Source organism: Oncorhynchus clarkii, chromosome 3 (assembly GCF_045791955.1).
Source record: "Oncorhynchus clarkii lewisi isolate Uvic-CL-2024 chromosome 3, UVic_Ocla_1.0, whole genome shotgun sequence".
NCBI lineage: Eukaryota > Metazoa > Chordata > Actinopteri > Salmoniformes > Salmonidae > Oncorhynchus > Oncorhynchus clarkii.
The window spans coordinates 24,321,082-24,464,378 of record NC_092149.1 but is presented as its reverse complement, the minus strand read 5'-3'; the positions used below and the strand labels follow the sequence as shown (position 1 = coordinate 24,464,378).

The 143,297-nt window shown below is 44.3% G+C and overlaps 9 protein-coding genes and 1 pseudogene across 15 annotated transcripts in view; 3 read left to right on the top strand and 7 right to left on the bottom strand.

Moving 5' to 3' along the window:
• Positions 1 to 22,003, bottom strand: part of LOC139391597 (nectin-2-like) — a 101,061-nt gene extending 79,058 nt beyond the window's left edge. For 2 of the 4 annotated variants that reach the window (XR_011629584.1, XM_071138972.1), the window contains exon 1: positions 21,623 to 21,997. Coding sequence is in view for 2 of the 4 variants with exons in the window: in XM_071138972.1 (XP_070995073.1) it covers positions 21,623 to 21,707 (85 nt within the window). In the remaining 2 variants the exon portion in view is untranslated. Of the gene's footprint in view, positions 1 to 21,622 lie in introns of all 4 variants that reach the window. The other 2 variants (XM_071138985.1, XM_071138980.1) reach the window with 2 other exon arrangements.
• Positions 22,004 to 24,693: 2,690 nt separating this feature from the next.
• On the top strand, positions 24,694 to 37,309 carry LOC139405832 (uncharacterized). 2 transcript variants are annotated; one of them, XM_071148268.1, is made up of 13 exons: positions 24,694 to 24,883; positions 25,686 to 26,024; positions 26,243 to 26,506; positions 26,812 to 26,847; positions 27,231 to 27,403; positions 27,633 to 27,795; positions 28,625 to 28,686; positions 28,896 to 29,088; positions 35,558 to 35,716; positions 35,915 to 35,988; positions 36,355 to 36,381; positions 36,726 to 36,772; positions 37,062 to 37,309. In XM_071148268.1, the coding sequence occupies exons 1-13, from the start codon at positions 24,805 to 24,807 to the stop codon at positions 37,120 to 37,122; spliced, it is 1,677 nt and encodes a 558-aa protein (XP_071004369.1). In that variant the 5' UTR covers positions 24,694 to 24,804; the 3' UTR covers positions 37,123 to 37,309. The 2 variants fall into 2 exon arrangements, with proteins under 2 accessions (XP_071004369.1, XP_071004368.1); XM_071148267.1 differs by lacking the exon at positions 26,812 to 26,847 and having other exon boundaries at positions 24,707 to 24,883; positions 37,062 to 37,251.
• Positions 37,310 to 43,896: 6,587 nt separating this feature from the next.
• On the top strand, positions 43,897 to 62,032 carry LOC139391579 (phosphatidylserine lipase ABHD16A-like). 2 transcript variants are annotated; one of them, XM_071138947.1, is made up of 19 exons: positions 43,897 to 44,087; positions 44,477 to 44,533; positions 44,799 to 44,865; positions 45,159 to 45,245; positions 45,586 to 45,671; positions 45,863 to 45,936; positions 46,138 to 46,248; positions 49,572 to 49,686; positions 51,291 to 51,392; positions 51,487 to 51,550; positions 51,758 to 51,807; positions 52,167 to 52,290; positions 52,513 to 52,617; positions 52,847 to 52,910; positions 57,208 to 57,264; positions 57,376 to 57,438; positions 58,584 to 58,759; positions 59,432 to 59,478; positions 59,866 to 62,032. In XM_071138947.1, exons 1-19 carry the CDS (start codon positions 43,986 to 43,988, stop codon positions 59,947 to 59,949), a joined length of 1,635 nt encoding a protein of 544 aa, XP_070995048.1. In that variant the 5' UTR covers positions 43,897 to 43,985; the 3' UTR covers positions 59,950 to 62,032. The 2 variants fall into 2 exon arrangements, with proteins under 2 accessions (XP_070995048.1, XP_070995056.1); XM_071138955.1 differs by having other exon boundaries at positions 43,965 to 44,310.
• Positions 62,033 to 62,156: 124 nt separating this feature from the next.
• LOC139385218 (valine--tRNA ligase-like) lies at positions 62,157 to 74,776 on the bottom strand (annotated as a pseudogene).
• A 109-nt stretch (positions 74,777 to 74,885) lies between these two features.
• LOC139391586 (endonuclease domain-containing 1 protein-like) lies at positions 74,886 to 78,048 on the bottom strand. The gene is made up of 3 exons (XM_071138967.1): positions 77,460 to 78,048; positions 76,157 to 76,909; positions 74,886 to 75,890 (listed from the first exon to the last, which is right to left on the bottom strand). The coding sequence occupies exons 1-3, from the start codon at positions 77,775 to 77,777 to the stop codon at positions 75,339 to 75,341; spliced, it is 1,623 nt and encodes a 540-aa protein (XP_070995068.1). The 5' UTR covers positions 77,778 to 78,048; the 3' UTR covers positions 74,886 to 75,338.
• Positions 78,049 to 79,579: 1,531 nt separating this feature from the next.
• On the bottom strand, positions 79,580 to 84,723 carry LOC139391563 (INO80 complex subunit E-like). The gene is made up of 7 exons (XM_071138942.1): positions 84,611 to 84,723; positions 84,262 to 84,366; positions 84,079 to 84,149; positions 83,835 to 83,887; positions 83,588 to 83,663; positions 81,039 to 81,150; positions 79,580 to 80,277 (listed from the first exon to the last, which is right to left on the bottom strand). Exons 2-7 carry the CDS (start codon positions 84,322 to 84,324, stop codon positions 80,074 to 80,076), a joined length of 579 nt encoding a protein of 192 aa, XP_070995043.1. The 5' UTR covers positions 84,325 to 84,366; positions 84,611 to 84,723; the 3' UTR covers positions 79,580 to 80,073.
• A 1,663-nt stretch (positions 84,724 to 86,386) lies between these two features.
• On the top strand, positions 86,387 to 92,157 carry LOC139391547 (zinc-binding protein A33-like). The gene is made up of 7 exons (XM_071138941.1): positions 86,387 to 86,504; positions 87,015 to 87,091; positions 87,450 to 87,545; positions 87,913 to 88,146; positions 90,027 to 90,049; positions 90,429 to 90,544; positions 90,768 to 92,157. The coding sequence occupies exons 1-7, from the start codon at positions 86,492 to 86,494 to the stop codon at positions 91,334 to 91,336; spliced, it is 1,128 nt and encodes a 375-aa protein (XP_070995042.1). The 5' UTR covers positions 86,387 to 86,491; the 3' UTR covers positions 91,337 to 92,157.
• Positions 92,158 to 92,489: 332 nt separating this feature from the next.
• On the bottom strand, positions 92,490 to 115,647 carry LOC139391521 (uncharacterized). 2 transcript variants are annotated; one of them, XM_071138940.1, is made up of 11 exons: positions 115,516 to 115,647; positions 107,356 to 107,424; positions 102,674 to 102,694; positions 102,285 to 102,563; positions 100,583 to 100,703; positions 100,142 to 100,317; positions 99,412 to 99,551; positions 99,026 to 99,173; positions 98,488 to 98,669; positions 98,301 to 98,390; positions 92,490 to 98,132 (listed from the first exon to the last, which is right to left on the bottom strand). In XM_071138940.1, exons 2-11 carry the CDS (start codon positions 107,408 to 107,410, stop codon positions 97,257 to 97,259), a joined length of 2,088 nt encoding a protein of 695 aa, XP_070995041.1. In that variant the 5' UTR covers positions 107,411 to 107,424; positions 115,516 to 115,647; the 3' UTR covers positions 92,490 to 97,256. The 2 variants fall into 2 exon arrangements, with proteins under 2 accessions (XP_070995041.1, XP_070995040.1); XM_071138939.1 differs by lacking the exon at positions 115,516 to 115,647 and adding an exon at positions 115,280 to 115,326.
• Positions 115,648 to 116,145: 498 nt separating this feature from the next.
• On the bottom strand, positions 116,146 to 132,126 carry LOC139391504 (mediator of DNA damage checkpoint protein 1-like). Its single transcript, XM_071138938.1, is given in 11 exon segments — positions 116,146 to 119,067; positions 120,041 to 120,166; positions 122,794 to 122,976; positions 124,529 to 124,690; positions 125,053 to 128,318; positions 128,536 to 129,606; positions 129,609 to 129,883; positions 130,059 to 130,137; positions 130,628 to 131,269; positions 131,682 to 131,829; positions 132,065 to 132,126. Coding segments are annotated over 10 exon segments (6,264 nt in total). The 5' UTR covers positions 131,818 to 131,829; positions 132,065 to 132,126; the 3' UTR covers positions 116,146 to 118,743.
• A 1,031-nt stretch (positions 132,127 to 133,157) lies between these two features.
• LOC139385207 (tubulin beta chain-like) lies at positions 133,158 to 139,306 on the bottom strand. The gene is made up of 2 exons (XM_071130324.1): positions 139,270 to 139,306; positions 133,158 to 133,549 (listed from the first exon to the last, which is right to left on the bottom strand). The coding sequence occupies exons 1-2, from the start codon at positions 139,304 to 139,306 to the stop codon at positions 133,158 to 133,160; spliced, it is 429 nt and encodes a 142-aa protein (XP_070986425.1).
• Positions 139,307 to 143,297: the final 3,991 nt, after the last annotated feature.

Here is a 143,297-nt window from a genome sequence, read left to right as displayed (position 1 = left end):
TTTGTTGATGTCTCTCCATGGTCCCTGAGCACAGAGCAGACTTTGTTGATATCTCTCCATGGTCCCTGAGCACAGAGCAGACTTTGTTGATGTCTCTCCATGGTCCCTGAGCACAGAGCAGACTTTGTTGATGTCTCTCCGTGGTCCCTGAGCAAAGCATACTTTATGTTCTATAGCGGGGTAAACAATTGCACTCCTTTGAGCTCTTCAGCTCTCCTCCTCCCCTCTTATCTCTCTCCCTCTTCTCATCCCCCGCCACAAATAACAATCTACCCCACACAGCAGGCACTTCCAAATATTTACTCAGTTCTGTTCTGAATACAAAGACCATTCTCCCACTGCCTCAGATGTCCCTCACACACACTTTTCTGGAGACACACACTTCTACAGCATTCCACACACACAATGAGAGAGAGACCGAGGGGGGGGGGGGGGGGGGGAATCGATGCAGTTACCTATCGGAATAGAATTTGACAATATCTTAATATTATTTTTGTGCTAGTTGGCTGTACCTGCACCAAATCTCCAGTATTTTCTCCATACCTTGTTCTCCATCTTCTTTTAAATTGGAAGCCAATTTGTTTTCAGCTCCTTTATTTCCATGACTGATCAAAATGTGTTTTCTCATGTCTCTCTCTTGTCCCTCTGCAGCAGACATATGGTGAGCATTATATTTGGAACATAAAAAATAAATACATAATCACACTATCAAATTGCAATACATACAGTGCCTTGCGAAAGTATTCGGCCCCCTTGAACTTTGCGACCTTTTGCCACATTTCAGGCTTCAAACATAAAGATATAGAACTGTATTTTTTTGTGAAGAATCAACAACAAGTGGGACACAATCATGAAGTGGAACGACATTTATTGGATATTTCAACCTTTTTTAACAAATCAAAAACTGAAAAATTGGGCGTGCAAAATTATTCAGCCCCTTTACTTTCAGTGCAGCAAACTCTCTCCAGAAGTTCAGTGAGGATCTCTGAATGATCCAATGTTGACCTAAATGACTAATGATGATAAATACAATCCACCTGTGTGTAATCAAGTCTCCGTATAAATGCACCTGCACTGTGATAGTCTCAGAGGTCCGTTAAAAGCGCAGAGAGCATCATGAAGAACAAGGAACACACCAGGCAGGTCCGAGATACTGTTGTGAAGAAGTTTAAAGCCGGATTTGGATACAAAAAGATTTCCCAAGCTTTAAACATCCCAAGGAGCACTGTGCAAGCGATAATATTGAAATGGAAGGAGTATCAGACCACTGCAAATCTACCAAGACCTGGCCGTCCCTCTAAACTTTCAGCTCATACAAGGAGAAGACTGATCAGAGATGCAGCCAAGAGGCCCATGATCACTCTGGATGAACTGCAGAGATCTACAGCTGAGGTGGGAGACTCTGTCCATAGGACAACAATCAGTCGTATATTGCACAAATCTGGCCTTTATGGAAGAGTGGCAAGAAGAAAGCCATTTCTTAAAGATATCCATAAAAAGTGTTGTTTAAAGTTTGCCACAAGCCACCTGGGAGACACACCAAACATGTGGAAGAAGGTGCTCTGGTCAGATGAAACCAAAATTGAACTTTTTGGCAACAATGCAAGACGTAAAAGTAACACAGCTGAACACACCATCCCCACTGTCAAACATGGTGGTGGCAGCATCATGGTTTGGGCCTGCTTTTCTTCAGCAGGGACAGGGAAGATGGTTAAAATTGATGGGAAGATGGATGGAGCCAAATACAGGACCATTCTGGAAGAAAACCTGATGGAATCTGCAAAAGACCTGAGACTGGGACGGAGATTTGTCTTCCAACAAGACAATGATCCAAAACATAAAGCAAAATCTACAATGGAATGGTTCAAAAATAAACATATCCAGGTGTTAGAATGGCCAAGTCAAAGTCCAGACCTGAATCCAATCGAGAATCTGTGGAAAGAACTGAAAACTGCTGTTCACAAATGCTCTCCATCCAACCTCACTGAGCTCGAGCTGTTGCAAGGAGGAATGGGAAAACATTTCAGTCTCTCGATGTGCAAAACTGATAGAGACATACCCCAAGCGACTTACAGCTGTAATCGCAGCAAAAGGTGGTGCTACAAAGTATTAACTTAAGGGGGCTGAATAATTTTGCACGCCCAATTTTTCAGTTTTTGATTTGTTAAAAAAGTTTGAAATATCCAATAAATGTCGTTCCACTTCATGATTGTGTCCCACTTGTTGTTGATTCTTCACAAAAAAATACAGTTTTATATCTTTATGTTTGAAGCCTGAAATGTGGCAAAAGGTCGCAAAGTTCAAGGGGGCCAAATACTTTCGCAAGGCACTGTATATAATCGTGAGAATCGCAATATTGGCATGTAAGTATAGTGATAATATCGTATTGTGAGATCCCTGGCAATTCCCAGCCCTACACACACACACACACACACGTTAGAATTCCTGTGTCTCTAGACTCTCTCCTGCTGATCATCTCCGACTACTCTGCCGCTCTGTTACCGCTCTCTAACGAGGAGGACTGCAGGTACAGTACAGTTCGCCCCTTTGGCTTGCTTGTGTGTGTGTGTGTGTGTGTGTGTGTTGCTCGCTCTCCCACACAGACACTTCTAATTTCTTAGTGTTCACACCTTTGTCCTCCATCTTTTCCTGTGCAGTTTGTGCCCTCCCTTTGTCATCCATCTTCACCTCTCTCTCCTTCCATCTCTTTGCCCCTCTTCACTCACCTCCCATCTCGTTTCCCTTCCTCGCTCACACTCGCTGTCACACACACACCCCCTCCCCCCCTCCTCCCCCTCTCTGACAGTCTCTGTGGTTCCACAGGCTGCACCTGTGTCTCATTACCACCGCTGACGGTGTTGAAACAAGCTTCCCTTTCTCCTCTTCCCTATCCCTCTCGTCTCCCCCTTTAGCTACTGCCAAGGCACATTTATCTCTGTGTGCTGAACAATTATCTACTTCTCGCTTTCCCATCCCTCACTTTCTTTCTCTCTCTCCTGTCCGTTCAGCCTGTCTGGTGGTTGGGTTAGCTAGGTGGTCGGTCGGGTGGTTGGGTTAGCTAGGTGGTCTGGTGGTTGGGTTAGCTAGGTGGTCTGATGGTTGGGTTAGCTAGGTGGTTGGGTTAGCTAGGTGGTTGGGTTAGCTAGGTGGTCTGATGGTTGGGTTACCTAGGTGGTTGGGTTAGCTAGGTGGTCTGGTGGTTGGGTTAGCTAGGTGGTCTGGTTAGCTAGGTGGTCTGGTTAGCTAGGTGGTCTGATGGTTGGGTTACCTAGGTGGTTGGGTTAGCTAGGTGGTCTGGTGGTCGGGTTAGCTAGGTGGTCTGGTTAGCTAGGTGGTCTGGTTAGCTAGGTGGTCTGGGTTACCTAGGTGGTCTGATGGTTGGGTTATCTCGGTGGTCTGATGGTTGGGTTAGCTCGGTGGTCTGGTGGTTGGGTTAGCTCGGTGGTCTGGTGGTTGGGTTAGCTCGGTGGTCTGGTTAGCTCGGTGGTCTGGTGGTTGGGTTAGCTCGGTGGTCTGGGTTAGCTCGGTGGTCTGGTGGTCGGGTTAGCTCGGTGGTCTGGTGGTCGGGTTAGCTCGGTGGTCTGGTGGTCGGGTTAGCTCAGTGGTCTGGTGGTCGGGTTAGCTCGGTGGTCTGGTTAACTCGGTGGTCTGGTGGTTGGGTTAGCTCGGTGGTCTGGTGGTTGGGTTAGCTAGGTGGTCTGGTGGTTGGGTTAGCTCGGTGGTCTGGTGGTTGGGTGCCTGGAGAAGGATGGAGGCCAAGCCTCTCCATCTTTCAACACATCTCCTGGTCTGGTGGTGCATTCAGCTTCAATCTCCTCTATCCATACATCTAGAATATTCAGTCATACAACAGGTCTTGTTGCTCCTCTCCCAGCCTGATTCAGATGGGATGGTACGAACAACAGAGAAAGTGCAGTACATACTGAAATCTAGAGAATGGTAGATGTATCATTGTATCGGGGTTTGTTAACTCCAGCTACATCTGCATGTTAGGACAATGCCATCCCCTTCCTCAAACTACGACTCACATAATTTACACTGAGTATACATAACAATAAGAACACCTGCTCTTTCCATGACATAGACTGACCAGGTGAAAGCTATGATGTCACCTGTTAAATCCACATCAAATCAGTGTAGATGAAGGGGAGGAGACAGGTTAAAGAATGATTTTTAAGCCTTGAGACATGGATTGTGTATGTGTGCCATTCAGAGGGAGAGATTTGAGGACAAAAGATTTAAGTGCCTTTGAACGGGTATGGTATTAAGTTCCAGGCGCACCGGTTTGAGTGTCAAGAACTGCAACGTTGCTGTGTTTTTCACTCTCAACAGTGTCTATCAAGAATAGCCCACCACCCAAATGACATCCAGCCAACTTGGCACAACTGTGGGAAGCATTGGAGTCAACATGGGCCAGCATCCTTGTGGAACGCTTGACATCTTGTAGAGTCCATGCCCCGACAAATTGAGGCTGTTCTGAGGGCAAAAGGGGGTGCACCTCAATATTAAAGGAGTTAGGTGTTCCCAATGTTTTGTGCCCTCAGTGTACAGCCGTTTAGCACAGAGGGTGGTCGTCTCACATTCACTAACACCACTAACTCTGATTACACCAAAGATACAGGCCTTATGAACAACATACTATTACAACACTGGGACATACAAACAAGCTGAGTAGTGTTAGTTCACCTTCCCACGCTGTGAATATTAATTTGTTCTCATTACGTCGCTAAGCTGCGGTTGTCACATTGGACACTGCATAATTCAACAAGGGGACGAGACATGTACAGAAGAGGGGAGAGGAGCTGTGGATGGGAATACACGTTCAACTATAGAAGTCTGAATCTAAATCTCATTACTATACTTCAGTCTCTAGAATGAGCTCCAACTCTAGATCTCTGCCTTATAAAGGCCAGTTCATACTCTAGTTACAACATTTAGCACTTTGGCAGTAGTATGAAATCAGCTTTAGTCCTAAGAGAGGACTTGAGAAAGTGTCAATCTTAGAATACTGAAACGGAACTGAACTAATTAATTGATGACATTGACAGAACACTAAGACGACTCAACGAACGCAGGAAGCCATTAGCCAAGTCATTAGTCATGTTTAGATTGACAGAACTGTTCAGCGTCTGTTCACATCCTGCCAGCCACCAAACCCACTCCATCCATGCATCCCTCCATATATACCTTCATTCATCCATCACTCCCTGTGCATGTAAATAAATATAGGCAGATTGGGAAACAGACAGAGAGAGAGAAAGTAGGCCAGAAATAGAGAAAATAAGAGAACAAGAGGGGAAGACAGATAGCGAGAGGAAAGTAGAGTTGAGCTGGGAACAGGAAGGAAGATGACTGTGGTTTTGAGGGTAGAGAGGGAGTCAGCTAGAAGGAATGAGGGGGGAGAGATAGCAAGGAAAAGAGGGAGGGAGCGTGGAAGGGACCTGACTGGTGCAGGGAAGAAAGCCAAAGGATTGAGGAAAAGGGAGGATGGCAGAGAGGAGGGTTATAGCTAGGGAGGACATCAATAATCTATGGCGGATAAAGCTATTCCGTGTTGGGAGGAGAGAAAGAACGAGAAAATGAGAGAGAGAATGAGAGAGATGCAAAAGTTGGTAGGTGGGGCCTTGGGGACATCTATTTAAAAGACGCTTGTGTTCGTTTAGAGAGCAGGGCGCCCCCCCCCCCCAACACTCCCTAGGCAATGTCTATTTAAATGTGGGTTTAAAAATCAGAGAGTGTTACAGCTCTAATCACGGCTGGCTGGCGTCACAGCACATTCCCTCTCTCGCTCTACCTTTCTCCAACGCCCCAAGCCCTCACCCGTCGCTCAGCATGAACACACACTCAAACTGAACACAAACGCACACCAAGCCCCCCTAGAAGGGCTATTGCACGACAGAGCTGAATTCATGAATCACTGAAAGACGAATCAGCTGCGAGCGAGTGAATGTAGGGAGGAGAGGAGTGAGAAAGGAGAGGGAGGATGGTTTCCTTTAAAGACTAAAAGTTAGGCAGATATCAGGAAATTGCCCCTAGCTGCCTACAAGGCCAGAACACCCAGGAGGGTACCCAGTGAAATGCCTGGCTCCACACACACACACAGAGAACAGCCCATAAGTAGCTAAGAAAGCCAGTCGACAAGCATGTAGGAGATACACAACACCAACACAGGAACTAAACACACCAACACACATGAACCAAAGTAGTGCTACCACCAACTAGCCACTTTCTACACCTGTTCCTCCAACTTCCATTTCCAACTTCCGCCATCATCCAGAAGGCGAGGTCAGTACAGGTACATCAAAGCTGGGACTGAAAAACAGCTTCTATCTCAAGGCCATCAGACTGTGTTAATAGCCATCACTAACACAGAGGCTGCTGCCTACATACAGACTTAAAATCATTGGACACCTTAATAAATGGAACACTAGTCACTTTAATAATGTTTACATATCTTGCAATACTCATATGTATATAGTGTATTCTATACTATCTACTGTATCTTAGTTTATGCCGCTCTGACATTGCTCATCCATATATTTATATATTCTTAAATCCATTCCTTCACTTAGATTTATGTGTATTGGGTATATGTTGTGAAATTATTAAATATTACTTGTTAGATATTGCTGCACTGTCTGAACTAGAAGCACAAGCATTTAGCTACACTCGCAATAACATCTGCTAACCACATTTATGTGCCCAATAACATTTTATTTGAGAGAGAGGCTGACTATTGTTTGGAGCTCCGCCTTTCCTCAGGGGAGCTGGATAGTCAGACAGATCTGTCCATTCACACAGACTGGACAGGAAGGGGGGGAGCTGGATAGTCAGACAGATCTGTCCATTCACACAGACTGGACAGGAAGGGGGGGGAGCTGGATAGTCAGACAGATCTGTCCATTCACACAGACTGAACAGGAAGGGGGGGGAGCTGGATAGTCAGACAGATCTGTCCATTCACACAGACTGAACAGGAAGGGGGGGGGAGCTGGATAGTCAGACAGATCTGTCCATTCACACAGACTGAACAGGAAGGGGGGGAGCTGGATAGTCAGACAGATCTGTCCATTCACACAGACTGGAAAGGAAGGGGGGAGCTGGATAGTCAGACAGATCTGGCAAGGTAGAGGAGGGGGGGCTCCAAGGTACAGGCTGCTCTGTGATGCTCTAGTGGCCTTGGGGAAGGGAAGGATAAGGAAGGGGAAACCGGGAAAGTTGGGGGAGGGAGGAACTGGGGACTTCACTAGGAACAGAATGACAGGCCTGTTTCAATAACAGTAATATATAATTAACCCACCAACGCCTGGCTGGCCCACAGTACAACAGTAACTTGATATAAAATAGAAGTAACTCACATCAAGGCAAGGTGCTGTTCTTCCCTTCCCCAAATCCAACCTGCTGTAGAACCCAAGCATGGTACATTTAGGGGAAGTGACCTGGCTAGACTTCACATCTGTGTATTGTGCTCTATAGCCCTTGTAACACCAGTGTCCTGAGAATGTGATAGGAGTTCAGAGGATTGAGTGTGGCCACAGCATCTCTGTGGGACAGGTTTGTCCTGATAAAACCATACCTCTCCCTCACAACCTCTCTCCCTCGCACAACCTCTCTCCCTCGCACAACCTCTCTCCCTCAGCAATCTGTGATTCAGCCCACCATTGAGCCTGAGGTTCTGTGAAAAAAAAGTGTGTGTGTGTTGGAGGGATAGCCGAGTGCCATTCTGCAGCCAGGGTGAGGGAGGGAGGAGGGAGAGGGCTTGAGATGATTGTTGGGAAACGTTGTTGTACTGTCGCAGCAACTTAACCTTCAAAAACAGCCTTCTGGGACAGGAGTGGGGGAGGGAGGGAGGGAGAAAAGGGAACATTGTTAGAAGGCAGAGAGAGACTGCAATATAGAGGCAGCAATACACCATGATGATAGGAAAGGCACCGTTACAAACCAGCGAGGGAAAGAAGCAGCAAAGAAAGGAGCTTGTATTGGCAGGCTTAAAGAGAAACTTCAAAGTTGATGTAGATGAAACAGACAGAGGGAATAAGACAGAGGGGGAGAGAGAGGCAGATGAAGGAGAGAGAGAGAGAGAGAGAGAAAGAGCAGAGAAAGAAGGGAACCAAAGACATTCAAATTACAGCAGGAGAAACAAGGGATGAGGGGAAGGAGGGACGGAAGGAGAGGGGGACACGGACTATAAGACAGGCGCTTACTGAACAGACGGATCAATTACGAGGACCAAATTACAGAGGAGGAAGTTAAGAAGCTACTCACAGGAAATCAACACACAGAGAGAGAGAGAGAGAGAGAGACAGAGAGAGACAGAGAGAGAGAGAGAGACAGAGAGAGAGAGAGAGAGAGACAGAGAGAGAGAGAGAGACAGAGAGAGAGAGACAGACAGAGAGAGACAGAGACAGAGACAGACAGAGACAGAGACAGAGAGAGAGAGAGACATGGAGAAGGAGGAAGGAAGATAAGGAGGGATAGAGAGTGAGACATGGAGAAAGAAAGGCAGAGAGAAAGAGAGAGAGGGTGGGATAGAGCTACAGGAGGTAGATTGGATTCATTAGTTAGAGGGCTGGCAGAGAGCAGAGGGATAGAGGAATAGGACTGAGTCAGAGACCCCACTGTGGCTGTGCAAGAAGGATGGGATCAGCTATAGTGTGTGTGTGGGGGGGGCTCATTCAACACAAAATTCTATTTAGATGAAGTGCCAAGACTATCTGTAGTAAACAAACACTTTGGTACACCCTGTTGACAAAACCCAGTGAGAGGAAAAGGCCAACCTGTCACTCCAGTCTCCTCCTATTCTGTTTTCTACCAGTCCTGGTGGCTGCAATGAATCTCAATGGTGATCATTCAGATAGGCTGGTTTTTTGTAGAAATTCAAGTTGAAAAAGGTCATCATGAGGTTTGCTTTGGGTGGCAGTTGCATAACTACACTGTAATTGACAGAGGTGACATCTCAAATGGCACCTTATTCCCAAATATAGTGCACACTTGACTAGGACCCATAGGTCTCTGGTTAAAATGAGTACACTATATATGGAGCCATTTGGGATACACACAGAACAAGGCAAACAGAGCTGGTAAGGTTGATAGCTGTGGGCATCAGTGTGTTGTGACTAATCAGAAATGCAGTCTGCCAACGGCCATCTTCCCTTTAATGTTTCTGAGATTCAGAAGAACATGGGGAAATAGAAGACAACACACTGTGTAATATCTCAGATTTATCTTGAACCATTTAAACATAACTGAATGTGCGGTTCCTGCTCCACTCTTATCTCTGATAAAATGTCCCACACTAAACAAACTCCCACTTCACTGCCTAAATGTCTTCCCTGGCTGTAGCCCAATAACACGGTATGTCCTCTCTCCTGCTTGAAATAACTACTTCCCACAAATCTAAGCATTGGATTGGTGGAGGCATAGGCTAGTGGGAGTTTACACCATACTTCTTATACCAGTCATTTCCATTTCCAATCAGGGAAGGGAAGTGAACAAGTGTACACTTTGGGAAGAAGGAGAGAACTGGGACATTAAATTCTTCACCATCAACAGCCCATAGTAGCATGTGATGATGTGGTTGGGTCTTAGGCGTGTCACCGTAAACAGGGTCCTGTCACAACTAAGTAAATATCCTCCCCTCCTGCCTGCCTGTCTAGACAGGCTGGTAAGTGTGATTTTGACCTTCTCAAAGTGAGTTGTACGGAGATGCAGAGAAAAGCCAACTGGGGGTGTAGAAGTGGAAGAGACAGGTTGTGACATCACGGATAACATACAACACACTAAGAAAAACCAGAAAGATGTGAGAAAAAAAGTGGAAGAGAATGGGAGAGCAAAAGAGGTGAGAACTGTCAAACTGACTTGGACACAGACAGAGAGAGAAAGAGAGAGAGAGGGGTTTGACGGAACTGTCAGTGCAAAACCTAAATGTTTTCAATAAAGCATAAGGACACTGCATCCTTCCCTGATCGATACAGGATCAATAACACAAAGCACACTCTCCATCTGGCCACATTAAGGTGACTGCTAATGACAACGGAAACATGCGTATGTCCAGCTATGACAATGTCAAGGGCCTCTGTGCTCAGTGCCATACAGATCGGCTGAGCGCACCACAGAGGATTTTACAGATGGAGAGACAAGAGGAGAGAGACGGGAAAGGGAGAGAGACGGGAGAGGGAGAGAGACGGGAGAGACAAGAGGAGAGAGACGGGAGAGGGAGAGAGACGGGAGAGGGAGAGAGACGGGAGAGGGAGAGAGGAGAGAGACAGAAGATGTGAAAGAGAGAAAGGTTAGAAATAAATGGTCCAACTCCATCAGTGATAGCTGGGTGTCACCGTTAAAGTGTCAGAGAGGGATGATGCTAAACTACAAATGAGTAGATCCTGCCTCCCTATCCCCCTCTCTCCTCCAAATCCCCTTATCCCTGTGCCAAGTTGCCACTGTGAGGAATTTAAAAGTATGATGTCATCTCCACTCTGCTCCCCCACTAACACTGCCCCCTTCTTTCCAACTGTACCTACCCCTCTCAGCCCCCTTAACCAGCAGCCTAGTCTTAGCGCCTTGGTTGGTGTTTTGGGTCCAGTGCTGTAAAGTACTCAAGAAAAAAATACTTGAAAGAACTACTTAAGTAGCTTTTTGGGGTATCTGTACTTTATTTATATTTTTGACTACTTTTATTTCACTACATTACCTTTAGAAAATATTGTACTTTTTACTCCATACATTTTCCCTGACACCCAAAAGTACTCGTTACATTTTGAATGCTTAGCAGCACAGGAAAATTGTCTAATTCATACACTTAAAGAGAACATCCCTGGTCATCCCTACTGTCTCTGATCTGGCGGACTCACTAAATACATGCTTCATGTTGAAATTATTTATACTTTTGATACTTAAAACCAAATACTTTTAGACTTTCACTCAAGTAGGATTTTGTCATTTTCTATGAAAGGCATCTTTACCTTCACTCAAATATGACAATTGGGTACTTCACCACTGTTTGGGTCACCGTTTCATTGGGCACAGCAGGAGTCTGGGTAACTGGTACTGTGAAACCATTGCTGCAGTGTTATGCCATGTCCTATTCAGGGGCTGCTCCTAGACTCAGTCGCTCTTGATGGGGGTGTTACCACTGTAGCTGGGTAATCATCTGGGACTGTGTCAAAGAGAATCTCCTACACCCAACATGGCAAGCTAAACACGGATTCTCTAAGGTACTGTGTTGAGTGTACAGAGGCAGGCAGGGAGACAGAAACGGGTGTGTGTGCAAATGTGTTGCTGTGACGAAGACATGTTTGATAGAGGAATGGATGATGAGGAGCGGTATCAGCATTTCAACTGATTCATACCATATCCAGCCTTGATAACATCTACAGATGTGTCCTGCTCTAGTTGGAATCCAACCTGACCCCAATGACCTCAGCGGAGCTATGATATTGTAAACCCTTCCACACCCATTCATCGTAATGGCATTTGGCATTCCTTAAAGGGAATGCCAAATGCTTCTCCCTTTGAGTGGATGGGATGCTCAAATCTGGCATCCCTCCCAGGAAAACAAACACTCCCAGTGGAGGATCTCTGAATGACCTCATCGTGAGCCGCCATGTTTGCTCCCAGCATGCATTGGGAGCATAGCCTGGGGGGGGGGGGGGGGCTGAACTTAAATGTATGTCGTTTTTTTCATCAGCCCTGATCCATCCATCATTAGTTATTTAACACCCTCTGAAAGATGCCCTGATCCATCCATCATTAGTTATTTAACACCCTCTGAAAGATGCCCTGATCCATCCATCATTAGTTATTTAACACCCTCTGAAAGATGCCCTGATCCATCCATCATGAGTTATTTAACACCCTCTGAAAGATGCCCTGATCCATCCATCATGAGTTATTTAACACCCTCTGAAAGATGCCCTGATCCATCCATCATTAGTTATTTAACACCCTCTGAAAGATGCCCTGATCCATCCATCATTAGTTATTTAACACCCTCTGAAAGATGCCCTGATCCATCCATCATTAGTTATTTAACACCCTCTGAAAGATGCCCTGATCCATCCATCATGAGTTATTTAACACCCTCTGAAAGATGCCCTGATCCATCCATCATTAGTTATTTAACACCCTCTGAAAGATGCCCTGATCCATCCATCATTAGTTATTTAACACCCTCTGAAAGATGCCCTGATCCATCCATCATTAGTTATTTAACACCCTCTGAAAGATGCCCTGATCCATCCATCATTAGTTATTTAACACCCTCTGAAAGATGCCCTGATCCATCCATCATTAGTTATTTAACACCCTCTGAAAGATGCCCTGATCCATCCATCATGAGTTATTTAACACCCTCTGAAAGATGCCCTGATCCATCCATCATGAGTTATTTAACACCCTCTGAAAGATGCCCCTGATCCATCCATCATGAGTTATTTAACACCCTCTGAAAGATGCCCTGATCCATCCATCATTAGTTATTTAACACCCTCTGAAAGATGCCCTGATCCATCCATCATTAGTTATTTAACACCCTCTGAAAGATGCCCTGATCCATCCATCATTAGTTATTTAACACCCTCTGAAAGATGCCCTGATCCATCCATCATGAGTTATTTAACACCCTCTGAAAGATGCCCTGATCCATCCATCATTAGTTATTTAACACCCTCTGAAAGATGCCCTGATCCATCCATCATTAGTTATTTAACACCCTCTGAAAGATGCCCTGATCCATCCATCATTAGTTATTTAACACCCTCTGAAAGATGCCCTGATCCATCCATCATGAGTTATTTAACACCCTCTGAAAGATGCCCTGATCCATCCATCATTAGTTATTTAACACCCTCTGAAAGATGCCCTGATCCATCCATCATGAGTTATTTAACACCCTCTGAAAGATGCCCTGATCCATCCATCATGAGTTATTTAACACCCTCTGAAAGATGCCCTGATCCATCCATCATTAGTTATTTAACACCCTCTGAAAGATGCCCTGATCCATCCATCATTAGTTATTTAACACCCTCTGAAAGATGCCCTGATCCATCCATCATTGAGTTATTTAACACCCTCTGAAAGATGCCCTGATCCATCCATCATTAGTTATTTAACACCCTCTGAAAGATGCCCTGATCCATCCATCATTAGTTATTTAACACCCTCTGAAAGATGCCCTGATCCATCCATCATTAGTTATTTAACACCCTCTGAAAGATGCCCTGATCCATCCATCATTAGTTATTTAACACCCTCTGAAAGATGCCCTGATCCATCCATCATTAGTTATTTAACACCCTCTGAAAGATGCCCTGATCCATCCATCATTAGTTATTTAACACCCTCTGAAAGATGCCCTGATCCATCCATCATTAGTTATTTAACACCCTCTGAAAGATGCCCTGATCCATCCATCATTAGTTATTTAACACCCTCTGAAAGATGCCCCTGATCCATCCATCATGAGTTATTTAACACCCTCTGAAAGATGCCCTGATCCATCCATCATGAGTTATTTAACACCCTCTGAAAGATGCCCTGATCCATCCATCATTAGTTATTTAACACCCTCTGAAAGATGCCCTGATCCATCCATCATTAGTTATTTAACACCCTCTGAAAGATGCCCTGATCCATCCATCATTAGTTATTTAACACCCTCTGAAAGATGCCCTGATCCATCCATCATTAGTTATTTAACACCCTCTGAAAGATGCCCTGATCCATCCATCATGAGTTATTTAACACCCTCTGAAAGATGCCCTGATCCATCCATCATGAGTTATTTAACACCCTCTGAAAGATGCCCTGATCCATCCATCATGAGTTATTTAACACCCTCTGAAAGATGCCCTGATCCATCCATCATGAGTTATTTAACACCCTCTGAAAGATGCCCTGATCCATCCATCATGAGTTATTTAACACCCTCTGAAAGATGCCCTGATCCATCCATCATTAGTTATTTAACACCCTCTGAAAGATGCCCTGATCCATCCATCATTAGTTATTTAACACCCTCTGAAAGATGCCCTGATCCATCCATCATTAGTTATTTAACACCCTCTGAAAGATGCCCTGATCCATCCATCATTAGTTATTTAACACCCTCTGAAAGATGCCCTGATCCATCCATCATTAGTTATTTAACACCCTCTGAAAGATGCCCTGATCCATCCATCATTAGTTATTTAACACCCTCTGAAAGATGCTTTGATAGGACGTGTCAGTTTAATGAATATGTAGAGATAAAAGGAGGCTATTCTCAGACGGCTGTGGTAGACAGGGAGGAAAACCACCACATCCTGAAGAAACCACCCGGCAAACTGCCTCACACACACACACACACACACACACACACAACTGGTTATTGAGATGCCATCTGACTTTCCGCATTAGGGATTCCCCAGACAAAGAAGACATCTTGTTCAACTGAGAGTAGTCACACACACAGTCAACAGTTCTAGAACACCTACTCAAAATGTTCTTTATTTTACTATTTTCTAATAATAATAGTGAAGACATCAAAACTAGGAAATAACACATATGGAATCATGTAGTTACCAAAAAAAAAAGTGTTAAACAAACCAAAATGTATTTTATATATTTGAGATTCTTGAAATCCACCCTTTGCCTTGACAGCTTTGCACACTCTTGGCATTCTCTCAACCAGATTCATGGGGTAGTCCCTTTTTCAACAGGACAATGACCCAACACACCTGTGTTTAGGTCCAGGCTGTGTCCAGGCTCCACAATCACCAGACCTCAACCAAATTGAGATGGTTTGGGATGAGTCGGACCGCAGAGTGAAGGAAAAGCAGCCAACAAGTGCTCAGCATATGTAGGAACTCCTTCAAGACTGTTGGCGAAGCATTCCAGATGAAGCTAGTTGAGAGAATGCCAAGAGTGTGCAAAGCTGTCATCTAAGAAAAGGGTGGCTATTTAAAGAATCTCAAATATAAAATACATTATGATTCGTTTAACACTTTTTTGGTTACTACATGATTCCATGGGTTATTTCATAGTATTGATGTCTTCACTATTATTCTACAATGTAGAAAACAGTAAAAATAAAGAAAAATCCTTGAATGAGTAGGTGTTCTAAAACTGTTGACCGAAGAGAGAGACACACACCCGATCATTCTAAAATGGTTGAAATACATTTTTTAAATCCTCAATATACACACAATACCCCATAATGACAAAGAGAAAACAGGTTTAGAAATGTTTGCAAATCTATTAAAAATAAAACAGAAATCATTTATTTACATAAGCATTCAGACCCTTTGCTATGAGACATTTTTATGGAACAGTTTCATTTAACTTATAGTCTTCATATCGCAAAATCAACGTCAGGTGGTTAATCAAAATTATATTTAAATGAAAATTATACAAATCTAAAAGTAACTATTACCAAGATGTAAAAATTGCCAAAATAAAACAAATTAAAACATTGCAGCCTGCAGGTAGAAAATATATATCCTAAAAATAACAGGCTACTTATGGCCTGTCTGCAAGGATCTAGAAACATTGCATCAACTAATAACTTGGTCCAGCCCTCACTCTGGACAGACACAGCTGTAGACTATTTTCCCAAGGGGAAAGAAGTAATCAGGTAAGCCTGTTTTATGACGTTTCCACCAGAGCAGAAACATTGTTTCCCCCTTTCATGCTGAGTGGTTAACAAAAGGGAGAGAGTTGGAAAGATTTTTCAAATAGGCTACATTGAGAAACCATTGTCATTCTCAAATGGATGTAAAAAAACAGACCTTGTGTACTTGCTGTTTGAGGCGAAGAAAATATTCCTTTGAGAAGTTACACAGTGATGGTGAGTTAAGACAGGCTACTAATTCTATCAGATCCTCGAATGGGCACATTTATAGGCCTACATCTGCATGCAGGCCAGGTAGCCTATAGGCCTACATCTGCATGCAGGCCAGGTAGCCTATAGGCCTACATCTGCATGCAGGCCAGGTAGCCTATAGGCCTACTTCTGCATGCAGGCCAGGTAGCCTATAGGCCTACTTTTGCATGCAGGCCAGGTAGCCTATAGGCCTACTTCTGCATGCAGGCCAGGTAGCCTATAGGCCTACTTCTGCATGCAGGCCAGGTAGCCTATAGGCCTACTTCAATGCACAATCAGGTGCGTGTCCTTACTCAACATTGACAGGAGTGCTCCAAACAAAAGACAACAAATACATTGACAACTCATAAATGGAATGCAATAAACCAAAACTTGCTCACAAGTGTAGTCTAGGTTGTGCGCTCTACAAACAATGTGTCCATTCCTCCGATGACAAGACTGTAGTAATAATATATATTGAATGCATTAACAGAAATTACCATAACCAAACAAACATTGTAGATTAGAAATGATGGGAATTAACAGTAAATGTACTACTGGTGACACTAGTGTGCCATCCCTGCGGCCACCGCAATGGACTAGTCCCATGAGACGGGCGTGAATCAGACAGCTGTCTCGTGTGCCATAATTATTTTTTTTGTTTTACATATGCTTGTCGAAAAAAATATATATTGGTTGACCAACAGCCTATTTACCAAACAATCGACTAAATGGTGTCAGCCCTACACAGCATAGCCTCAGGTTACACACCCTCATTTATCACTAGCTAGCGGTGTGTCAACTACTATTGCTCCTGCCTCCCAGTCCAAAAGCAAAACTTACAATTCAGCGACAAGAACTGCTGCTGACCGACCAAACTCTCCCTCGCTCTCTATACATCCCTCTCCCCTTCACTCACTCTCCATCCTGTCTAATGATGTTTGTTAAATCAACAACAACCTAGTCTGGCCTTTGATTTAAAGGAAATATGAATACAGAGAAAATAACCATTGTCTCTCCACATACATTGATTATAGACACGTGCATCAATAAGCTCTATGGCTTGACTTACTGTAGTAGGTCTTTTCATTCTATGTGGAATGTAGTTCATTGATGAACTGTTATAAACTGCCATAAAATGAGGATTGAATTAGAATTCCATGGAGGCAGCAGAGTCAGGGCCACAGGTGTTGGGCACCGTCCACACACACACACTTAGTATTACATTCACGACTGCATTGGGCTGTAAACTAAAAACACACATTTATGTCTGAATCAACTGAGGTTTACTGGTGATGAGGGCAACTATTGCTCTACGCTCTAAACAGGCCCTGCAGTGTGTGTGTGTGTGTGTGTGTGTGCGCGTGTGTGTGTGTGTGAGAGAGTGAGAGACAGGGCCATGATGAAGCCATACTAAAAGCAGCCAAAGCAAGGCTAACGAACACACACACACCTGACCTTTTCCCAATCCCCATGGCATTTGCAGCTCTAGAACAGAGGGGCAAGGACACCTCATTAACATAACACCTCGAGCATACAGACATTCATTGAAAAGTTCACACATTCAAAAAAAGGTTGCTTTTCCAATTTGAAATAAGACTAGTCTATTTCTGCAGCTTTGTTTTTGCTGTGTTTGTCTGGGAAAAAAAACATTGATTTAGATAAGAATGTTTCAATTATAGTCTCCCATCCCCTCAAAACACACATTCCACATTCTTTTATCCCTGAAATTACACCTCTTTCTCTCTCACCCCCTTCTCCCTCCCCCTCTCAGACACCCATAAACAGCATGGCCTTGAGGACAGAGGGAGAGGAGGGAGTGCGTTTGAATAAACCAATAACTAACGTCGCTCAAACAAAAGCGCTGGACAGGAACATGAAAGATGGTAGAAAATAAAAGACAAGAGAACAAGGCCCCCTGTATGTACTGGGTCTGGCAGGCGGGGGAGGGCGCTCAAGTGGTGGTGGCGGGGAGGACGGGGGAGGGGGGGGTCTGAATCAGTTGTTCATTCAGTCCTATAAACCAACTGACCTACCAACCATCAACAGACTGACTCCGAACACAATCCTCAGCCTGAACTGTCTCTGCATCATTCTAAAGAAGCCACCGGTTCCCAAATGGCTGAAGAGACCCATCAGGAGGATCTCAAGTGTCTTCACTGCTGGTCAGTGCACAAAGTCAATTTGGCCTAATGTCACATTTCTCTCTTCTTCCAACAGCGTGCGACTGTAGCCTGCTCTCTCCCCTGACCCTGCCAGCCCACCAGTCGCTCTCACACACACACCAACGCCGTTTACTCAGCCGTAAAGACAACGTAACCAGTCACAGCTGACCCCATAGCCCTATTTCAATATAAAACATCACCATGGTAACAGGGTTCAAGCCCTCCTGACCCACATAGGGCCTCCACCTCGTCAGGGGGTATTACAGTGTCGTTTTAGGGCTCAAAGTGGAATCCCATCCATTCTCTCAAGATAACTTAATTTTCTACGACATGTCTTTTATTGATTTTCATACTATAGAAGCCTACCTTAATTCAAAACAAATTAAACTCAATGTTATTACATTGTAAGCTGTGTTATGAGACTATATTAAATTGAAATTGATGAGAACTGAACTAAGCCTACCTTCCTCTACTAAGCTATTGAAACTCTTTTTGGTCATTTCCTTATAAACAAGATTTTCTTGGCTTAGCAAAGAACAAAAAAAAAAAAAAAAACATTCTCCCACAAAAAAACACAAACAAGGCCTGAACATTGTCGTGTAAGAGGCTCTTTCTGTAAAATCAGTAAAGTGAAGAGGGAGATTTTTACACTTGAACTGGTTAAACCAGCATTTTCCCTGATAAATATGGAGAAACCTTTTTATTTGCCACCGTTTTCCTTCCCCCTAAGTGCACTAGATGTTCTGTAAAATGGATTTGGGCTGAAAAGGTCCACGCCATAAATAAATCACAAAAGAAAATACATTTCTGGGCCGGATGATGATATTATTATTTTTGTGTTATGTACAATGCTCCCAAGTGACACAGCAGTCTAAGGCACTGCACCTCAGTGCTAGAGGCGTCACTACAGACCCTGGTTCGATCCCGGGCTGTATCACAACCGGCCGTGATTGGGAGTCCAATAGGGCGGCACACAAATGGACCAGCGTTGTACAGGTTAGGGTTTGGCCGGGTTAGGCCGTCACTGTAAAATAATAATTTGTTCTTAACTGACTTGCCTAGTTAAATAAATAAAATTAAAAAATTGTAATCAACTACAGCAGGCAGTACAGTAGGCCTCGGCTAGGCCACTACCCTCTCTTTCTGTGGCACTAAGGTTTCCTTAGACAGTGTTGACTTTTTGTATCCATGGGAAAGGAAAAAAATAAAGAAGTCTGGGTTAAATTGCCACTAAAAATAAATGAATATAGAGATTTACATTTGTTTGGGCCAACTTGCCTGATCACTCTGCAAGTGTAAGGAGAGAATCTGCACACCTGAGCACAAAGCCTACCACACCTGAATAAATTAACCTTCTGAATACAGCAAATACATTGGCAACATATTTTGATCTTTATATGCAAGTGTGACACCAAAAGTGGGCACAGTTGAGAAGTTAAATATAGCCTAAGCGGGAAATTTGTTGAAACAAAACGAATAGGTTAGGCTACTGTCCCCACCTAGAACTAGTTGGGGACAGTAGCCTGATTTTTCAGTGGGTGCTGTCCTACTATGCATCCAGGTACTTATTTGCAAGTGCTGGAGTTCTAGGTGAAATCATGACAAATAAAAAATAAAAACACAGGGACCTCCCGGGTGGCGCAGTGGTTAAGGGCGCTGTACTGCAGCGCCAACTGTGCCACCAGAGACTCTGGGTTTGCGCCCAGGCTCTGTCGTAACCGGCCACGACCGGGAGGTCCGTGGGACGACGCACAATTGGCCTAGCGTCGTCCGGGTTAGGGAGGGTTTGGCCGGTAGGGATATCCTTGTCTCATCGCGCACCAGCGACTCCTGTGACGGGCCGGGCGCAGTGCACGCTAACCAAGGTTGCCAGGTGCACGGTGTTTCCTCCGACACATTGGGTTGGATGCGCGCTGTGTTAAGAAGCAGTGCGGCTTGGTTGTGTTGTGTATCGGAGGACGCATGACTTTCAACCTTCGTCTCTCCCAAGCCCATATGGGAGTTGTAGCGATAAGACAACAATTGGATACCACGAAATTGGGGAGAAAAAGGGATAAAATGCACACACAATAAAAATTAAATAAATAAAATACTGCTGTTCAGGTGATTGATTTTTATTTGAACAGCAGTGTTTCCCTTTTTATTAGCCATGTTAGCTCCCCATTGAAATTACATGAGGAATATTGTTTTTAAAGACTACAAAACGGAATGTCTAGAATGAGCATTATGATGCATTTACATGACAGCAGCCAGGTTAAAATCCACAAAAAAATAAAAATGCAAGATTTGAGTTATTAGTCGACTGTTGATGCAGTCCCAAAATGTTTTGCATTTCAGAAGTAAAGTATTCAAGATATTGGACTTTCAAGATGCAGTGTCACCAGCCACATCAGCATGCAGAGCAAAATACATCATATGATGCAAAACGTGACACTTTGCTTTTTGAAAGTCCAATATCTTAAACTTGACTGCTGACATGCAAAACATTTAGAAAAATACCAAAATATAGTTTGAATGGATTTTTACTTTAACATTATATGGTGAATATTTAAACAATACTATGAACTGTATGTTTAGAATTAGAAAAATTCTCAGTTGGTCTAACTAATTATAAACTGGGTGGTTCGAGCCCTGAATGCTGATTGGCTGAAGCCCGTGGTATATCAGGCTGTATACCACGGGTATGACATGTATTTTTACTGCTCTAATTACGTTGGTAACCAGTTTATAATAGCAATAAAGCACCTCGGGGGTTTGTGGTGTATGGCCAATATACCACGGCTGCCTGCTATGGCGGACGCACGGTCTTCTCAGCATATAAGGGCTGTATCCAGGCACTCCGCGTTGCGTCTCGAAATAATAACATCCCTTAGCGGTGGTATATTGGACCTATACCACACCTCTCGGGCCTTATTTCTTAAATATATGGCTCTGGGCACAGGTGTTTATTAAAAATGCACAGGCCACAAGGACGCTATCAAGTGTGATACTGCAGCCTCGAACACTTTTTGTTGTTGGTGGCAACTAGGCTACACCCTGTTGCTGCACTGTTTACATTAAAAGCTATTTCTAACCCAATGTATGTGTTGTGAACTGGAACTAATTGAGGATGATGATAGAGGAAATAAAAGGCGCAGGGGGACGTAAGGAATTGAAGGAGAAGCGTGGTCCTGGGGAAAGAGGATCAAGGACACGCAACAGCGCTAGGGTTGTATTTGGAACAGAACAAGTGACAATGCACCTGCTGGCACCAGAGAGAAACATATACTTCGATTGCTAACTGAGCCACACCTTAAGAGCAAAAACACCGCGTAGCCTACTTTACGCCGAAACTCTGGTTACCGAGTGAGATAGTGTCACGGTCAGAAAATAGTCTAGTCAAATTAGTTGAGGGACACAATTAGACTTTGTTTATTCATAATTTATTTCACGACCGTAAGAAGGAAAATGTTAGCCTGAAAAAAAACGTTAAGACCTAGTGTACACCTGCACGTTGATTGGATCTTAACTGAAACCTCCCCAGCAGGTGACACAACCAACCGATCCGTGGTTAGAGTATAAGATAACGTAGGCTGCTGGTGAATTTATGGTTGTTTTGGAAATATGTTTGTCTTACCTTGAAAAGTCAGCAACGTGACCACGCTGAACAGTCCGATCATTTTTGTGAAGTCATGCCAATGTCGAGCGTCTTCTCTCGCCATGCTGTCTGTGCTCTGATTTAAATTAATCTTATGTCGTTGATTTAAAAAAAACCTCTATCCGTGTCTTTTCCCGGTTTGAACTTAATCGTCAACTAATCAGAAGTCAGTTTTCAAACGTCCTTCACTGACTGCGCGTCTTTCAGAGCCTGTTAAAAATGATATAAATCATGTCCAAGCGATGCTGACAAGAAACTCACAAATGTATTTTTCTCGCTTAGCTAAAAATGTGTTTTGTGGATTGGACTGCGTGCGCTCTTCAACTATTTCCACACTGCGGAGAGATCGCTACTGGGTGTGATGTCATGGACTATCCCTAGGCAACGTCACAGTTCCTTGAAATCAAACGATATGTGACTGGAGTTTAGAAACTCCCAAAAGGATGAGAATATTGAGGAATTATACTTTTTAAAAGATTGTGTTATCCAAAACGGAAACCTTGTTGATTTACAGCAGACTGGACAACATAGTTAATAGGGCGCACACTTACATTTGTTTAGCCTCAAGGCGAGCTGCCTTGCCTGTATTTTACAAAAAATAAACTAGGCATATTCGTCAATTTTCTACTCTTCAGTTTTCTACTGTCTTTTTATTTTAAATAAAAACATTTTGATAGAGGATGCTACAAACTTCAAGTTTTGATTTAGAAAAAAAAATCTACCCGTAATGTGTAGGCTAATTTAGGGGAAAGTACACCCTCTCCAATATTTTACACTGATTAGGTCAATTGTAATACATGTACCATTCAATTATCGAATTCTATGCACAACAGCCCAGCAGTGGTGGAATGAGGCAAATGGATGATTATTGCGCCCTCTGCTGTTTGGCTCTAACATCCCACAATCATGACACTACTCAAGTGTCGCAATACAATTAACACTGGAACAAACGTTACAATCCAATAACCACTAACATTGATTTCACAATCAAAATCTTTGACGCAGATGTCACAATCAAATGATGACACTCAGGTGTGATTCTAAAGATTTTGATTAGCTGTATTAAAACAGGGCTGGAACTGAAGCTTGCACACCCAGATCAGATCTCTAGGTCGGAGTTAGTCACCCCTGCACCCACTAATCAAAAAACAGCATTTTCTTATTGTCCACCAAAGCAACATTGCAAAGCCATATTATCATCCAGCTTTAAGGCTAATCTGTAAACCCATGTGTTTTACAGACGTGCAGAGAACATTGATTTATTGTAATTCCCTCCTTCTCATCGCATATTTCACTCTTTGCCCCTAACCTCTCATTTTCTCTCCTCTGCTCTCCCCTCTCCCTTTCTCCTCTCCTCTGTCAGTCCACAATGTTCACCTCTGAATTCTCCCAATCTATTTTCACTTTCAATACTCTGAGCCCTTCCCCTATATAGGGGCCTAACTCGTTTTTCCCCTCTCCCCTCACTCATCTGGCCAATGTTATGTCTTCCCTCTCCTCGTATTGTCCCTCACTTTCTTTATCCCGGCCTTGTCTTTCACTCCTCTCTCTTCGTTTTCCTCTCCACTCCTGTCACCCTGTCCTGGGGTTGCCTGTGGGTCTGTGACTAGGATAGTGGAGTTCATAGTTGTCTGGTATAAGCTCATTGGCAGCACTCATTAAACTGAGCCAGAGCTTAGAGTGATTATTTATCCATGAGGGAGGAGATCAGTACACCCATGCTCTCTCTCTTGTCTCTCTCTCAATTCATTTCAAAGAGACTTATTGGCATGGGAAACATATGTTTATATTGCCAAAGCAAGTGAAATAGATGAAAACAAAAGGGAAATAAACAATGAAAAATGAACAGTAAACATAACACTCACAAAAGTTTTAAAATAATTTAGACATTTCAAATGTTATATTATTGGCTATGTACAGTATTGTAACAATGTACAGATAGTTGAAGTCTCTCTCTCTCTCTCTCTCTCTCTCTCTCTCTCTCTCTCTCTCTCTCTCTCTCTCTCAGTATCTCTGGTTTCTATCACTCACCCTGTCACTACTTCTCTTTCTGTTGCTACTTTCTCTCTTTTACTGTATTTTCCAATTTCTCACATTGTCATACATCTTTCTCTCTTCCTCATTTATCTCCCCCTCTCTCTCCATTGTCCCATCTTTCTCTTTCTCCCACACCCTTCCCCTCTTCTCTCTCTCCCATGTCTCTCTCTCTCTCTTTCTCTCTCTCTCCCCCCTCTTTTTCTCTCTCTCTCCCCTCTCTCCCCGTCAGCTCAGTGGTAATTAAGAGTGTATCTGGTAATGGAGTAATGGAGCTCAGAGGAGCTGATAGCACCGTTAGCTTAATTAAACACATTTATGGGATGTAAAGACATTTAGCCCAGGGGTTCCACTGCTCCCACTATAACCCAAACTCTTTATTGTTCTCTCTTTATCTCTCTAACTTCCTCGTTACCTCTCTCTGTCTTTCTCCCTCACTTTCACTCTGTTCATCTCTTCATCTCTCTCTCCACTTTATTGGTCTTTTTCCCTTTCTCCCTGTCACATATTCTGTACGTGCTTGTTCCTTTTGTCATTCTTCAACCCCAGTATTGAGGTCATCGTATGGATTTTATCCTAAGTGAAGTTCTTCCCTCTCTGTTCAAGAACATACACAGTACAGTGCCTGAGCTGCAGCATGAGTTTACATCATCATGTAGCCTGGTGTGTTATACTGTGTGTGTGTGTGAGTGAGTGTGTGTGTGTTTGTGTTTCTGTGCTAGCCTTTTCCCCCTGTGCCAGTCCTATAAGTGTTTATCAGTCACCAACAGTGGACACAGTGACACTCTCTTCCTGAACACTATCAAGGTTTTGGACAGGTCGTATCCTGTTCAAAGTAAAGACACAAGTTCGGCCCCAAATGACACCATATCCCCTATATATTGCACTCCTTTTGACCGGTACTATTTGCCCCGGTCAAAAGTAGTGCACTAAATAGGGTATAGAATGCCATTTGGAACGCAACCACATTCCCTGTTAATGACAGTTATAGAATACAGAAATGTTGCTAGTAAACTGGAGATGAGAAGGGTGTTGTTGTTTGTGGTGGTGGTGGGTGCTAGTGGAGAGTGTGTGTTGGTCTGTGTGTGAGTTGACTTAACACCTGCTCAGCTGCCTCCGCTTGGACCATGGAGTTTAGATGGCTCCTCTTTGTTCTTATTTCTTCTTCAGCGATGCTCATCACTCAATCTGACACGACCACTAAAGGTATGGCGAAATTTTAACCATTGATAGCGGACATCGCACAAATAACCTTCACTTGCAATTATTCTCCCATACAACTGTTGTGACTGGGTTACCCACTCGTTTTGAAGCTGAAAACTAATGTGGGATCCTTCAGTGGATCAGTGGATCTTTTATCAGAAAGCATATGGAAGACATAACATAGAAAATAATCAAGGTAGTATTTTATAAATAAGGTAGTATTTTATAAATAAGGTAGTATTTCAGTAGAGTTTTAGAAATATTCCTGTCATTTGGAGGTCAAAGCAGGGATACACACCTCTAATCCGTCCAGTCTGGCTGGCTCTCAACTCTCCTTGGCGTTTAATTGGTCCATTAATGCCATTGATTAGGCTTAAAGAGTCCACAACACACTGGCTCTTCCTGATCTAAATCAGTTACTGATTATAAAGGAAACCTGGGTTGCGTTCGAACTGGCACTCTATTACCTATATAGTGCACTACTTTGGAGCAGGGCTCTAAGAAGTAGGGTGCCATTTGAGAGTCCCCTGGAAGCAGAGATGAGCGTCTCTGGGTTAAGTCTGAGTGTTGATTGTGGCTCCAGAACTAGTCACCTCTTATCTCCTCAGGTCTCATCTATCAGTAGTGAGGCCAGAGCCTGATCCAACTGCAACCCCTTCTACTAGCACCTTACGTTTTTACAGAGCACATAGAGCCGGATAGGTGTGAGCAGCCATGGCAGGAGTTCCCCTGTAAGCCCACTGGAAGGTTAGACCTATCACTATTTCACTCACTTGTTTTTGTGTGCGTTTTTTGTCGTCATCAGACCCTGACTGGAGTGATGTCGTCGTGACAATGGTTGGCAGGGAAGTCACCTTACCCTGTGTTGATTGGCCTCTCACGGGCTCTGTGAGCATTAATTGGAAGATGAAGTCTCCCGGGGTGGACCACTGGAAACTGGTCCTCTCAGCCAATGAGAGGCAGCAGTTCTCGGGCGCAGCCTCAAAGGCTTCCATGCAATTGGTTGACTCAAACTTTCAGGAAACTGGGGACTTCTCTCTACTGTTTGTCCCCAAAATGGAGGACAAGGGTCGCTACTCCTGTCTGATTAAACAGCAAGAGAAGAAACTGAGAGAGAATATCATACTATTAGCCATCCTCACAGGTATAGAACTCTGGTCCTGTACACAAACCTACCATTATAGTATGTCCATATACATGTAATATACAGTTGTGATGGTATTGATACAAATATTTTGTGTAAATAATTTCCCATGCACACTTTATTTGACACAATCAGGTCAGACTGTAGTATCAATATCCCACATGTTTTTTATCTCTTCTTTCGTTCCTCCTATTTCCTACCTCCTACATCGGTCCCAGTCTCTATCTTTCCTTCAGCCACTCTCCCTCACCACAGCACACTGCGTCTGATGGCAGAAGTGTCCCCCGCCTCCACCGTTTCCGAGGTAACCTGGCTGTCCCCTGGCGGGACGCCGCTACGATTGGCAAAGAGGTCAGGGGGGGGTGTTGCCAAGCTGCCCCAGATACGCCTCACTGACCAGGGGGTATACATCTGCCAGGTGTACCCAAGGGGTAACAGCAGCTCCCCTATGTTCCCCTTCACTGTGGACCTCCGCGTGGATGGTGAGATATGACGGGGGGTGGAGAGAGGCAGGAAAGGATGTAGTGACATAATTGAAATCTGGGATGAATCTCAATACTCCAAGTAAAGCATTGTATTTAGATCGGCATTGTATTGGCCTTGTTATGTAATTGACTAGTATTTATATGTGCTCCCACTATAACAACTGCTCCCACACTAACCCAAATGCTTTATTTCTGTCCCTTTATCTCTCTCACTCCCTTGTTCCCTCTCTGCCGTTCTTCCTCCCTCTCTCGCTCCCTCCCACCCTCTCCCGCTCACCCTCTCTCTCTCTCTCTCTTTCTAGGTATGAATGTGGCCTCGTTCACCAATATAAGCCATAGTGAGTGTCGTCACCATGTACAGTAGACTCTAGTCTAGCTAAAACACAGAGTCAGCAGCCTCTGGATCAAGCAGCACAATACAAATTGACCTTACTGAGGGACCAGCTCTCTCTCAGAAACATAACGACATAATCCCTGTTGCTGCTGTGCACCTCTCTCTCTATCTCTCTTTCTTTTCCTCTGTCTGTTCTGTTCCTCTCCAAACTGCCATCTCTGTCACTCATCCTCCTCTCTAATACTCTCAACCCCACAATCTTCCCCACATATTTCTCTCACCATCCCCCCACCACTCTCTCTTCTTATCTCTCACGTTCTCTCTCAATTCCCCCCGTTCTCTCTTTCTCTCTCTCCCTCCCCCTCCCTCTCCTCTCCCCCTCCCTAGGTGCTCAGATCTCTATGGCCAGTCTCACCCAGACCCCTCTCACCCTCGCCTGCCCTCCGATGCGGGGCGACTATGTCCTGCTCTATTGGAAGCCCCCAGACAGCAGAAACATCAACACCACAACCCTGGTCTACGGGTACGACCGCTGGAGGGACCGCACAGAGCAGAGCAAGGTACACCCAGAAGAGGGTGTGTGTGTGTGTGTGTTCAAGCTTGCGTGCGTTTCAACTGAGTTCCTCTACAGGTTTCTTCCTTCAAGGGGGTTTTCCTAGCTACAGTGCTTCTGTTTCTGCCTGCTCCACAGGGTCCAGGCCGGGTTACTGTAAAAGCACTTTATGACAAATGCTGATGTAAAAAGAGCCTTTATAAATGAATGTGATTGAATTAATTTGATTGATCTAGACTCATGCCCAGCTGAGCCTGGACGGGCCATTGTCTACCCCAAAAGAGGGTTTCTTCTCCTTCCTGCTGAGCCCGGGGCTGAATGACGGAGGCCTCTACACGTGTGAGGTCTTCCTCAATGACAACGCGTTCAGCCAGAGGACCCTACTTAGCATCCTCCAAGGTACAGAGGGGAAGAGGGAGGAGTGAAGAGAGAAGTGTGATTCATTTATGTCTGAAATAGAGATATCGGTATGAATAAAAACAAAGACTAAAAATACTGTCCAACTCCCACACACGCAGAAACACACACACATACTCACACACCTGTCTGTCCATTTTTGTAGTCTCGGAAGGCTTTAATAATCACTGTCCCTCTGGCAGCCATCACAGCTGCTCAGACATGACCAAGCGATCTGTCACTGTCACCCTGCTCCACACGTCTGTCACACACACACACACACACACACACACACACACACACACACACACACACACACACACACACACACACACACACACACACACACACACATAAAGCCCCGCGGACCCATATATTTTTAACCTGCCTCATTATGGGTGTAATTATGTACGATTATACCTGCCGCTCTCCCACCAGGGCTGTGGGAGGCACACATTAAACACTGTAATCACTGACAGAGACGTGTGTGTCTGTAGGGCTTGATTACACCCAGATTGATCCTCATTGGGGTTCGATGAGACATGGGGCATCAGTCACCATCAGGCGACACATTAGAAGCAATTCTGTGTAATGAATATATATTATTTTGACCAATCTCTGATTCTCTCATTGTTTTCTTTTCATCCACCCCACCCCCTCTAACTCACCTTCCACCTCTCCTTGCCCCCTTCTCTTTTTGTCCCCTGACTACCACTTATTGGTACTTCCTTCACTCTCTCCTCATCCCTACCTCACATTATCTTTTTCTTTCCTACTCCCTTGCCTTCCACTCTCCTCTCCTTCCCCCTTTCTCACTATCCCTCCATCCCAGTGAAAGCCAGACATTCTCCATCAGCCCTGGTCCTGACGTGTCAGTATACAGAGCGCTCCCAGGTAGGTAACCATCCCCTGACTGGCAACATTCATGCCTCATCTCTTCACTTTGATAGTTAGCTGATGTGTGGCTGAGTTCATTAGGCACAAAACGGAAAACTGACTGAAACAGGGAAGGACAACCTGGACTATTGCATAGTCCCCTGAACACGGCCCTGGTGTATGAAGAACACACTGTATAGGCACAATCCATCTCCTCCATCCACCAGGTGAAGCGGGTGGTGTGGAGCCACCAGAACCAGAGTCGCACGCTGAAGTGGAGCTCCTCTGGCCCGGGTCGCCTCAGCACCGAGGTCCCCCTGTCCCCCACCCAGGACACGGCTGGGAACTACACCTGCACCATGCAGCTGCAGAACGGACAGGCGGTCAAGGCTGTTTACACCGTCAAACTGCCCCCGAAAGGTGGAGAGAACCAAACGGTCCAACTTGGGTCTTTAGATATAGATCTAAGATCAGCTTACCCTCTCCTAATGCTAACCATAATCGGTAATGCTAAAAATGCTAAACTTTTCTCAGGTCAATGTCAACTAACTGTACCTAGCAGGACCAACAATAGGCCTATATGTTTGTCCAAATAGGTCCCTTTACAATGCTTCCTTTCCTTCTTGCTATCATCTTATCCTTTCTTCCTTGCACCTACACAGTCAGTTCCAGGGGCGGTCTGGGCCGATGTGTTAGAAATGTCAGGGCCGATTTCTGGTCCCAGTCTGCCCCTGGTCAGTTCCCATCAGTGATTCTCATCAGTGATTAACAGAAGGGGAAAGTATATTTAAACCACTCAGATGGAACCATACAAACAGAGAAGTTGTAAAACCAGGAAGTTATGTAACTCATCTGTTTGCATGTTTCCATTTGAGAGCTTCAAATAGACTTTGCTCTTTAACACCATTATAGCCCATACCACTATAATCATTATGAGCAAATAGGCTCTCATCCAAGTCCATGCTTACTGAACATGAACCTCCTCTATCAGTGGTCCCCAACAGCACACCTGATTCAACTCTTTGAGTGCCAGGTTGAATCAGGTGTGCTTGTCTGGGGCTACAATAAAAATGTGTACTGTTGGGCGTACTAGAGGACCGGAGGTGGGAAACACTGCTCTAGATCAGTGGTTCCCAACCTTTTTGGGTTACTGTTTCACCAACAGAATTTTGCTCTGCCCGTAGTACCCCTGAAGTACCCCCTCATGTGCATTTTACCAGTAGGCCTATGGTCTCATGAGTCTTCTCAAGTACCCTCTGTGGATAGGCCGAGTACCTCCAGGGGTCCTAGTACCCCTGGTTGGGAATCACAGCTCTAAATCCTAAGCACACCAGACATCCCTTCCCAACAGAGAGAAGTGAACAGCAGGCTAGCTCAGCTGCTAATCCGTTAGCTATGTAAACACACCTGCCTGTGTTTATCCCTCTCTCCCGTCGCTCCAGTCCTTCAGTGCTGGATGTGTGCCCACTCCATTCTCATCTCGTTATCTCCAGGGCCCTGTTGTGAGCTAACCAATCAGCCCAGAAATGGAATAGGCAGGATGAACTCTAAATTCCAATTCTAAACTCCACATAAACTTTAAATGTGAGAATAACAAGAATTGTACACATATAGAAGACAGAGAAAGGCACTGAATTCTGCGTGAGGATTTGCCAAGTATTGACTGAAGAAAACGTCCACATGACACCCAATATGGTACCATGTCTGATCCAGCAACACACCACAGAGCATTGCTTTGAATGGGAGTCTAATAGTCTGTTTCACCTATTCTATTCTATTCTATTGCATTCTATCCTATTCTACATCCTTAACCCATTGTTCTGTTGCTTATCACAGCCAGACAAGTTGACCTGAAGTTGCTCTACAACCACTATAAAACGCTTCACAGAGCACTGACCTTGTAGCCCCGCCTGCCTGCCTGCCTGCCTGCCTGCCTGCCTGCCTGCCTGCCTGCCTGCCTGCCTGCCTGCCTGCCTGCCTGCCTGCCTGCCTGCCCGCCCGTGTGCCTGCCTGGCTGAGTGACAGACTGTTTATGGCTTCTGTCCCAACGGAGGTAATGGGTTGTCACTGTCATCACCACCAGACCCACATGGGTTCAAATAGTATTTGTTTCCCTGTCTCTCTGTGTCTGTCTGTGTCACTCTCTCTCTCTTTCTCTCTCTCCCTCTCTTCACACCCCACACTTCTTCAGTTGATAAGTGTAAATGGTGAGGGAGGACACCAGGACAGCTCTCTGGAATGTATTCACATTCATTGTATCTGAGGAAGCACACACAGCCAGAGAAGGATCTGAGAGTTGAATGAATCTCCTAATGGGGATGAGCTCACTACCAATACCCCCATACATCACTGATACCGAGGAGCCATGATGATGACACACAACAAAGCAATGTTTTAACAAGAGTAATGGATATGCAAAGGGAAGTGTTGCATTTAGAATGAGCTGTTTGTGAGGGCTGATTGAACGTTGTATTGTGGTCTTGTGGTCCCATTTACTCTCTTATTGGGATGTGGGAGAGAAGAGAGGAGATGGGAGGCAGGGAAAGAGAGAGAGTGAGATGGGAGGCAGGGAAAGAGAGAGAGTGAGATGGGAGGCAGGGAAAGAGAGAGAGCGAGATGGGAGGCAGGGAAAGAGAGAGAGTGAGATGGGAGGCAGGGAAAGAGAGAGAGCGAGATGGGAGGCAGGGAAAGAGAGAGAGTGAGATGGGAGGCAGGGAAAGAGAGAGAGCGAGATGGGAGGCAGGGAAAGAGAGAGAGCGAGATGGGAGGCAGGGAAAGAGAGAGAGCGAGATGGGAGGCAGGGAAAGAGAGAGAGGAGATGGGAGGCAGGGAAAGAGAGAGAGCGAGATGGGAGGCAGGGAAAGAGAGAGAGCGAGATGGGAGGCAGGGAAAGAGAGAGAGCGAGATGGGAGGCAGGGAAAGAGAGAGAGCGAGATGGGGGGCAGGGAAAGAGAAAGAGTGAGATGGGAGGCAGGGAAAGAGAGAGAGCGAGATGGGAGGCAGGGAAAGAGAGAGAGCGAGATGGGAGGCAGGGAAAGAGAGAGAGCGAGATGGGAGGCAGGGAAAGAGAGAGAGCGAGATGGGAGGCAGGGAAAGAGAGAGAGCGAGATGGGAGGCAGGGAAAGATAGAGAGCGAGATGGGAGGAAATAATAGAGGAACAGAGGGGAGCAAATAGGGAAAGAGGGAGGGATGGATGATAGACCCACATAAGAAAATAATATAGTATACTATGGAATAAATACTGTACTATTACTATATTTATATACTATAATATTCACTGTAGTGTTTTTGCAGACATTACCATAGTATTTACTAAGTGTTTTTTTTTTATCTTTGATGTAGAAGTGGGTGCATTCCCCTTGAGGAAACCTACTGGACAAATACTATAAGAGGAAATGTTCCATAACCTGTAGGACTGTAATATGAATGGATTGTTCAATGCTTCTGCTCTTTTCTATAACCTGTAGGGAACACAACATATAGTCTATATTTGGCATGTAGGTTTCTCACTCATGGGTGGCACAATTTTAATTTTAATTTATCCTTTATTTAACTAGACAAGCCAGTTAAGAACAAATTCTTATTTACAATGATGGCCTAGGAACAGTGGGTTAACTGCCTTGTTCAGGGGGCAAAACGACAGATTTTTACCTTGTCAGCTCAGGGATTCGATCTAGCAACCTTTCAGTTACTAGTCCAACGCTCTAACCACTAGGCTACCTGCCGCCACAAATTGGGATATGGGGGATGGGAATGGGTGGGGTATATGCAAATTGAATACTGTAGTATTACTATAGTAAAAAAAACAATAGTGTTTATGTGGATAAAACTGTAGTGTCGTGTCTCTGGCTTGTCATTAAATGTGAAGACCGTTATTTTATCAAATCAATTCTCTGTAATTATTATTATTATCATCAGTTCTCATTCCAAACGTCATAAAATTCTTGGCTATCTGCACGAACCCAGCCTTTACTGTGAATCATCCATACACCTATTGGCTCAATTATTTATTTACTAAATAATTAAACAATTACAGAATATACAATACATAATAACATTATACAGTGAATATCGTCCCTAGTGGACTTAACAAAAAACGGTTTGGTTATAACATGATAGATTCAGAGACAAGAGAAGGGGGTTTTGGAAGGAAGACTAAGGAACATGGGTCTCTATCGGACCTGGGAAGCTATTCTCACATAAATACATATGCCACTAAAGATCGCTCATTCGGAAAAGTAATGCATTGTATTTACGTGAACCTGGCTTCGATAGTTGAGCTGGTGATGTGAGGCTCTGGTTTGCCCAGTCGATGTTGCCATTGTCCTTTGTAGATTCTTCCGGGATGTTGTGTGAGAGGTTCACATGGTCTGAGAGGTTCATCTCACTCTGGAGATTCGTCCTCGTCAGTCAGTGTTCTCGTACTAGATTTGCGCATATGTTCAGCTGCAATCTGATATATGCTAGTTTAGTATGCACTTTTTCTTTAGGTGATCAATAGTTCAGAGTTCATACCATTTCACGTGTGGAGCAAGCTCTCACGTTTCCTGGTCTGTAGAGTTGAAATTAGAATTAGTACTTTTCAACGTGGGGGACAAGTCCTGCCGTTATTTGGAATTGAGTTCCACCGAGGCTTTTATTCAAGAGTGGAAAAGGGTTGGTTCATCATTTCCAACCAATCTTTATTAATTTGGGTGTCGCTACTGACTTAGTTAAACTTTACATGGGTGGCCAATTCTCTCATTTTAAAGGTTAACATCACATTACATCATTTCGCAAATAGTTGAATCTTTTACTCATTCATTTTATACAAGAATTAGATGCAAGCCTCGTAACTGAGGAACCTGTATAAACAGAGTTAGGGTAATGTGGCTGTATTGTCTTTCATGAGGTCACAAACATGAAACGAAATGGACCGGGTCGTAGCTGGCTTCTCCACCGACCGTTTACACATTCTCCAAAATAGGAATATTGTTCAATTCTCAAATTCTGGGATGTAGTAGAATTTGGTGGGAGAGTGCCTTTGTTTTACTGTGACGCTCTCTCTCCCATGCTGCATGGTCAGGGAGACAATAGTCTCTGCAAGGAATTTACGACGTAGTTGTAAAGTCATAAAAACTGCCCCTCCCCTCCTAACAGGAGAGTGGGGGTTGTTCACATCTCTGCTTGCCAATTCACTGAAAGGGCTAGCGTCTTGACAGTAGTATTCTACAAAGTATTATATAGTAAGTACTACACAGGATTGAGAGATACTACAGTGTGTAGTATATTATTTGACAGTATACTACAGTTTACTTCAGAATTTTATAGTAAGCACTACATGATTGACTGGATACTACAGTATGTAATATAGTATTCTACAGTATACTACAAAATTATATAGTAAGCACTACAGCGTGTAGTATAGTATTCTACAGTATACTACATCATTATAATGTAAGAAATACACGATCGAGGGATACTACTGTGTGTAGTATAGTATGCTATAGTATACTACACATTTCTATAGTAAGTACTACACATGATCAAAGAATACTACAGTGTGGAGTACAGTGTACTACAATATTCTATAGTAAGAAGTACGTGGTCGAGGGATACTACAGTGTGGAGTATAATATTTTGTCATGTGGGGAAGTGTGTAGGGAAAGGCAATTAGAGGAGAGCAGAGAGGAAGGGAGGGAGTGAAGGTGCACCCAGGCCATTGAGGAGTGATGGTATTTACCCCTCACCTCGATGCACCAAATGACCATAATTCATGCAGTGTTAAAGAAGCTGGCACTGAGAACAGAGCAGGTCAACCTGGCCCGGGGGTCAGCTCACTGCCACCACACTATTCCAACACACACACACACACGCACACGCACGCGCACGCACACGCACGCACACGCACACGCACACGCACACGCACACACGCACACACACACACACACACACACACACACACACACACACACACACACACACCACCACCACCACCACCACCACCCCCACCAATCAATTACACCTCACACAGCACTTCATGATTGATTCATTTGAAGCACCATGTATAAGTCAAGAAAGGAGGGCAAGGTGAAGGCCTGTAAAGGAAACTTCTACGAAAAACAAACTTCTGGACGTTTTTGGAATGTGTAACTTGATGTTGGCGGGTACTTGATGATGTAGTACAAATAAAACATGGGTGCCATCAAATTGATTTGTTTTTATCCAGAAAGACTTCAACCTCACAATAGAATCATCATAAATTAGCAATATATAATTAACAGTAGCATGTTAGTAATGGTCACATCACTGGTATACAAATTAAGAGATATATATATAAATGAAGATTTACATGGGTGACATCAAAGTCTCTCTTATATTCTAGATGCTTGTGAGCAGGTAGTTGTCACTGTGGTAACTGACACCTCCCACACAGCTCCCATGTCTCCCTGTGGCTGTGTTTGCATGAATGATGTCACCTCACCTCACCATGCAAACACACCAGATAACTGTATTCATGTCGCATGTGGTGCTTTGTCAGTCTACAAATGGCTCATTTGAATATCATGAGCTAATCACATGGTTATGTCATGTAATAATTCCGTGTCTCCCCTCCCAACTTTCTCTTTCATCGTTCTATTTCATCCAGAGTACTGTATGGAGTGTGAATAATACTGAGTGTCTTGCCATGATAAGGAGTTAGACATTTCAACATACCCACATTGACTCACCCTCCCATTTTGTCTTTCGCTATTTAGACAGGACCTCTCTGGAGCTAAACCAGGGATCAGGCCTGCCCCCTGCTGGGAATGAGACCACACTGTTGATGTACAAGTATTTAATTCATACAACACTCATTAACTTATTCTCTTTTTCTCTTTCTCACTTCTTTCTGTCCTCTTCTCTCAGAGAACACAGAGAGCACTACCTCTATCTCTCTTCCTCACCCAGAGAGCAACAGTGCCTCGCTCCTTCCCTCCCTCCTCTCTGCTTTATTACTCCTGGTGCCCCTGGTTGCCGCGGTTGCTGGTGTGTTGCTATGGAGACAGAAAGACATTTCTCGCCGTGGTGAGTCTTCCGGCGTTTTCTTTTCTGACATCCCTACTTCCTTCGTGTTCTCTCCATCTCTGGACCTGTCAAGTCCAGTGAGTGATCTGTGTGTGTGTGTGTGTGTGTGTGTGTGTGTGTGTGTGTGTGTGTGTGTGTGTGTGTGTGTGTGTGTGTGTGTGTGTGTGTGTGTGTGTGTGTGTGTGTGTTTCTCCACAGGTATTGAACAGTCTCTCTCCCACTACTCTGGGGAAGTGGAAAATATCTATGAGAATCCTGAGGATGTCAGACAGGTGATGGATTCATGCCTTCTCTGTATCTCAATACTCTGATGAATCTCTGTTTTCTTCTCCCTCTCTCTCTCCTCCTCCTGTCTCCCCACCATTTCATTTCCTGTCTCTGGCCCTCTGTTTCTGTCTCTTTCTTCTTCTCTCTTTGTTTTCCTTTGTTTCCCCGCTTCTTCTTCTTTACCCCTCATCTAACTCCCTGTCTCACCCTTTCTCTACCCCCCCCCTATTCCCCTCTCTCTCTCTCTCTCTCTCTCTCTCTATCACTCTGTGTGGTTATTGAACACTGTTTTCTCTCCTCTCTCCCTATAGACTTCTCCCCAGGGTTCAGTGTGGTTATTAAATACTGTTTTCTCTCCTCTCTCCCTATAGACTTCTCCTCAGAGTTCAGTGTACATGGTGAGTTATTGTGTTCTGTTCTCCACCCATCAGTCCTGTGGTTCAGAAAAACCTGTCGGTTCTTAACTGTCAGCCTTACATTAGTGATATTAACAAATCAATCGCATCCCACCCAGGAGGATGCCTCTAAATGTAATCTCCTCTCCCTCCCCCTTGTCTCTCTCTCCCTTCCTCCTCTTCACCCCCTTCTCCCCATCTCTCTCCTCTCTCATTCTACAATGCCTCTGTCTTTCTCTTCTTCTCCTCCCCTCCTATCTCTTGCTGTACTATGCCCTTCTCCCTTCTCTTGCCCTCCCTCCGACCACTTCTATCTCTCTGTCCTCTTCTTCTCCTCTTCTTCTCAGGACCTGAAGCCCAGAGGGGAGGATGATGTCTATGAGGAATTGGATCGGTAAGAATTAAATAGCCCTGGGTCATGCGTGGTGTGTGTGTGTGCATTTCTGTCACAATTTCCCATCTGCCCTTCACAGGCCCTCTCACCCCCATCAACTCTGAACATCACTATGATACTGTCAACCTGGTGCTGCACGTCGGTAACATAATGTCACATAATGCACTGACAGTGAAGTGTGTGTGTATGGTTTTGGGTGTGACGTGCAGAACGTCATGGATGGGTGCATACGTTTGTGTGTGTGTACCTGTGAGTGTCTGTGTGCTTTAAGAGCGTGTTCTTTTTTCAGATACAAATCATGCAGCCTTCTGGAGACCTCTACATCGCAGGATTTATCAGCAAAAGCTTGAAGCAATATTATCTCTCCTCTGTTCAGTATATGGACATTTACAGTGCCTTGGCTTTTTCCACATTTTGTTGTGTTACAGCCTGAATTTAAATTGATTACATTGAGATTTTATGTCACTAGCCAACACACAATACCCAATAATGTCAAAATGAAATTAATAAAAATGAAAAGCTGAAATGTTGAGTCAATAAGTATTCAACCCCTTTGTTATGGCAAGCCTGAATAAGTTCAGGAGTAAAAATGTGCTTAACAAGTCACATAATAAGTTGCATGGACTCAGTCTGTGTGCAATAATAGTGTTTAACATGAGTTTTGAATGACTACATCGTCTCTGTACCCCACATACACAATTATCTGTAAGGTCCCTCAGTCGAGCAGTGAATTTCAAACACAGATTCAACCACAAAGACCATGGATGCTTTCCTATGCCTCGCAAAGAAAGGCACCTATTGGTAGATGGGTAAAAAATAAATAAAAGCAGACATTGAATATCTGTTTGAGGATGGTAAAATTCTTAATTACACTTTGGATGGTGTATCAATGCACCCAATCATTTCAAAGATACAGGCGTCCTTCTTAACTCAGTTGCCGGAGAGGAATGTGGCAATAGAAATTAACTTTATGTCCTGAATACGAAGCGTTATGTTTGGGGCAAACACAACACATCACTGACTACCACTCTTCATGGTGGTGGCTGCATCATGTTATGCATATGCTTGTCATCGGCAAGTAAAAATAAATGTAATAGCCTCCCGAGTGGCGCAGCGGTCTAAGGCACTACATCACAGTGCCAGAGGCATCACTACAGATCCGGGTTGGGTCCCAGGCTGTATCGAGGGGCCGGGCGAGACCGGAAGACCATAAGGTGGCGCACAATTGTCCCAGCATCGTCCAGGTAAGGGGAGGGTTTGGCCGGCCGGGATGTCCTTGTCCCATCGCGCTCTAGCAACTCCTGTGGTGTGCTGGGTGCATGCACGCTGACACAATTTCCAGTTGGACGGTGTTTCCTCTGACACATTGGTGCATTTGGCTTCCAGGTTAAGTTGGCACTGTGTCAAGTAGGAGTCCGGCTTGGCAGGGTCGTGTTTCGCCTCTCCTGAGTCTGTATGGGAGTTGCAGCGATGGGACAAGACTGTAACTACCAATTGGAAATCACAAAATTGGGGAGAAAAGGGGTAACAAAAAGTACAAAAAATGTATAATATATATACATACAGTACCAGTCAAAAGTTTGAACACACCTAATCATTCAAGGGTTTTTCTTTTTTGAAACTATTTTCTACATTCTCGTTCAAATAGCCCTTACACAGCTTGGAGGTGTGTTTTGGGTCATTGTCCTGTTGAAACAAATGATAGTCCCACTAAGTGCAAACCAGATGGGATGGCGTATCGCTGCAGAATGCTGTGGTAGCCACGCTGGTTAAGTGTGCCTTGAATTCTATATAAATCACTGACAGTGTCACCAACAAAGCACACCCACACCATCACACCTCCTCCTCTATGCTTCACGGTGGGAACCACACATGCGGAGATCATCCGTCTCACAAAGACACAGCGGCTGGAACCAAAAATCTCAAATTTGGACTCATCAGACCAAAGGACAGATTTCCACCGGTCTAATGTCCATTGCTTGTGTTTCTTGGCCCAAGCAAGTCTCCTCTTCTTATTTGTGTCTTTTAGTAGTGGTTTCTTTGCAGTAATTCGACCATGAAGGCCTGATTGACGCAGTCTCCTCTGAACAGTTGATGTTGAGACGTGTCTGTTACTTGAACTCTGAAGAATTTATTTGGGCTGCAATTTCTGAGGCTGGTAACTCTAATGAACGTATCCTCTGCAGCAGAGGTACATCTGGGTCTTCCTTTCCTGTGATGGTCCTCATGAGAGACAGTTTCAACATAGCGCTTGATGGTTTTTGTGACTGCACTTGAAGAAACTTTCAAAGTTCTTTAAATTTCTCGCATTGACTGACCTTCATGTCTTAAAGTAATGATGGACTGTCATTTCTCTTTGCTTATTTGAGCTGTTCTTGCCATAATGTGGACTTGGTCTTTTACCAAATAGGGCTATCTTCTGTATACCAACCCTACCTTGTCACAACACAACTGATTGGCTCAAATGCATTAAGAAGGAAAGAAATTCCACAAATGAACTTTTAACAAGGCACACCTGTTAATAATTTACATTTATTCCAGGTGACTATCTCATGAAGCAGGTTGAGAGAATGCCAAGAGTGTGCAAAGCTGTCATCAAGGCAAAGGGTGGCTACTTTGAAGAATATAAAATATAAAATATGTTTGGATTTGTTTAACACTTTTTTGGTTACTACATGATTCCATATGTGTTATTTCATAGTTTTGATGTCTTCACTATTATTCTACAATGTAAAAAATAGTACAAATAAATTAAAACCCTTGAATGATTAGGTGTGTCCAAACTTTTGACTGGTACTGTATATGTAAAATGGAATAGAGCTAAGCACAGGCAAAATCCTAGAGGAAAACCTGGTTCAGTATGCCTTCCAACAGACACTGGGAGACATTCACCTTTCGGTAGGACAATAACCTAAAACATAAGACCAAAAATACACTGGAGTTGCTTACCAAAATGACATTAAATGTTTCTGAGTGGCCTAGTTACAGTTTTGACATAACTCGGCTTGAAAATCTATGGTAAGACTTGAAAATGGCTGTTTAGCAATGTTCAACAACCAACTTGACAGCGCTTGAAGAATTTTAAAAAGAATAATGTGCAAATATTGTACAATCTCTGCCCAGCAGTAATTGCTGCATAAGGTGATTCTAATGTGTATTGACTCAGGGGTATGAATACTTATGTACATTTCTGTATTTCATTTTCAATAAATTGGCTACAATTTCTAAAAACATGTTTTCACTTATTTCATTATGGGTTATTTTGTGTGGATGGGTGAGAAAAAAACATATAGTTTATTTATTTTGAATTCAGGATGTAACGACAAAATGTGGAATAAGTCAAGGGGTATGAAGTTTATAGTGATATTGATCACTGGCCATGGGGAAAGATCTGGGCTGAGGGAAACCTTCACCTTGGACTTTTGGTCTGTCTGTTTCAATAAACATCAACAAATAAACGGGTCAAATGAATCTTAATTGTCTGTAATCAAACCCAATGTTATTGTCACAATTGTGTTATTGCAGCATTTATTACAGCAGTAAAATTTAAAATTATTCCTCCTTAAACTCTTGCACGGAAAGTGACAAGTTCTTCCGAGAAAGGGCTGAGATGGCGGAAGTGGAAGTGTTGTTTGAAGATGAAAACACGTCGAGTACCATTAGTGAGGAAGATGAGTGGACAACAATGAACAAGAATGGTACAAAAATGGCTAAAATTGTTGTCGAAAAGGACTCTGATGATTCGTTGCTTGTTGGAGTTCGTTTTTTGGATAAAGATGTTCATTTGGGAAACCCTTTAGAAGTCACGAGGATGGTGAAGAAGGCGTTGGGAAAAGTGGATGCATTCAAAGTAACCAGGAGTGGTATGGTGTTATTTAAGCACGTTGTGACATCTGCTGATATGAAAAGGACTTTATAAATACATTCGATTTGATATCGTGTGTATCTAAAGAGCGTGCATTGTGGCTTGTGAAATGATCGATGCATGAAGTGGACAGCTTTGAATGTTGGAGCAGGGCATCGGTGAAAGGTGTTCTCTCTGGCGTCCCGTTGGACATTGATAATCAATATCTTAGGCAAAAAATCCAGGAGTAGTTAATGCACGTTGCTTGACCGTATGGAGAATGGGGGGAAAGGAGCCAAGTGTATCTGTATTATTGATGTTTGATGAGTTTCTACCTCCCTATGTAAAGCTTGAATATATAAGATACCCCATAAGAGCATTTGTGCAAAACCTGATGCAATGCAAGAAATTTTGAAAGTTGTAGTTTGGCCACATGTCAAGTGTTTTCAGGCGGAAGGAATATGCCATTGAAGAGTCTGTGAATGTAAAATGTTGCAACTGTGGTGGGGATTGTTAAGGGTTGCGTCAATCGAATCTGGTATCAGGATAAGTATGACGCTGAGTCATCAATTGTATACTATGCACTTTTTATTAACTAAGCAATAAGTGGTAAATGCAATTTTCGTGTATGCGGGTTCTCTGTCACACCTCGCAGGGCAAACAGAGAACTGACTTGTTCCTGACAAAATTATTGTAATATACTCTGACAGAAGTAGTTCCTGCCTCGGAGCCGGCCTGTCAGAGTATAGACTGAGCGTGGTTTAAACTCACTCAGCCTATCATTGATTGTTGGCGCATGAGCTGGTCCCAGCCTCCTAGGCGCTTCAGCGGTCAGTCGTTGTAGTTGTGTAGAATATCTATGCGCTCACACACTCAATACAGTTATCTCACACCTGGCTCCTGTTATCTAACAAAAGACTGTTTGTTCTCGCAACACTACGTTCTGAATGTTCCCCCACAACTCATTGCACAGTTCCTGTCTTCATGTTATTCTGTATTTTTCCATCATGAGAAAGGCCCATGGTCCTGAAACTGTTAACAATGTCTCAAGTCAGCTATGTTGCATAACACATACATCCACACAAGCCAACAGCAGATAATATTCAATCACATACAGTGGGGCAAAAAAGTATTTAGTCAGCCACCAATTGTGCATGTTCTCCCACTTAAAACGATGAGAGAGGCCTGTAATTTTCATCATAGGTACACTTCAATTACGACAGACAAAATCAGAGAAAAAATCCAGAAAATCACATTGTAGGATTTTTTATGAATTTATTTGCAAATTATGGTGGAAAATAAGTATTTGGTCACCTACAAACAAGCAAGATTTCTGGCTCTCACAGACCTGTAACTTCTTCTTTCCTCCACTCGTTACCTGTATTAATGGCACCTGTTTGAACTTGTTATCAGTATAAAAGACACCTGTCCACAACCTCAAACAGTCACACTCCAAACTCCACTATGGCCAAGACCAAAGAGCTGTCAAAGGACACCAGAAACAAAATTGTAGACCTGCACCAGGCTGGGAAGACTGAATCTGCAATAGGTAAGCAGCTTGGTTTGAAGAAATCAACTGTGGGAGCAATTATTAGGAAATGGAAGAAATACAAGACCACTGATAATCTCCCTCGATCTGGGGCTCCACGCAAGATCTCACCCCGTGGGGTCAAAATGATCACAAGAACGGTGAGCAAAAATCCCAGAACCACACGGGGGGACCTAGTGAATGATCTGCAGAGAGATGGGACCAAATTAACAAAGCCTACCATCAGTAACACGCTACGCCGCCAGGGACTCAAATCCTGCAGTGCCAGACGTGTCCCCCTGCTTAAGCCAGTACATGTCCAGGCCCGTCTGAAGTTTGCTAGAGAGCATTTGGATGATCCAGAAGAAGATTGGGAGAATGTCATATGGTCAGATGAAACCAAAATATAACTTTTTGGTAAAAACTCAACTTGTCGTGTTTGGAGGACAAAGAATGCTGAGTTGCATCCAAAGAACACCATACCTACTGTGAAGCATGGGGGTGGAAACATCATGCTTTGGGGCTGTTTTTCTGCAAAGGGACCAGGACGACTGATCCATGTAAAGGAAAGAATGAATGGGGCCATGTATCGTGAGATTTTGAGTGAAAACCTCCTTCCATCAGCAAGGGCATTGAAGATGAAACGTGGCTGGGTCTTTCAGCATGACAATGATCCCAAACACACCGCCCGGGCAACGAAGGAGTGGCTTCGTAAGAAGAATTTCAAGGTCCTGGAGTGGCCTAGCCAGTCTCCAGATCTCAACCCCATAGAAAATCTTTGGAGGGAGTTGAAAGTCCGTGTTGCCCAGTAACAGCCCCAAAACATCACTGCTCTAGAGGAGATCTGCATGGAGGAATGGGCCAAAATACCAGCAACAGTGTGTGAAAACCTTGTGAAGACTTACAGAAAACATTTGACCTCTGTCATTGCCAACAAAGGGTATATAATAAAGTATTGAGAAACTTTTGTTATTGACCAAATACTTATTACCCACCATAATTTGCAAATAAATTCATTAAAAATCCCACAATGTGATTTTCTGGATTTCTTTTTCTCATTTTGTCTGTCATAGTTGAAGTGTACCTATGATGAAAATTACAGGCCTCTCATCTTTTTAAGTGGGAGAACATGCACAATTGGTGGCTGACTAAATACTTTTTTGCCCCACTGTATATGGTAACGGGCTATAGTGCATAACACAGAATCCTCACAGGATCATATTCCCAGAGTGCCCTGTTAGGGTGAAAACAGTTGAGGTGTCAAGGATCAGGGCTGTACAGAAAATATCTTATATGAGGGCGTTGAAGAGAAATGAAGGGGAAACAGCCCACAGTTCTGAAGAAGATATGGCCGTGGATGCACCGCAACCTGTTGCAAATGTTAAACATCAAAGTGATCTGGATACACTTATTGTAAAGAAGGTGGATTTTGTAGTATTTATAGCCACAATTATTAATTGTACTGCACAAGTGTCCAATAAGCTGGACGTCATTACATCTGTACAGCTGAGAAGACTTCATGGCAGAAGCACTGCAAGGACTACTGTCAACAGAAAATATGCCACCCTCACAGGATCCTTCTGAGCCTGTGTTAAGTACCTGATTAGAATAGAAAACCATGCTGATTTTGTTTAATTAAAAATGTGTTATTGATAGTTTGTATAGATTAATTTTTTCCCGCATTATTCACTTTTTTGGATATGTATTCTCTACCTGTACAGTAGGTGGCGGAATGCACATATAATTGCTGCTGGCGCTATCATACCGAAGAAGAAAACGCTTGCACTTTGTATGTCTGGAATTTACGTCCTGTGTCGGCTGCCGTAGCTACCAGAGGAAGAATGGCCGGCTGGATGTGGATCCGCTGCTTTTTGGGGCCTCATCTCCAGAGAGTGCACCGTTCACAGGGGGAGTCCCGAACCGAAGGAAGAGCAGGGAGGAGGGTAGGCTCACGGCAGATACCGTGCTTATGTTTGTGACCGACCCAGGAAGAGCTAGGAATGTAACTTTGGTCGACGCTAGCACTAGTTCGCGCTCCGGTCAGGAAGTGTTATTGAAACTGCTGTCAGTGACAATATGAATGTGTATGCATAGTTAACACATTTGGGAATGTTCAGCTAGATACCAAGATAATCAAGTATAATGGCTATCTTTGCGTTGTTGCAGGTGAGCATGCTAGCAAGCACGTAACCTAAGTACTGTTAGCTATGCTAGGTAGCTAACGTTAGCTGTACTAGCTAGGCAGGGGGATCATTGCACTTATCCATAGCTGGCTTGGCAAGTCACCACGCATTTAGCAGCTAACTACTTTCCCCTTATCTTACAACCCCAGGGATGGACTTATCAACCCAAGAGCCTGGAGAAACACACTGACAGCATCCTCGGATGGGTCAGTATATAACTAGCAAGTTACCACAAGTTGTAGTATCTAATTGTTGATTATGACTCTGTTTTGATTAGCTAGAGAATAAACTATATTTTACTATTACATGCAGTGGCCTGCACTGTAATACACAACCTTTGATCTTTGTTTTTGCATAAACTGAAGCCACAAGTAAAGACAAGTAGCACACTCACATAGCTATACAGGTAGCCTATACATTCTCATACTTTGTGTTGAGATGTAACTGTTCTCTTGTGTGTTCTCCCTCCAGGCGTCAGCTTTGTGGTCTCTGTCATACTACAGCTCCCCTCTCCTCCTCTGCTACCTTTACAGAAAAGGTAATGTGTGTGTGTGTTCACTCATGCGATATGAAAGGTAATAAAAATGACTCATGCAGTAGTAAAGCTCTTATTGGGTTTAACTATCAATACCACCCAGCTGTAGTGTAGTAGGTAAGTATTGGTACTGGCTAGTGGTGATATGGTTTGACGTAGGACATGTGTGCATGCTTGATTGCGAGTGAGTGCAAGAAAGAGGGAGCAAATGGGTATTACTAGCCTAATTGTTTGTGTGTGTGGTGTGCGTAGGCCTGTGTGGTGTGCGTAGGCCAAACTGTTGCTGTGTGTTTCAGGGTACATCTGCAGCAGTAAGCTGGTCCCAGTCAGTCAGTATGTGGGAACAGTAATGGTTTGTCTGCTGGGAGTTGCCTGTCTGAGAGGTGAGAACTTTACCCCTCTCTTTACTGAACTTGTATTGCTCTTCCTGGATTGGTCTGGTTTGAGAAATCCTCTTGTGTTCAATGGATTTTTTTCTCCCCATAAAATATGTTAACATCTCAACCTAATTGTAGAGAATGTAGTGTCTGGTGTTCTTCATCTGCTACACGGACATTGGATTGTGTGTGACTAGTCTACCGGTAACTACGATTGCATTCCTGTGGGGTTACGATTTCACACACTGACTCCCTCACAAGGTGTGGGTCTATCAGGTACACTAAGTACACCCCTGAGACTTTCTCTGGCACTCTCTGCTTCTCTCTCCCTTTCCCCCTCTCTCAGGTTGGGGACGGTGGAGGAACTCGGAGTATCAACAGTTCATCTCCATTCTGGAGGAAACCAGGAAGAACCACACGCCTAGCAACAAGGTAACACTGCTATGGCAACAGCTGGGCTGCGTCTCAAATGACACCGTACTCCCCATATGGTGTGTGATGTCTAACCAGTACCCTAAATGTCATTTGATAGTATTCTCAGGCCTGTTTTGCTAGTGGTTGTCAATCTTGAATTAAAGAAACATATTCTTCCTGATCACTAATTTTGAATGTTCTGTCTGTAGAAAAAACTGGCTTGCTATGATTTTGACTTCTCTCACTGGCCAGCAGACTTCAGCTGGGAAGAAGTTAGCAATCCGTGAGTTGTGTGTGTGTGTGTGTGTAATTTGCGTATTGATGTGAACCTTTTACATGTGTGTTAATTTTTACACTGTGATTGTATTTTTTTTTGGTATGAAATACACAAGGTGGTACAGTAAATGTAAACAGGATGACTGTGTCTGGATTATGATTTGAGAGTAAGGCTCTATTTCCACTTGTTAAATGTCCCTTCTAACAGGAAGCTGCTGTCCAAGAAAGGAGTGTCTCTACTGAAGCCAGAGCCCAAACTGAGAGGGGCAGCAGACAGCGTGCTCAACTCTTTACGCACTCTACCATGCCACATCGTCAGGTATAGACAGACTACAATATCCACAATACACTGTACTCTACCAGGGCTTGACATTACAATTTTTAGCAACTTGCAGAACTGTTTAAAAAAAAAAAATGTAATACTTGTGCGAAGGCTTGTGCCCCCCCCCCGAAAAAACCATGAGCCAAAAAGGTGACTGAAAATTGTGTTGTATGATGTAAAACATCCTTCATTACTATACACATTACTATACATTATCTCCTGCTGTTGTGGCCTTGAACAAGGCACTTAACCCCCCACAAAGTAAAATACTGCACTGATAGGTTTCTGTTTAAAACACGTGGTCCGTCAACCCTCCATCTGGATAGCTAGCAGGTGTGCAGACTTTGGATCCAACCCTGCACAAATATCAAGGTCCTGTTGAGCAGCTGATAATTTTTTGCAATGTGGTGTGTTCGAGCATGGCTGGAGCAAAAGCCTGCACACCCAGTAGCTCTCCTGGAATCTCCTGGAGGATGGTTTGTCCACCCTGCAACATTACAATTACAACTAAATACTTTCTTTATACAATGATTCCCTCGTTAAATGAACCAGGGATCAAACGGCTAAGGTTGGTGAGGTAGCTAACTAAGATGTTTATCTATTTGTAAGGTTAAAATATTCAGTGTTCAGGGAAGATGTTGACAACATTGGAGTTACTTGTCAATTAGGATATTCTAAGAATATATATTTTTTACGTTGTTAGAATTACATGGCCAGTATTGAATAGAAGAGAATCCTAGCCAATTTTGAGGGCTTGAGAGACTATTACAACCGGAGTATACCGCATTTGGTTTCATCAACTGCACCTGTATCAACTGTGTGTCCCCCATTTGCGGTTATACACAAGTGCCAGTGGAAAGTTATTTTAGGACATTGGACATGTCAATGACATTAATACATGCTAAGTAGTTAACTAGCAAGATAGCCAATTCAAAACAGTGTAGTTTGGCTGGTTATCTAGTTAGTCTGTTGTATATCATTATTTTACCTGCTGCGCAAGTCTCTCTCTCCTCTGGCAACGGCCCACTGGTACACGCCTCCCACTGGCGCACACATCATTAGTTTTCCAGGATTTTCATTGCTGACCAAAAATGAGCGATAAGTGGGCAAATGACTCACTAACAAGCAATGAATATCAACAAATGTGCACATGCGGCTCGCTTTGATCTCAAACGCATCTCTCGACTGCCTGATTGAAAGACTACTCTTGCCTGTCAATGCAGGCCTTCAATAATTCTACTCTGATGCACTCTGCATAGATTAGAACAGTGTGTAACACTGCGTCTGGAGGACACAGATCCAGTTCTGAATGGAGTACCCTCATTTATATTGGAATTCATTTAACTTGTCCATTCGGACAACTTAAATCAATATTCTTATTGTCCGTCATTTTCTTTTACTTGCCCTGGGCAAGCGGACAAGCGTTAACGTCGACCCCTGTCTGCCATGCTACATTGTCAGGTATAAACAGACTAAAATACCCACAACGCACTACTCTGCCATGTTACATTGTCAGATATAAACAGACTAAAATACCCACAACGCACTACTCTGCCATGCTACATTGTCAGGTATAAACAGACTAAAATACCCACAACGCACTACTCTGCCATGCTACATTGTCAGGTACTAAACTACATTGAACAAAAATATAAATTCAACATTCAGCCTTATGGATTTCACATGACTGGGAATACAGATCTGTAGATCCGTATCTGTTGGTTACAGATACCTTAAAAAAAAAAAATAGGGGCGTGCATCAGAACTCGTAGTCAGGATGCCAATTGCACGTTCCCTCAACTTGACATCTGTGGCGTTGTATACTGGGAACAATAAAAGGCCACACAACAAGTTGCACCTGTGTAATGATCATGCTGTTTAATCAGCTTCTTTAAATACCACACCTGTCAGGTGGATGAATTATCTTGGCAAAGGAGAAATGCTCACTAACAGGGATGTCAACAAATTTGTCCAGAAAATTGGAGAGAAAAGCTTTTTGTAAGTATGGAACATTTCTGGGTCTTTTATTTCAGCTCATGAAACATGGAAACAAGACCTTTACATGTTGCTTTTTTATATTTTTGTTCAGTGGAAATGCATTATATTCTACCACATCGTCAGGTACTAAACTAAATGCACTATATTCTACCATACCACATAATCAGGTACTAAACTAAATGCACTATATTCTACCATACCACATAATCCGGTACTAAACTAAATACACTATTCTACCACATCGTCAGGTACTAAACTAAATGCACTATATTCTACCATACCACATAATCAGGTACTAAACTAAATGCACTATATTCTACCATACCACATAATCAGGTACTAAACTAAATACACTATTCTACCATACCACGTAATCAGGTACTAAACTAAATGCACTATATTCTACCATACCACATAATCAGGTACTAAACTAAATACACTATTCTACCACATCGTCAGGTACTAAACTAAATGCATTATATTCTACCATACCACATAATCAGGTACTAAACTAAATGCACTATATTCTACCATACCACATAATCAGGTACTAAACTAAATACACTATTCTACCACATAATCAGGTACTAAACTATATACACTATTCTACCACATAATCAGGTACTAAACTAAATACACTATTCTACCACATAATCAGGTACTAAACTAAATGCACTATATTCTACCATACTACATAATCAGGTACTAAACTAAATGCACTATATTCTACCATACCACATAATCAGGTACTAAACTAAATGCACTATTCTACCACATAATCAGGTACTAAACTATATACACTATTCTACCACATAATCAGGTACTAAACTAAATACACTATTCTACCACATAATCAGGTACTAAACTAAATGCACTATATTCTACCATACCACATAATCAGGTACTAAACTAAATGCACTATATTCTACCATACCACATAATCAGGTACTAAACTAAATGCACTATTCTACCACATAATCAGGTACTAAACTAAATGCACTATATTCTACCACATAATCAGGTACTAAACTAAATACACTATTCTACCACATAATCAGGTACTAAACCAAATACACTAGATTCTACCGTGCCACATCGGTATAAACACTCCATAGACTACAATATACCACACTACCATGCAACATAGTCAGATATCGTACTACACAGGGCATAATGTAACTAACTACTGTTTCTATCACTGTCTCTCTGCGTCACACTGTTCTAGCAGGCAGGCTTGGTATATTTGATTGATATTACATTACTGCCTGCTAGCCCACTGACTCAACCTCTTCTCTCCCCTCCCTCTTTCTCCTCCTCTCTAGTTTTCTGATTGCCCACTCATTTGGAAGGAGGATGCTGTACCCTGGGTCTGTATTCCTACTGCAAAGGGCTATGAGACCCATGCTACAACAGGGCCAGGCTAGACTTATAGAAGAGGTGAGTCACCACACACCCCACAGTAGGGTCAGGTTACATTCATTTACAATAGTTAATGTATTCATATACAGTGTATTCGGAAATATACAGACCCCTTTTTCCACATTTTGTTATAAATCTACACAAAGCGAAAACAGATTTTTAGTATTCAGACCTTTTGCTATGAGACTCAAAATTGAGCTCTGGTGCATCCTGTTTCCATTAATCATCCTTGATGTTTCTACAACTTGATTGGAGTCCATCTGTGGTAAATTCAATTGATTGGACATGATTTGGAAATGCACAAACCTATCTATATAAGGTCCCACAGTTGACAGTGCACATCAGAGCAAAAACAAAGAATTGTCTGTAGAGCTCTGAGACAGGATTGTGTAGAGAAACAGATCTGGGGAAGGGTACCAAAAAACAAAAATGTATGCAGCATTGAAGGTCCCCAATAACACAGTGGCCTCCATCATTCTTAAATGGAAGAAGTTTGGAACCCCCAAGAGAAGGGCCTTGGTCAGGGAGGTGACCAAGAAACCAATGATCACTGAAAGATCTCTAGAGTTCCTCTGTGGAGATGGGAGAACCTTCCAGAAGGACAACCATCTCTGCACACTATACCAATCAGGCCTTTCTGGTAGAGTGGCCAGACGGAAGCCACTCCTCAGCAAAAAGCACATGACAGCCCGCTTGGATTTTCCAAAATGTACCTGAAGGACTCTCAGACCATGACAAGCAAGATTCTCTGGTCTGATCAAACCAGATTGAACACTTTGGCCTGAATGCCAAGCATCGTGTATGGAGGAAATCGGGTACCATCCCAACGGTGAAGCATGGTGGTGGCATTATCATGCTGTGGGGATGTTTTTCAGCGGCAGGGCCTGGGAAACTAATTAGGATCGAGGGAAAGATGAAGGGAGCAAAGTACAGAGAGATCCTTGATGAAAACCTGCTCCAGAGTGCTGGAGCACTCAGAACCTCCGACTGGGATGACGGTTCACCTTTCAACAGCACAATGACCCTAAGCACACAGCCAAGACAACGCAGTAGTGGCTTTGGGACAAGTCTCTGAATGTCAGTGAGCGGGCCAGCCGGAGCCCGGACTTGAACCTGATCAAACATCTCTGGAGAGACCTAATAATAGCTGTGCAGCGACACTCCCCATCCAACCTGACAGATCTTGAGAGGATCTGCAGAGAAGAATGGGAGAAACTCTCCAAATACAGGTATGCCAAGATTGTAGCGTCATACCCAAGAAGACTGAAGGCTGTAATCTCTGCCAAAGGTGCTTCAACAAAGCACTGAGTAAAGGGTCTGAATATTTATGTAAATGTAATATTTCAGTTATTTATTTTTATACATTTGCAAACATTTCTAAAAACCTGTTTTTGCTTTGTCATTATGGTGTATTGTCTGTAGGGGGAAAAAACGATTTAATCCATTTTTTAATCCAAAAAAACGATTTAATCCAAGGCTGTAACAAAATGTGGAAAAAGTCAAGGGGTCTGAATACTTTCCGAATGCAATGTATGCAACCTTTCGCTTATAGACCTGCTTAACTTAAGTTTCTCTCTTCCGAGCCGTTTCTGTACCTCCCTCCCTCTCTTCTCTGTGTGCAGTGTGAGGGCCAGAGGAACAAGCTGGTGGCGTGTGATGGGAATGAGATTGATACCATGTTTGTGGACCGCAGGAGAGACGAAGGACAGCATGGACAGACTCTGGTAAGGACCTGCACAATGCTCTATGAACCATCATAACTACATTACCCATGGTTCCATGTGAGGTCTGTAGTGTTTGCTGTATGTCCTGCTGTAGGTGATCTGCTGTGAGGGGAATGCAGGCTTCTATGAGGTGGGCTGTATGAACACTCCATTGGAAGGTAAGGAACCTCTGTGTCTGAGACTTTTTTTACACATTAGAAATACTTTATTTTTTAGTTCCTTCCTCTCATCTTACTTTACCATCCTTCCTTCCTCACTCCCTTTGTGGTAAAGATCACTGTTCATACATGGTTGTTAACATATTCCCATAACCTGTAAAATTCAAACTAGAGCAGTATAAAACTATTTGTCTGTCTGTGTTGCAGGTGGATACTCAGTGCTTGGCTGGAACCACCCTGGCTTTGCAGGTAGCACGGTAAGCCTTAGTGTCCCTCGCTCTTCCCCCATCACGCTTTTGTATGAACTTACCAGCATGTTTCAATGGCATTATTAGGCAAGTTTGTCTTATGTGGAAAGTCTGGTTTGTCTACACGGGTCATTCTTGGAGAATGTTGGAAGACACACAGGGTTGTGGGCTCGATTCCCACAGGGGACCAGCAAGTAAATGTAGGAAAATGTATCCACTCACTACTGTGAATTGATAAGAGCGCCTGCTAAATTACTAAAATGTCTGTTAGCAGCAGATTTGTTTCCGTCTCAAAATGTGCATTGACATGAAAGTAAATGTAAAACAACAACTCTTCGTTCCCCAATCCACTCCCTTATTTCTCTCAGGGTGTACCGTTCCCCCAGAACGAGGCCAATGCCATGGATGTAGTGATCCAGTTTGCAGTGCACAAGCTGGGCTTCCAGCTCAGTGAAATAGTGGTGTATGCCTGGTCCATAGGGGGATTCACAGGTATGGACCCTACTGGTATATGCAGTTTGTCTGGCCCTAGTTTGTTGTGGAAATGAGTTGACCAATTTCACCAACATACTGTAAGCACCACTTTATTTCTCCCCCCTCATTTTCTCTCCATCTCATGCTTCTCTCACCCTCTCTCTCTCCATTCTTCTCCCTTCTCTCTCCTCCTCTCCTCTCATACTTCCTTTTCTCTGTCTATATATTTCTCTCTCTTAGCCAGTTGGGCGGTGATGTCCTATCCAGAGATCCAAGCGCTGGTGTTGGATGCATCCTTTGATGACCTGCTGCCTCTGGCCCTCAAGGTCATGCCCGACAGCTGGAGTGAGTCTTGCGCAGGGGTCATAGGTCAAGGCGTGGAAAAGACCAATGATGTCATATAAACAGAAATGTATTATGTCTTTGAATGACACTTTTTTTCCTATTATGAGATATATTCTTTAAGAAGTGAATACTCACTCTGGATAAGAGCATCTCCTAAAGGCCTGAGGTGTGTCTATTTGTAAGGGCTGTGTTTGGTTCAGGATCTGACAATGAAAATTGTGTGTTTCAGGGCCGCTGGTGACACACACAGTCAGGCAGTACATGAACCTCAACAGCGCAGATCAGCTCTGCAAGTAAGTGCAACACTCTTTACTCACACAAACACTTTGTGTGTGTGTGTGACTGACACGAACATATCCATGGAAAATATGGGGTAAATCTATTTGAATTTAATCACTTTTTGACAGCATCCCATTTGATTTGAACAAAACTTTCCATATATTACCCATGGAAGAAGTGATCAGAAAGGGACTTTTTGGAACTGAATGCCAAAATATTCAGGAGAATAAAGTTGACCTATTTTGCATACCCCACCATACCATCAGATAGCCATGTCTTCATCACAGGAAAAGGTAAACAGTTGAGTTCGATATCAATTAAAAGCATAAAAACAGTGTTGTCAAACTATTGTATAAATTCTAGATGTTTCACACACACACACACACACATTTTTTTTTTTTTTTTTTAAAGGGTAGGAAGCATGAGTTTTTACTCACCAATGTAACAAGTGTGGTCAAAGGCTTAGTTGTAGTCATGATCTGGTTACCTAGAAGTACAAACATGTAGTTATGTTTTTAAGTTATTACATATTTAATTTATTTCCGGATAACTTCTAAACTATTCTCAACGTCATATGGAGGATGTACTCTGCTACAGAGTTCGTGTTCTAGCTCGGTAGCTATCTCCATCTGGCTAACGTTAGCCACTCCTCATGCTATTCAGACTTTGTGGCTGTGTTATCTAGTGGGAACCCGTTACCATGGCAGGCTCTGGTGATTTCTTGCCTTGGGCTCAAAACCAAAAAAACTCCTACCTGCTTGCTCTAATTGTGAAGTACCGTGTCTGTTGTACTTTTTATTTTGTAAACTTTTCACCGTGTTCTGTGAAGTAAGCTACGGGAGTTTTGTAACTTTTTCCACATTGGCTTAGTGCAAGCGCACTAGCTGACTGATATGGAATCTAACGTTATCTATTTTGGATTTCGCCCTGGTGAAGCTCCCACCTCCCCCTAGCTTTGGTAGCTAACTCTGCCGACACTCTTTTACCATCGGATGGATCACAACCATCAAGTTTCTGCTTTTAATCTGTGGTTATGTTTTAGTTTTGCTCTAGCTGGTCTCCAGTAGTTGGGCTCTAGCTTGCTGACCATAACCATGGTGGTTGGCTAGGCTAATGGCTAGTTGGCTAAATAGCAAATGATAGCTGGTTGGCGTTATGTAGTTTCAAACGGTTGTTCTACTTTCATGTAGCTGTAAGCTAGGTGTTGGTATCAACTGGTTTACTCATACAGTGCTAACGTAATGTTAGCAGGCAGATAGGGCTAAGAGTGATGATGATTGGGGGAATCAATAGTTACATTTTGGGGAAAATGTTTGACAAAGTTGCAATATTTTTGCGTTAGTTGGCTGTATCTGCACCAAAACTTCAGTATTTTTCCTTCATAGCTTGTTTTCCACATTATTTTTTTAATATGGAGACAATTTAGTTATCACTATTTCCATGACTGATCAAATTTCGTTTTCTCATGGCTCTCTCTTGTCCGTCTGCAGCAGACATATGGTGAGCAATATGTTTGGAACATCGAATCGCAATACATATCGGCACCTATGTATCTTTATATAATAGGGAGTAGGCTGGCTTGCCGGGTCCTCCAAATTACATCACACTCCGGAAAAACATTTTCCTTCATGACTTCAGCATTCTTCGGAACACTGATCGGTTTTATGTAATAACTTCAAAAATAGAGAAGTGAGGTGTAAGTTTGAATTGGGACTTTTGATGTGTATTCTAATGCAAATCCATGTTACGTTTATGCTACCTTTTAATCTCAATGATCAATTAGCTTAGACCCTATTTTACATAGATATGTGTGTGTTGTGTCAGCCATCAGTTGAAACACAACATGCTCTTGAATACAGGGTGGGTGTCATTTTAATCATAATAATATAATTAATAGGATGGACCTATCCCTTCAGACCACTGCAATTTAGCTGTTACACCGTTGACATTTTAACTTCTAATTACTACCACAGATGGCCCACCGTTGAATGTTAACATTAATGGTCATACATATTCTATTATCTATATTTCTATAGGTTTTCTATGGAGGATTGACAGTCATTTAAAACAGATATTCCCATTCAAGTCAACATTCTGTGTGGACCAACAACCGTCTTTGTGGTACCATTTGAAAGTGGACATTTCCATTGTATTCACTTTTTTGTGTGTGCATTTAACAGCCAAAACATGACACCAACCCTGCATTCTTGTGTTGCATGTTATGCTTATAAGGTACGAGGGGGTGTGGTAATATACCACGGCTAAGGGCTGTTCTTATGCACGACATAACGCTGAGTGTCTGACACAGCCCTTAGCTGTGGTATATTAAACAGGTGCCATATTGCTATTTTAAACAGGTTACCAACGTAATTAGAGCAGTAAAAATAAATGTTTAGTCTTACCCATGGTAGTCAGCCGATCAGCATCAGGCCCTGACCCACCCAGTTTATAATGAAACTTCGGTACTTTTTCAATACTAGAACATGAAAAAATGGTTTGGTACTAGAATTTGTTACATTCAGTACTTCTGTCAAATCTGACTCGCGGTTCAGCGCAGCTAATGCAAAGGCACGTCTCTCCCAAGGATGATCTATTGCCTCAGCGAACTGAATGGTGTGCTAATACGGCTTCGACGGGCTGCCCCCCTCCCCTCTCTTGTGACACAGCGCGCAGTTTTATCAAATAAGCTACTTCTATGCAAATGTTGTTGATCAGTACAATAAAATAAGTCCCAAATGGGAGGGAAAATGTGTCATCTGTAGCCCCATGAAATCAGCCAAAACAAGCTCAACTCAATGCATGCACTCACATCTATTAAATATGCATACACCTGTATTGTGTACAAAACATTAGGAACACCTGCTCTTTCCATGAGTGACCAGGTGAAAGCTATGATTCCTTATTGATGTCACTTGTTAAATCCACTTCAATCAGTGTAGATGAAAGGTAGGAGACAGGTTAAAGAAGGATTTTTAAGCCTTGAGACATGGATTGTGTATGTGTGCCATTCAGAGGGTGAATGGGAAAGACAAAAGATTGAACTTCCTTTGAACGGGGTATGGTAGTAGGTGCCAGGTGCACCGGTTTAAGTGTGTCAAGAACTGCAACACTGCTGGGTTTTTCCATGCTCAACAGTTTCCCGTGTGTGTCAAGAATGGTCCACCACACAAAGGACATCCAGCCAACTTGAAACAACTGTGGGAAGCATTGGAATCAACACAGGCCAGCATTCCTGTGGAACAATTTCGATACCTTATAGAGTCCATGCCCTGATGAATTGAGTCTGTTCTGAGGGGAAACGGGGGGGATAACTCAATATTAGGAAGGTGTTCTTACGGTTTTGGACACTGTGTATAGGCTACAACTTGATTTACCCAGTTTATCAATAGAGATTAACCATTCAAATAAATTACCGTTATGTAAATAGATGCGTAAAAACCAAGTAAAATGGATTGCTATGTATGGATTAATTCCTCAATTATACACTCTCTGAAAAATGCTGTTGTAAAAACATTCAAATCTAATGATATTGAATTTAAAAGATGCCCAACGATTGAACAGAGCAGTCAGTAGCTGAGTTTGTCTGGATCAAGTGCCATTCTGTGACTGGCTAACATTCATTTGGTTGGTGTTGAGTATCGTGATACTAGTCCTGGTATCTGTATTGAAGTCAAAATTCTGGTATCGTGACCACTACTATATTCGAGCATATTGTCTCAACCGGACACAACAATTTTGGGGTATTTTTTTGTATTAATTCATTTAACCTTTTATTTAACTAGGCAAGTCAGTTAAGAACAAATTCTTATTTACAATGATGGCCTACCCTGGGCAGACCTGGACGATGCTGGGCCAATTGTGCGATGCCCTATGGGACTCCCAATCACGGACGGATGTGATGCAGCCTGGAACATCAGATGTAAAGTAGGGTATAAGCTACAACATATGCAAATATGAAGAACAAAAGAGTTTACACGTTTTTAGATAATTGTGTTTAAGGTTAAAATGACAATAAAAAATAATAAAATAGTTGGATAAAGCTTTCAATTGATTACAGCTGTATCTTTTCCAGTGATGAAGACATCATCTGATGGTATGGTGGGATATGCAAAATAGGTCAACTTTGAGCACCTTTTACCTCCTGAATATTTTGGCATTCAGGTCCAAAAGGACCATTTCTGAGCACTTCTACAATGGGCAAATGTGTATGGGAGGTTTTGTTCAAATCAAAAGGGGAGCTGTTTACCCTAAGGGAAGATGAGAGGTTCTGAGTATTTTATGACCCTATAACACTCAAGAGTTCTTCCTTAGGTACCAGGGACCAGTGCTTCTGATCAGAAGAACCAAAGATGAGATCATTACCACCACGTGAGTCTCTATGAAGGCATGAAAAAAGAAGACTTAGAGCCCGTTCAGATTACCTCGATTTACCAGCGCATAGCTATAGTGGCTGGTTTCACTGACTGACTGTTGTTTCAGGGGTCCAGAAGACATCATGTCCAACAGAGGAAACAACCTCCTGCTGAAACTTCTGCAGTTCAGGTTGGTTCTCTGTCTCGAAGACCTCACATAGGCTGTGTATGTCTGTACACTACAGACTTGATTATCCACAACCTCACACAGACATCTGTGTTGCCTTGTACTATATACAGTTGAAGTCGGAAGTTTACATACACCTCAGCCAAATACATTTAAACTCAGTTTTTCACAATTCCTGACATTTAATCCTAGTAAAAATTCCCTGTCTTAGGATCACTACTTTATTTTAAGAATGTGACATGTCAGAATAATAGTAGTGATTTATTTCACCTTTCATCACATTCCCAGTGGGTCAGAAGTTTACATACACTCAATTAGTATTTGGTAGCGTTACCTTTAAATGTCCTGTGAGAAGCAGTGGCTTCTTCCTTGCTTAGCGGCCTTTCAGGTTATGTCGATATAGGACTTGTTTTACTGTGGATAGATACTTTTATACTGGTTTCCTCCAGCATCTTCACAAGGTCCTTTGCTGCTGTTCTGGAATTGATAGCACTTTTCGCACCAAAGTACGTTCATCTCTAGGAGACAGAACGCGTCTCATTTCTGAGCGGTATGACGGCTGCGTGGTCCCATGGTGTGTTTACGTGCGTACTAATGTTTGTACAGATGAACGTGATACCTTCAGGTGTTTGGAAATTGCTCCCAAGGATGAACCAGACTTTTTTTTTTCTTCTGAGGTCTTGGTGAATTTCTTTTGATTTTCCCATGATGTTAAGCAAAAAGGCAGTGAGTTGGAAGGTAGGACTTGAAATACATCCACGGGTACATCTCCAATTGACTCAAATTATGTCAATTAGCCTATCAGGAGCTTCTAAAGCCATGACATCATTTTATGGCATTTTCCGAGCTGTTTAAAGGCATAGTCAACTTAGTGTATATAAACTTCTGACCCACTGGAATTGTGATACAGTGAAATAATCTGTCTGCAAACAATTGTTGGAAAAATTACTTGTCATGCACAAAGTAGATGTCCTAACCAACTTGACAAAACTATAGTTTGTGAACAAGAAATTTGTGGAGTGGTTGAAAAATGAGTTTTAATGACTCCAACCTAAGTGTATGTAAACTTCTGACTTCAACTGTATACATACACTAGGAACAGAGTGAGCACTGTTTGTTTTAAACCCTTTCTGATGTCATATCTTCAGGTACCCCCAGGTGATGACAGATGATGGAGTCAGGGCCATCAGAGCATGGCTGGCAGCCTCCAACCACGTAGAAGAGGCAGCGGTGTACAGTAGCTATGAGGTGGATGATGACTGGTGTGTGTCTGTTCTGCAGTCGTATAAGACGGAGAGAGATGTTTTCTTCCCCTGGAGCGTTGGTAAGACTGCTCCTTAAATGACAACACCATTACAACTGTTTGATTTAGATTAGAATCTCCCTAGAATTAACTACTTGATGTTGGATTGTATTTTGGTCTTTGTTTACTGCCTCTTAGACACTACTCTCTGCCAGAGGTGGAGAAAGTAAAAGCTATACATCAAATTCCTTATATTTAGCTAACCAGACAGCATCATTTCCTTTTTTGACAGCTAGGGGCAGCTCCAACACTCTGTAAATGTCTAAGGAAGCATTTATGTTTAGTGAGTCCACCAGACCAGCGGCAGTAGGGATGACCAGGGACGTTCTCTTGATGTGTGTGAATTGGACATTTTTCCTGTACTGCTAAGCATTCAAATTGTAACTAGTACTTTTGGGTGTCGGGGGAAAATGTATGGAGTAAAAATACATATAGTAAAGTACAGCTACTCCAAAAAAAATACTTAAGTAGTATTTTCACACCACTGCTCTCTGCTGAGATTGTGAATCCATATTTTTTTATTTTATTTAACAAGGCAAGTTTGTTAAGAACAAATTATTATTTACAATGGCGGCCTACCAAAAGGCCCATGGGGGATAGAATTAAAAATATAGGACAAAACACAGACAAGATAGAGGCCTATATAAACACTTGTGTGTTGTGGTTTTAAGCTTTTCCTGCCTGTTTTGTCAGGTGAGGACATGACACTGGAGGGAAGACGGCAACTGGCTCTTTTCCTGGTGAGAAACTGCTTCTTTCATCTTCCGTTGTTCCTCCTCTCTACAACATGACTTGCGTTCTATCCCCCTCCATCAGTGCCTTTCATCTTGTCTCCTTCACCCCCCCCAATGCTGAAGAACACTTGAGGTTTCCATAATAACTAGATCACCTGTGCAATGTATTTCTATTGGCTCTGTGGTTTAAGTAATTTACTACAGCGAATGCTGCTACATTTGTTCTGTGGTGGGCTAATGCCTGTTAAGTACATCTGATTCCCTTTATATGGAAATGGTAAGGAGGTGAGTGGGCTTCCATTAAAGTCAGAAATCTACAGATTTCCATTGGGAATGTTCTCTCGTTCATTGTTTTCCCTCCCATCTCCATCACTTGTTCCCTCCCTTTCTCAGGCACGGAAGTACATGCGGAACTTCGACTCAACTCACTGCACTCCTCTCCCCTACTCTGAATTCACTGCCCCTTGGAGACTGTAGAAAGAGGGTTGAAGGATGGATAGAAACGAGAAGCAAAGAGCCTGGCGGGGACCAACCAATCAGAGGTTTACAGCGCATGGATTGAATGTATCTATGGGAGGTGTACAAGGCAGCTAGACCCAGTCGGTATTGGAATGTTGCGACCCTGCCCACCTGGCTCATAGCAAAACCTTGGCATTTGTCTACTTGTTTTAATCAATTACAAAATGTACATGTCTAAAGATTACTGCTCCCTAGCGTTCTCGCTACTTAGAAAAACTTAATATTGCCTCATGCCCCTTTATGATGCTAGCGTCCGACCGGAACATCAAGCTAGTCAAGACCAACGCTATACAGCTACAAATAGTGAGTGGAGTTCCAAACGAACTGTGCTAAACAAGTTAAGTCTTACCTGTGATAGTGCTTTCCCACGCCAAATAGCCTGAAGCCACAGGGCTCTTCCTCGACATGGGAGAATTGCGAACAGTAGGTTGTGATTTGACCTGGCTACATGTACAATTGAACACAGCAGCTTTTTAGCATGTTTTATTTCTGTACAAAACAAAAATAAACAGTTGTCTCTTTTACAATGGGGGCGTGGTCTAAGGGAATTCCTTATCGTCTGAGTATAATACCCTGACTTCACCGCTCGCGTCGCAAAATAAATCTAGAGATCTATATTATTCAATTGTTGCCGAGAGGTTAAATAGAAGTTACACCACAGGACCCAAACTGTCTGCCATCGTGCATAAATATATATTTAAGCCTAGGAGAGATGACTCGAAACGATTCTGTTGACCGTTTTGTGTGGATTAGTTGTCAAGGACCATTTCAGGTCAAATGTTTATGAATTGCCATTAATGTAATTGGTTGTTTGTTTTGATATTTTAACCTGTGTGTCGTGATCGCGTTTGGTGTGGGGTGACAAAATAAATGTATGCATGTTGGCGCACTCATGCAGCTGGTTTGGGTTCTGTGTTGTAATGGCTTTGTTCATATTTATAAACTGGGGGGTTCCAGCCCTGAATGCTGATCGGCTGATAGCCGTGGTATATCAGACCATATACCACGTTTATTTGTACTGCTCTAATTACGTTGGGGGTTGTGATATGGCCAATACCACAGCTAAGGGCTGTATCCCGGAACTCTGAGTTGCATCGTACAAAAGAACAGCCCCAAACCGTATACCACACCCCCTCGGGCCTTATTGCTTAAATATACACTGCCTTCCTCGAGAACTAGATATTTAAAATGCCTCCTTCCATGAAGTAACTATTGATTAGATTTTTAAAAAGGCTCTATCCTATTGCCTTTGACTACACTACTACAAGGAAGGAAATATGCATCTTAAAGGAATGAGGTCTTTTCTCCCTCTGGCTGCATTTAAAAAAAATGGAGTTATTCCAAATAAATTGGCTTTGATAGCCTCAGATTAAGCCTAGACACACAGATCTACTTTTTACAAATATAGGCAGGCCATCCTCACTTTAAAGCGCTACATTTTGTTTTTCACTCATTATGAACAAAGCTGTATCCTGATAATGCTCAATAAAATGTTGACATTTTATTTATGAAACTGCGATCTTACATGTTTTTTTTCCCTGACCATAACTCAAAGTTCCAGGCCCTGAGGTTTTCCAGGTCAGGTCACATCCTCAGGAAAAACACCTAAACCTAATAATTTCACAAGAATGGCAGCAAGGACAAAGATCCTGGCCTGTCTAATATAAGGTCTTTATTCACTTCCCTCCAGAGAATCCTTTGTGACATGATAACAGGAGGGGGAATACAGTGAAAATGTTGTTTTGGATTAAATTAGACTGTCCGCTTTAACGTCAGTATTTTCATTCATATTGGGTGAACCGTTTAGTAATGACAGCACTTGGGTGGGTTGTGTTTCAGAATATTTTGTGTCCAATAGAAATGAACTGTCATTTGAGTCACTTATTGTGAATAGAACATTAATATGGATTCTACCATGATTGCGTATAATGATAAAAGTTAGGCACAAGTCATGTCTAAATTTCTCATTCGTAATCATGGTGGCATTCACCCGATATGGATATAAATACCTTCAAATTAAATCTAAATGTCTGCACTTTAACCTGTTGTCATTGTATCATTTCAAATCCAATGTGCTGGAGTACAGAGCCAAAACAAAAGTCACTGTCACAATACTTTTGGAGCTCACTATTTTAAGAAATGTTGTAAAAGGGGACGGAGAGAGGTTACACCATTCTTTTGAAGTTGTCTATGGCTTCCGTTGCTTTCTCCAGCTCTGTCGCAGTTGGAAGAGGGTTAGAGAGCAGGATCACAGGTCATCACACACTTCAGAAGCTGCTGATAATCTCACTTTACAAGCAGAGCCAAGCAAAACATCTTTACTGTGGGAATGCCCCACTTTCCAAAACCTGAGTAATAACATTCTCTCCCCCTCCTTCTCAGAGTCCAGATCCTGTACTTTAACAGGCACCTTCTCCTTGTAGTCATTCTTCTCCGTTTCTCCAGCTCTCCCTTCTTCATAGTCAGCTTGGCCACCTCCTTCTCCAAGTCTATCAGACCCTGGGAGAGAGATTGAAAAGGAAACGTAGTTGTAGAAACAGGAAAAAAAGTGAAACAATTTCACTAGGGAAGAAACAGATGTCTGTTTGGCACACAGTCATCAGATGACTCTGGCTAACAGTATACTAATCACAACACCGAATAATGTGCGGTTGAAGCCTGTAAAATTGACCTCTTACCTTGAGCATGAGGTGGACGGTGCACCTGTCGGAGGCAATGGCCACAGCACAGCCCTCTGGGACGGGCTGGATGGTCTGGGATAGAGACAGGGTCTGGATCTGCAGACTGTACTGCTACACCAGAGACATCGTCTCACTGTCTATACACTGGAGGTAGCCTGGGGAGGGAGGGGGTTAGGGCTATAATATGGTTGAGAAGTGTTCTTTCTAAATCATACACCCTTGCTATAACTAAGTAGTAAATATAGTACAGTGCTTGTGGTCATATATGAACTCACAATCGGCGCGTGTTGTAGTCGGCCCTGAGTGAACGGATGGTACGGACCACGGTCATCACAAATTCCATCTGACGGTCCACGTCCTTACTATGCCAGCAGAACTAGAGACCACACAGATGACAGTCAGACAACCTCAAACCACAGGGCATATTATACTGACATACAGTGTACTCAGTGTATCAATATAAAATTCCGTCCCTCGAATCTCTCTCCTCACCACCTCCGTCTCAGGGTAGGGCGTGACATGGATACTAGAGTGGTCATCCTGGGATCGTCGCCGTGGCAACGTCTGGTAGAGCTCCTCGCCTACGAAGGGCATTATGGGAGCTAGGAGACGCAGGCCGGTCTCCAGGCAGGTGAACAGGGTCTGTCTGCAGACGACAGCCTGGCTCTGAGACCCACTGTCTTCCTCTGCCCTGGAGAACACTGGCTTCACACTCTCCTAGAGGGGTGGAGTGGGAGTGGCAATATATTAATCCCACACACACACACACACACACACACCACCCTCACAGACAAACAGACTCACCAGATAGATGTCACAGAGCTCGATCACCAAAAAAAATGGTGTTGCGCTGTTGGTGGTAGGCGCACTTGATTCAGATGCACTGCACACCGGGTAGGCAAAGTGTTCCCATTTTATTTGTCTGAAAAGACACACTCCGCCTACCCAGCAGACCCGGAGAACTGGCTAAATCTAGTGTGCTTATTGCGCTGGCCATTCAGATAGCTCAAATCACCATGCCTACAGCTTCCACAACCCCGGTTACAGCAAATATCCAAACCTACATGAGAGTTCATAAAACTATGACCACAGAGAGACTGTCACAGAATACAGCAAAGAGCTGCTGTTTTTATGAGTGAGTTCATGTCAAAGTGTATATTCAGTACTGTCAACGCTATTTTTATTCGAGACTATTACAACAAAAAACGAACTTCTCCCTACTTCCACTCGTGCTGTAATGAATTAGTAGCCAAGTGTCTCGATAGCCCTGCATTTGTATTATTATTAGCAGCTCATCATGTCCATTTTAATATCGAGGAATAGAGCAGAGATGTGAGAGACGGATCCTCCCCTGAGACTAATGTAGTGTTTAAAACCACAGGGAACTCGGAAGAAAACGAGATCTGAATGGGATTTTTTTTTTTCTAGATCACTGACATCATGATTTGACCTCTTCTTCAGTTGTCTTGAAAGCACCAAGACCATTAGATAGATGCAGGTACCATAGTCCAGTAGAAAAAAAAGCGAATTATTTGCAAATGATCTAAATTTATGTTCAGTTGTGCCTCGCAAGTACTGCTCAAACTGATCTATTTTGTTAGCAAAGCTAGAGTTTTCTTAATATAATATGGTCTGAGAATTACTATATTGGCAGGCCAGGCATGTAGCCAATATGCTGTGATAATGTATTAGACCTACTGCACAAACCTCATTCCTACAGAATAGTTTTTATTAGGTTAAATGTTGTTTATTTTCCTAAATCATAGCAATAGATATCGGCTTGCTTTTTGACTACGAAAGTGACCTTGACTCAGAAAAGGTTGGTGGCCACTGCTCTAGAGGGCTGACTCAGCTCTAGGCTTGAGCGATACACCATTTATACTGTATACCGGGGTATTTCAGCTGGGGGGTGCGTGCTACGCCACTGCTTTTAACTAGAAGTAGAACTAGAAGAAACCTAAGATGTGTCAAATAAATGATATCCAGCTCAGGGCTCCAGCTATACATTTGGTTCACTAACTTTCTAGCTGTGGCAAGATCAAGCGTCTTGGTTACAGCTTATTGGTTATATTCAATCCCCTCCTGGATCAAGAGCCCTGTTGCTTAACTTGTTTTGTGCCCCTTGTGTGCATTTCCGGTAATAGTGTATACCCCAGTATGGTACAGAAACGCTATGACGGTAAGAACATGTGGATACCTCCGAACCCTACTCAGCTCAGTTTGAGGGAGCAACACTAGGAGAGACAGATAAAGGGCCTCAATAGAGCCTGGAATAGCTGCTTAATAAGCAGACAGTACAACACCCCCCATGGGAGCACGGTGTGTTACCTCCAGAAAGATGCCTGTGATGACGTCCAAGGGGTCGATGACGTTCCCCAGAGATTTGCTCATCTTCCTCCCGTGGGCGTCCCTCACCACCGCATGGAGGTACACCTAGTATCAAACACAGCCATTACCATTACTACACAGCCATTACCATTACTATACAGGCTGTCCCCACTGTAATCAATGACATGCTACACTGGTCAGAGGCAGCAGGTGATTACTTCCAAATGAACCATACCTCTTTGAAGGGCAGCTTGCCGGTGAGTTTGAGGCCCATCATCACCATGCGGGCCACCCAGAAGAACAGGATGTCATGACCTGTCTCCAGCAGGCTGCCTGGATAGAACACACCCAGGTCCTGGGTCTGGACAGAGAGAGGAAAACCTGTATTACACACCCAGGTCCTGGGTCTGGACAGAGAGAGGAAAACCTGTATTACACACTCAGGTCCTGGGTCTGGACAGAGAGAGGAAAACCTGTATTACACACTCAGGTCCTGGGTCTGGACAGAGAGAGGAAAACCTGTATTACACACTCAGGTCCTGGGTCTGGACAGAGAGAGGAAAACCTGTATTACACACTCAGGTCCTGGGTCTGGACAGAGAGAGGAAAACCTGTATTACACACCCAGGTCCTGGGTCTGGACAGAGAGAGGAAAACCTGTATTACACACTCGGGTCCTGGGTCTGGACAGAGAGAGGAAAACCTGTATTACACACTCGGGTCCTGGGTCTGGACAGAGAGAGGAAAACCTGTATTACACACTCAGGTCCTGGGTCTGGACAGAGAGGAAAACCTGTATTACACACCCAGGTCCTGGGTCTGGACAGAGAGAGGAAAACCTGTATTACACACTCGGGTCCTGGGTCTGGACAGAGAGGAAAACCTGTATTACACACCCAGGTCCTGGGTCTGGACAGAGAGGAAAACCTGTATTACACACTCAGGTCCTGGGTCTGGACAGAGAGGAAAACCTGTATTACACACTCAGGTCCTGGGTCTGGACAGAGAGAGGAAAACCTGTATTACACACTCGGGTCCTGGGTCTGGACAGAGAGAGGAAAACCTGTATTACACACTCGGGTCCTGGGTCTGGACAGAGAGAGGAAAACCTGTATTACACACTCAGGTCCTGGGTCTGGACAGAGAGAGGAAAACCTGTATTACACACTCGGGTCCTGGGTCTGGACAGAGAGAGGAAAACCTGTATTACACACCCAGGTCCTGGGTCTGGACAGAGAGGAAAACCTGTATTACACACAGAGGGTATCACTCACTCAGCTCTAGACACATCTTACCCACACATTCAATATCGTCAAAACAGGAACTATGGAAAACTTATGTTAACTTTAATACACACACAGCCTCAGACACACACGCACCCACACACACAGCATCACCTCGTTGGGCCAGCCGAAGATGGAGAAGGGGAAAATACCAGAGGAGAACCATGTATCCAGGACATCCTCATCTGTAACACAGGAAGTGAACAAAAATCACTGGCAGAATAGGACATCCTCATCTGTAACACAGGAAGTGAACAAAAATCACTGGCAGAATAGGACATCCTCATCTGTAACACAGGAAGTGAACAAAAATCACTGGCAGAATAGGACATCCTCATCTGTAACACAGGAAGTGAACAAAAATCACTGGGCAGAATACTCCATTCCACTGTAAATGATCATAATTTGAGAGAAGATCTTACCCTGTCTGAGGGTGACCTTGTCAGTGGAGACGTTGAAGCGCTTGGCAGCTTTATCTCTGGCGTCCTCCTCTGTCCTCCCACTCACCCAGTAATGACCATCCATGTCCTGGAGGACGAGCAGGAAGCCAGAGAGATGGGACATGGGTTGTTAGGACAGGTGTGACTTAAAATGACACAGAGGAAATGAGAGAGAAACAGATCTCACCTCTCCTGGTGTGACTGAAGGGTCGTTCACAGTGACAAAGTAGGCTGGGATCCTGTGACCCCACCACAGCTGACGAGAGATACACCAGTCCCTGGGAGGGAGGGAGAACGAGAGATGGATGAGTTCAAGTGAATATGTAAGAAATAAGAGGGTGAGGAAACCTGAGCACAACTGGTGACAGATGAAACACTAAAGAAGAAAAGGGGTTTGGTGCTGGAGTAGAGGTGCTCCCTGTTTTTAACTAGGGATCTAACCAGGATCTGTAATTCATTTCTATAATGGAGAGTGTGGCGTGTCACCTAATGCGTAGAGAGATGGAGCACATTAAAGAGTAGAACGGGAAGGACAGCGAGGAAAGAGAAAGACTGATGACAAAAGAGAGGTATAGAGGGAAGAGGAAAACAGAACCAGAAAGGAGATGGTGATCGAGTGATAGAGTGAGGGAATGGAGGGGATAGAGGTGATGGAGAGAGAGGAAGGGACTGGGAGGGAGGGGTGCAGAGTAAACCTACCTGATGTTGTCCAACCAGTTGAACCAGGTCTTATGGTGGTGGTCTGGGATGATTTTGAGTCTTCCCTCCCGGACCGAGTCAGCTGCCTGCTTGCCCATGTCAGCACAGTCCACATACCACTGAGGCTTCAGCAGGGGCTCCACTATGTCCTTAGAACAACTGGGGAGGAGAAACACACTCACATTCAATACTATTCAAAACCATAACTTTCTCACTAACACGCTCCCACACAGACGTGACCACATTTCGTCCACTGATGCACGTGAAGCTGAAAAAAGGAATGCACATTGACTAGACTCTGTTGATGTGCTCGTAATGTGGACTGATCGTAACACACCTGCAGACAGGCACCACCATGGGGTTGTCTTTGGACTCCTTGAACTGGCCTCTGTCCTTCAGAGCCTGTAGCACAGCCTTCCTCGCTTCGAAACGTTTCATACCCTGAGAGAGCGAGAGATAAGAGAGAGAGGAGGTAGGCAGAGAAAAACAGAGAGGAAGTTACCTCACAGATCAACAAGGAGGAAAAGGAAGAAGAGTGACAACACACCACAACTACTAAGACAGCATGAAGACAAGATCCAGTGAAGAAGTAGTGGGAGTGTACTGTACCAGGTGAAGAAGTAGTGGGAGTGTACTGTACCAGGTGAAGTAGTAGTGGGAGTGTACTGTACCAGGTGAAGTAGTAGTGGGAGTGTACTGTACCAAGTGAAGAAGTAGTGGGAGTGTACTGTACCAGGTGAAGAAGTAGTGGGAGTGTACTGTACCAGGTGAAGAAGTAGTGGGAGTGTACTGTACCAGGTGAAGAAGTAGTGGGAGTGTACTGTACCAGGTGAAGAAGTAGTGGGAGTGTACTGTACCAGGTGAAGAAGCAGTGGGAGTGTACTGTACCAGGTGAAGAAGTAGTGGGAGTGTACTGTACCAGGTGAAGAAGTAGTGGGAGTGTACTGTACCAAGTGAAGTAGTAGTGGGAGTGTACTGTACCAGGTGAAGTAGTAGTGGGAGTGTACTGTACCAGGTGAAGAAGTAGTGGGAGTGTACTGTACCAGGTGAAGTAGTAGTGGGAGTGTACTGTACCAAGTGAAGAAGTAGTGGGAGTGTACTGTACCAGGTGAAGAAGAAGTGAGAGTGTACTGTACCAAGTGAAACAGTAGTGGGAGTGTACTGTACCAGGTGAAGAAGAAGTGGGGGTGTACTGTACCAAGAATGGAGCCGGAACATTGATGAGCAGGCCGTTCTCATCCAGGATGTTGATGAAGGCCAGGTTGTGTCTGTTTCCAACCTCATAATCATTATGGTCATGGGCTGGGGTGATCTTCACAGCACCTAGTGGAGAGAGAGAGAAAGGTTCCGTACATCTCAACCATACAAACTAACAGTATCCCACTATTCCTTGGGTCACCAGACTAGCCCAGGACAGACACATGGCCACACAGCATAGTTAGTACCTGTTCCAAAGTTGATGTCCACAAACTCATCAAACACAATGGGCATCATCCTGTCACAGAAGGGATGAAGCACCATCTTCCCTTTAAGGTGCTGAGAGACACAGATAAACCAAAACCTGTTAGTTCTCAATTAGAATGCAAAAACATTCATCAAAACAACATTTTAAATGTTTTTTCCAAAGAACGCATGTATTGGAAGGTTGTAGAGACGGCAGGGTGTGTGTGTGGGTTGTAGAGACCTGGTATCTGGGGTCGGCAGGGTGGACGGCCACAGCAGAATCTCCCAGCATGGTCTCTATACGAGTGGTCGCCACAATCACCTCATCTGACAGTGAGACATTTAATAAGATTAGACAGAAATAGAGGGAGAAAAAAATGGAAGAGAGCAATTAACATAATTGACAGAAACACTCAAGATAAAGCCGTGTCCCTGTATCTCCCCAGTCCAAAATGACTCTCCCCTTTCTCTCTGTCTTACCTGATCCCTCTATCTTGTAGGAGAAAGAGACCAGTACTCCAAACTCTACTTTGTCCTTGTAGCCAGGCACGGGCAGCAGAGTCCTGCCAGTCAGCTCCTTCTTATCCACCTGGACAATACAGCATCATGGGAGTGTTCATTATGGTATGCAACAGAATGGACGTTTCAAAAACGGTTTAAAACATTTCACAACAGAATCATACCTCTATATCCGAGATGGCAGAGTTGAGGGTGCAGGACCAGTTGACCAGCCTCTTGCTCCTGTAGATCACGCCGTCCTCATGCAGACGAATGAACGCCTCCTGGACTGCATTGGACAGTTTCTAGAGAGGAAGCCACAATAGTTTAGTGTTGGGAACATTACAACGTTAGTAAAGGCTCAGTCTAGACATAGTACTTTATGTACTAGACTAATAAAGCTCTCATAAGTTGTCCAGGATGACACAGTAAGAGGTGACAGGTAATGTAACGTAAAGTGTAAGGTAATGTAAACGATAGTAAACTCACAGGGTCCATGGTGAAGCAGGCTCTGTCCCAGTCCAGAGAGGAACCCAGCTTCTTCAGCTGGTGGTAGATACGGTCTCCCTTCCTACAACACAGCGCAGGGAGGAAGAAAGAGAGGAACTCTAGCTCTTACTTTCTCTTCTATTGTTGTTCTTTCTTTTGAAACCCTCTCTCCTTCCTCTCCCTCCACTCACTCGTTCTTCCACTTCCAGACCTCTTGGATGAACTGGTCTCTCCCCAGGTCGTGACGGCTCAAGCCCCTCTCCCTCATCAGTTTTTTCTCCACCACCACCTGGGTGGCGATGCCCGCGTGGTCACAGCCTGGGTTCCACAGGGTCGTCCCGTCACATTGGGCGGAGGGATACACATCATGAACACTCCACGGGGATTCGGCTCACTGATACTCTTCCGCTGAAGAATATAAGAACATCACATAATAGCTTGATTATGACCTCAGCCATGGGCTGGTTAAATGTCACATTTCATAAACTATTAAATACATAAAGAGAGTGACAATCTCACCCCGTACTCAGGTTTGAAGTTTTCCTGCTTCTCCCACCAGGAGTACCAGGCTGCCTCTCCCACCAGGAGTACCAGGCTGCCTCTCCCGCCAGGAGTACCAGGCTGCCTCTCCCGCCAGGAGTACCAGGCTGCCTCTCCCGCCAGGAGTACCAGGCTGCCTCTCCCGCCAGGAGTACCAGGCTGCCTCTCCCGCCAGGAGTACCAGGCTGCCTCTCCCGCCAGGAGTACCAGGCTGCCTCTCCCGCCAGGAGTACCAGGCTGCCTCTCCCGCCAGGAGTACCAGGCTGCCTCTCCCGCCAGGAGTACCAGGCTGCCTCTCCCGCCAGGAGTACCAGGCTGCCTCTCCCGCCAGGAGTACCAGGCTGCCTCTCCCGCCAGGAGTACCAGGCTGCCTCTCCCGCCAGGAGTACCAGGCTGCCTCTCCCGCCAGGAGTACCAGGCTGCCTCTCCCACCAGGAGTACCAGGCTGCCTCTCCCACCAGGAGTACCAGGCTGCCTCTCCCACCAGGAGTACCAGGCTGCCTCCACGTACTGAGGACTGTACGAGTCTGGCAGGGGGCTCAGGACATCTGACACAGGGAGAGATAGGAGTTTAATATGCACCACACACACACAGACTTGAGTATAATAAAGAGTGGAGGATTATACATGGATAATAATAGAGATCCTATTCAATTATTCAAATTCCCAATTCTATGGTTAATAAGCACCTTTTTTTCTCTCCAGGAAGGGGTGGGGACGTCGTATGAGATCACTCCCAGGTCCTTCTTCTCTGGTTTGGCCTTTTTCTGGAGAGAGACCAGAATGAGACTGATGAGACCTATTGGCAAGACACTTACTGAAAACTGTAAAAGGAGTAAAAACTGTAAAAGGAGTATACTTTAAGGATCATCATCTTGTTGGGTTCAAGTTGATCCACACAGCAATGGTCTTTGCAACAGGGAAAATGAGAAATGAAACCAGCCACCTGTCCATCTTCATACCTCTGTCGGGGGAGCCACTTTCTTTTCTTGCTTTTTCTTCTCCTCCATCTTCTTCTTCTGTTGGAACTTCTCCAGCTTCTCTCTGTTTTTAGCCTCCTTCTTCAGCTGAGCTTCTGTCTTTGGTTTGCCTGAGTGAGAGAACACACTTCTGAGAATAACATACACACACACACACACACACACACACACGCTGCTATGTATCCAGAAAATATTCCTCTAATGTAACTAACTGATAAGATGCCAAATGTAGTGAAAACAAACGGGTTTGCTATTCAGCTTGACAAGAAGACACCGTTGGTCTTCTGGATAATAAAGTTATTCTTCAATCTAAAGCTGATCTCACACAAAGAAACTAGGCCAGAATTTCTCTTACATTTGCAGGTTGCAAATGTCATCATCTCAAGCAACTTTGCAGGTATACGAGTCAACTCACAATTATTATAATTGTTTTATTGCATACAATACACAATCGAACTGAAGCCGTTTGTCATTTTATTGATTCCATATTGTTTGCAAATTCTTAAAGCTGCAACGTAACTTTTTGGGCGACCCAACCAAATTCACAGAGAAATTTGTGTTATAGATCTGCCATTCTCATTGAAAGAATGTCTAAGAAGTGGTAGATCTGTTCTACATTCACTATTTCTATGCTGCATGTTCTCAAGTTTAGTTGTGTCTTTTACTTTCGTTTTTTGTACACCAGATTCAAACAGCTGAAAATACAATATTTTTGGTTATGGAAAATATATATTTCACAGGGGTTTAGATGGTACAGTGATTCTCTACACTATACTTGCTTGTTATATAAACTGAAGTTAGGCGCACTATTAGAATCTTGGCAACCAGAAAATGGGGGAGCAATTTCTGCATAGTGCGTCTTTAACACATACTACCAGATGAGTTTCTCACAGTCAAAGACACGGCCTAAGCCTCTTACCATTGACAGCGTTGGCATCAGCAGTTGGATTAGCATTAGCAGCAGGAACAGGAGCAACGCTGGGTCTGGGTGTGACGGGCACCATCTTCTCACACAGAGAGATCTGTCCCAGGACATTAACAAACTGAGACTGGTTGACACAGGTCAGAAACCACCTGGTCACGTTCGTCAGGGCTCTCCTGTTGGACGGCTCCAAGGCCTAGTATGACATAATAAAATGAATGTTATTGGAGTTCAAACAATGTGAAACAGGAAGATCTTACATTGGATGTTGCATGCAATTTCAGTCGAGTTGCTTTGCGTATCACCAACATTGCTTGAGATGTCACTTGCAATCTGCAACAGAAATTGCATATGGATTGCTTTGTGTGACGTCAGCTTTACAGTTCAACTGGGGTGTATTCATTACGCCGATTATGTTGCTAAATGTTTTGTCTGTTGCAAAACGTTTTGCAAGAGAAACGGTTTCCTCCAATGGGAAAACGTTTTATACAATGAAAACGAGTGTTTCTATAGGACAAACGCAGGTAGGCCCCCCGTTTTGTTCTGCGTGCTCCATTTGCTTCCATTTAGTTCTTAAACGGTAAACAGGTTCTGTTGCAAGACGTAATAAATACACCCCAGCAGTCACTTACCAGACAGTCTGTTAACAGAAGACAAGTACTTTCACTTCTTCCTAACTTTAAAGAAGAGTATATACATATAAGATAAATGTTAACAAAGACTTGGCTCACGTATTTGAAGGGCAGGAGTGCTGCTGTTGCCACAGCGATGTCGGCCAGAGTGAGGCTGTTTCCCACCAGGAATGTTCTAGGCTCCAGGTTCTTATCTAGAACGTTTAGCACGTGCATCATCTCAGCATGATAACTCTGCTGAAGCTGCATGGAATCATCAGAATCAGATAAAACAATTGGTAACTTGGTAATCAACAATGTTAACACAGGAATTTGTCTTGGGCTGTGTTATATTCCAGATTAGTGTTCCCTCTACTTGCTTTGTCATTGTTCAATCACTCCCATAGTCCAATTTATTTGAAATTAAGCAAATATTCACCATTATACTCCTATTTGTGTTTGTGACTGCATGGGTTGCTGCCAGTGGTGAGACCCTCTCCCTCACCTTCTTATCCACTCCCATCACCCCCAGCAGTGGGAACACCACAGCACAGGACACAGGAATCAGCTCATTGTCTGCAAAGCTGAGCCACTGCCACACCTGGCTCTCCTGCTTAGCATTCGACCCTATCCTCTTCCCCTGAGAGGCTAGGTACCATGCAACAGCACTGGCCCCAGAGAGCACCTCACCTCCCCCAGAGCCCAGCACCAGGCTGGGGCGAGAGCACAGGGCCAGGGAGGCAGGAGGGTCCTCTATGAGTGTGCAGGGCCGAGAGGGGCAGAACTCTGCAGCGACCAGGGCCATGAGGCTCCTGAAGTCATCAGGGTGGGGGGAGATGTAGAGCGAAGCCATCCCTAGGAAAGGGAATGATGACGGAGATGGTATGTCAGACAATATAATGGCTGGCAAAATATAACGCTTCATGAAATAGTACAGACTATTGGATGCAAACCACTTCACAAGTCATCCAATCTCAGCTAAAACTAGCAGGCTAGCTACATAACAGTAGGCAGTACCGTTACTGTTTTGGGCATGTTTGTTTATGCTAACTTAAGTTACGCTATACTAACGTGACATCTCTTGCAGGTAACAAACGCTAACGCTAGCTAAAAATATGGTAAGTAAACAGACAGTTCCACAAACAGAGATGTGCAGATAGCTACGCATCGACTCATGCAATATTTTCTAGTGCAACTAACCTGTCAAACAGAAAAGACATGCTAACAGGCTAGCTAGCTAACTTAACCATTAGCGGACTAAACTCTACTCCATGGTGAAGGAAGTTTATTGTAAATAAATTATATTTACCCATTCATTCTTGAAAAATATAACATAGCTAAATGCCTCATGAGCTTCGTTCAATGGTTGTAGCCCATCAGAACCCAACATATAAGCTTGTTTCACTCCAATGTTTGTAACCAAAGTAACGTTAGCTAAATGTAAACACACACCGTATAGCCTAAAAAATGTTAAAACTATCATGTTGAGATCATGAATGGTCAGTCCTTGCATCCATAGCTCCATCTATGAATTTGAGAGTTGTTACACTTCACCAGCCCCATCCCTCTGCTTTTTACCGAAAAAGTGGTAGTTATTCGCCTGCATGGACAACATTAATTACGTACACAAACTTTTGATATAATACATAATTTTAAACTAAATGGCAATTGCAAAAGTTGTCCATACCTTTGAATGAATAAGAAAGGACCGTCAACTCAAGAGTTCCAGATAAGCAGTGTAAGTAGTCGGCCGTCTTACGCAATGTTGCGCTCATGTTTGGTTCGAAGGACGCTTTGGTCAGATTCATTTCTGCCACATCAAGGCGGCCTGTAAAAATGCCTTTTCCAAATTGACAATGACATTTGTCCATACTCTCACTCAGACCAATTATTGCAGTGTTATGAATGTGCAAATTAAAACTATCCAGCTTTAAGGCCACATATATGGATAGACAAATGAATAAATTGCATTAGTCTGAGTGGGTGTGATCAATCAATTATCCTTTTTTAATCAAGCAAGCATATAGTTCATAAAGTAACATCAATTCTAACACCTATTACCATATGAACTCACACAGTCAAAGCATGTTTCCCCAAAATAATACCATATTGTAATTGATCAAATGGCCAGCACACCCATGGGGCTACCCAGCTTCACTTTCTGACATATACACCATTCATCTCAGCTTTAGTCTTTTGGGATCCTGCTTCTTTACAACTAAGAAGTAGTAGAAGTAGAAGTCATCTACTTTAGGGAGCAAAAAAAATGAAAATGTGTTGTGTGCCTAACTATGCATTTATGTTAAGACAGCTTAGCTAGAGGCATTGGCATTGCGGTGTACCCATCAATTCTCTCTTGCTATCTGGTGCATATTTACATACTTTATAAGAACAAGATACACAATTTTCAAGGTTTGCAATAAATCTGCAATGTTATTGATGAACATTCTCTGTAGACCCAAACCATCCACAGTTCTGGTCCTGCCCAAAGACCTCCATCACATTCTCCACAACCGTTTCTGTGCTCCCTACTACTAGCCCTCTTGCCAACCTCACCACGTTTCCCACCCCATTCCCACACCTCCACGCCAGCTTCCCCATTCCCCCACCCACTGCCTTCACCTGCCCTCCCATCTCAGACACCAACGACCCCACATACCCCCCACCCTGCTCCCACGCCTGGTCCCCGACCACCCTGGACACCCACCAGGCACTGTCCACAATCCCCCTGAATATGCCCACCCCATCCCAGGCCAGGGTGCCCACCCCTGTGACCCCGTCCTGGCAGCTGGTGAACAGAGAGCCCACCAGTGGGGCTGTAATGCAATACAGGGTAGAGAAGCACATCTCCCCCACACCAAGTATCAGGCCTGTGACTGAGCCGACCCCAGAAACCAGGTCAGACGCCATGTTGTAGAACACAGAAAGGATGTCGCCTGGCAGGGCAGACAGGACCCCCAGGTCTTCCTGTAGGACAAAGGCCACCTAGGCGAGGAGAGGAGATATGTTCTGTTACAAGATATTGTCTGTTATAACAGAAACATATTTTTGTGATCAGAAATATAAAATGATATGGATCCATCATGTGTTATTGTTTTTACCATCGAGGACCACTTTGGAAACGAGCGTTTTAATTAATACTTTCAAGTGTTATCCTCTGAGTCCACCTTGTACATTTTGTTTAGTATGTCTGTTACCCAAAATAAATTCAATTCAATTCAATCACAGTATTTTATTCTATCATTAATCACCTGTCCAGGGATCCCAATGAGTGTGGAGACTACAGGGCGTAGAGGAGCCATGAGCAGGGAGACAGAGGACGTGATGATATACACCAGAGGGTTGCTGGACGACTCTGTGTCCGACTCAGAGGCCAGTGTCTCGTTGTCCACTGAAGGAGTGATGAGAGGTTCTGTGTCGGCAGGTAGTGCCTCTATGCTTCGGTCAGTAGTCTCATCTAGTGTTTCCTCAATGGCGTCTGGCCTTGCGACCGCTCTTTGCTTTTCTACGACTCCGACCATCACATCACTGAGCAGTGTCACTATGTCTCCCTCCGTTTCCCCATTTGCTTCCCCGCAACCCTCTGAAAATAGATCTGTCACTCCAATCATGTGTTCCAGCTCCTTAACACTCACCACCCTCTCCCCTCCCCCTGTCTCTCTCACTACCCCCACACTGAACCCACTCTGTCCAGCACAGCACACTGCAGACCATTGCACCCCAGCCTCACACCCCCCATCCCCACCTTCCTCCATCCCGGACCCCAGCCTGAGCCCTGTGGCTCCTGTCAGGACGTAGAGCTGGCCCCCTGTGGAGCCACACTGGGGCAGGACGCTGCTCTGGATCAGCTCTCTGGCCAGGGAGCCCCACTGGTGGAGGGGAGAGTCAGAATGAGCTTGGGGTTTACCCCCCGCCACATCCCCTTGGAGCAGGGCTGGGGTCATCACCTGGGACCCTTCGTCCTCTTTCTCCTCCCCTCTGGCATCCTCTTCCTCCTTCTCTGTCTAGGAGATAGGTTGCAATTAGTATTAACATCATGATAAATTAATGTTTGGCCCTTATTTGGGTAAAGCCTACTGTGCATTACAGTACATTTAGTGTCAATGCAGTTTGTAAATAGAGGAGGACGTCTTTTACTCAGGTGTCATGGCAGAAATAATATGCCATGCAGACCATCCTAGTCTTGTGAGTGTTAGGGAGCTTGTCTCCTGACAGACATCTGAGTCAAACTGTTGTTCACATTCATCTTTCTGTTCACTCTGACTTGTTTTAACAAGGCCAGGTTTGCATGGAATGTTGATATCAACAGTAAGTTGACTGCCTCTACAGGACGAGGGTTTCCTTTCACTTGAACAAGTTTCATATCACAAAAACATTATTGTACTACAGCTGGAGGAAAAGAGTCGTATACTGTTGGTTTGATCATGTCCGCTATAACTTGTGTGATTGTGTTGAGAATGTACACTAAACTGTACAAGGTAGTGCTTACGCAGTCCATGCATGACAATGATTCCACTGTTTCCACATAATATAAATAAAATAATCCTCCCTTACCCCCCATCCTTGGCTGAGATGAAAGGCAGAGTAAACAGCTGCGTCACAGGTCGGGTGGTAGAGCGTGGCGAACGACTGTCCCCCTGGCAGCCTGTGACAGAGGGGGGTCAGGAGGGGCCCCCCACCTACAGAGAGGCCCAGGGGAGGGGTCTGTCTGTAGAAGCTCTGTCTGCAGAGGGAGAAGCCTGGGTCTGGTTCTGATAGTGCTGTGACTGGTAGAGACAGCTCCAGAGTCAGAGTCAGCCCCAGCCAGATCCACTCTGCCCAGCCTGCAGTACTGACACTGACACCAGCAGGACACCACCGCAGCAGCAGCATGGTGAGCTCAGCAAACCCACACACTCACAGAGAGAGAGGCTGGTAAATAATCCAGAGGTTTGTGCTGTATCTACGCAGATGGGAGAGGATAATGGCCGGTAGCTAGGGTTGACAGCCAGGGAATCTCTGGTATGCCGTTCTTCTATCCCCTACTCAATCTCTCCCTTCTTTTTTCTCTTCCACCCTGTCAGCGTCTCCACCCATGTCTTTCTCCTTGGACTGTGTGTGCTGTGCTGTCTGTGTCTGGGCACAGTCTTGCTTACACTCTGCTTCTCCCTCCCTCATTGACAAGCTCACTCTCCCTCCCTCCCTCACACACACACATTCTCCCTCTAGCTACACCTCTACCTGGCTCTCCCTCCCTCCTTCCTCTCTTTCATAGCTCTTTTTGGTTACACCTTTACCTCTCATTACTGTTAGGTACACAAAGCAGACCCACACCCAGTAACCGGTTCCTATTACCTGTAAGTCTGCATTCCCAAACAATGTTTCCACAAGGTTTGGCTGTCTGATTGACAGCTCAATGGTTCATTTTCTCTGGTAAAACACACACCTCTTAGAAAGTGCTGACTTTATTTTAGCCGAGTGCTTATGCATGCACTATTAGGGTGCACAGTGAAACCACAGCAGTATATCTTACAGCAGTGGCCTAGTGTTGAATATCACACAGTATATCTATCCACCACCAATGTTCCAAAATAGATTATATTGACTGAATTACATTTTCTCTGCTATAAAGACTAAATTATTTTAGATTTTGTGTTTCAGTGGCCACTTGGTTTGGTAAAGCTGAGGGAAATGGGGAAATGTATCCACTCTCAAATTGATAGGAGTCATCCAATTCAATCCATTGCAATCTCTGTGAGATGACAAGGGAGGAAAGACGAGAGCATAATAATTAAGCTCTTCACCTATGTGAACTCTGACATAGGGGGTCACAAACCAGATTGGTCCTGCTACGTGTTATGACTGGGATCACATGGAGTCTTCAGTGCACTCTTGGGCCTGACAGTCAGGTAGGAGAATTCCTTTTATGGGTTAGGCTACACATCAATGCACATCTGAGGGAGATTAGGCTAATAGTTTGACGTGTATTTTCCACCAAGAAAAATCTTTATCAGTGCATAATTCATTTTCCGACAGTGTCACACTGTTCCTTATTATATTCACAGACAGTTATTAGCCTGTAGCAAAGACACTCATTATTTCCTTTGTCTGTAGATTTAGGTTGTTTGGATGCATTCCATACTAACAGCTGCATGGCTTTTGGGTGTGATAGTTTTGGGTTGGGCTATATGCTGCGTTCATAACCAAGTGGGAAGGTACTAATTACCAGTTGTCAAGTCGTAAATAACAGTTGGATGCATTCTTAACTCGTTGAGAAACGCTGACTGGCTAATGGCCAACAATCGGTGTCAACCATAAACTAAAAGTACAGTTATAATGCTTGTAAAAAAAGTACATTTAACTGCCGAAAATGCTGTTATCGAGGTAATTTCCTTAGTAGGTGACATCAGAGGTCAGCATGTGCGAGAAGTCAGAGCTCTGGGATGATAGACGAGTTTCCTACTAGATTTTACGAGTTGAAGGGGCGTTCATGTGGATTTTTTCCAGTTGTAAGAGGTAAAAACCACCTTCCCATTTATTTATGAACACAGCATAAAAGGCTTTTGTCTCCAGGCACAGCCAATAGAAACAGTTGTTTTGAGTAAAAGCGCAGTACTGCACGTCTGTGCAGCACATACTATACACTATACCACCAGTCCATTAGGCTTTCAACAACAACTACCACAGTCATCTGAAATGTTACCACTTTAATGCAATTTCATTTTTAAAAGTCATTGGTAGAAAACATAACGTCTCCATTATCTCCAACAGAAAATTCAAAATTTGACAGTTTCCTATAAAAAGGTAGGTGCTACATGTATGCAGTCCTGTAGCTGTCCATGCCGTCAATGCCATTTCTTCCATGACTTGTATAACAGTAGAAGGCAGTAAAATGACATTAAAGGAGCCAATTAGTAACATTATTATGACAGGTCACATTGCTTAGAGAGAGATATTGTTGCAGTAACCTGAAGGTCCACTGGGGGGAGCTTGGCTAAGCATTTGACAGACTCACATTATGGTCTTACACACTCTTTCAAACAATCCTTTACACACACACACACACACACACACACACACACACACACACACACACACACACACACACACACACACACACACACACACACACACACACACACACACACACACACACACACACACACACACACACACACACACACACACTTCACTCGTTGGGGATATCGATGACAAGGTCAGCCTCTTCTCCTTCCCCCCTGTCGTCTTCTCTGTCTGAGTCTCCGTCGCTCTCTCCCTCTTCCTCCGCCGCGTCTCCACTCAGCATCTGCCTAGGCACCCAGTTGAACGAGGCGCTGGATGTGGGAGGGGCAGTCGGGCCCGCTGGGAAGTTGGCTGCTAAAGGGGCCACCACCTAAGTGGAGGGAGGTAAAAGGAAGATGGAATGAGAGATGCAATGGAGAAAGAGAGGGGTAGATGACTTGGACTGAGTCCCAAATAACACCCCATTTCCAGAGCTCTATGGTGTAGGAATAGGGTTCCATCTGGGATGTGGTTTGTCTACTGAGGAAGAATAACCCTTTAAATGAATGGTCAGGAATTGAATATTGATATTATGGCACTACATTACTTCATTGATGATGTCCCAATGTTATGGACCTTCCTATAGCCTACTGTAGGCCTGCACCTAACCTGTCATATGTAGTGCAGTTATACTGTAGAAACACCCTCTTCTAGACCCTAACTCAATAGCCTACGTGCCACATGTCTGTTCCCTCATCTGTGATCTCCTCCTCCTCCCCTTCCCTGATGTCTCTTTCTTGTGTTTGGGCGCCTTTATCTCTTTCTTCATTCTCTCAGCTGGTGGAGCCAAATACTCTGGTGGGAAGGGCAACTTCCCGTCTCACTCACTCACTCACTCTCACACACACACACACACACACACACACACACTATCCAAAACAAACATACACACACATTGTAGGTACAGCCCCGAAAAATCAAACATGATAGATAGCAAAAGATACAGTAAACATATAATAAAACAATATTAATAATGCCCCAAATCAAAACAGTGATTATCATCAGTAATGAGAAAACAATAATGGCAACAATCAATGATGCTCTAGTTATTGATTGTATAGATTCAGTGAGGTGAACGTGATCATAACTCACTGTGTTGAGGTAGGGGGTACTGACGGACGACTTGAGAGGGTTCACTCCAGAACGAGAGAGGAGAGAGAGATGGGAGGATGAAGGAAGGCCTACACCTGGGCTACTTCTTCTCCTGAGAGTTCACAAGAGAGACAGTTGAATAAATTTATTTATTTCACCTTTATTTAACCAGGCCAGTTGAGAACAAGTTCTCATTTACAACTGCGACCTGGCCAAGATAAAGCAAAGCAGTGTGACACAAACAACACAAAGTTACACATAGGATAAACAAACATACAGTCAATAACACAATAGAATAATCTATGTACAGTGTGTACAAATGTAGAAGAGTAAGGAGGTAAAGCAATAAATAGGCCATAGAGGCTAAATAATTACAATTTAGCATTAACACTGGAGTGATAGATGTGCAAGTAGAAATACTGGTGTGCAAAAGAGCAAGAGGATCATTAACAATATGGGGATGAGGTAGTTGGGTGGGCTATTTACAGATTGGCTGTGTACAGGTGCAGTGATCGGTAAGCTGCTCTGACAGCTGATGCTTAAAATTAGAGAGGGAGATTTAAGCCTCCAGCTTCAGTGATTTTTGCAATTCGTTCCAGTCATTGGCAGCAGAGAACTGGAAGGAAAGGCAGCCAAAGTAAGTGTTGGCTTTGGGGATGTCCAGTGAAATATACCTGCTGGAGCACGTGCTACGGGTGGGTGCTGCTATGGTGACCAGTGAGCTGAGATAAGGCGGGGCTTTACCTAGCAAAGACTTATAGATGACCTGGAGCCAGTGGGTTTGACGACGAATATGTTGTGAGGGCCAGCCAACGAGAGCATTCAGGTCGCAGTCGTAGGTAGTATATGGGTCTTTGGTGACAAAACGGATGGCACTGTGATAGACTACATCCAGTTGCTGAGGAGAGTGTTGGAGACTATTTTGTAAATGACATCGCCAAAGTCAAGGATGGGTAGGATAGTCAATTTTACAAGGGTATGTTTGGCAGCATGAGTGAAGGAGGCTTTGTTGCAAAATAAGAAGCCAATTCTAGATTTAATTTTGGATTGGATATGCTTAATGTGAGTCTGGAAGGAGAGTTTACAGTCTAACCAGACACCTAGGTATTTGTAGTTGTCCACATATTCTAAGTCAGAACTGTCCAGAGTAGTGATGCTAGATAGGCGGGCAGGTGTGGGAAACAAGCGATTGAAGAGCATGCATTTAGTTTTACTAGCATTTAAAAGCAGTTGGAGGCCATGGTAGGAGGTTTCTATGGCATTGAAGCTCGTTTGGAGATTTGTTAACACACTGTCCAAAGAAGGGTATACAGAATAGTGTTGTCTGCGTAGAGGTGGATCAGAGAACCACCAGCAGCAAGAGCAACATCATTGATATATACAGAGAAAAGACTCTGTGGCACCCCCATAGACTGCTAGAGATCCGGACAATAGGCCCTCCGATTTGACACACTGAACTCCATCTGAGAAGTAGTTGGTGAACCAGGCGAGGCAGTCATTTGAGAAACCAAGGCTATTGAGTCTGCCGATAAGAATGCGGTGATTGACAGAGTCGAAAGCCTTGGCCAGGTCGATGAAGGCGGCTGCACAGTACTGTCTTTTATTGATGGCGGTTATGATATCGTTTAGGACTTTGAGCGTGGCTGAGGTGCACCCATGACCAGCTCGGAAACCAGATTGCATAGTGGAGAAGGTACGGTGGGATACGAAATGGTCGGTGCTCTGTTTGTTAACTTGGCTTTCGAAGATTTTAGAAAGGCAGGGCAGGATGGATATAGGTATAATACAGTTTGGGTCTAGAGTGTCTTCCCCTTTGAAGAGGGGGATGACCGCGGCAGATTTACAATCTTTGGGGAACTCAGACGATACAAAAGAGGTTGAACAGGCTAGTAATAGGAGTTGCAATAATTTTAGAAAGAGAGGGTCCAGACTGTCTAGCCCAGCTGATTTATAGGGATTCAGATTTTGCAGCTCTTTCAGAACATCAGCTGTCTGAATTTGGGTGAAGGAGAAGTGGGGCGGGGCTTGGGCAAGTTGCTGCAGGGGGTGCTGAGCTGTTGTCCGGGGTAGGTGGAAGCCAGGTGGAATGGTAGCCAGGTGGAAAGCATGGCCAGCCGTAGAAAAATGCTTATTGAAAGTATCGATTATCGTAGATTTATCAGTGGTGACAGTGTTTCCTAGCCTCAGTGCAGTGGGCAGCTGGGAGGATGTGCTCTTATTCTCCATGGACTTTACAGTGTCCAAAAACTTTTTGGGACACTGTGCTACAGGATTCAAATTTCTGCTAGCCTTAGCTTTCCTAACTGACTGAGTATATTGGTTCCTGACTTCCCTGAAAAGTTGCTTGTCGCGGGGGCTATTCGATGCTAATGCAGAACACCACAGGATGTTTTTGTGATGGTCAAGGGCAGTCAGGTCTGGGGTGAACCAAGGGCTACATCTGTTCTTAAATAGTGAGATAGTGAGAATGGCAAAGATGGAGAGAGTGCAGTAATAGAAAGAGTGCAATTTGAAATATTGTCTGTGTTGCTGGCATGCTGCATCCTCACTTCTTTCCTCCGTCTCTCTCCCTCTCCCTGGTGCCCTCTCCTTCACTGTTCTCAGAAGAGGCTGTGGCATCAGAATCTGAAACACAACATGACAATCAGACACTGTACATCAACATACTAACATGATCCATACTTAAAATAATCCACAGCAAGGCAGGTAACTGCCTGATCAGTATTGGTTGAGCTATGAAGAAAATAACAGATATCGTGGAGAAGTAAACATTGAGACTTGGTGCTTAAGACCTACCTGAGGAGTCCTCGTCCACCCGCTCGTATTGTAACAATCGGTCCAACAGAAAACTGCAAGAGAAGGGAATAGAAGCCCAGGAAAGACCATATTTAACTTTGAACATGCTTGTACGGTATGTGTACACACTCAACAGGGGTGTATTTATTAGTATCACATCGTAGTAAAAGGTTTTGCTACAGTGTGACAAATAAATACACCCCATCTGTCCAAACAAAACAAACTTGTAGATTTACCCACCCACCTTTTATCTCTGGACACTCTGAGCAGCTTCTTCTGGGATCTTCTGAGCTCTTCCTGAAAACACTCCTGCTCCTAATCGGAGACAAGTAGCGAAGACAACTCTGTAAATTACAGTTCCTTGGCTAATAGGTGTTATTATAATAATAGCACGTCATTGACAATTGGATGAAACATTAATACTCACATAAACCATGAATTTCAATTTGCGTTTGAGATTTGTGTAGTTCTGCTTGTAGTCCACCTCCATATCGGCATTTCTGACGCTGTGGTTGAACCGTCAGTTGACCTGCTATACAGGTAGGGAAATTGTTAGTGTCGTGGTTATAGTGTCGTGGTTATGTTAGCTATATAACAGCAGCTTGTTGGCTAGCTCACTGCTAGAATTTCCAGTGCATTATCGTTGTTTTTTTAAGTATTTAGCTGGAAGCAGAAGAATAGCAATTGAAAACGCTTGCAAGTAGGATAATAAGGAGACGAAACCATGTCATTATAAAGTCAAATAGCTTGAATTAATATGAAAAATCCTTCATAACCTCTCGTTTGAATGAATATGTACGACGTGCTCTTTGTTTACGTCTGTTCTTCTTCTTCGTTCGGATTTGGTTGTCAGTTCGCGTATACCGCCATCTACTGTACTGGCGTGTGAGGCCATTCACGGCCTACCTACATTACATTCTCGAGTCTACTTTCGTTTTTTGTATATGTGTGTGTGTGTGTGTGTGTGTGTGTGTGTGTATGTGTGTGTGTGTGTGTGTGTGTGTGCGCGCGTGTGCGCGCGCCATTCTTCTTTTTTAAATTTGTATTGGAGGATTGCAACCAACTGAAATGTGCATACACCCCCACCTACTGTACCGGACTGTGAGACTGGGCACAACCTCCCTATTGCGTATTTCTCATGTATTTGTCTTTTCAACCCTTGTATTGCCGCCTACTGGAGTGTGAATTCCTTACACTTTATGATGCAAAGGTGAAGAGAAAAGGATGGGGAAAAGGGACGTAAAATGACCTTACACACTAACCCTACAGTTGCACCCATTAAAACCTCACCTCACCACTAGTTGGGAGTCATTTTCAAGTTCTGGAAGTGACATTTAAAACAGTTGGCGGGGCCAGACATAGAGCCAGAATGAAGGAAAATAATCTAACCCCTGCAATGGTCACATAAATAATATACGTAAACGAGGGATCTTGGCTATTTTATGGAGAGTGAGAGCTAGTCATACCCATGAACAATAGGCCTTATCAACTAATGATTATGGCCCAAACAAGATGACCTTGAATACAGAAATATATGGGATACAAAAGCAGCCGCATTTCCTATAGAGAATTGTTCTGTTGCTTATTACAACAAGTGAATCATGTTCAGTGTGTGCACCTCTGCATGTGAGTAATATTCATAATAATGCATTGTGCTAGTGTTCTGTATTCTCTCCACCCACAGTACTGGAGTAGACTACAGTGGTTTGGTTTATGGCGCTGAAGGTGCAGCTTGCTCACTTCAGCAGAGCACACAGCAGTCACATCGTCAGGACCCAGGACAATGAATTATAGATGAGGAACATTCCAGAGATGAGTCATGCTACCTCTGCACACACACAGCCAACCAGCCAGGCTGTGTGGGTGTGTGCATGTGTGCATGCGTGTGCATGTGTGCATGCGTGTGAGTGCATTAGAATGGGAGAATGCTAGAGGGAGAGAGGAAGGCAAGGAGAGAGTGTGTGTATGCCTACGTGTTTGTGTGTGTGTGTGTGTTTGTCTCTGAGGGGGAGAATATTGATAGAGAAAATGATAACTGCTTTCTTTTATACCAGTGCTCCCCACTCTGTTTTCTTTAGGTCAGTAAGAGAAGGAAGAACAGATGGAAACTGACCTCAGTTAGTCCGACATCTACCAATATTTATGTTCAGTTTTAACACCAACATTTTATTGTTTACAGTTGTCATACTGCCCTCTCCATACGCCCTAGATACGTTAGTACGAAAACAACATAGGCCTACCAAAATAAATACACAGCCTCTCTCTCCTATCCCTTCCAGGCAAACCCCTCCCTATTTTTATTTTTTTTATTTTACCTTTATTTAACCAGGCAAGTCAGTTAAGAACAAATTCTTATTTTCAATGACGGCCTAACAGTGGGTTAACTGCCTGTGAAAAATGATATCCCCCTACATCCCGACCCACTGCCTGATTCTATCCCCTGACCGATTCCCTCTTTTGTTTCCAGAATGACAACAGCAGACAGAAATAGAATCTTCTCCACCGTGCAATGCCATAAATCGCTGCTGCCTGCCTGCCCATCCTGGCCAGCAGCTGTGGCTCCCTCCTTCTTTCCCTCCCTCCCTTTCTCCTCAGTGCTAATGGACGCTAGTCTTCAGCCAAGCTGCATGTAGAGAGAGGGAGAAGGCTACTGTCGGATGGTGTTTGATGGTGACCCTTGTCTGTTTAATTGTTTCTAGATAAATCTCCATTTGACTGGTTGGATGTATGTATGACACTCATTCTCTCTTCATGCTAATTGTTTTGATGACCTCAGAGAGGGTATCTCTTCCTATTGGGTTCTCTCTCCATATCTGCTCTCTGTCTATCTGTGTCTCTCTCTGTCTATCTGTCTCGCTCTCTGTGTATCTCTCTGTCTATCTGTCTCTCTCTCTGTATCTCTCTGTCTGTCTGTCTCGCTCTCTGTATCTCTCTGTCTGTCTGTCTCGCTCTCTGTGTATCTTTCTTTCTCTCTGTGTATCTCTCTTTCTCTCTGTGTATCTCTCTTTCTCTCTGTGTATCTCTTTCGTTCTCTCTAATTTATAATTTTCTCTTGTCCTTCAATTCTCTGTCACTGTCCCTCCCTCTTTCATCTTTACTCTCTCCCTCTCTTTTATTACACCTCTTTAGTTCCCTCTTTTCATTGCCAAGAGTCCCTTGTTTGCTTTCCCGTCTCGTTAGGAGAAATTGGAATGTACAAAAATCACATAAAAGACACCAACAACAACTGCAATAAAAGCCTTCTCCCTGACCATAAGGTAAGCTGCACAGTTTATAATTTCACCCTTGGGTTTATGTCTAAAGGAAAGTCAGGCAATAGAACGTTTAATTCATTATGAAAGAGATTATGTTTGGGAAAAGGCTCTCCCATAAAATCTAATAGGCTATATCGATGGGACATTTTTTAAGTACATTTTCAATGGCACAACAATATCACGTTCAAGAAACAAATGACTTCTAAACTCATAGGAGAAACGATTATCTAAATACATGCATGCAAACTTACTATTTAGTTAAATAACTTAAGTCACTATTCTGTCACTATTTGACATTGTTCTTCTGCCTGTTTTTCCGTTCTCTCCTCTCCCCTCATGATTGTCTGTGTGCGTGTTACAGGAGAAGCTGATCCAGGCTATTAAAAGAATAAAGCATGAGGTAGACGAGTGCTGGGAGGCAGAGAGAGAGACGTACATATGGTCTCTTGGTGTAGAGGTACGGTGCTGGCTGCCAATGCATCATTTACCACTGTCATTTTCTTTTCATGGCTTATTCCTTTGATTATTTCATTCAACCCTGAATATGATCATCTGTGAATGTATTAGTGTGTCAGTAATATTACAAGCAATTTGACTGATAGGGGTGATAAATGTTATCTAGCAACATTATGATGAGTATTTTGTAGTATTTACATATTTAGCATTAAAATTAACATACTGTAACTGATGCGTGTTGGCTAAAGCTGAAAAATCTGTCTCTCCCAACCAGGCTAGTATCCTTCTACTACCCACTATGTAGTAACAAAACATAGTAAAACCTACTACACAAAAGAGTAAAGTCTGTCTCTGTATCTATCTCTCAGAGATGTTTTGATAATCTGGAACGGGAGGTGCGAGCTGAGTTCCAGAACCTCCATCGCTTCCTGGACGAAGAGGAGACCATGGACATGGAGCGACTGAAGAAGGAGAAAGAGAAGAGGGTGAAGCTGCTTAGGGAGAGAGAGAAGAAGATCGCCATGCAGGGAAGAGATCTAGAGAGAGGCATTGCCACGCTCAACAACAAACTGGCCGAGGAAGACAGTCCCAAGCTGCTCAAAGTGAGTGAGTTAGGGTGTTCAGGCTATTGTTCTAGCACTGCACCTCTACACTGTAAAAAGAGGGATGGCACTGTTGTTTATCTGAAGTGATTTTTTAAAATGGTATGATCCAAAATTAATATTTGGTTCGTTCAACCTATTCTATTCAATTTGCCTGAAATCAAATAACGAATTTGACAGATCAATGTGATTTTTTTAATTGAATGAAAGCTTCTAAATTGCTTTCAACACCTCATGGGCATCAATGTTGCATAGTGGTGAGAGCAATGTAGCAGTGGCAGCCTATCAGAATTGTTGAAGGCATGGCCTATTGGGGGCGTGGCTTTCTGTTTGTTATTTTTGGACACCTGTGGGAATGAATGTCATTCCTGGTAATGTGTTTTTTTAATGATTATATGTTTACTGCCAGCACTGGAACTTAAAAGATATCTGCTTAAGAACTGTGACACTAAAGTGCATGGAAAGGTGTCTATTGATGAGATGGTTATCATTTGGTTACAATATCGTAACCAGTTAATGTGGAAATATTATGTAAAGAAAGTGTTTGGATGAATTATTTCATGTTAGGGAACCAATTTAATATCTTGATTAACAGGAAATGTATTTAATTAGGATAGGTAATTCCAGAGTGAAAAATCTACTTGGTACAACATGAACAAAAGTAGTTCTACTGTATATACACTGAGTGTACAAAATATTAAGAACACCATGTCCATGTCTCAATTATCTCAAGGCTTAAAAATCCTTCTTTAACCGGTCTTCTCACCTTCATCTACACTGACTGAAGTGGATTTAACATGTGACATCAATAAGGGATCGTAGCTTTCACCTGTATTAATCTGGTCAGTCTATGTCATGGAAATAGCAGATGTTCTTAATGTTTTGTGTATTAGTTTGCATTTATGTTATTTTTAGGTTTAACCAAAGGTTTAATCCCACAGCACCCCCTTTGCAACCCCTCCTCGCACTCACACTCACCCCCAAAAAATAGCTTTTTGGGAACTAACACTTCACTTTCCCTCTTACTAGCTCTGACTGCTGATAACTTTAATGAGGACAAATGTACTTACTATGACTGTGATATGTAGTTGTCCCACCTAGCTATCTTTAGATGAATGCACTAACTATAAATCGCTCTGGATAACAGCGTCTGCTAAATTACTAAAATGTTCATGTAAATCTAGTGCAGGGCTGGAACTAAAGCCTGCACACTGCAGTAGCCCTCCACGAGGAGAGTTGGCCAACATCAATGATTATAAGATGAGACACACTGTCATAATTGTTTATGACAACTCATGTCATTATTACGACCACCGTCCAGGTCTTATGATGAAAGGTCGGAGAGCAAAGTGTTACAGAAAATGTGATGAATGGCAGGAGGGAGGGAGTGATTTGGGGAGGGTCAGGGGAATGAGAAGCTTGGAGTACCTCCACAGAATCTACTGGATGCTGCTTTCAGCTTCCACAACAGCTAGCCTACGCTGACATTGATTGCAGTCCTCAAGGACCACCGTGTCAGCTTATTGCCTTCTCTTCTGGCACTAATTTGATCAATTATTGGCTAAAGAGTCTACTTGCCTGCTTTTGCAGGTCTAAATCAATTTCTCATTAAAAGGTTTGTGGACAAAAAGCAACACACAGTGCAGTCCTGGAGGACTAGCTGAGGTTTGGCACCAAACAATGATTGAAAGAGAATATGAACTGCATATTGAGTTCATGAGGGCACAATTTTCATTTGTTTTCTGATGGAAAACACATTGAATATACATTTTTATTGGGCACCTTTATCAATGGAACAAATACACTGTTATGTGCTATGTTGTTTTGAGTGCTTTAAGTCTTTCACTACTATTATGACCATTCCTTTTTTCTCTCTGAAGGAGATTCAAGACCTCTTGAAAAGGCAAGTGTTTATATTTAATTATTTAACTGATTATGACTGTCTATTTCTCGTGTCACAAATCACTCCCTTCTCCTGATCGGCCATAATCTCTCACCTTGCAACTTCGGCATCTCATTGTCTCTCTCTCTCTCTCTCTCTCTCTCTCTCTCTCTCTCTCTCTCTCTCTCTCTCTCTCTCTCACACATCCCCCTTTTTCTTCTCTTCACTCGTTCTATCTTCTCCTTCTCTCTTTGGCATTCCACTTTCTTTCTTCACACTCTCTACCCTCTCTTTCTCACTCATTTCCCAATCGTTTCCATTCACATTATTTTCGTTCCCTTTCTCATCCATCTTTGCACTCCTCCTCCCCTGCACCTCTCCCTCTCTCATCTCCCTGCAGGTCCCAGGTGGCTTTCATACCCCCTCCGCAGGTGGATGTGGAGGTGCGATCAGCACACTTTGTGGGGCCCATCCAGTACAGGATATGGAAACACATGAAGAGCTGCCTGTACCCAAGTAATGAACATCATATCATTCTGTGACATTAGTATTGTTATAGTATTGTTTGTTATAAAATGTGTATAATGCTGAATTTAAGAGATTACGCCTTCTAGTGACGTAGTGCTAATGTACAAGTATATGTTTTTTTACATTCCTACTTAAAGGGATCCACTTACACATACAGTATACCATTAGACAATTCTAGATTACAACAACTCACCTGAGCCCCCCCTCCCAGATATCACTGAAGTGACCTTTGACCCAGAGACAGCCCACCCCCTCCTCACCCTCTCCCCCAGCTGCACTTCTGTGTGGTTCGAGGAGGACAAAGTTATCCCCAAGGCCTCGGAGGAGGAGCAGCCCCCCAACCCCCGCTGCTTCCACTACTACTACAGTGTCATGGGCCGAGAAGGTTTCATCACCGGACGCCATTACTGGGAGGTGGAGGTGGGCCGCAAGACAGCGTGGCGGCTGGGTGTGGCCAGGGAGGACGTCCACCGGGGGGAGATGGACTCCAGCGGGACCAGTAACGGTCTCTGGACCCTATCCCTGAAGGGAGGGGCCATCTTGGCCTGTACAGACCCCAAACCCACCAAGGTCCCGGTGTCCATCAGGCCCGTCCGGATCGGAGTGTTCTTAGACTGTGAGAAGGAGGAAGTAGCGTTCTATAACGCTGTTACCATGACGCCGCTGTACACATTCTCCATGGAAACGGTGTTCGTTCCGCTGATCCCCTTCTATAACCCGTGTGACACGGACGATGGGAGGAACCTGGGTCCCCTAAACCTCTTCAGCCCCTCTATATGAGAGTACAGAGAACCAAGGAGAACCAAGGTTGCACTGGAGTATATTTCGTTTGGGGATGCGGTGGAAGGATAGAGAGAATTTGTAAATGGTTTGTTTTATACAGTGTGTGTTTCTGGTATAATTTCATAGCTGGCTGGAAGCATGATGTAAATTGTATCAGTTAAAAAATCCAATGAGTTTATGATATGCATTTACATTTACCAGGGGAGGCTGGTGTAAGGAGCTATAGGAGGATGGGCTAATTGCAATGGAATGGAATCAATGGAACGGAGTCAACGAGGTTTCCATATGTTTGATGTGTTTGATACTGTTCAATTTATTCCATTCCACCCAATACAATGAGCCCATCCTCCCACACGCCTCCACTGACATGTACCTAACCAGCTCTATGGTATAGCACTATTAATTCATGTTTATGCCATTGCGTTCAGTTGTTTGCATTGTGGTTTTAATATTGACATTTTATTGGCATTAAATACACAAATAAATAGGTAAACAATTTAACACAAAACCTTGGTCTGTGCTTATAACACCAGAATGTGATATTTTTGTCATATTGTCACATAATAGGTTATGAATCTAGAAAAACCAGACTAAGGTATCGAAAACAAGTCCCAAAAATGAGCAAAGGCCAAATGCCAGTATCCTAGTGGGGGTAGATACCACGGGGCCTCAGGACTTAACAGGAGGGGTTAACTGCACAATGATGTTACCTTTGGCCCATCTATAAATACTGTGGTCATGCATCCACAGCTGTGACACTTTGTCTGCAGTCCAAATGTCACCCTATTCCCTATATAGTGCACTACTTCTGACCAGGGCCCATGGGCCCTAGTAAAAAGTAGTGCACTAAATAGGGAATAAGGTGCCATTTGGGATGTATCTATTGTGGCATGGGTATGGGAGAAATGTAGGGGAGGGGGGTGGGAAGAGGGAGGAAGAGGACACACAGGGTGACACTGGAGAGTGTGACACTGTGGGAAAACAACTAAATGTGTGTGACATTGAGTAAGATGACTGACGTGAGGTAGCATGACAACACCGTCACATTTACAGAGACCAAGGCTTCCTCAGTGAGCGTGGCCATTAGTATGATATCTTACACTATGCACGGTGTGCCAGATAGACAGCTAGGAGAAAAGTGCTCCACGAAATGAGATCGTAAAATCTAAGTACACACACGTTATGGCCTGCCTGCCTACCCGAATAACATTATGACAAATTCAAAGCTTTGGAAAAGTACAGAATCAATGACAAGGAAAGGACACTAGATTTTTTTCTCATAATCTTTTGTTTATTCTTCGTTATGTTTTTTTAGACATGAAATAAAGAAAATAACACCTTTCCTTTACAAAACGCCTGTGTGTTGTGTTGTGAAAAAAGGGAGGAGGGAGATCAACAGACTACAGAGCGCTACACACTCCATCACAGCAGAAGGAGTAAACAGACAGAATCAGAATCAGGGCAGAGAGAGATCACTCACATAGTGCAAGGAACGCCAATGAGAACACTGGTGTGAATTTGGGGAGGTCTGTCCCAGCCAGGGAGGGAATTGAACCCACAACCTTCTGGTTCCACGACCCAGACACTAACCAACCATCCCAAATAGGGTAGGTTTGTTACATTACCCCCTCTTTTGGGAAGCGCTATAATGCAGTAGTGGTATAAAACATGTCAAATTCATCCACATGCACATCTCAGTTCCACTTCAGGAGGGCTAGGTCTCAAATACTGTTTGAGGCTTTTGCATCCATTTTTAATTCAACCTGCTGTTTACATACAAATAGTGCCACTGAATTCCCAAGATGAACAGCAGTTACTGTCTCACCAAGTTACACAATACACTTCAACATGATGTTATCCATCTCATGCTAATGCACAATCAAATAAACCCCAACAACCAAATGGCAAGCAACTAGGTAATTTATCACTCTTCCAATCATGACTGAGTGTCTGAGTGCTTTATATGAAACACTTCCTGTCCTGACTACAATATTCTGTATCTCCTGACTGTGTTGTGTCTGTATATATACAGTACTGTAGACCTATAAGGTAGTCAGGTCTGCATATAGTACTTTACCGCGGTTTAGCCTGAGACCACCCTACATCATATAAACCAAACGGTGCCTCTTGGAGTGTATTTATAGAATATAGGCTGACTAGCCATTGAATATTTGATTTCATATTTGAGGCACTAAATCAAAGATGAGAGTCATCTGGTGTAGAGCACCTCAGAGGTGCAGGTTTGTGTGATGTTAACCACATACTGAGTCTGGACAAACACAGACCGGTTTCTAAACAAATGTTAGATGATAAGCAGATCATTGAGGACAATCATTTCTAAGCATAGATATGTGAAGTCGACATACAGCTGAAGTTGTGATTTTCTTTCATTGCACACACATAGGCTAGAGGCTTATACCTAGACACAGATACAAAATGATGTGTCACACGCACGCAGGCATGCACACAACACGGGCACGCACAACACACACAGGTACAATCACACACACAGGTACAATCACACACACACACATAGGTACAATCACACACACAGGTACAATCACACACACAGGTACAATCACACGCACGCACGCACGCACACACGCACGCACACACACATACACGTTAGGATGAAGATAACAGTATGACTGATCAATCCTCCAAACACACACAGACAGCTTTTATAAAAGCAGAAAAATATGAATAATAATAATACTGTCTTTGAGGAGATCATGTGGACATGCTGCAATAAACGTCTTTATCTTTAAAGTGACATAGATCATTCTGTATTTTTTAAATATATATATAAGTTATGTAAGGGTGTTATACTGTGAGTGTTATCATCATAGGGTTGAAATAGTACTAATAAAAGTTAATACAATCAAAATATTTTAGAGATCTATTCGAAGATCCGTGACACGGAAAAATATGCACTTATTCAGTTGTGTTTACCATTTTCAGTTGTTCAAGTTAGTATTTTATAAGTTAGTGAAGATTAGTTTGTATGTATACAGTATATTCAATAATCAGCATGTAGGCTTTGCACAGGTGAGAAATTAGATTAGCTTTTTTATATCATCAAGTACAATACAACGACCATTCTATACACTAAACACATTCAACCTTTGAGAGGAGACTTTTAAAACCTTACACATGCAATATTTACAATGCTGAACCTCGTCAGCAGCGTCATAAGGGAGTGTTTGTGTGTGTGTGTGTGTGTGTGTGTGTGTGTGTGTGTGTGTGTGTGTGTGTGTGTGTGTAGAAACAGATAAACACTGCTTTTAGTATTGCCTAAATGGGTGTTACGGCTCGACAGAGCTTAACGAGCATTGCGGTCGAGATTGAGATTGAGAGTGGAGCCAAATCTCTTCAGTGGTAGAATTTTACATAATCCTTGACATTTCATCACTTACATCAGTTGAATGACAATATAGCAAAGAATTTAGGCCCCTCAAACACTAATGTATTCATACTGTATTCATCATGATTCATATACTGTACTTATCAACATCTATATCTCTATCTTACCATATGGCTTTTAACTTTCATATTACTCTCATATTCATTTTAGCATTAAAAAACGTCTTAGAATTGTGGAAGTGTTTAGAAAGAGAAAGGCCATCGTTTGAAGTTGAAGATGGATGTACTTTCTATGTGTTCCAACAACTGATTGATGTCTTGGTGAATTTAACACGGCTCCTATTTGTGCTTCTCTTATTAAAAATCCTAAATGCTTTTAGATGTAGTCCACTGAACTCAATGTACCATTCATGGTGTCTGTCACGACGGTCAGTTAAAACACTGAGGTAGAGATGTCTTTTGTTAAGCAAAATGTATCTGCACACCTCCTCCTGTAACACATAGCGGCTACAGGAGTTTTAACCACCAGCAAAGTCTTATTGCACTGTAAATCTAGGCTAGAGCAACATAGCTTCAAGCAACTAAAGACAGATGGCGTCATGGCACAGTCCTGGAGATGGTGGTACAGTGAGTTAATAGTTAGTGAAGTTCTCGCAGGACCTTTTTAGGGCATTCAGAGAGACCAATGGCAATAGGGTAGGCTATAACCCATCAACCCATGATTTGACATCATATCCAGTGCTGTGGATGGATGCTAGTGGGTTAATTTGTGAAGTGTCTGTTTTAGGCTGGAGCAAATAATCAGAACTGCATGTCTACTGTACTGTGAGATCACCATACTAGGCATCAGAGCCGTGGCACACACAGTTGGCTCAAGGCTTCCAGTATGTAGTTCATAGACGACTGTAATGCATTTAGATGTGTGTAGGCAAGGAATAGTCTGACATGGGTCTGTTCTATTATCTCAGGGAAGACTATACTTCCATACTGTACTTTTATAAGTCATCATGGGGTATAAAGGCTGACCCATAAGCTATAAATGAGAAGTCAAGAGGGCAGGACCAACAGTAAAACTACATCTATCGGCCAGATGAAACCATGCCATAACACTGTACTTCACCACCTGCTGTAAGCAAGAGAGGAAGGAAAAGAGGGAGTACAGAAGGAAGGAAGGACAGAAGGAAGGACAGAAGTAAAGAAGGACATAGAGAAGGGAGGTTTCCTTTTTTAAATGTTAGGACTAAGCCAATGACATCACTCACCAGACCCCTCCTCCTCTCCCTCTCCCACTCTCATAGTTGTAGTCAGCACAATAACAATCAGCACTACATTTCCCAAGATTCACTGGGGATTGCTTAAAGTGCTGAGGTGTGTCCTTGGGGTCTTCAGGTGCTGGGGTGAGGTCAAGGATCAAAACAAGCTCTTTCTCTTGGATTAAACTGATTCTAGAGATCCACTGGGACAGTCAGTCAGAGTTGGCCAACACCTTATAACCAATACAGTCTCTCACGTAGTTGGGAGCGCAATCACATGAGACATCCATTTTAAACAAAAGTTAGACTTAGTTTAGCAGAAGGAATTGATGTTAGAGTTTAGCATTCAGGTGTTAGTGTTGCTGGGGATCCTTTGTATCAGGATGTTTTATCATTCAAGCATTCTAGATGTTTCTATAGGATGGCAGAGGACCAGCAGAAAAATTTCCAGATTCCCGGATTCCCAGGTTTCAGGAAAACTACTAGAGAATGTCACAAGGAGAAGGAATCCAGTCCAGTTTGATAGAAAGGTGATTTAAATTCATCCAGTTTGACGAGAACGTTATGTCATAGTCACATTTATAAGTCCTTGGGGGGGCTAAATCATGTCATTGGTTTCATCATATGAGATAAAAAATGTCAGTTGCAAATTTACGAGCTGTTCGTGCTTTCGTTTTGGTCTGTTTTTCCACATGCTGAGATTAGAGCAGGCATCATCAAAGGTTTTATCATTCCACAAATGGAGTAGGTGGTCATAGATGTAGTTGAACTAGATTGAGTAATGTTCACTTGCCATTTATTTGTTCCTATATCTATGTAAAAGGGTGTGGAACCATTCTGCACACCTCTGAACGTCAAATATATATATCTAAAGAAGCTAGGTTTAACATTTTACTTGTAAACTCTGCAACTGATTTTGTTGGCAGACCGGCAGTCATGCTCTAGTTTACACACTAAAAAAGAGTATGCAGCATAGAAAGTTCAAAAAGAAACAACAACAGCTAAAACGTCTGACAAAATGAACTTGCTTGCTTATATTTCCTATCTTGTGAAAAGTATCTGTGAATTGAAAAAAGTATCTCAAAGATAATGTTAGTGTTAGGTACAGGTGAGTTAGCTATCATAACAACCTACAGCATGTTCGAGCGTTAGAAGTGTTAAATCTAAGTCCCAGCCTCGATAGTAGCAGAGATTTCTTCCTTATTTGGTAAGGGGGGTGTTCGATTGTCTGTCTACAGTGGTGGAGAAGGAAAGGATAATGGGTCTGTGGGGTTTCCCTTGGAGGAGTGCAGGGACTGTTCTCAGGTTGCGGTGGTGGCGGTGCTGTCCTCAGCTGGGGCGTCCATTTTGGCCTCAAGGGCTGGACTACTTGGGGCGGTCACCTCCACTTCAGGGGTTTTAGGAGGGGTTGCCTTGGCGACAGGGCTTTCGATCAGACCCACTGGGGCCGGAGCAGTGTCAGGTTTGGATTCAGGTGCTGGTGGTTCGGGTGTGCCATTGGTGGTCGGAGCAGGTTCAGGGCTCAGCATTGGGGTTGGGGTCGGAGTCTGGATTGGTGTCACAGGCTTGGGGGATTCTGGGGTTGGTGTCACCAGCTTGGGGGGTTCAGGGGTTGATGGTTGGGGTGCAGTTAGTTTGGAGACAGGGGTCAGGGGTGGGGTTGGCTTAGAGGACACCGGGCTTGGAGACACAGCAATAGGCGTTTTGGCTAGTTCAGGTGTTTTCAATGCAGGTGTTTTCGGTTCAGGAGTTTTAAAATCGGGAGTTTTGGTTGGTTCAGGTGTTTTCAATTCAGGTATTTTCGGATCAGGAGTTTTGAAATCAGGAGTTTTCAATTCAGGAGTTTTGGCAATGGGGCTTGGAGCCTGCTTGGAGACCGGGCTTGGGATTGGGCTGAGTTTGGTCTCAACGGGTTTGGTTATGGTCAACTTTGGTTCAGGAGCTGGTTCAGGAATTTTTTTGATCTCGGGAACCGGGCTTGGTTTGTTAACCGGGGGTGGGCTTGGCTTGGTTTCTGGGACGAAGGCAACACTCTCAGTCTCAGCCTCTGATTCTGGAATCTGGTCGGGGACGTCAGTGTCAGTGTCCAATGGGAGGCCAGTGGTGTTAAACTCCACCCCTGAGTCGCTGGTCTCCAGGTTACCACCTGCCACCTCCTTGGACGACACCTCCAGACCCTGCAGTCAACACACAGAGGTCAGAGGAGAGAGGTCAGGGTGAAGACAGGAGTGTGGGTGAGGATAATCAAAGAGATTTTAACAGTTATTTTGACAGTATTCCCCTTCCGTTGTTATCATTCATTCCCTCAACTCTACAGAAATAACCACTGCTTCACTAATACTTACTTTAATGTCCACCTCAGTGCTCTGAGACTTCTCTGTGATGTCGATGGACTGGGCTATAGACTCCTCAAACTGAGTAATGTTCTTCACCACCTGGAAACCACACACACATGTTATGTCAAGTGCTGAGCATCATATAGGGAACAGGGTGCCATTTGAGACATCACCAGTGTCTCTGTCTGTGTGGTACCTGTCTGAAGGCATCTCCCTCGTCCTCCTTGCCTGCGTTTTGGGCAATCTTCTCGATGGCTCGGGCCTTGGCAGCCCTCTTCTTCTGCTTGACCAGGCAGGACAGCAGACACACCAACAGCAGGAGAACCAGGAAGCCCACCAGTGCTATGATTGCCACGTAGAGGGACGGCAGCTTGTAGGCTGGAGGAGAGAGGGGAGGGGGAGGGAGAGTAGGGAGAAGGGAGAAAGAGGGAATATAGAGGGGAGTGTGGCGAAGGGGAGAGACAGAGGAGAAGAGGAGACGAGAGATACACGAGAGATAAAGGGAGAGGAGATAGAGGTGAAGGGAGGAAAGGAGAGATAATGTTAATAAATGATTATCTCCTCACCCTCCACCGCCCCATAGACGTAAGCCCCCAAGTTGGTTTACAGTTGGTCGATGACCCTGAACTGGCCAAGTCCTCCAATCCAGCCCCCTCTCCATCATCCTCCCATCCCTCTTTCCTCCTTACTCCTCTCCTCTGTTTCCTCTCCTCCATTCATCCCCCTCTCCTCACCCTCCACTTCCAGGTAGACGTTGGACACAGGAAACCCCAGTATGTCCGTGACCTTGAACTGTCCGACGTCGCTGGCCTTGACCTGGTCCAGGATGACCACAGACGGATCCAGAGAGATCCGCCCCACCAGATCCAGGTCTGCTGGCACCTAACATCAACCAAGAGCCATGGTCAGTTCAAAAGTTCAATCACTTATTGGCAAATAAAAGTAAATCAATTGGATATAAATATTTGGTAAGACTTCACTTCAACCAACAGGTATAATGCATTATAAGACTTCTCATAAGCATATATAAGTGATAATGTATTATTACCATCCCACAGTGCGCTATAGGGAGTAGGATTAGGGTAGTATTTGAGTGATTTTAAATCAGCCGTTCCAGTACCGTTAACTGTCCCCCGTCCAGGATCTGTCTGGTTTTGAAGTCGTAGTCGGGCGTGTAGAACAGACGCACCATGGAGGCATTCAAAATCAGGTTGATCTTCAGGGTGCCAGCGTACGGCAGCTTCACAAAGTTCTGGTGTTCTGGGAGACAGAGACAGAAAGAGAGAGATGAAGAGAAGAAGAGAGAGAGGGGGGGTTATTTAATTATGAATTTATGGATTCCATAATGAGAGGAAGAAGGAGACAAAAGAAAGAGGGATAAAGAGACGGGAAGAGAAGAAGAGCCAGAGGGAGAGAGAAAAAAGAGAGAGAGGGCATTTAACAAACAAAACATTTTGGAACACTATAGGCAAAATAATCCATTTGAAGCTGGAATTGTTAACGGCGAAACTGCCACGTCTGTTTGCAATACTACAACAACAATGAAGTTACTGCAAACAACAAACACTGTTTTCCCCTTTGACATTATTGCACGCGCGATAGAAGAGCAGAATATGTACTGCAAATGTTTTACTAGGTTGTGCGGCTCTCCTCCCCTCTGCCTCACCTAACAAAACAAATACAATAACAACAGCGGTAGGGAGGACCGTGGCGCTGATCCCCTACTGCGGATTCCATCTTTAAACCCATTGATGACTAACTTTACAGCAAACTTGCAGCAGGTTGGAAATAAACAGAGAAAATGTAAGGGTTGGCCACAGAAGGTAGAGGGAGGATGAAAACAAATGTACCTTTGACATTTAGGCAGACCTTCCTCATGATCTTCAGGTTCGTGTCTCTGACGGTGTAGCTTCCCTCATCGGCGCCTGTCACGGCGTTGAGGGTGACCCGGCGCTCGTTGACACTCAGGCGCCCCTGGTACCCGTCTCTGGAGAGCCCTCCTCGGGTCATCAGCACCAGGGGCGGCCTGGAGGGTTAATGGAGAACCATAATAGAACTTGCTATCACAATAGTCATGATATTGATCAGAATAACAGAATGATATAATGATGGTGTAACGATAATTATCATATTGATAATGCTATCGCGATAACGATGATGCTATCATGACAACCACAATAGTATCGCAATATCACGATACTACATCGTGATAATCAATGTTGATGGGAGACAGTAAATCCTCCTTTGAGGAAAGCAGAGGAGTTTACATTTTGACAGAGAAACAACTGTACCTGGAAGTCAGGTTGGCCTCCACAGCACTGGGCCTATACTCCAGGGTGATGGGAGCCTCCACCCCTGCCAGCTGGATGTGGTAGTTCTCCCCATACTTAATGTTCTGCTCATTGGAACAGTCTAAAAGACAGAGAAAGGGGTGGGAGAGGCAGGGACGGTTCGATACAGAGACAGAACAAGAGAAAGGAATGAGGGTATAAAAGGGGAGGACAAGGGGAAAGAGAGGGAGACAAGAGATCAGGAAACAGAGAGAGAGAGAAACAGAACGGGAAGACAAAAGAATGAGAGAGAACCATGTGAGGAAAATAGAAGAGAATGACATAGAGGAGAAGAACAAGAGAGAGAAAAGGAGGATAAAGACAGAAGAAAAACAGCAGGGATGGATGGATGGGAGGGATGAACGGATGGATGGGGTGGTTAAATAGCTGCATAATTACTGCCTGGTGTATGAAACACGCTGTTAACTACACACACACCTCCTCTCCACACACTGTTAACTCCACACACACCTCCTCTCCACACACTGTTAACTCCACACACACCTCCTTTCCACACACTGTTAATTCCATATGGTGCTGTCAAGGCGCCACACAACTAGCCAGCTCCACACAGTTAACTGCATCATTTGATATCAGACAACTGCATCAACTGATTTAGCATGTGGCATAAAACCATTGGTTGTTGCGTGCGACTGCAATATAGACAGCCTGGAACGCCAATCCATGCAGAGCAAAGCTCAGTCTTCACAGCATCACCGAGTCATCATTCCTCTCTGACTGTGTGCATCTGTGTCCCAAACAGCACACTATTCCCTATACCTTTAAAAAAAAATGTAACTAGGCAAGTCCGTTAAGAACAAATTCTTATTTACAATGACGGCCTACCCCGGCCAAACCCGGACGACGCTAGGCCCAATTGTGCACCACCCTATGGGACTCCCAATCACAGCTGGATGTGATGCAGCCTGGATTCGAACCAGGAACTGCAGTGACTCCTCTTGCACTGAGATGCAGTGCCTTACAGCACTCGGAAGCCCCTATAACTTTCCTTCTTCCAACCCCCCTCCCAGAGACAACTTTCCTTCTTCTAACCCCCCTCCCAGAGACAACTTTCCTTCTTCCAACCCCCCTCCCAGAGACAACTTTCCTTCTTCCAACCCCCCTCCCAGAGACAACTTTCCTTCTTCTAACCCCCCTCCCAGAGACAACTTTCCTTCTTCTAACCCCCCTCCCAGAGACAACTTTCCTTCTTCTAACCCCCCTCCCAGAGACAACTTTCCTTCTTCTAACCCCCCTCCCAGAGACAACTTTCCTTCTTCCAACCCCCCTCCCAGAGACAACTTTCCTTCTTCTAACCCCCCTCCCAGAGAGCAACTTTCCTTCTTCCAACCCCCCTTCCAGAGACAACTTTCCTTCTTCCAACCCCCCTCCCAGAGACAACTTTCCTTCTTCTAACCCCCCTCCCAGAGACAACTTTCCTTCTTCCAACCCCCCTCCCAGAGACAACTTTCCTTCTTCCAACCCCCCTCCCAGAGACAACTTTCCTTCTTCCAACCCCCCTCCCAGAGACAACTTTCCTTCTTCCAACCCCCCTCCCAGAGACAACTTTCCTTCTTCCAACCCCCCTCCCAGAGACAACTTTCCTTCTTCCAACCCCCCTCCCAGAGACAACCTTCCTTCTTCCAACACTCGGACCCCATACCTCTGACGATGAGTGTGATGCGTCGGACCTCTTCCGGCTGTTCGTTGTTCTTCACCGAGTACGTCCCCTCGTCCCCCTCGCCCACGTTCGCTAGGATCAGGTGACTGAGCTGACTGTTGAGCTTGGCACGGTTACCGACCACGGATCCACCCCGCATCAGGACCACCTCAACCCCCGCCTTGGCACTACTGGGCTGGAACAAAACCTCTGCAGCCAGGGAGGGCAGCTGCAGATGGAAGTCCTCCCCAAAGAACATGGTCTTCTGGGAGTCTTCTTTACCTGGGAGGTGGTGGGAGGGTTTGTTTAACATTTTCACAGAAATGCATCACAAAGCTTGGTACTATATCATAACTAATGATGCATTGATAACAGATGGCAGGGATGCTTACCTTTCAAAGGGGCCGACAGAGCTATGGACAAAGTGAAAATAGGTTGGTGATATTTCATATTTATGCATAGAAATGTAATTCATCAAATATGTTAGATATATGACCGATAACTATACTGTGTCTTAATTAAGGACCCATAAGAAACAAAAATGAAGGTTGTGTCTATTACTCCTCCTGGTGGAGTATTCCACACACTGAACCTGTACACACTGAACCTGTACACACTGAACCTGTACACACTGAACCTGTTTTTACACTGTACCTGTACACACTGAACCTGTACACATTGAACCGGTTTTTACACTGTACCTGTACACACTGAACCTGTACACAGTGAACCTGTTTTTACACTGAACCTGTACACACTGAACCTGTACACACGGAACCTGTTTTTACACTGAACCTGTACACACTGAACCTGTACACACGGAACCTGTACACACTGAACCTGTTTTTACACTGAACCTGTACACACTGAACCTGTACACACTGAACCTGTACACACTGAACATGTACACACGGAACCTGTACACAATGAACCTGTACACACTGAGCCTGTACACACGGAACCTGTTTTTACACTGAACCTGTACACACTGAACCTGTACACACTGAACCTGTACACACTGAACATGTACACACGGAACCTGTACACAATGAACCTGTACACACTGAGCCTGTACACACAGAACCTGTTTTTACACTGAACCTGTACACACTGAACCTGTTTTTACACTGAACCTTGACACACTGAACCTGTACACACTGAACCTGTACACACGGAACCTGTACACACTGAACCTGTTTTTACGCTGAACCTGTTTTTACACTGAACCTGTTTTTACACTGAACCTGTACACATTGAACCTGTTTTTACACTGAACCTGTTTTTACACTGAACCTGTTTTTACACTGAATCTGTACACACTGAACCTGTTTTTACACTCAACCTGTACACACTCAACCTGTACACACTGAACCTGTTTTTACACTGAACCTGTACACACTGAACCTATACACATTGAACCTGTACACACTGAACCTGTTTTTACACTGAACCTGTTTTTACACTGAACCTGTTTTTACACTGAACCTGTACACACTGAACCTGTTTTTACACTGAACCTATACACATTGAACCTGTTTTTACACTGAACCAGTACACACTGAAACTGTACACACAGAACCTGTTTTTACACTGAACCTGTTTTTAAACTGAACCTGTACACACTGCACCTGTTTTTACACTGAACCTGTACACACATAACCTGTTTTTACACTGAACCTGTTTTTACACTGAACCTGTTTTTACACTGAACCTGTACACACTGAACCTGTACACACATAACCTGTTTTTACACTGAACCTGTTTTTACACTGAACCTGTTTTTACACTGAAACTGTACACACTGAACCTGTTTTACACTGAATCTGTACACACGGAACCTGTACACACTGAACCTGTACATACTGAACCTGTACACACTGAATCTGTTTTTACACTGAACCTGTACACACTGAACCTGTTTTTACACTGAACCTGTACACACTGAACCTGTACACACAGAACCTGTTTTTACACTTAACCTGTTTTTAAACTGAACCTGTACACACTGAACCTGTTTTTACACTGAACCTGTACACACTGAACCTGTACACACATAACCTGTTTTTACACTGAACCTGTTTTTACACTGAACCTGTTTTTACACTGAACCTGTACACACTGAACCTGTTTTTACACTGGACCTGTTTTTACACTGAACCTGTTTTTACACTCAACCTGTACACACTCAACCTGTTTTTACACTGAACCTGTACACACTGAACCTGTTTTTACACTGAACCTGTACACACTCAACCTGTACACATTGAACCTGTTTTTACACTGAACCTGTACACACAGAACCTGTTTTTACACTGAACCTGTACACACTGAACCTGTTTTTACACTGAACCTGTACACACTGAACCTGTTTTTACACTGGACCTGTTTTAACACTGAACCTGTTTTTACACTGATCCTGTACACACTATACCTGCACACACTGAACCTGTACACACACACAAACTACTCTGGACACACACACTACTCTGGACACACACACTGCTCTGGACAGCTCCACACTACTCTGGACAGCTCCACACTGCTCTGGACAGCTCCACACTACTCTGGACAGCTCCACACTACTCTGGACCCTACTCTGGACAGCTCCACGCTACTCTGGACAGCTCCACACTGCTCTGGACACTACTCTGGACAGCTCCACACTGCTCTGGACACTACTCTGGACAGCTCCACACTGCTCTGGACACTACTCTGGACAGCTCCACACTGCTCTGAACAGCTCCACACTGCTCTGGACAGCTCCACACTGCTCTGGACAGCTCCACACTACTCTGGACAGCTCCACACTGCTTTGGACAGCTCCACACTACTATGGACAGCTCCACACTACTATGGACACTACTCTGGACAGCTCCACGCTACTCTGGACACTACTCTGGACAGCTTCACACTACTCTGGACACTACTCTGGACAGCTCCACACTACTCTGGACAGCTCCACACTACTCTGGACACTGCTCTGGACAGCGCCACACTATTCTGGACAGCTCCACACTACTCTGGACAGCTCCACACTGCTCTGGACAGCGCCACACTACTCTGGACAGCGCCACACTACTCTGGACACTGCTCTGGACAGCGCCACACTACTCTGGACAGCGCCACACTACTCTGGACAGCTCCACACTGCTCTGGACAGCCCCACACTACTCTGGACAGCTCCACACTGCTCTGGACAGCTCCACACTGCTCTGGACAGCTCCACACTACTCTGGACACTACTCTGGACAGCTTCACACTACTCTGGACAGCTCCACACTACTCTGGACACTACTCTGGACAGCTCCACACTACTCTGGACTGCTCCACGCTACTCTGGACAGCTCCACGCTACTCTGGACACTACTCTGGACAGCTCCACACTACTCTGGACCCTACTCTGGACAGCTCCACACTACTCTGGACACTACTCTGGACAGCTCCACACTACTCTGGACACTACTCTGGACAGCTCCACACTACTCTGGACCCTACTCTGGACAGCTCCACACTACTCTGGACACTACTCTGGACAGCTCCACACTACTCTGGACAGCTCCACACTACTCTGGAGACTACTCTGGACAGCTCCACACTACTCTGGACAGCTCCACACTACTCTGGACACTGCTCTGGACAGCTCCACACTACTCTGGACAGCTCCACACTACTCTGGACACTGCTCTGGACAGCTCCACACTACTCTGGACAGCTCCACACTGCTCTGGACAGCGCCACACTGCTCTGGACAGCTCCACACTACTCTGGACACTGCTCTGGACAGCGCCACACTATTCTGGACAGCTCCACACTACTCTGGACAGCTCCACACTGCTCTGGACAGCGCCACACTACTCTGGACAGCGCCACACTACTCTGGACACTGCTCTGGACAGCGCCACACTACTCTGGTCAGCGCCACACTACTCTGGACAGCTCCACGATACTCTGGACACTACTCTGGACAGCTCCACACTACTCTGGACACTACCACTGGACAGTGCCACACTCTGGACAGCTCCACACTACTCTGGACAGCTCCACACTACTCTGGACAGTGCCACACTATTCTGGACAGCTCCACACTACTCTGGACAGCTCCACACTACTCTGGACACTACTCTGGTCAGCGCCACACTACTCTGGACAGCTCCACGATACTCTGGACACTACTCTGGACAGCTCCACACTACTCTGGACACTACTCTGGACAGCTCCACACTACTCTGGACACTGCTCTGGACAGTGCCACACTACTCTGGACAGCTCCACACTACTCTGGACAGCTCCACACTGCTCTGGACAGCGCCACACTACTCTGGACAGTGCCACACTACTCTGGACACTACTCTGGACACTGCTCTGGACAGTGCCACACTACTCTGGACAGCGCCACACTACTCTGGACAGCGCCACACTACTCTGGACAGTGCCACACTACTCTGGACAGCTCCACACTACTCTGGACACTACTCTGGACAGCTCCACACTACTCTGGACACTACTCTGGACAGTGCCACACTATTCTGGACAGCTCCACACTACTCTGGACAGCTCCACACTGCTCTGGACAGCGCCACACTACTCTGGACAGTGCCACACTACTCTGGACACTACTCTGGATACTGCTCTGGACAGTGCCACACTACTCTGGACAGCGCCACACTACTCTGGACAGTGCCACACTACTCTGGACAGCTCCACACTGCTCTGGACAGCGCCACACTACTCTGGACAGCCCCACACTACTCTGGACAGCTCCACACTGATCTGGACAGCTCCACACTACTCTGGCCAACTCCACACTGCTCTGGACAGCGCCACACTGCTCTGGACAGCTCCACACTACTCTGGACAGCGCCACACTGCTCTGGACAACTCCACACTGCTCTGGACAGCGCCACACTGCTCTGGACAGCTCCACAATACTCTGGACAGCTCCACAATACTCTGGACAGCTCCACATAACTCAACTGAATCAGAGATGGATGACTGCTACCGTCACATTCCCCCTTTTGACCTCAATAAAGTATTATCTCATGTGACCTTATCATAACTGGGCTTAACGACATACCTGAGCAGAGCAGCAAGCTCAGCACCACTGCCACACTGACTGTCTTCATCTTCATCAGATCTCCTGGCTCTGGAAAGAAGGAGAGATGAAGGGAAGATAAGATAAAGGAAAGATTGAGTATGAACAAAAATGGTGTTTGATAAGTGGCACATTAGAATATAATGCCACTCCATCTCTATCTGTCCCCTCCACATCCTCTTCTCCTCCCTCAGTTGTTCTTTCTGTGTCTCCATCTGATTGTGTTTGGATGGGTGGGGGTGAGGGTGAGGGAGGTGCTCCCTTAGCTAATTCATAGACAATGATAGAATGTTGTGGTGGTGACATCATCTCATGGTGACATCATCGCATGAAGTGGAGCCGAGAGGATGTCCTTTGGATCACTTAACTTGTCTGACATCACCAGAGGAGTGAATGCAGTGTGTGTGTGTGTGTGTGTGTGTGTGTGTGTGTGTGTGTGTGTGTGTGTTTGTGATCATCAGTCACGTTATATCAGTCACGTTATATCAGTCACGTAATATCAGTCACGTTATATCAATCATGTTCAAAGTATTCCAACATGGCCAAGGTTTTTCATCTACTGACGACTGTCAACACATGATTACTTAAAGAAAAAACTGCTCAGTAGATATTTTGCAGCATTGAATCCCTACACCTGATGTCCAGGGGAATTAAATTTACCACCAATGCAAAATGTTTGATGTTATATTTTGACATGTACAAACGAGAGGCTCCCAATGGATCCAGACAGGGATTGGTATATTGATTAGGTGTCAGTGAACATGCCTGAATTAAAACAGCCTGGTAATAATTAATGGTAATTGGGACTGGGGGGAGCTGGGTAATTACTTGGCTGGGTTTCAAACAGAGATCCACCTTTTCCTTAATTACAGCCAGTTTGCTACAGCAGGAAAATAATCCTGCAGCAACAGGAAATGTGAATTATTATGTGGATTATAATTAATGGACATTTTTGTAGGGGTTGATACATTTTTCATTAGGGCAAATCAAGTCTGAAATTTCAAAGTGGAAATTACAAACTTCAGAATCCCTTTGAAACCTCAAATACATTTCACATTTTAAATGTCCTGCATAGAAGGAAAGTTATTCTGCAACAGGATGCTTAATCAGGAGTGTATACACTGTAGGACACTGCGATCCTGAACACTAGAGATGAAAGGAGATAGCATTTAGACATTTAGACACAGGCCTGAACTGTTGGCTGTGTGTGTGTGTGTGTGTGTGTGTGTGTGTGTGTGTGTGTGTGTGTGTGTGTGTGTGTGTGTGTGTGTGTGTGAAAGAGAGAGGGAATGTGTGTACAAAGCAGGAAGCATTAAGCCACCTGCAGAGACCCGATCTGTTGGCAGGAGCAGAAAACCTGCTGCTCTCATTTGTTAATGAGGACAATTAGCATGTGATAATGTCATAATTCCCCAACCACCATCTCTCTCTGCTACAAGACACTCTTATCTAATCTTCTCCTCTCTCTGTTTCTCTCTCTCCCCCAGTCTCTTACACCCTGCACTGGGCAGAGAGCCGAGCCACTATCATAGCCTGAAAGCACAGTCATTTTATTAAATCTGAACCAAAAGACAGGACACAGCGGAGCCCCAGAGGAGAGGGTCCCTCAGACCACACCAGCAACAACCACACATCAGTTGTGACCCCTTGGTACAGCCATGTTCTGTCTGTATAGGTTGATTCTGCGTTGAGAACACGTTGGGAACGTTGGGAACACCTTGTGTTCTTATTACCGAAGAATTACATGGTAATAAGAACATGTTTTTCTTCAAACTGTATTGTTGGTTAAGGGCTTGTAATTAAACATTTCACTGTATTCAGCATTTCCCTGTTGTATTTGGTGCATGTGACAAATCAAATTGGATTTGATGTTATATCATAATGTGTGAACACGGGCGTGTGAAACATGTTCATATCTTTGTGTTACTACAGCACATAAGGGGAATTATCTGCGCTGTTGTTTTTAGAGGACCTGTGAAGCAGATAATCCAAGATCTTCTACTCCATTTAAGGAGGAAAAAATAGTTTTTGGAATCATTTGGGGCCAGAAACCTTACATAAAATCACATGTGAAAGGAACACGTGAAAAAACACGTGGTTTATGGACACGTGTGAACACAGGTGTAAACAAATCATGTGAAATATGTCACATGTAAAATAAAAAACATTCACATGAGTCAGATGTGAACAAATCAAGTGAAAAATGTAATGTGGGAAAAGCAGACATGTGAGTCAGATGTGTTTTTTAAAATTTTTTTTTAAATAAAAATAAAAAGGACAAATTTGACATGTTTTTTTTTGTAAGGGAAACAACACCCTGGTGCCTAAATGGGTTTACAGTGACACACACACACACAAACAAGCACACACACACACACACACACACACACACACACACACACACACACACACACACACACACACACACACACACACACACACACACACACACGCACACACACACACGCACACACAAACACGCCTCCTCTCCTTTGGGCTTTTAACCATGAGCTGCCGGACTGGGCCATCTGCTATCCTTCACTCCTTCCCTCTTTTCTTCCCTTCCTCTTTCTGTATCTCTCTCTCTTTCTGTCCCCTATTCACCTAGACTTCTCTATCTGTCACTCTCTCTTCCTTCCTCAGTCCCTCTCTATCAGTCCAGCTCTATCTGTCACTCTCTCTTCCTCCCTCAGTCCCTCTCTATCCAGTCCAGCTCTATCTGATTTCTCTCTCTTCCTTCCTCAGTCCCTCTCTATCAGTCCAGCTCTATGTCACTCTCTCTTCCTTCCTCAGTCCCTCTCTCAGTCCCTCTCTATCAGTCCTTCTCTCAGTCCCTCTATCAGTCCCTCTCTATCAGTCCCGCTCTATCAGTCCCTCTCTATCAGTCCCTCTATATCAGTCCCTCTCTATCAGTCCCTCTCTCAGTCCCTCTCTATCAGTCCCTCTCTATCAGTCCCTCTCTCAGTCCCTCTATCACTCCCTCTCTATCAGTCCCTCTCTATCAGTCCCTCTCTATCAGTCCCTCTATATCAGTCCCTCTATATCAGTCCCTCTCTCAGTCCCTCTCTATCAGTCCCTCTCTATCAGTCCTTCTCTCAGCCCCTCTATCAGTCCCTCTCTATCAGTCCCTCTCTCAGTCCCTCTCTATCAGTCCCTCTCTATCAGTCCCTCTCTATCAGTCCCTCTCTCAGTCCCTCTCTCAGTCCCTCTATATCAGTCCCTCTCTCAGTCCCTCTCTATCAGTCCTTCTCTCAGTCCCTCTATCAGTCCCTCTCTATCAGTCCCTCTCTATCAGTCCCTCTCTCAGTCCCTCTATCAGTCCCTCTCTCAGTCCCTCTCTATCAGTCCCTCTCTATCAGTCCCTCTATATCAGTCCCTCTCTATCAGTCCCTCTCTATCAGTCCCTCTCTATCTGTCATGTATTTCACTCTCTTTTTACAGCCACCCTCTTTATTTTATTTTCCTGCCTCCCTCTTTCTCTCTGTTTCTTACCACATCTCTTATCCTCTTTCCTTCCCTGCATCATCTTCTCATCCATCTTCCAATTTGTCCCTTTCTCTCTTTTTTTCTGTCTGACTCAGCTGTTACTTTCTCTCCTCTCCTGCTTTCTGTCCTTCTATCTTTTCTCATTCTATTTCCTGTTCTGCCTCATGCCACTCTCTCTATCCCTCTCTTCTCTCTCTTTATTTCCCATTCCATTTCTGCTATGCCTCCTCTGTCCTTCCCTCTCATTCTTCTTTTCTCCCCTCCCTCTCTTTTTCTCCTCTCATGCCCCCTTTCACCCTCTCCTCCTCCTTATCTTATAAAATCTCAGCTCCAGCAGCATCCCACTCTGAACTCAAAGACTGTGTCTGTCTTCATCTGAGATTTGTTCCAAATGGCACCCTATGTATTCCACTACTTTTGATCAGGGTCCATACGGCTCTGATCAAAAGTAGGGCACTATATAGGGAATAGGGTGCCATTTGGGATGCAGCCTCTGAGTCTCTGGTCACTGAGAAGGGAGAGCGGAGGAGGTATAGACAGGCCTTTGTTGAGCTCCTTTAAAGAGGCGGAAAAGCCTTCAATGACTGCAGATGCATGAACCCCACAAAGATGTCTCTGTCTGTCCTTCATTCCTTCACCTTCACATCGTTTCCTTCATTCTCCTTGGCTTACATAACCCCAGTGGTTGGTGCATCTATCCCCTAATACTTCTGTCACTGTAATGAAGGCAAAGTATCCAGTCGGGCTGCAAGGAAATGCACACCCCAAACACACACACACACACTAGATACAATACACACACACATGCACACACACTTGTCCATAAATCACGTAGACACAAACACACATGACCAATATTCACTTCCTCTCTCCCTCTTTCCCTTCTCTCCTCCCTCATCAGAAAATACATTCTTAAATCATGAAGTGTCAGAAAAGCAAAAGGTATCACTGCGCCAACAGAACAGTACTAGGCTGTAGGCTGTAGGCTGAATGTTTTACTGGAGGTCATGGGTTTCTGGTTAGTTAAAATGACAATGGGTGCATCTCAATAGTCTCTCTTAGTCTCCTTTCCTTCATCTGCTCTGATGAGTGTAAAACTACTTGATAGGTGAAAGCAGATTCACAACAATACACATCAACCATATTGCTTTCATCAATTTTGTGGCAAGGAGACGGATAAAGGAAAGGAGACAAGGGGAAGAAGCCACTTTAGACTGTTGAGATGCAGCCCTGGGCTGCCTGCCTGGAAGTGTTGTGTAAATCAAAATGGATGATGGATGAGGTCTCATATCACACAGACATAGACTGACACTTCATTTATCCACGCCTTCCCTTCTTTAAGTACTCTAAAAAATATTATCTCTATCTCTCTCTCTGTCTAGGTCCATGTCTCTATCTCACTGTACAGTTGAAGTTGGAAGTTTACATACACCTGAGCCAAATACATTTGAACTCAGTTTTTCACAATTCCTGACATTTAATCCCAGTAAAAATTCCCTGTCTTAGGTCAGTTAGGATCACCACTTTATTTTAAGAATGTGAAATGTCAGAATGGTAGTAGAGAGAATTAATATTTATATAATACATATTTCAGCTTTTATTTCTTTCATCACGTTCCCAGTGGGTCAGAAGTTTACATACACTCAATTAGTATTTGGTAGCATTGCCTTTAAATTGTTTAACTTAGGTCAAACGTTTCGGGTAGCCTTCCACAACTTTCCCACAATAAGTTGGGTGAATTTTGTCCCATTCCTCCTGACAGAGCTGGTGTAATTGAGTCAGGTTTGTAGGCCTCTTTGATCACACACACTTTTTCAGTTCTGCCCACAAATGTTCTATAGGATTGAGGTCAGGGCTTTGTGATGGCCACTCCAATACCTTGACTTTGTTGTCCTTAAGCCATTTTGCCACAACTTTGGAAGTATGCTTGGGGTCATTGTCCATTTGGAAAACCCATTTGTGACCAAGCTTTAACTTCCTGATTGATGTCTTGAGATGTTGCTTCAGTATATCCACATAATTTTCCCACCTCATGATGCCATCTATTTTGTGAATTGCACCAGTCCCTCCTGCAGCAAAGCACCCCCACAACATGATGCTGTCACCCCCGTGCTTCACGGTTGGGATGGTGTTCTTCGGCTTGCAAGCCTCCCCTTTTCTCCTCCAAACATAACAATGGTCATTATGGCCAAACAGTTCTATTTTTGTTTCATCAGACCAGAGGACATTTCTCCAGAAAGTACAATCTTTGTCCCCATGTGCAGTTGCAAACCGTAGTCTGGCTTTTTTATGGTGGTTTTGGAGCAGTGGCTTCTTCCTTGCTGAGCAGCCTTTCAGGTTATGTCGATATAGGATACGTTTTACTGTGGATATAGATACTTTTGTACCTGTTTCCTCCAGCATCTTCACAAGGTCCTTTGCTGTTGTTCTGGGATTGATTTGCACTTTTCACACCGAAGTATGTTCATCTCTAGGAGACAGAACGCGTCTCCTTCCTGAGCGGTATGACGGCTGTGTGGTCCCATGGTGTTTATACTTGCGTACTATTGTTTGTACAGGTTAATGTGGTACCTTCAGGTGTTTGGAAATTGCTCCCAAGGATGAACCAGACTTGTGGAAGTCCACACATTTTTTCTGATGTCTTGGCTGATTTTCCCATGATGTAAAGCAAAGAGGCACTGAGTTTGAAGGTAGGCCTTGAAATTCATCCACAGATACACCTCCAATTGACTCAAATGATGTCAATTAGCCTATCAGAAGCTTCTAAAGCCATGACATAATTTTCTGGAATTTTCCAAGCTATTTAAAGGCACAGTCAACTTGTAAACAATTGTTGGAAAAATTACTTGTGTCATGCACAAAGTAGTTGTCCTAACCGACTTGCCAAAACTATAGTTTGTTAACAAGAAATTTGTGGAGTGGTTGAAAAACGAGTTTTAATGACTCCAACCTAAGTCTATGTAAACTTCTGACTTCAACTGTATTTCTCTTTCTCCCCCTCTCTCTATGTGTATTTCTTTCTATCCCTCTTTCTCTCAATCACTCTGTCTTTCTCTCTCTCTATTTCTCCCTCTCAGTCTCTCACTCTCTCTATATATATATATGAAAGGAGTGGACAGGTTTCCACCATATTGCATTCACCTGTTAGATTTTGTCAGATCAGAGGTCATGAGGGGGAAGAGTGCTACAGTAAATGTCCTTATCCTCAACTCATCATTGTCTTTCAAGTGAGGACATAGAAAGACAACTCACAGATGATGTAGCTTCATCATTTCCTAATTGTGACAGTTGAAAATAGGCCATTACAGGAGGTAGCAATATATCAATCAGCATCACTTCCAGTTTACAGTCTTTCAATAAAAATATATACGTGCCAAATTAGAGACAGACAGCAAAAACAAATAGGTGTGTAATGTGTTTCTATCATAACCAGAACATATTAAAATAATCCCCTCCCAACAGTAACAAGACATGGGAATATTCCCACATCCTTTGATTAAAGTCTCTTGTGTACAAGACAAACACGTGTTCATAAAATCCCAACAGATAAACCTCAGAGGATAAAAAGGCTTGAATAGCAGTGACATACAGGCCAAGGCCATCCCTTAACAGCGATCAGGTGATGACTGATGACCAGCAGCGCACACTACTGTACTATACTGCCATGTACCTGAACAGTTGGCAATTGTAACATGCAGGCAGCGCAGACTCAAGCCACCATATGTCATCAACATATAAGCGGCAGGGGCGACACTGCACAGCACCGGAGGCAGCAGCGCGCCGGTACAAGCTGCAGGAGCACATCGTTCAATTTATAATGGATGGATGCTTTAAAAATAAAGGATTCAGTATAGGCTAAACCATTCGATAAAAAAATAATAGTCCTACATATTAAGATATACTGCTTGGGAGACAGGATCCGTAGACTATTCATTTGCATTGATTAGATGTGTATTATGCATCAATAATCTTACAGTGCCAAACTGAGTCAAACAATTCATCTCTACATGAATTAACAGGTACTGCGAATTAAGGCGACATGTTGCATTCCATGATGGGAATATTCTCGGATATTTCAAATAACATAGCCTCTTGCATATCCCTGTTAGGCTACATTGTTTCAGCGAGTTTTTCTTGTCATAGGCTATGGCTCAAATTCTGAAGCAATATCTTACATTAGGCTATAGGCCTAATCTAAATGGTCATAAATAGGGACCGGCATTGGACCGGCACGAGCCTATCCAACCTGTGTAGCTTAATGATTGCACCCGTGTGAGGCATTCTGTAGAGCAGACTGTGAAATCAGCATGGTAATGCATTATTGAAAACGTGTCCCATCATACCACCATCCCGATGATGCGCATAGTCTGTTTAATCGTTCCCCCCAATAAACGTAACAACCTAATCACAATTTTCTCACCTTTCATCTTCTCCCGAACAAGCACGCCCTGTTTTCATCCAATAAAGCCCTTATCGGATAATAATCGGCTATTAACCTAACATCTCAATATGCAGGAAAGCCAACAGACACCCTCACGAGCATCTCACCAAAAACTGCAGAATTTAACCCGTCACGCACCAGGCGGCGAATTTATTTGAAGAATCTCATCACATCCACCACATGTAAAAACATTTTTATCCCCTTAGCTCACTCACCTTTAAATTCACACTACCTCCTCCGCATTGACAGAGTAGGCAACGTTATAACGTGTTTGTAGGAGGAGAAATATGTAGCCTAGCCTATTGATGCATGTATTTCTCTCCGTTCTTGGTGTCACCCTCCCTCTCAATCGCGCCCCCCAAGAGCAGCACTTGACGACTGGGGCTGAACATTTGGAAGATGCTCAGAATATGTCGGCTTTTGCTCTCGGTCGGAGCCGCTCGACTATTGTCGGTAAACACCGGATTCGATTGCCCCAAGCAAGGCAACGATTGCTTGTTGTTTGTCTTTTTAACTGAAGTGGTTTATTTTCCTTATAATAAAACATAATAGCTGAATTGTGTATAGGCTATTCAGCTGAGACGTAGAAGTGAAGGCTGAGTCGAAGGATTTAGTTCAACCTCAATCGAGTATATATATCTATGATGTATTAAAACAACCCAAAGCCCAGACTATGCCAGAATGAAGGGACAGAACACAGATAACATTCGTCCATTGACCGCCATTAATTGACCTAAAAACACACTTAATGAAATGGTAGCCAAAACATTATAAAACATCAAAACCTATGCCATAAGAAATTTCCACCCCACAAAAATACAATTTAACTAATCACTCAGAGGTTCAGTATGAAAGGTTTATTGGTCAGTAAATAAAGACACATTTAACTCCTACATACAAAGATGTAGATGGACGAGCAGCATTAAAACAATCAGTTCAGTCCTTTCTCTAGGATTGAAGAAATGTCCCTTCAGCAATCACAGCTAGTGAAGACCTGGTATATTCAGCATTACCCTTGTGCAATAGACACACACATATATATGTTATCTTTATACAAAGGCGAGAGGATGGCTATTAATCAGTATACAGTTGAAGTCGGAAGTTTACATACACTTAGGTTGGAGTCATTAAAACTCATTTTTCAACCACTCCACAAATTTCTTGTTCACAAACTATAGTTTTGGCAAGTCGGTTAGGACATCTACTTTGTTAATGACACAAGTAATTTTTCCAACAATTGTTTACAGACAGATTATTTCACTTATAATTCACTGTATCACAATTCCAGTGGGTCAGAAGTTTACATAAACTAGGTTGACTGTGCCTTTAAACAGCTTGGAAAATTCCATAAAATGATGTCATGGCTTTAGAAGCTTCTGATAGGCTAATTGACATAATTTGAGTCAATTGGAGGTGTACCTGTGGATGTATTTCAAGGCCGACCTTCAAACTCAGTGCCTCTTTGCATGACATCATGGGAAAATCAAGAGAGATCGGCCAAGACCTCAGAACAATAATTGTAGACCTCCACAAGCCTGGTTCATCCTTGGGAGAAATTTCCAAATGCCTGAAGGTACCACGCTCATCTGTACAAACAATAGTACGCAAGTATAAACACCATGGGACCACGCAGCCGTCATACCGCTCAGGAAGGAGACGCGTTCTGTCTCCTAGAGATGAACATACTTTGGTGCGAAAAGTGCAAATCAATCCCAGAACAACAGCAAAGGACTCTGCTGGAGGAAATAGGTACAAAAGTATCTATATCCACAGTAAAACGAGTCCTATATCGACATAACCTGAAAGGCAGCTCAGCAAGGAAGAAGCCATTGCTCCAAAACCGCCATAAAAAAAGGCAGATTAAAGTTTGCAACTGCACATGGGGAAAAAGGTCATACTTTTTTGAGAAATGTCCTCTGGTCTGATGAAACAAAAATAGAACTGTTTGGCCATAATGACCATCGTTATGTTTGGAGAAAAAATGGGAGGCTTGCAAGCCGAAGAACACCATCCCAACCGTGAAGCACAGGGGTGGCAGCATCATGTTGTGGGGGTGCTTTGCTACAGGAGGCACTGGTGCACTTCACAAAACAGATGGCTTCATGAGGATGGAAAATTATGTGGATATATTGAAGCAACATCTCAAGACATCAGGAAGTTAAAGCTTGGTCGCAAATGGGTCTTCCAAATGGACAATGACCCCAAGCATACTTCCAAAGTTGTGGCAAAATGGCTTAAGGACAACAAAGTCAAGGTACTGGAGTGGCCATCACAAAGCCCTGACCTCAATCCCATAGAAAATTTGTGGGTAGAACTGAAAAAGCATGTGCGAGCAAGGAGGCCTACAAATCTGACTCAGTTATACACCAGCTCTGTCAGGAGGAATGGGCCAGGGGAGGCTTGTGGAAGGCTACCTGGGAACGTTTGACCCAAGTTAAACCATTTAAAAGGCAATGCTACCAAATATTAATTGAGTGCATGTAAACTTCTGACCCACTGGGAATGTGAGGAAATAACTAAAAGCTGAAATGAATCACTCTACTTTTATTCTGACATTTCACATTCTTAAAATAAAGTGGTGATTGTAACTGACCTAAGGCAGGGAATTTTTACTAGGATTAAATGTCAGGAATTGTGAAAAACTGAGTTTAAATGTATTTGGCTAAGGTGTATGTAAACTTCCGACTTCAACTGTAGATGAAGGATCAGGGAGGGAAGAGACATATCAAATAAATATGACTGGGATAGGCAGTAAATTATCTCATGTATATTGCTGTCTCTTCTCTCTGTTACCTCATATTTACATTTTTTTTATAAACAAATCTATTCAGAGCATTTCTCTGCATGTATTCTCTACCCTCAAACATAGGAATATATTTCCATATCTTGGGTTTGTTTGTCTTCTTATCTGAGTGAATACATTCTCAACTATCTTGTCTAGTTGGTCATACAGGTTGTCTCCTCTCACCAGCCTTTTACATTGGCGTCCCAAATAGCACTCTATTCCCTACATAGTGCAGGGTCTTGTCAAAAGTAGGCAATAGGGTCCCATTTGGGATGCTGCCACTGTCTCTTGTACATCCGAATCCTCATTCTCCCCTCTCTCAGGTGTCTAATGGTCTCCAGCCCCTCCAGGGTAGTAGTACTGTAGTTACCACTCCTGTGAGGCCTGGTCCTGCTACTGTTCTCTATACAGGTGGAGGTGGGTGCTGCATGCTATCACACACACACGGGTGTCGTCTGTCTGCGGTCTTCTCTGGAACTGTAATGCCTTCTTCTCCCTGGCCCTGTAGACAGGGTCATATTAACCTATCTGAAGAAAACAGACTAAAACAGGGAGGGTTTACCTGAACTTGTCCAACACTAGTTTTTGTTTTCTGTTGCATAATGTTTTGCTACAGTATGCACTAATGAATACCACCCAGGTGAATTTTGTTTTTCTGTTACGTTCTCTTCCTGCCACTGGCCTGGCCTTTGGCTCCTGGCTGGTCCCTGGGTTTGGGGGCTGAGAGGACATGGGTTACCAGGTCCACTCTCTGCTGTAATATACCAGTTAGCAGGAACTCAGCACTGAGGACGGGGAGAGAAGCAGAGAGTGCAGGAGCACAGAGAGACCAGTCCTCCCCACACGATATCACTAGGGTCCGGGCCTGGGTCTTCTGAGTGGAGGGCATCTTGGAGAGGAAGCGAGCTCCGCTACAGACAATGATGTCCTTCATCTGGGCTGGCTCTGGCAACACTGACCTGGTCACATGGACCTCAAAACCCTGAGAGAGGAGAGGGCATGCTCTTATTTGGAGTTTCATTTTCCCTTTTAAATTTACAAATCAGTGTCATCACTAGGGCCAGTTTGATAAACAGGAAGTAAAAAGGAAAGAATAAGATAATAGCCTGATTGCTGCTCAGTCAGAACTGAGCTTATGGGAGAGCTGCCCATTAAACACAACCACAACATTAACAGTTAATGCAGCTTGCCTGCCCTGCCTTCCCCAAAATACCATCTGAGAAGTCTGGTCTTTATATTTAATACATTTGAAAACATTTCTAAAAACCTGTTTTGTTTTGTCATTATGGCGTATCGTGTGTAGATGTAATTATTATTATATATTTGTTTATCTTTTAGAACAAGGCTGTAACGTAACAAAATGTGGAAAAAGTCAAGAGGTCCGAATACACCATGTACATATCTACCTCAAATACCTCATACCCCTGCACATCCACTAGGTACTGGTAGTCCTTGTATAAAGACTAGTTATCATTATTCATTATGTATCTATTATTACATGGTTAACTTTTCTATTATTTCTCTATTTTCTTTCTCTCTGCTTTGCTGGGAAGGGCCCGTAAGTAAGCATTTAAGTAGTCCACAACCGTTGTTTAGGATGCATGTGACAATTAACATTTGATTATACAGAAACCCATATTCTCAGGACTTTAGTGTGTCTTGTGTTTTCAACAGTGTATGGTGTGTAGTCGTAGATAAAAGGAGGCCCTTGGGGAGTGTGGATACACACAGTATGCAGAATAAGTTCTGGGTGCCTGTGAGTCATTATTTGCCTAGCGCCTGCACTCTCCTAGGGGTGTGTGTGTGTTGAATAAACATGGATGGGAGACACAAAGATAAAAGCAAAGCGGGGAGCACACACACACACACACGAGTTGGGACATTAACACACAAACATAAAGGGATGAATTGGACAGATGGATGGAGGAGAGGAGGAGTAGAGGGTATGTGTGTACCTGTAGTAGAGGTTGGGTGCTGGCGGTCCTCAGTGATTCCTCCAGACAGAAGCTGAACTTGTTCTCCTGCTCCCTGTCCTTCACCAGGTACCTGTCAGTAGGTAGGAAACTACCCACCTTACCACACTGAGAGAGAGAGAGAGAGAGAGAGAGAGAGAGAGAGAGAGAGAGAGAGAGAGAGAGAGAGAGAGAGAGAGAGAGAGAGAGAGAGAGAGAGAGAGAGAGAGAGAGAGAGAGAGAGAGAGAGAGAGAGAGAGAGAGAGAGAGAGAGAGAAGATGTGAGGTGTTGGGAGGGGAAAGAGGCAGTGTGCGTCGGAGAGAGAGAGAGAGGTGTGTGAGGGGGAAAGAGGCAGTGTGTGTCGGAGAGAGAGAGGAGGTGTGAGGGGAAAAGAGGCAGTGTGTGTCGGAGAGAGAGAGGAGGTGTGAGGGGGAAAGAGGCAGTGTGAGTCGGAGAGAGAGAGAGGTGTGTGAGGGGGAAAGAGGCAGTGTGCGTCGGAGAGAGAGAGAGGTGTGTGAGGGGGAAAGAGGCAGTGTGCGTCGGAGAGAGAGAGAGAGAGAGAGGAGGTGTGAGGGGAAAAGAGGTAGTGTGTGTTGGAGAGAGAGAGGAGGTGTGTGAGGGGGAAAGAGGCAGTGTGCGTCGGAGAGAGAGAGAGGTGTGTGAGGGGGAAAGAGGCAGTGTGTGTCGGAGAGAGAGAGGGGAGGTGTGAGGGGAAAAGAGGCAGTGTGTGTCGGAGAGAGAGAGGGGAGGTGTGAGGGGAAAAGAGGTAGTGTGTCGGAGAGAGAGAGGGGAGGTGTGAGGGGAAAAGAGGCAGTGTGTGTCGGAGAGAGAGAGGAGGTGTGAGGGGAAAAGAGGCAGTGTGCGTCGGAGAGAGAGAGGAGGTGTGAGGGGAAAAGAGGTAGTGTGTGTCGGAGAGAGAGGGGAGGTGTGAGGAGAAAAGAGGCAGTGTGTGTCGGAGAGAGAGAGGGGAGGTGTGAGGGGAAAAGAGGCAGTGTGTGTCGGAGAGAGAGAGGGGAGGTGTGAGGGGAAAAGAGGCAGTGTGTGTCGGAGAGAGAGAGGAGGTGTGAGGGGAAAAGAGGCAGTGTGTGTCGGAGAGAGAGAGAGGATGTGTGAGGGGAAAAGAGGCAGTGTGTGTCAGAGAGAGAGAGGAGGTGTGAGGGGAAAAGAGGCAGTGTGTGTCAGAGAGAGAGAGGGAGGTGTGAGGGGAAAAGAGGCAGTGTGTGTCGGAGAGAGAGAGGAGGTGTGAGGGGAAAAGAGGGTGTGTGTGTCTGAGAGAGAGAGAGGAGGTGTGAGGGGAAAAGAGGCAGTGTGTGTCGGAGAGAGAGAGGAGGTGTGAGGGGAAAAGAGGCAGTGTGTGTCGGAGAGAGAGAGGAGGTGTGAGGGGAAAAGAGGCAGTGTGTGTCGGAGAGAGAGAGAGGAGGTGTGAGGGGAAAAGAGGCAGTGTGTGTCGGAGAGAGAGAGGGGGTGTGAGGGGAAAAGAGGTAGTGTGTGTTGGAGAGAGAGATGAGGTGTGAGGGGAAAAGAGGCAGTGTGTGTCGGAGAGAGAGAGGAGGTGTGAGGGGAAAAGAGGCAGTGTGTGTCGGAGAGAGAGAGAGGTGTGTGAGGGGAAAAGAGGCAGTGTGTGTCGAGAGAGAGAGAGAGAGAGAGGAGGTGTGAGGGGAAAAGAGGCAGTGTGTGTCGGAGAGAGAGAGGAGGTGTGAGGGGAAAAGAGGCAGTGTGTGTCAGAGAGAGAGAGGAGGTGTGAGGGGAAAAGAGGTAGTGTGTGTCGGAGAGAGAGAGGAGGTGTGAGGGGAAAAGAGGCAGTGTGTGTCGGAGAGAGAGAGGGGAGGTGTGAGGGGAAAAGAGGCAGTGTGTGTCGGAGAGAGAGAGGGGAGGTGTGAGGGGAAAAGAGGCAGTGTGTGTCGGAGAGAGAGAGAGGAGGTGTGAGGGGAAAAGAGGCAGTGTGTGTCGGAGAGAGAGAGAGGAGGTGTGAGGGGAAAAGAGGCAGTGTGTGTCGGAGAGAGAGAGAGGAGGTGTGAGGGGAACTGAGGCAGTGTGTGTCGGAGAGAGAGGGGAGGTGTGAGGGGAACTGAGGCAGTGTGTGTCGGAGAGAGAGGGGAGGTGTGAGGGGAACTGAGGCAGTGTGTGTCGGAGAGAGAGAGGAGGTGTGAGGGGAAAAGAGGCAGTGTGTGTCGGAGAGAGAGAGGAGGTGTGAGGGGAAAAGAGGCAGTGTGTGTCGGAGAGAGAGAGGAGGTGTGAGGGGAAAAGAGGCAGTGTGTGTCGGAGAGAGAGAGGAGGTGTGAGGGGAAAAGAGGCAGTGTGTGTTGGAGAGAGAGAGGAGGTGTGAGGGGAAAAGAGGCAGTGTGTGTCGGAGAGAGAGAGGGGAGGTGTGAGGGGAAAAGAGGTAGTGTGTGTTGGAGAGAGAGAGGAGGTGTGAGGGGAAAAGAGGTAGTGTGTGTCGGAGAGAGAGAGGAGGTGTGAGGGGAAAAGAGGTAGTGTGTGTCGGAGAGAGAGAGGAGGTGTGAGGGGAAAAGAGGCAGTGTGTGTTGGAGAGAGAGAGGAGGTGTGAGGGGAACTGAGGCAGTGTGTGTCGGAGAGAGAGAGAGGAGGTGTGAGGGGAAAAGAGGTAGTGTGTGTTGGAGAGAGAGAGCGTGATAGAAAGTGCAGTGAACAAAAAAAATAGGCTCCGACTCCAACCACATAACAGGGATGTGCATTCTATTTTTACAATCTTCAGTTCCATCTTCACTTCCTGGTGGGGGGGGCAGGGACTAACCTTATCCAGCCAATCGGTGGTGACGACGGGCACGCCACGGGCCACAGCACACAGGAACTTTACGGTGCGTCGGATCCTGTCAGTCACCAGGTGGGTCATGTCGGCCACGCCCTTCGCCAGGCTGCCCCCCAGACGAGACACCACCTTCCCCCCCTCCTCATCCACCACTCCTGTAAACAACACCTGAGAGGAGGGGGGGGGGGGGGGGGGGGGGGGTCCAAAGGACAGAAGGAGGGACAGAATGAGGGATAGAGACTAAGAGGAAGGGAGGGCTTTCAAAACCCACATACATGACTGTGCAGAGATTAAATGCTCTAACACACTGACACTAAACACACACACGGACACTAAACACACACACACAGACACTAAACACACACACACGGACACTAAACACACACACACGGACACTAAACTCACACACACGGACACTAAACTCACACACACGGACACTAAACTCACACACACGGACACTAAACACACACACACGGACACTAAACACACACACACGGACACTAAACACACACACACGGACACTAAACACACACACACGGACACTAAACACACACACACTGACACTAAACACACACACACGGACACTAAACACACACACACGGACACTAAACACACATACACACACGGACACTAAACACACACACAGACACTAAACACACACACTAAACACACACACGGACACTAAACACACACACTGACACTAAACACACACACTGACACTAAACACTGACACTAAACACACACACACGGACACTAAACACACACACACACGGACACTAAACACACACACACGGACACTAAACACACACACACGGACACTAAACACACACACACGGACACTAAACACACACACTAAAGACACACACACTAAAGACACACACAGACACTAAAAACACACACTAAACACACACACAGACACTAAACACACACACAGACACTAAACACACACACAGACACTAAACACACACACAGACACTAAACACACACACGAACACTAAACACACACGCAGACACTAAACACACACGCGGACACTAAACACACACACAGACACTAAACACACACACGGACACTAAACACACGGACACTAAACACACACACACGGACACTAAACACACACACACGGACACTAAACACACACACACGGACACTAAACACACACACACGGACACTAAACACACACACGTACACTAAACACAAACACACACACACGGACACTAAACACACACACACGGACACTAAACACACACACGGACACTAAACACACACACGGACACTAAACACACACACGGACACTAAACACACACACGGACACTAAACACACACACGGACACTAAACACACACACGGACACTAAACACACACACACGGACACTAAACACACACACACGGACACTAAACACACACACACGGACACTAAACACACACACGGACACTAAACACACACGCGGACACTAAACACACACGCGGACACTAAACACACACACGGACACTAAACACACACACGGACACTAAACACACACACACACACGGACACTAAACACACACACACACGGACACTAAACACACACACACACGGACACTAAACACACACACACGGACACTAAACACACACACACGGACACTAAACACACACACACACGGACACTAAACACACACACACGGACACTAAACACACACACACACGGACACTAAACACACACACACACGTGCATTAGCTTACCTTATAGGACTGCGTGGAGGCCCTAGCTCGGCCCAGTGTCCCAGGCGAGGAGAGAGAGGACAGGGGAGAGGCAGAGGAGGAGCGAGGGGTCTTGGCAAACGGTGATGATTCCACAGGGGCCCTACGCTTACCTCTGCCCTTACCTGTAGGGGTCTGGGGCACCTGAACCAGAGAGGGGTAGGGGGTGGAAGAGAGAGAGGGGGAAGAGCGTGAGCGGGAGGAGAGAAGCAAAGAGAGGGGGAGAGAAGAGAGAGAGAGAGAGACAGAGTATCATTATTCAGTAATACAGGGTGTATACAAACTGACAGTTATGCACATTGAACCACTTAATTCATTACTAGGGCTGTTATGCAAAGATGGCCCGTGTACTCCCATGGCTGAGGGAGAGAGAGATGTCAGTGTACTCCCATGGCTGAGGGAGAGAGAGATGTCAGTGTACTCCCATGGCTGAGGGAGAGAGAGATGTCAGTGTACTCCCATGGCTGAGGGAGAGAGAGATGGAGCAGATGGAGAGAGAACATTACCACAGAATTAGAGTCCAAAACAGATTCCTCTTCTTTCTTTATCTGAACCGTCGACTGCCTGCCTCGGACTTTCCTCTGCACAGCACCAGCCTCTTCCTCTTCCATCTTCTCACTCTGTCTCTCCATACTCTTCTCCTCCTCTGCTATCTTTTTCACCTGTGCAGTGGAGGCTCTGCCTCTCTTTGCTGGAGTGGATGCAGGTTTCTCCTCTTTCTCTCCTTCCTCCTCTGCTGCCCTGCGTCTCCCTCCCCTCTGAACCTTAGCTTTCCACCGGGGAACCTTGAACTCACTGCTCTCCTCCTCCTCTTCCAGCCCCCTCTTCCTCCCTTTCCCTCTCCCACCTGTTTTAGACCCCACTCCCTCTTCACTCTGAGTTTCCCCTCCTGCTGTTGTAGTGGTGGATTCAGGTGTGTTGTCTTTCTGGCCGCCTCGGCCCCGGCCATTCCCTCTAGGAGTGGGGGAGTCCTCGGTTACCTGGGCTGGAGTGGTTTCTTCATCTGCTACTACAGGGTCTGGCTCATTGGTTTTGTCTGTTTTCTTCTGCCCTCTAGTGGTACCACCAGCCTCCTGAGAATCAGCCTTCTCATTAATCTCAGGGTGTGGACCATAATCCTCTACTTTCTGGCTTCTCCTGCCTCTGGCTGTGGGCTTGAGGGCTGGAGGCTGCTCACTCTGCCTGTTACTGGGAGAGACAGACTCTGTTCCAGTCTTCCTCCTCCCTCCTCCCCTCCCTTTGCTCTGAGAGCTCACGCTAGCCGCGATACCGGTGGAGACCTCTGAGTTGAGGGAGCTGTGGGAGTTGGTGGAGCTGGAACGAGAGCGGGTTCTCCTGGCAACAAACTGTTCGCTGGAGAGAATGTCCTGCACTGTGACCTCCACAGCAGTAGGGGGAGCCACAACCGTCCCGACCAACGTCCGTCTCCTGGTGCTGTTGCGGGTGGGGTTGTCTGGACCAGGGGCAGACTCTGTGGTGCTGGTGGTCTTCCTCCCCCCTCTCCCTCTGCTCCCCTGGGTACCTATGTTGGAGGTGGATCTCTCAGAGCTGACAGAGTTGGAGCGAGACCTAGTTATACTTTCTGGGACTGGTTCTGGTTGGCTGGACAGAATATCAGGTTCAGGTTGTGGTTCAGTTGTGGGTGGAATCATGACGGTTCTCCTGGTGATTGCTCTGCGACCTCTAGTGGATGTTTTTGGCTCATTTTCATTGTCTTTCTTTGTTTGTTTTTCTCCTTGTTCCTTCGCTTGTCGTTCTTTAATCTCATTTTCTTTCTCCTCGGCTTCCCTCTTTTCTCTTTCCTTCTCCCTCTCCAGTTTTTCTTTCAGGTTTCTCTCCTTTATTTCCCTGTCTAATCGCTCCTTCTCTTCCTTGTTCTTCTCCAGCCTTTTCCTCTCTTCTCTGTCTTTCCTCTCTTCTCTCTCTATTCTCTCTTTTTCTTCTCTCTCTAATCTCTCCTTTTCTCGCTCCAGTCTTTTCCTCTCTGCTCTTTCTTTCCTCTCTATTCTCTCGTTTTCTTCTCTCTCTAATCTCTCCTTTTCTCGCTCCAGTCTTTCTTGCTCTTCTCGTTCCTTCCTTTCCCTCTCAAACCGCTCTCTTTCCTCCTGTTCTCTTTTCTCTCTCTCCATCCTTCCAGTTTCTTCTCTTTTCTCTCTCTCCATCCTTTCTGTTTCTTCTCTTTCCACTCTCTCCCTCTCTAATCTCTCATCTTGTTCTTTAAGTTCCTGTTCCATCCTCTCTCTGTCCTGTTGTTCCTTCATAACCCTTTCTGATTCTACTTTTTCCTTCTGCAACCATTCCTTCTCAGCCTGTTCTTGTCTTTCCTTTTCTATTCCCTCTTCCTCCTCTCTCTGTTCCCTCTCAAGTCTTTCTTTTTCTCCCTCTTTCTGTTGTTTCACACTCTTTCTTCCTCTTCTCCCTTGCTCAATCACCTCCACCTCTTCTTTCTCACTCTCTCCCTCCACAGACAGCACCTTCTCTCTCCTCCCTCTGCCTCCTGCGGTGTTCACAGCCTTCCCCTTCCCTCTCCTCCCTCTGCCTCCTGCGGTGTTCACAGCCTTCCCCTTCCCTCTTGTCTGTGTCTTTGGAGGCTCAGCGCTCTCCTCTTCTTCCTCTCCTCCTCTAGCTCCTATTCTACCTCTACTGCTGACACCGCTTGTCCCAGCCTCCGACTCTTTCCCTCGCCCTCTCTGAGCCCGTCCTTTATCTTTGGTGTCCTCCTCCTCTTCCTCAGTGTCACAAGTACCCATAGGCTGAGTTTCAGCGGTGGAGATGTGGGAGCTGGTGAGGAACTCACTAGGTTGTGTCTCCTCCTCTTCTAATCTCCCTCTCTGGGACCTTCCCCTCCTTCTGGGTGATGGAGGTTTGAGTTCTTCCTCCTCATTGTCATCATCCTCAGCAGCAGCAGCAGCAGTAAACATGGGCTGGGTTTCAGCAGTGGAGAGGTAGGAGCAGACAGTCTGTGTCTCTTCCTTGTCTACTGTCTGTTCTTGGGACTGTCCTCTTCCTCTGGGTGAGTCTGGTTTGGCTTCTTCCTCATCATCACTCTCCTGGACCATGTCCAGAGTTTGAGCTGTGGAGAGGTATTGGTTGATCAGCACGTCACCAGTCTGGGTCTCCTGCTCCTCTTCCTCTCTCTCCCTCGCTCCTCCAGATCTCCCTCTCCTTACTGGGGTTGAGGGCATGGCCCCAACCAAACCTTCCTCCTCTTCCTCATAGGCAGACATGGGCAGGGTTTCAGTCGTAGCAACATTAGACGTGGTGGGGGTCTCCTCTTCATCTTCCTCCTCTGTGTCACTGCAAGGCTGGGCAGCATAAACCTGTGTTGCCTCCAGGACAAAGTCCACCTGCCTGTTCCTCCCGAACACCGCAGACCTCTGGCCCAGGCCAGGCTCCTCGCTCCCCCCTCCAGATCCATAGGTCTGGGTGGCCTCCAGGTCAGAATCTCTATCTGGGGAGCTGAAAGCCTGGGGGCTCTCTGAGGCCTGGTCCTTGGCCTGGAGGCTGAGGTCCCTGCTGTCTGATAGACCCAGCCGGAAGGAGCCTCGGCTGGGCTGCTCCTCCCGGTCCTCCCCCAAGGAAGGCTCCAGACCGTAGGGCTGCGTAGCATCCAGGGTTGGTTCCACTGGAAGGCTGCTCTGATGGCCCTGGTTCTGGGCCTCCAACACAAATGACTGGGTCTCGGCCACCACAAAGTCATCGTCCTCCTGGCTGTCTGATGCAGAGCAGGACAATGCTGCTGTAGGCCTCAGCACAGGAGGGAGAGCTGTGTCTGAGGAGGAAAGATAGAGAGACAGGTTACAAATGAACACAGTTTCCACTGGAAATGTATAATCTCTGGTCAAAGTCTATGCCTGTGTCCCAAATGGCACCCTATTCCCGTTATAGTGCAGCACTTTTGACCAGAGCCCTATGGACCCTGGTCAAAGGCCGTACATTACATAGGAATCAGGGTGTGATTTATGCAAACCATACAATCAATGACTTACGTCTGAAGGAGTCAGAGGGACTGAAGAAGGCCTGAGTCTCCATCTCCTCCTGTACTGACGATGCCAAAGGGGTGAAGCACTTCTGATGAGGGCCAGGGGAACCCCCCAGGGGGAGCAGCCCGGGGCCAACTGCCCCATCTCTGAGCCGACATGCAGTCTGTCCCTGGCCTGCCTCTCCTGGGCCATCCTCCTCTGTATCACTGTCCACCCTGAAGTCACTGGGCTCACTGAGGTCCGACTCCGGGACCATCCCTGCTGGGGGCCGACACCGGGGGGGTTTGGGCTCCAACCTCTCGATTGTCGTTGTTGTGGGTGATGGAAGCACGGCCTGTCGAGATGCTAACCCTGCGTCTTCCGTTACCGTGGCAACATTAGGAGGAAGGTTCATGGTCTGTGTGGCGTCTTCCTCTAAGTCAGTGTCGCTGTCAGACCTGATCTCCAGAGGAGCAGCAGCTGCAGGTCCTACACTGGTGGGTGGATTAAGGAGCTCCGCTGTTCTGCTGCTGGCCGGAGGGGTAAACGGGTTGTCTTCTTCATCAGTATCACTGTCCAAAAGGATCTTCTGGGGACCAGCAATCCCTGTTCTGATCCCACTAGAATCTGATTCTGGAACTGTTTTGGAATGTGTGTCTGTGTCCTCCTCTTCCACATCTGTGTCAGTGTCTGGGTGGAATTCTACGGGCGGCACTGCAGGGGCAGGATCGTCTGGTTTCTCAGCCGGATCGGATATGAAGGAGGTAACATTGGTAGCACTGTCTGACACAACAACATCATCATCATCCACGTCTGTATCACTGTCCAGGTGGATCTCTGTTGGCTGCACCACTGAGACAGAATCTACTGGTTTCCTCTCCACATCGGCAGCAGTTAGCATTAACTTAGCGTCAACGTCCATAGTATCTCCTTCCTCTACATCAGTATCACTGTCCATGTGGATCTGGCCTGGGTCAGAGTCTGTAGTAGGAGGTTCTGTTGCGGCTGGTGGCTTAACACTTTTTACAGGTGCAGACAGCCCCATCTCCTCCTCTCCCTCTACGTCTGTGTCACTGTCCATGTTAAATGTGTCTCTGTAGACACCATTTGTCCATCTCTCTCAGCTTGACTGACCTGGTTCACCACTGACACATCCTCTTTTCCTCTTGTCCTTTTCCCAGGTTCCTTCTCTCCTAGTGCCTCTGTGCCTTCCTTCCCCTCCTCCTCTTCTTCTTCGCTGTCGTCCACTATCACTTGTGCTCTTCTTCTCCTGGGCTGCTGTCTCGGTCCATCCATGTCGCTCTCCTCCTCACTGAAGCTCACTACTTTCTTGGGTCTGTTTTTAGCAGAGGGAGTGATGGGTTTGTCATCCTCACTGTTAGACATACAAGGAAAGGTGACTTCACTTTGAATACAAACACCCACTGTATTCTAATATATATATATATATATATATATATATATAGTTTAAAATATAATTCAATACTTAAGTGTTCAGTGATGATATCAGGTTACTGAAGTGTAAATGATTGTATGGATGGGAACTTTACCCCTCTGGAATGACTTTGTTTGTAGGACTGAGGAATGTAGAACAGGTGGGACTGGACACATGGGAGTCAGAATCAGAGACTAACAGAGAAAAAGAGAGAGAACAAGAGAGAGAGAGAGAGAGAGGGGTAGAGAGATAGCGGGGTAGAGAGAGAGAGGGGTAGAGAGAGAGAGAGAGAGAGAGAGAGAGGTGAGAGAGAGAACAAGAGAGAGAGAGAGAGAGGTGTAGAGAGAGAACAAGAGAGAGAGGTGTAGAGAGAGAGAGGGGTAGAGAGAGAACGAAAGAGAGGGGTAGAGAGAACGAAAGAGAGAGAGAGGGAGAGGTAGAGAGGGAGAGGTAGAGAGAACGCAAGTGAGAGGTAGAGAGAGGGAGAGGTAGAGAGAACACAAGTGAGAGGTAGAGAGAGGGAGAGGTAGAGAGAACACAAGTGAGAGGTAGAGAGAGGGAGAGGTAGAGAGAACACAAGTGAGAGGTAGAGAGGGGAGAGAAAGGGGAGAAATAGATATTTACAAAACACTGCAACAAAGCTAGATCAGATTACAGCAAGTGAGACAAAAAACATAACTTTACCAAAGTACTTTCCCCGTTTGTCTCTCCGTCCCTCTCGATCTCCGTCAGACTCAGATTCAGGCACCAGTGTCCTCTCAGGCTTTGTGGGGGTTTGTTCCAACGACAGGGGTATGGCCCGAGTTTTACCTTTTCCACCCAGCTCAGTCGACAATGGTGCCCCCATCTCTCCATTGACTCCTCTACCCTCAGTCCGTCTCTCAGTCTTCGGTGTGCCAGTCTCTCGTCCCAGACCTTGGCCGCTAGGGCTTCCTCTGAACTGGGCCTTCCTGTCTGGCCCTGTCCTCCTTCCCCTTCCAGAGTGTGCGTTGGTCGGGTTCTGCATGTGCCCCTGTCCCCCCCTCTGGTCCACAGAGACATACTGGCAGGGGATGTCAGCTATTACCACACACTCTCCCTCAGTCAGAGCGTAGCGGACGTGAGGGGTCAGTTTGGTCCGGCCCTTCCTTGTCCCATTCATGCTCCCCAGGTCCCACACTAAAGCCTCCGTCTCCATGCCGGCAATGTTGCCACGACAACGGTTGCCGCGAAACATTGAGATGGAGATGACGGTGTGTTGCTTGGATACAGAAGGTGCCACGAGGGGAAGGGAGCAGGAGTTTGGGTTTCGACCCAACACATTCTCTCCCTGGTAGAGAGGCAACTCTGAGAAAGAGGGGGAGGGGGGAGTATCAATAAAATAATGCTTTTAGCAGCAAATATAAACATGTCATAAACTAACATCACTATTTCATGAAAAACTTTGACAAACAAGTTTTTTATTTAACCAGATAAGTCAGTTAAGAACAAATTCTAATTTACTAGGAAAGTGGGTTAACTGCCTTGTTCAGGGGCAGAACAACAGATTTTTACCTTCGATCCAGCAACCTTTCGGTTACTGGCCCAACGCTCTAACCACTAGGCTACCTGCTGAATATCTCAAATCTTGTGTTGATGAAAAAAAGTAAGAGGGAAAGCAATGCATGCAACAGAATGCCAGATACTCCTAGACTTGTACAATATTTGTAAAGGTTAAAAGATTATAGAAAGGCTGGGGACATAACAGGGCCCTACTCACCAGTCTCTGAGATGTGTTCATTTTTTAACACCCTGAGTTTTGCCAGTGGCTCTCCTCGCTTCTCTTTTCGCATCGCTCCATCCTCCTCCTCTGACTCTTCCAATATTGAGTCATCGATCAGCTGTGTTGCCTCCATTCACCCTTCAATCTAAAATCAGCCAAAGGGACAGAAAACATGGCAGTAAAACAGTCATTAGTTTGTCAGCTAAATTGTTTTATCGGAATGCACTGGCTGGCTAACGTTAGAAGATAGTCTAGCAAGCTAAGTTAGCAGAACGTTTCTAAATTTGACTATGACTTATTCAGTAAAACAAGGCCACCAATTACCACAAAGAACACATTTTTAATGGATATTCACTTTTTCTTTAAAACACCAGACTTACTGTGCATGCATTTCGAACGAGGAAAAACAAGTGCATTTCCGGTAGAATATCTGCCCGCCTTTGGTGGGCGGGTCCATAAGATTATTGGTCGAAACGGCTGTCAGTTATGCTATTATTTGTGATGATTGGGTAAAAAGAACCTCGATCGTCATAATTAAGGATTTGATTGGACATGAATGTTATGACTTGGGCATTTCTTGGCGCTCCGGGTGACTCGAGATTTGACATAAGGACCAATGGAATGGTCTAAAATGTTCAAACTCCGCCCACCCTGGATACCCGGCAAGGTAATACAAATTCGACTATTTTTTACCGCGCTGGATAGACAAAGGGGCGTGTATCTCCACTGACAAAGGGGCGTGTATCTTCGCGATCTCCACTGAAGATTTTAATTTTTATTATAGGAATAGGAGTGAATCTTTCCATTATTATTCGGATAGTTTGGGATAGTTAGTTATAATTTGCATCAGTATTTGCATCTATTCTATTGTGTTCATGAATATTCATAGTTTTGTTCGATTTTGAGGCAGTTTAAGCCTTATTGCTGCACTTAATCTTATCCAGATGCTACTCTGTTGTCATAGCGGGGAATAGCGCTGCTTTGGGCCTGTAATTTGTTTTCATAATGGAATAATGTGTTCATTCACATGCTGTGAGTTTAATGTTATTCCAATGATATAACTAACTTTCCTGGCCCATGATGATGGTATGCATCAACAGCCTCCCTAGTGTATCAAACTTTGTGACTCAAAGCACTCACAGTACTCGACAAAAAAAACATATCTTTCTATCTCAGATTTCACAATGTGGATGGAATGATAACTTGCAACATCTGTCAGTCAAACAGTATGTTTATTGGTACAGGACAAATGAGGACAAACAAGAGATGAACATTAGTTCATTTATTCGCAGTCACAAGGGGTGTGTCTAATTTTCAATAATATTTTCCATTAGATAAAAAAAATGCTCAACATTGGTTTTGGGACCCCTTTAACTTTGTCTTACTTCTAAGTTACTTTGAGGTTTTTTCCCATGTGGTTTCACGGCTTCATTTGGCCCTACGAATACAGTCTTCATCTTCAAAGCTCTGTCCTTAAGGGTCATCGTCTTCAGCCTCCTCCTCAAACTCTCCCTCTTCCTCAGCGGTGGCGTCCTGGTACTGCTGGTACTCAGACACCAGGTCGTTCATGTTGCTCTCTGCCTCAGTGAACTCCATCTCGTCCATGCCCTCTCCAGTATACCAGTGCAAGAAGGCCTTGCGGCGGAACATGGCTGTGAACTGCTCAGAGATACGCTTGAACAGCTCCTGGATGGCTGTGCTGTTGCCGATGAAGGTGACAGACATTTTTAGACCACGGGGTGGGATATCGCAGACAGCGGTCTTCACATTGTTGGGGATCCATTCCACGAAGTAGCTGCTGTTCTTGTTCTGGATATTAAGCATCTGCTTGTCCACCTCCTTCATGGACATTTGGCCCCGGAACACTGGGACCCCTTTAACTTTGTCTTGCTTCTAAGTTACTTTGAGGTTTTTTCCCATGTGGTTTCACAGCTTCATTTGGCCCTTCGAATACAATCTTCATCTTCAAAGCTCTGTCTGTGTTCTCCACTAGCTGGTGAATGGAGAGGGTGGCGTTGTAGGGCTCCACCACTGTGTCTGATACCTGGAAAGAAACAGAGAGAGAGAGAGGGAGAGAGAGAGAGAGATTAGTACTTTATATTTTCTGCCTCATTAAGTACATTTGCATTGAAGCACTAGAAAAATTATGTACAAAGAAGAAACACTCAATATATATATATATATATTTTTTTACCCCCTTTTTCTCCCCAATTTTGTGGTATCCAATTGTTAGTAGCTACTATCTTGTCTCATTGCTACAACTCCCGTACGGTCTCGGGAGAGACGAAGGTTGAAAGTCATGCGTCCTCCAATACACAACCCATCCAAGCCGCACTGCTTCTTAACACAGCGCGCATCCAACCCGGAAGCCAGCCGCACCAATGTGTCGGAGGAAACACCGTGCACCTGGCAACCTTGGTTAGCGTGCACTGCGCCCAGCCCGCCACAGGAGTCACTGGTGCGCGATGAGACAAGGATATCCTTACCGGCCAAACCCTCCCTAACCTGGACGACGCTATGCCAATTGTGTGTTGCCCCACGGACCTCCCAGTTGCGGCCGGTTACGACAGAGCCTGGGCGCGAACCCAGAGTCTCTGGTGGCACAGCACTGCGCCACCCAGGTGGCTCTATATATATTTTTTACTGTAAGATATTAAAAGCATTTGAACAATAAACTCAACATGCAACAATTTCATTGATTTTGCTGAGTTACAGTTCATAGGAGTAAATTTGTCAATTAAAATGAATTCATTAGGCCCTAATCTATGGATTTCACATGACTGGGAATACAGATATACATTTGTTGGTCACAGATACCTTTAAAAAAATGGGCCTTGCAATGGGCTTCAGGACCTCGTGACACGATTTTTGTGCATTCAAATTGCCATTGATAAAATGCAATTGTGTTCGTTGTCCGTAGTTTATGCCTGCACATACCATAATCCCACTGCCATCATTGACACTTGCAAACCGCTCACCCACACAACGCCATACACATGGTCTGCGGTTGTGAGGCCGGTTGGATGTACTGCCAAATGATCCAAAACGATGTTGAAGGCATGGTAGAGAAATTAAAATTATCTGGCAACAGCTTTGGTGGACATTTTCTGCAACCAGCATGCCAATAGCATGCTCCCTCAAAACTAGAGACGTTCATGGAATTGTGTAACAAAACTACACATTTTAGAGTGGCCTTTTATTGTCGCCTGCACAAGGTTCACCTGTGTAATGATCATGCTGTTTAGTCAGCTTCTTGATATGCCACACCTGTCAGGTAGATGGATTATCTTGGTAAAGGAGAAATACTCATGAAGATGGATGTAAATAAATCTGTGCACAACATTTTAGATAGGTATTTTTTTTGTTCATATGGAACATTTCTGGGATCTTTTATTTCAGCACATGAAAAATGGGACCAACACTTTACATGTTGCGTTTATATTCTTTAAAAATATATATACCTACAGGCGTCCTAAAATACTAAATTAAATAGCTAAATAATCCTTGGTATGACTATCTTACAACAATTCCATGTTAGCTTAATAGAAACCCAACCCTGGGCCCATAGACTATTTAGTAAAAAGACAGGTACTGCTGATAATACTGCCATCGTCAACGAGGCAGAGGACATGTATGCGTAGCTCATGTATCTGATGCTATGAAGCAATAAAGATTATAGCATATCATACTCTTTTTGGCCAGACAGCATCAAATACATATAGCATCAAATACATATAGGGCTACATATAGTGAGACAGAGGGGCGCTGTTTTGCTCGCTTGGATGCTTCCTCCGGTGAGATAGTTTCATTCACTTGCGAATTGAAGAAAATTTGGCAGGTGCAGAGTGCACTGTTCAGATGCTGGAATTATTTTGAATGAACGTGCGAAGTTAACCTACTTTTTTAAGTGATTTGTTTGACAATCAGATGAAAACATAATGACTGGTTGAGTTCATGGCACATTAAAAGGTAATACGTTTTTACAGTTAAATTACATGTCGTTACTATAAATCCATAAAAAGACTGGCCTCTTCCTGGGGCCAGTCGGCCCTGGGTCAATTTAAATACTCATAGACTGAGATAGATGGCTATAATAGTGTTATTGGAACAGAGGAGGCTTTTAAAAGGTCCTGTGAGGAGAGGGATAGAACACAAAGGACACGCAGATCTTTTCATAGACAAACATGAAAATGAAATCCATTTGCAGGCAGTCAGAGTTAATTGAGAAAGCTGATCATCTCTAGATCTGTAATCGTGTCTAGTTCACCCCTTGAGGAGCATGCTTGCGTGTTTGTGTGTGTGTGTGTGTGTGTGTGTGTGTGTGTGTGTGTGTGTGTGTGTGTGTGTGTGTGTGTGTGTGTGTGTGTGTGTGTGTGTGTGTGTGTTTGTGTGTGTGTATGTGTGTGACCTTTTGTTTCAGACATTTGTTGTCTCTGCTAATTTTCTGTAAACAGCAGCATCAAGGGAGGATTTGGGATAATCTAGATAAACAGTAAGGAAGTCAGATCAGTAGTTAAGAGAGATTTGAGGGTACTCAACTGTATGGACTCAATATACAGTAGCAACCAGTGTTTTGATAAACCATGTATGCTCAGGCAATATGACCAAGTGACCTTAATCTGAGAGAGAGAGAGAGAGAGAGGGAGTCAGAGAAAGAGGATGAGTGAGGGACAGCCCATAGATAGGATAGCTAGTTATCAGGGAGGACTGAGAATAATTGCTTTGAAAGAATGGGGACAATGGCCAGAAAAGCGCACAGTGCCACACCCACTCTCCTATGCCTTCAACTGGGCTGTCAATCAGATCCGTCCGGTGGCCATCCAACCCATGACACCCTAGAGGGGGTAGCATCCTCTCTGTCAGGCCACCAGTAATGTTATTCTAACTAACGCTTTACTAAACTAACAGTTACATGGACACCAGCGAGGTTCACTGTCCCATTGAAGTAGCTTACATTACCTTTCAAAAGTTTGGGGTCACTTAGAAACGTCCCTGTTTTTAAAAGAAAACACATTTTTTGTCCATTTAAATAACATCAAATTGATCAGAAATACAGTGTAGACATTGTTAATGTTGTAAATGACTACTGATTTTTTTATGGAATATCTACATAGGCGTACAGAAGCCTGTTATCAGCAACCATCACTCCTGTGTTCCAATGGCACGTTGTGTTAGCTAAGTTTATAATTTTATCAAGTTTATCATTTTAAAAGGCTAATTGATCATTAGAAAACCATTTTTCAATTATGTTAGCACAGCTGAAAACTGTTGTTCTGATTAAAGAAGTAAAGTTTTGCGGGTTCTATTTAATGAAGCTGCCAGTTGAGGACTTGTGAGGCGTCTGTTTCTCAAACGAGACACTCTAATGTACTTGTCCTCTTGCTCAGTTGGGCACCGGGGCCTCCCACTCCTCTTTCTATTCTGGTTAGAGACAGTTTGCGATGTTCTGTGAAGGGAGTAGTACACAGCGCTGAACGAGATCTTCAGTTTCTTGGCAATTTCTTGCATGGAATAGCCTTCATTTCTCAGAACAAGGCTAGACTGATAAGTTTCAGAAGAAAGTCCTTTGTTTCTGGCCATTTTGAGCCTGTAATCGAACCCACAAATGCTGATGCTCCAGATACTCAACTAGTCTAGAAGGCCAGTCTTTCAAAAAAAGAACATTTCTTAGTGACCCCAAACATTTGAACAGTAATGTACATTCAATGTGGATTTCAATTGAATGTGAAATTGTATTGATCTCAGAGACATACGATGTATATGTATGAGCTGATAGTATCATCAATCTGTACACTGGAGCTGCCTTCTTGACCAAGTCTCCCCACAAAAAGAGATTCCTTGTCTCAATAGGACTTCTCAGTCTAAAGAAAAGTTGAATGAAAAGAAAAGACTGTGCCATGACGTAAACCAAAGGAAAATGTTTTATTCATAGGGCACCTCTCTCTTTCTTACACACTCCCCTTCTTGTCCATCGCTCTCTCTCTAGCTCTTTCTTCTCATCTATGTCTGTCTCTCTTCCTCCAGTAGTATCAGATTACATCGGTGTTGAATCCAGTGACTTCACCGTCTGTTACGTCAGCTGTTTCCTCTGTCTGTATGTCCCTCCCACACCACATCCGCCCCTAATTTGGTTAGGGGAAGAGAAACATTGATTAGGATGAGGCGGGCAGTGCTACTGTACGGCCCTGCTTTTAAGTGGACATTATTAAAATCAACGCTAGCAGCGGGAAACGGCTCTGCCATCATGATAATGATGAGCCGTACTGTATGTCTGAGGAAGGAATAACCTTGGTATGGTTCTGTGGCTCTATAATGACCATGGACCTAGGGTCGTCATGACACCCTGATACAGAGAATATGGATTTGATTGGTCTGACTGGACCATTATGTCCTCCATTGTAAGCCTACATGAGCTATCAACCAGAAAGACTGTCAAACAGTTTCACCCATAGACCTATGAGAGACTGGGTGGGGTTGGGGTACTTCTATCTGATGATGTCAAGACTTATTGTACATGGGAAATGGACCACTAACACAAACCAGTCACGCCCTACAAAATAAAAATATTATCTCAAAGAGAACAAAGCAATGTCAACATTTTGTCTCTCCAATTTGGAAAAGCCCAAAGAACTGACAGACCTCTCAAATGGTATTTTATTATCTTTCCATCATTGTAAATTATGCACGCCCCACTCTTCTCAATGCTCTTCTGCATCCCCTCTCACACACCAATGGAAAACTCTGTCAGCGTCTACACAGCCCGCTGGAATAAATCGAATCGATATATCGATCCAGTATCTGAAGGAAAACGTAATTTGGCTCTTGCGCATAGCATGCTACATGAATAGATGTGATTGTCTTGAACGCAAGTTTCTCAAATAAGGAAAAGTCAGCATTTCACAGTTTGACAGACCTTGACAGTGAAGTGAAGAATATGTTGATTTCAGACAATAATGCGAGAGCAGCTTTAATGCGATCTGTAGACGTAGACACGCCAGAGAACCCGGTTAAACCGATAATCCTAGACAATTCCACACACTGGCTCACACAGACGTACACACGCACACATTTACCACATAGTTCTTAATTGTGGAGTTACAATACTTTAACAAATGATAGCTATCACACACCAAATTCACTCTGCATATTGTATGAAATAACATTGCAATAGGCCTAAATAGTCTCAAAATAAAAAGGTAGCTTAATAGGGTGAATGTGACCGGATAATTATCCATTCTTTGTAGTAGTTTTCAGTTGTGTTGACTCATTTGAAACAAGTCTTTACTATATTATAGACAGTCATTCAATAAACTGCTTTGATAATTTATCCAAACCATTGTAGTTGTCATTCTGAGCATGTAGTTTTATTATAAGGGTTAAAAAGGAAGCCACTACCACTTTCTGTGATAAAACAAAAGCTCAAAGCATAGTGGTCTCATCTCGCGCTATATCATAATCTAATGTATGAAATCCAACCTGACAATTTTTTAAAAATTGTATGACACTGCAACAGTTAGACTACAACAGCAGTTCATTATTAGGATGATGAATGTATAGGTTCTTATCTTGGCACCAATCTGGTTACCGCACTGGCCGGATTGGATATGCACGATTTCCCTCATGTTGACAGGTAAAAATGTCGAGACACAAAGAGACATCGAACCATGAAGACCCAACAGAACTAGTGTGGTCAACGGTTTTGATAATCTGGACACGAGAAAGCTGCCAGCAGCACAAACAAGGATGTCACTTTCATATGGTAATGAGGAAACTTCAAAATAAAAGGCCGCATTTCAAAACATTGTAATGTGGATAACTCATTCAAAAGATATACCATTTTAATCACTGGGCACTTCTATTGTGACAACAAGAAAATGCAATGAGTAATTCGATAAAAAAAAAAAAGATTTAAATTCCAATAATGAAAAAATACTATGTTGACATTGGTATGTTGAGAATAATGGGTTGTAGAGAGAGAACTTTTCTACCTGTCTCAGCTAAAGTGGAGTGGAAAATACTCAGTAGTGTCTCTACTAACCAGATGTGTAGTTTTGGATGGGATTGTGTTGTACATACCCAGCAACAATACCCAGCAATACCCTGGTACTATCCATGGTTCTGAAAACAATTCACAAAAAAATGAACAAAAAAAGAAACACAAAGGTCAACTTTTTTTTGATCAAAAAGAAATCTAATTTATTTACAAGTTAAATGTAATGAATATTAACCAGGCTGTTAAGACAGTATAATCAATCACACATTCTGAACAGCAATGGAGAAATGTCTTTTCAAGTTGTAGGCCGATATGTGATTCTTATCTATTCAGGTTAGCAGTATACAGCAAAGGCATAGGACTATTACTTAGTTTTAAAAAATTATAACAAAGGCAAGATTATTTACAAGCTATTTGGTCATGATTATGGATCAAAGTCAGCAAAGGGTCTTTTGTAGAGTTTAAAATGTACTACAAGAAACAACAAGGCTACATGGCTAACAGTACACAATTAATCAAGCTTTCAGAACAACAATGGAGAACATTCTTTACAAGTTATAGGCCTCTATGGGTTGCTTTTTCAATCAAGGTTAGCAGAATACATTAAAGGTCCATTAACTAAGTTTAAACCAATAACAGAGACAAGATTGAAAGATAATACATAATACAGAGAGGAGTTTATTATCTATCAAAGTCAGTAGTCATTTTCTGTAGAGTTTAAAATGCAGTACGCAGATAACTCAATTAAAACATACCATCGCATGCCATTGTGACAAAGTGTACCCACACTGCCCTCTAATAAGACTGCTTTAGAGAATAAGTACACATAAACACCATTACCGTCTGACTGTTTTCTAAAATAGGGACACCGATGAGGAAATTCATAGTTTAGTGTCACATCCACCGCAAATCCATACATTGCCAGATACTGTAATTCCAGGTATTTCTGAAGTGGAAGTAGTTTATCCTTTCATTCTCTTTCATATTGGCTTAAGGAATCCATCATTGTAATGGAATGTAATGCAATTACTGCTGCTAACTACAGTTATATGTTGCAAATCTATGGCTATAACTGTCCAATGTGACTTTAAGTTCACAGGCACTATCACATGATCAAAAGCCACCAATTGTGCACCATTCCAGGCACATTTGGTGTAATCTCTTTGCTGTCACAAAACAGACTCTGTAATTCCTGACTTGCAAAAGATGCGAGGGACATGAACACAAATGGTTCCTTCAGATGGGACTTCAAAAGATCATTGTACCTGTCAATTATTCTATCCTTGAACCACTTGTTGTCATGGCTTAATAATCCTCTTTAGTAAGTGGAGATGGAAGAGTTTTGGTTGCCTTTGTTTAGAACTCGATGAGTCATTCTTTGTGCATTTGTCAGAGCACAGATAACTTTTGTCTTTTTGAAGAAAATGTAATACTTTCCCACTGTGTTTCTTCTCTTATGATACCAGATAGAACACAGCTTGCTTCAGGAGTTCTTGGACCTTCTCTAAGGTAATACCATGCATTGCGTTGAAGAGAAAGAAGTGGGTGGAGTAAGGAGTCACCGGTACTCTGTACTCTGTATTAAATCCAATAATAAATTTCAACTGAAGGTGTCATTAAAAAAAATGCACCCCCATCCCCAACATTAAAACATATTGCACTTAAGCATGCTTTTGTGGCACAGTCACCTTGTTTCGAGAGAGATTTGCATGGTGATCACAACGTCATGCCAGGGCAAGCCCTTATTTTAAGTGTTTCTTAAATCCCCTATGGGAAATATTAAGGGTGTTAAAATTATTGGAACCATTTCCTTGTTTGACAGCTAGATTTCTGGGTATTGTAACATCTCCACTGTGGGGAGATTATTATGTGAGATAATTTTTATTTGTCAAACAGCAGCCAAGCATCGATCATCATGTCACCAGAATAAGACCCTGGATATTTATTGAAAGGAGCATTAAGCTCATCATTGTGAACTTTCACCACCCTGTGAATTTCATCACCAACCTATTTCATCTGTAGCCTAATAAACTGCATGCTTTTTTTTAAAAAAAATTTTATTTTACCTTTATTTAACTAGGCAAGTCAGTTAAGAACAAATTCTTATTTTCAATGACGGCCTAGGAACAGTGGGTTAACTGCCTGTTCAGGGGCAGAACGACAGATTTGTACATTGTCAGCTCGGGGGTTTGAACTTGCAACCTTCCGGTTACTAGACCAACGCTCTAACCACTAGGCTACCCTGCCGCCCCAATGCAATTTCCCATGACGTCATTACATTTCTTATCTGACATGTACTTTAACCTTACATTTTCACTGCAGCCTAGAGTAGAATTTTGTACTTACTTGAAAACAATAATGCAATGATTCATTGAATTGTGGTGCTGTCGGTTAGTCTAGGTAGGATAACTGTATTGTCCCTAAACAAGATTAATAGGGGAGCTTTTTGAGCTGCATGTCGCATGTCTTCACTGTTCAAATCAAATTGAATTGTATTTGTCACATGCACCGAATACAACAGGTGTAGGTAGACCTTACCGTGAAATGCTTACTGACAAGCCCTTAACCAACAATGCAGAGTACAAAAAAAGGTTTGCTAAATAGACTAAAGGACAAAAAGTAACACAATAAAATAACAATAACGAGGCTATATACAAGGGTACCAGTACCGAGTCAATGTGCAAGGGTACGGGTAAGTTGAGGTAATTCAGGTAATATGTACAGTTGAAGTCGGAAGTTTACATACACTTAGGTTGGAGTCATTAAAACTAGTTTTTCAACCACTCCACAAATTTCTTGTTAACAAACTATAGTTTTGGCAAGTCGGTTAGGACATCTACTTTGTTCATGACACAAGTAATTTTTCCAACAATTGTTTACAGACAGATTATTTCATTGTATCACAATTCCAGTGGGTCAGAAATGTACATACACTAAGTTGACTGTGCCTTTAAACCGCTTGGAAAATTCCAGAAAATGATGTCATGGCTTTATAAGCTACTGATTGGCTATTTTACATCATTTGAGTCAATTGGAGGTGTACCTGTATTTCAAGGCCTACCTTCAAACTCAGTGCCTCTTTGTTTGACATCATGGGAAAATCAAAAGAAATCAGCCAAGACCTCAGAAAAATATAAGTATAAACACCATGGGACCACTCAGCTGTCACTGCTCAGGAAGGAGACGCGTTCTGTCTCCTAGAGATGAACGTACTTTTGGTGCGAAATGTGCAAATCAATCACAGAACAACAGCAAAGGACCTTGTGAAGATGCTGGAGGAAACAGGTACAACAGTATCTATATCCACAGCATAACAAGTCCTATATCGACATAACCCGAAAGGCCGCTCAGAAAAGAAGAAGCCACTGCTCCAAAACCGCCAATAAAAAGCCTATGGTTTGCAACTGCACATGGGGACAAAGATTGTATTTTTTGGAGAAATGTCCTCTGGTCTGATGAAACAAAAATAGAACTGTTTGGCCATGATGACCATCATTATGTTTGGTTGAAAAAGTGGGAGGCTTGCAAGCCGAAGAACACCATCCCAACCGTGAAGCACGGGGGTGGCAGCATCATGTTGTGGGGGTGCTTTGCTGCAGGAGGGACTGGTGCACTTCACA

Bases quoted from the DNA above. Each gene is read 5' to 3' on its own strand.
- LOC139391563 (XM_071138942.1), bottom strand. From the start codon at position 84,324: ATGGAGGTGGACTACAAGCAGAACTACACAAATCTCAAACGCAAATTG. The intron at 83,888-84,078 runs GTGGGTGGGTAA...CTTCTCTTGCAG, and splicing joins AGAGTGTCCAGAGATAAAAG to TTTTCTGTTGGACCGATTGT. The intron at 81,151-83,587 runs GTGAGGATGCAG...GTGAACTCTCAG, and splicing joins GAGAGAGACGGAGGAAAGAA to GAGAAGAAGTAGCCCAGGTG.
- LOC139385207 (XM_071130324.1), bottom strand. From the start codon at position 139,306: ATGAGGGAAATCGTGCATATCCAATCCGGCCAGTGCG. The intron at 133,550-139,269 runs GTAACCAGATTG...AAGGGGTCCCAG, and splicing joins TATCCAATCCGGCCAGTGCG to TGTTCCGGGGCCAAATGTCC.
- LOC139391521 (XM_071138939.1), bottom strand. The intron at 102,564-102,673 runs GTAAGCATCCCT...ACCACCTCCCAG, and splicing joins TCTGTCGGCCCCTTTGAAAG to GTAAAGAAGACTCCCAGAAG. The intron at 98,133-98,300 runs GTAAGTATTAGT...TGTTGACTGCAG, and splicing joins GCACTGAGGTGGACATTAAA to GGTCTGGAGGTGTCGTCCAA.
- LOC139391547 (XM_071138941.1), top strand. The intron at 90,050-90,428 runs GCAAGTGTTTAT...ATCTCCCTGCAG, and splicing joins ATTCAAGACCTCTTGAAAAG to GTCCCAGGTGGCTTTCATAC. The intron at 90,545-90,767 runs GTAATGAACATC...CCCCCCTCCCAG, and splicing joins GAAGAGCTGCCTGTACCCAA to ATATCACTGAAGTGACCTTT.
- LOC139405832 (XM_071148268.1), top strand. From the start codon at position 24,805: ATGGAGTTTAGATGGCTCCTCTTTGTTCTTATTTCTTCTTCAGCGATG. The intron at 26,025-26,242 runs GTATAGAACTCT...CATCGGTCCCAG, and splicing joins ACTATTAGCCATCCTCACAG to TCTCTATCTTTCCTTCAGCC. The intron at 27,404-27,632 runs GTACACCCAGAA...TGATTGATCTAG, and splicing joins ACCGCACAGAGCAGAGCAAG to ACTCATGCCCAGCTGAGCCT.
- LOC139391579 (XM_071138947.1), top strand. From the start codon at position 43,986: ATGGCCGGCTGGATGTGGATCCGCTGCTTTTTGGGGCCTCATCTCCAG. The intron at 45,672-45,862 runs GTAACACTGCTA...TTCTGTCTGTAG, and splicing joins ACCACACGCCTAGCAACAAG to AAAAAACTGGCTTGCTATGA. The intron at 46,249-49,571 runs GTATAGACAGAC...CCTCCTCTCTAG, and splicing joins CTACCATGCCACATCGTCAG to TTTTCTGATTGCCCACTCAT.
- LOC139391586 (XM_071138967.1), bottom strand. From the start codon at position 77,777: ATGCTGCTGCTGCGGTGGTGTCCTGCTGGTGTCAGTGTCAGTACTGCA. The intron at 76,910-77,459 runs GTAAGGGAGGAT...CCTATCTCCTAG, and splicing joins ATCTCAGCCAAGGATGGGGG to ACAGAGAAGGAGGAAGAGGA. The intron at 75,891-76,156 runs GTGATTAATGAT...CTCCTCGCCTAG, and splicing joins TCATTGGGATCCCTGGACAG to GTGGCCTTTGTCCTACAGGA.